The 123,464-nt window shown below is 40.0% G+C and overlaps 11 protein-coding genes across 11 annotated transcripts; 4 read left to right on the top strand and 7 right to left on the bottom strand.

Annotated features, from left to right (window-relative positions):
- Window positions 1-3,987: 3,987 nt before the first annotated feature.
- Window positions 3,988-8,760, bottom strand: myoz2b (myozenin 2b). The gene is made up of 6 exons (XM_070921573.1): window positions 8,652-8,760; window positions 7,367-7,483; window positions 6,132-6,298; window positions 5,601-5,694; window positions 4,708-4,870; window positions 3,988-4,634 (listed from the first exon to the last, which is right to left on the bottom strand). Exons 2-6 carry the CDS (start codon window positions 7,446-7,448, stop codon window positions 4,409-4,411), a joined length of 732 nt encoding a protein of 243 aa, XP_070777674.1. The 5' UTR covers window positions 7,449-7,483; window positions 8,652-8,760; the 3' UTR covers window positions 3,988-4,408.
- Window positions 8,761-10,822: 2,062 nt separating this feature from the next.
- synpo2b (synaptopodin 2b) lies at window positions 10,823-18,595 on the bottom strand. Its single transcript, XM_070924824.1, has 3 exons — window positions 17,914-18,595; window positions 14,945-17,010; window positions 10,823-11,359 (listed from the first exon to the last, which is right to left on the bottom strand). The coding sequence occupies exons 1-3, from the start codon at window positions 18,593-18,595 to the stop codon at window positions 10,823-10,825; spliced, it is 3,285 nt and encodes a 1,094-aa protein (XP_070780925.1).
- Window positions 18,596-23,779: 5,184 nt separating this feature from the next.
- LOC139290748 (uncharacterized) lies at window positions 23,780-34,790 on the top strand. The gene is made up of 19 exons (XM_070912607.1): window positions 23,780-24,160; window positions 24,414-24,517; window positions 25,644-25,798; window positions 25,924-26,092; window positions 26,174-26,297; window positions 26,437-26,546; window positions 27,342-27,556; window positions 27,674-27,782; window positions 27,903-28,109; window positions 30,953-31,355; window positions 31,457-31,560; window positions 32,234-32,388; window positions 32,660-32,828; window positions 33,107-33,230; window positions 33,304-33,413; window positions 33,696-33,916; window positions 34,186-34,288; window positions 34,460-34,666; window positions 34,748-34,790. Exons 1-19 carry the CDS (start codon window positions 23,780-23,782, stop codon window positions 34,788-34,790), a joined length of 3,213 nt encoding a protein of 1,070 aa, XP_070768708.1.
- A 2,201-nt stretch (window positions 34,791-36,991) lies between these two features.
- LOC139298847 (solute carrier family 22 member 7-like) lies at window positions 36,992-40,443 on the top strand. Its single transcript, XM_070921644.1, has 9 exons — window positions 36,992-37,372; window positions 37,517-37,620; window positions 37,716-37,870; window positions 38,043-38,211; window positions 39,019-39,142; window positions 39,320-39,429; window positions 39,585-39,799; window positions 39,927-40,035; window positions 40,233-40,443. The coding sequence occupies exons 1-9, from the start codon at window positions 36,992-36,994 to the stop codon at window positions 40,441-40,443; spliced, it is 1,578 nt and encodes a 525-aa protein (XP_070777745.1).
- A 684-nt stretch (window positions 40,444-41,127) lies between these two features.
- Window positions 41,128-49,338, bottom strand: LOC139302451 (ATP-dependent RNA helicase DHX15). The gene is made up of 14 exons (XM_070926155.1): window positions 49,200-49,338; window positions 47,413-47,755; window positions 47,069-47,262; window positions 46,786-46,945; window positions 45,875-46,093; window positions 45,602-45,769; window positions 45,384-45,470; window positions 45,051-45,200; window positions 44,791-44,899; window positions 44,499-44,690; window positions 43,134-43,256; window positions 42,045-42,235; window positions 41,722-41,891; window positions 41,128-41,609 (listed from the first exon to the last, which is right to left on the bottom strand). Exons 1-14 carry the CDS (start codon window positions 49,262-49,264, stop codon window positions 41,492-41,494), a joined length of 2,289 nt encoding a protein of 762 aa, XP_070782256.1. The 5' UTR covers window positions 49,265-49,338; the 3' UTR covers window positions 41,128-41,491.
- A 3,236-nt stretch (window positions 49,339-52,574) lies between these two features.
- On the top strand, window positions 52,575-55,547 carry LOC139292143 (extracellular superoxide dismutase [Cu-Zn]-like). The gene is made up of 2 exons (XM_070914328.1): window positions 52,575-52,661; window positions 53,148-55,547. The coding sequence occupies exons 1-2, from the start codon at window positions 52,639-52,641 to the stop codon at window positions 53,782-53,784; spliced, it is 660 nt and encodes a 219-aa protein (XP_070770429.1). The 5' UTR covers window positions 52,575-52,638; the 3' UTR covers window positions 53,785-55,547.
- On the bottom strand, window positions 54,626-60,421 carry LOC139292123 (coiled-coil domain-containing protein 149-B-like). Its single transcript, XM_070914304.1, has 12 exons — window positions 60,371-60,421; window positions 59,217-59,378; window positions 59,048-59,086; window positions 58,532-58,639; window positions 58,197-58,313; window positions 57,741-57,913; window positions 57,370-57,442; window positions 57,171-57,246; window positions 56,836-56,983; window positions 56,469-56,707; window positions 56,234-56,299; window positions 54,626-56,136 (listed from the first exon to the last, which is right to left on the bottom strand). Exons 1-12 carry the CDS (start codon window positions 60,419-60,421, stop codon window positions 55,586-55,588), a joined length of 1,803 nt encoding a protein of 600 aa, XP_070770405.1. The 3' UTR covers window positions 54,626-55,585.
- A 3,092-nt stretch (window positions 60,422-63,513) lies between these two features.
- On the bottom strand, window positions 63,514-67,734 carry LOC139292132 (leucine-rich repeat LGI family member 2-like). The gene is made up of 8 exons (XM_070914316.1): window positions 67,556-67,734; window positions 67,300-67,371; window positions 67,007-67,078; window positions 66,518-66,589; window positions 66,310-66,381; window positions 65,474-65,643; window positions 64,748-64,912; window positions 63,514-64,349 (listed from the first exon to the last, which is right to left on the bottom strand). Exons 1-8 carry the CDS (start codon window positions 67,732-67,734, stop codon window positions 63,514-63,516), a joined length of 1,638 nt encoding a protein of 545 aa, XP_070770417.1.
- An 8,848-nt stretch (window positions 67,735-76,582) lies between these two features.
- Window positions 76,583-97,790, top strand: LOC139296628 (uncharacterized protein C4orf54-like). Its single transcript, XM_070919094.1, has 2 exons — window positions 76,583-80,986; window positions 97,706-97,790. Exon 1 carries the CDS (start codon window positions 76,583-76,585, stop codon window positions 80,960-80,962), a length of 4,380 nt encoding a protein of 1,459 aa, XP_070775195.1. The 3' UTR covers window positions 80,963-80,986; window positions 97,706-97,790.
- Window positions 95,601-107,157, bottom strand: mttp (microsomal triglyceride transfer protein). The gene is made up of 18 exons (XM_070919106.1): window positions 107,097-107,157; window positions 105,646-105,833; window positions 105,342-105,485; window positions 102,918-103,025; window positions 102,709-102,825; window positions 102,479-102,618; window positions 102,244-102,394; window positions 100,880-101,037; window positions 100,558-100,726; window positions 100,133-100,240; window positions 99,772-99,984; window positions 99,450-99,661; window positions 99,231-99,328; window positions 98,840-98,961; window positions 98,361-98,588; window positions 97,668-97,792; window positions 95,845-96,015; window positions 95,601-95,748 (listed from the first exon to the last, which is right to left on the bottom strand). Exons 1-18 carry the CDS (start codon window positions 107,155-107,157, stop codon window positions 95,601-95,603), a joined length of 2,661 nt encoding a protein of 886 aa, XP_070775207.1.
- Window positions 107,158-112,916: 5,759 nt separating this feature from the next.
- Window positions 112,917-122,305, bottom strand: LOC139296324 (tetraspanin-5). The gene is made up of 10 exons (XM_070918688.1): window positions 122,080-122,305; window positions 119,092-119,142; window positions 117,457-117,603; window positions 117,175-117,345; window positions 116,909-117,034; window positions 114,745-114,792; window positions 113,987-114,103; window positions 113,838-113,899; window positions 113,068-113,120; window positions 112,917-112,946 (listed from the first exon to the last, which is right to left on the bottom strand). The coding sequence occupies exons 1-9, from the start codon at window positions 122,161-122,163 to the stop codon at window positions 113,108-113,110; spliced, it is 819 nt and encodes a 272-aa protein (XP_070774789.1). The 5' UTR covers window positions 122,164-122,305; the 3' UTR covers window positions 112,917-112,946; window positions 113,068-113,107.
- Window positions 122,306-123,464: the final 1,159 nt, after the last annotated feature.

Below are 123,464 nucleotides of genomic sequence, written 5' to 3'. Positions count from 1 at the left end.
TCTTATTTGAAACTCAATTACATTTACGCTGCAATCTTAATACAAATAAACGTAAACAAGAGCCTCACCCCGCCACCAAAAAAATCAAAACACAGAGCTGAAGCCTGAAGTCAAAGATACTGACATATGCAACAAGCATATTGACATTAGACAACAACTAAATTAATTATTCATCTTGATGTGATGCTGCTCTGGTTTGTTTACATTTGTAATGTACATACATAGGGGGAGTCAATCAATATTTTCAATTATAATTTGATGAGCAAGACACACAATTATGATTTTTCTAAGGGGTGGCAAACTTCTACAGGCATATAGTATATTTTATTTTGCTGTAGGCTTATTTGTAAATGCACCTGTAATTTATATGTTCAAAGAACGACTGATTACAGGCCTTTCATTTCACCCCACAGTCACAAAATGACCTATTTCATACATATTCTAACGTTTTCATCACGTGAAATCATACTTAAAGCCTACATTAGGTGTCAGTGCCCACATGTGTTTCTGCACCAACCTCTCTTGACACCATGTGATGCCTGTATAGGCCTATACGGTCTGACATAAGCGCCCATCTTTGCAGTAGGGTTCATAAAGAGGACGTAAATCCTTTAGTGAGCGGGACTTCGTGGCCGTCCTGTGCTTTTCATGCGTTTAAAAATAAAAACAAAAGCTTCGGCGAGCGCGCTCCCACCGCAGGAGACGTGGGAACAGCGCCCGGTCAGCCACAGTAGCAGAAATATGCCGCAACTTGCATTCAGGCGTTGAGAAAACAAATGCTCTGCCGACTCACCTTAAAGGGAAGCGGATACTTGACTGCTCGCCTCCAATGAAGGCGCAGGGCGGTCCAGCTGTCAACGCGCAAACCCCAAGACTTCTCGCCGAATCCCGCAAAAAAAAAAAAAAAACTGCCTATAAATGACTGCAGATATGTCCAGACGCATGTAACGCACTATCTGTCATAGTGCAGCATTCCCAATCCCTCCGACACGCGCACAGGCGGCAGCCCGAGCCTCTTGTCTGACGCCGCGCGGACCCGCTCGGGACGGCGTTATTTCGGGGAGAAAAAATTCGTCCCTTTTCCGTCCAAACGGGGGCCAGAGATGGCCTGTGTCAGAATGTCCGACGCGGATTAGTGATGTTTTGAGACTTGAGAGGTCAAACTCCGCCCCTAGTGTAGCCTCAAGTGCACTGCTGCTGTATTGCAATCTTCAATCCCTGCATGGCAAACTGTGTGCTGGCGGAAGGTCAGACTTCCAACTTGTCATGATGATGATGAGAGAAGACATCACATGACTGCACTGGTTTCATAATCATGCAGCACTGTGGGGACTAAACCCTGCCTGTGTTTTTTTGTTTTGTAAATGCTCTCACTTAAATGTCACACAACAGAAACAGGATACTGTTTTATATTTGGATTTTGAGTCCAAGTGAAACAGAGAATGTGCAAATAAGCCACACTGGACAAAGAAGTTGTCATGCGGTCATCCTCTTTCTTACCATTTGTTACACTGCTGCAAATAACAGGTAATATTAAGCATTCATTTTCTTATCAGATAGCAACAAAAAATATTCTAAATCTACCATTTCTATCGGCGTGGCTCTCGTGCTGCAGTAAACAGGACATGGAATCAGAAAAATGGGGGCAGATGGAGGGTCTGGAGGGGGAAAAGCCTGCAGAGCTGAGCAGGTTTTAAGTGGAGACAGGACGACTGAAAGAGGCTGATGGCGCACACAAGCCAGAGTCAGCAAAAAATGACACTCAGTAATTGGTGTGTGTCTCTCTCTTTCAGTTGTTCTTTTCCCACATAAGTTTTTAGTGGATCATGACCAAAATAGAACAAAGTAATGGTGTGATGTCTGGGTACATAGCTTCATTACAGAGTACAGTTACAAATCAATTTTCAGATTCATTTTACTAATACAGATTATATTTATACAGATATAAATATTAGATTATTTACAGTACTGTGTGTACATGTGTGTGTGTGTGTGTGTGTGTGTGTGTGTGTGTGTGTGTGTGTGTGAGTCTACAGCAATGCCGGCCAGCCTGTGAAAAATAGCGTGAATTCACTCTTCATGAGTTGTTACACTGAGAAGTCCTCACTGATTTTGAGTCCAAGAATGAAATCTGTTCGTGAATATTAAACAGGAACGTCTTCTATCACAATCAGAGAGAAAAACACTTCGATGATACATTTTGACTGTAGGAAGTTCAAATAAGCAAATACCATAATTTTCATACATGTCCTGATAGATTCAGCGCTATAAGAGAACATATGGAAAAATAGTATGGACCATGTGCCGCCTGTGGGATGGACATGTGTGTGTATAAATACAGTGCAGCATTTCTCTGATCCTATCTTGGCTCCAGCAATAGCACTGAAACCTCCCTCGAGACACATGAAGAGTTTTTGGTATTATTTATAAAAAAAGCCTAAAAAGAAAGAAGGCTTCATGTTTCTCCTTCTGAATGTTGCACAGCTGAGTTCTGTTCAGATGAGCTGTCAAACTCTCAACTGTTCTTTGGGTTATTTTTAGAGCCGTTTTTTTTTTTTTGTGGTTCTTTCTTTTTTCCCCCAGTTTGCAGTGTCTAGTAGTTCAGCCTTTCTGAGAAAGAGACTTTGAAAGACTTGCAGCAGCTATAAATATCTACGCGTTACCACCTAAATCAGTGGCTATAAGGGCAGTTAGAGTTTATGCACTAGTTTTAGTGCAGTTAGTTCTATTATTACATTATTTATTATATAAAACAGGATTTACATGTTGAGGTCAGAGTCAGATCCTGTTCTCTATACAGCTGAAACTGAAACATCCCCTGCTGTTGCTGTGCCACCAGTTATAATTTAAACTCAGTGAACAACCGAGTCAACCCCTGACACTTTCTCACAGTTACACCTCAAAACCCACTCCCATTCTTGCATTCGTGTACTGAATTAAATCATTTAGAATGACACAAATTGGCGTTTCTTGTCATGACAGTATTGAAACAAAAGTAAAATGACTTTTGCACATCTGACTTGATGGATTGCTCATATCTCAACGACATGCAAACTCTTTGGATTACAGAGGTTTTGGAGAAATGATAGTCATGTATGAAGTTTGCTCATGAGTTCCCGCTGGCCTTGAATTCGATCCTGTTTTCTCTCCTTTATCGCCTCCTCTGTGTTTCCAGCTGTCTGAAAGGCAGAGTGTGTTCCTTCATCCAGAGCAGCTATGTGCAGTCACAATCAGAAGCGAGAAAAATTATGTGCATTAAGTTAGTTATTAAACATACAATGTACAGTATGTATGTAGGGTGTGTATTAGAAGAAGTAAAATCATGCAGCTTGAATGTTTCCAGCTCAATTCTTCAGAAACACAGTGAGCTCAACACCAAGAATCACTCACAGACATTCAGTGTCTTTTGCACTCATACACAGTATTGTTACTGTAGGTTGTGATACTGTAAAGTTACAGGTTTTTAGTCCCTCTGTGACTCGACACAATACAGAACAAACATTTACATTTTCTCTTTAGTGTTATTTCCCTCGACACAAGGCAGGCGCAACCATATCTATTTTGCATTGATCTGCGGGGGGGGGGGGGGGGGGCGGTTATTGCTTGTACAGTTATTAAATATATTTGTCTATAAAGTCAAAGTTTTTTGAGTCCATGTATGTGCTGTGTTTTTAATTATTACACAGTTCCATGTCATCACAGGTCAAAGTCCAGGTTCCTCCGTCTTTCTCCCAGATTGTTGTGACCTCAAGATAAAATGTTTCTTAGATGAAATGCAAAATTATTTCTTCAATAAATCCTCTGTGGAGGATACGGGACATAAAACAGAGCTCTCACTGTTATTTTATTGCTACAAATCTTTCTTTTCAGGCTGTTTTTAGTGTTGAACTTTAGATTAACTTAATAGCTTAATCAATCTTTACTTGTATATTCAGCATTTCACATGAAGCTTTTATTTAGATTAGATCTTAAATAAATAAATAGCAATGAGCATCATCAGTTTATTTGTGTATTTTTCTGTAATACAATTCTTTACAGTTCATGTTCCAGCTGTGTATCATCAATAAATAAGTTGCATTCTTTATTTACATTACATATTAATCAATTCATTTGAACATTTATAAAATTTACAGTTTTGCTGTCAGTATCAGTGGAAATTCATCTTGAATTATGTGTTGCACATTCCTTTTTGCTATTTACATGACTTTCTTTGAATACAGTGTTTTTAAGTGTACACCAAACACTCTCGTCAACATATGCATGAAACATTTTGTGTCCATTGCATGGGAGAAATCCCAAGTGTTGGTGAGGAATTGTGACTGAGCTACTAATGAACTGTCGTCATCACAGGCGGGGCCAAAATACTACAGCCAACATCATGTTGCCAGATTACATCAAGTGCGAGCCTCTACAGGTCATCAGACTCTGGGACTTTGATGGGCTCCAGGATAACGGTGGGTAGGATCAGATGGGTGCCCTCAGAAATCCATCCCTGGGCTGTCCTGTTGAAGGTGGGCCTCTTCATCCCCGGGTCCTGCAGTTCTGGGTAGCTGGGCGGGTTCAGGTCCACCTCAGGGAGCTTGAATGTGATTCCTCTGGGAGCTTTGTCAAAGCCACCAAAAGGAGTGGCAACCCTGAAATTGACATCAAGTGTGAGTGCTACTCTTTGTACTAATTCACCAAAGTAAGGCCATATAGTTTTCTCACCGGTTAAAGGATTTGTACCCAGGCAGCTCTGGTCGTGGGTCTGGTGCTGGCATTGTCAGTTTGAGAGTTTCAGCGAGGTCGGGGTCACTGAGGATCGCCTGCTCCCACGGGGAGTGGTAGGACTTGGGCATAGCTGTGGCGTTTAACTTCACCGCAGTCGTATCTGTCAAGGAGGCAAATTATGAGTGTGGGATCATATTGTGGAGGATTGTCCCACATTGCAGCAGAATGATCTGACAGTTTGGTTTGCAGTTAATGCTGAGCTGTTTTCTTTAGCCTTCTTTTTTTGGGGAGGCTACAGTTTTAGAGTGGATAGGATTATGAATTGAGACTGTGCTTAGGGAACACTTACACAGGCAGACGGAGTTGTCCATCATTGCGATCTGAGGCCTTAAAATAGCACATAGTTGAAGTGTGCACTCATCATATAATGTGTCGACATGGGATGACACCCTACTGGAGCGTTTTAGAATAAGCACAGTGCTCTGTTGGCTATTAAAATACAATGAAATACAATAAAGCATTCAAAGCTGCTCAGGTTGTATAATTAATCATAGTTACATACATGTGTTTGTCAAGCTCATGAAATTAGTTGCCAAAAGACAAGACCAGCTGTTATGACTGTATGATACCAGTTATTATTATGACTGCATTACATAAGCAGCCACTTTTATTTGACTGTGCAGCACAATGGCTTCATTTTCTGTACAGTTTAACAGAGGAAATGGTAGATATAGGAATGATTTTCATTCACCTAATCTTCACAGAGCTAATGTTAGCACCTTTTTTTCCTTATGATTATGATTGTTTTTTTGTTTTTTTAATGTTTGAAGCTCACTAACGTTGTAAATCTTACTTATTAGTCAGCCTCACTGACTGAACAGCATAATTACCTGAAACAGTGTTTTCTGGATTAGCAGTATTTCCATCAGCTGGTGCGTCCACTTTAATTTCCACCATGTGTGTATTCTCAGTTAAAATATCACTCTGCAAAACAGAATAAAGTACAGCACATGTTCTGAGTAAAGTTGGCACATCTCTAGCTGCTCTTGTCTTCCATGCACTCAGATAAATACGCACACAAACACTTGTAATTACACACACACACACACACACACATCAACAGGCACTGATAAACTGGGGAGCAGCTCCTCAGCAAAGTGCCCGAGCAGCCTCTCAGAAGATTTGGCTGGAGGATGCAAAAGGCACGAGGCACATGTCTCAGTTATCATCCATGTGTTGTAACACTTTTTTTTTCAAGAGCATATTTCCTGATAAATTTTCTTGATGAGTAATACACACACAATTTTACACATTTTCATGCAGAGAGCACTAATGCCAGAACACCAGATAGTGACAGCGTTCACGATATCCAGTTATTCAAACATATGAAGTGACCGAACGACACATACAAGTTGACTCACATTTAGCAGTGCGTTTGCCTCGTTTTGGATACTTTCAAATGTATATTTTTCAGATCTCCTCTGACGCATTTTGAAAAGCCGGGAACCTCTGTTGGAAAGCAACGATAACTCCTCCAACATGATGTCTTTAGGAGTGCTGAGCTTCTTTCCCAGATCCATTGTGTCACCTGTCAGGCAACAAAGTGGAGAAAATAAAGGTGTAGAGGAAGATAACTTTAGTAGACACTCATTAATATCCGTATATTCATTTTGCATATTACTTATTGGTGAGCTAATGCTAATTTCAAAAACTGAAACACATATTTATGCCAACATGTATCATTCAGTCAAGGCACATTTTCTAAAAAGGATAACAAAGCAAAAGACTAATCTGTCATTGATGTTACTGGGTTTCCAACAATGGGAAAAAGGGGGAAACTGCCTTGAGGGTCCCAAAGGCCCCAGGTTTATGGTGTGGTAATCATGGTAATTTGATTAATTGCAAATTTGTTTGGCAATACACACTACAAAAGCACACTATAGACTGAAATGGTGAATGCCTTAATGTGGCATTTCAACCTCATCCTAAGGCCGTCTTGTAGGAAGATCTTGTTTTAATATCTTTAATGCATGAGTTTATATTTTATTTACATGCTGCATATTCTGAAATAAATTGATCAAATTATTACAAACTAATTTGGGAAGTTGGTGGGGGAATAGTGGCAGACGGTTCACTTTCACCCCAGGGCCCCTTTAGCGGGTTAATCCAGCCCTGGTTTTAGAGCTGGAAACTGTTGGATACAGAATATAAATAAACATGCAGAAATGTCCCCTGATATAATTTTGCCAGCTGAATAGGTTTAAGGGAGGGTCCACAAATGACATCAAAGGTGTCACAAAATTCAATTGTTCCATTTTATAAGCACTGTCATGGAAAATGAGTTATCATTGTACTTGAGAGTTTTGGATGTCCGTGATGCTTCCTCATCCACCATTACAGGCGGAATGTGCCCCAGCTGTCACGGACGTTATCCAAACTGCTACCCAGTTGGCCCTCACAACTTCCCTCCCCTCTCCAGAAATAGACTTTTGCAAAGGACAACGACAAAGGATTAACCACCATAGGTATTAAATCATCCCATTAGCTTATTTATGGCAAGTGCGGGAGTGCAGCCCTGACATTTTGAACCCAGATCAGAATAGTTATTATCTTGCAGCAGTGTGTTTGTCCGCTGAGCCTCATGCTAACATCATACCATTGGTACCATGGACCTCTCGGCAAATAGCTGCTGTGCGCTTCTTCCTCTCTCCAGCTGGCATTGTACAGAATTGTGACATTGAGGCTTTGGCAAGGTTGGCAGAACACAGGAGTACTGGAAACACATACAGGACACAGGATGTAGTTGTTCTGCCCAAGTCATAAAGAAGGAGGTTTACTCCTAATACCATGACCCCATAGAACATCAGTGCTGGCCAAAACTGTACGTTGACAGGTTACAGCTAAATACATAGTTTGCTGTTTGGTGTGCAAGTGTAAGATCATCTCTCATCAGTTGTCAGAGAAAAAAATCTGTAATGTTGTGTTATTGTCAGACAATATTTAATATTGTTTGTCAACAATTACTGACAGACAATATTGAAAAGGTGACAAGAACAGAACTAAACTCTTTCTTGTGATAATGACGTATTAAATGCCCTATTCTTTTCCGTTATGTAATATACCAGTACAATCAGCTTTTTTTCAGTCTACAAAGTCTGTCTTCCATTTGCTGTCAGCTTCTATTTGAATTTGAAGATGATTTGGAAGGTGCCCCGTCAAATAAATCTGCCATATCAGTGTTTGTCATGTTACAGTAATCTCTGTAGAGGTTAAATAACAGATTACAATGCATTGCGTAATCCTAAAGCCCCATTGTACTAGCATTGGTACCATATACGTAATTCTTAAATCTGGCCTCGTCACTGGATCATTTTTTTTTTAGTTCGTGAGCTAATGTTAGTGGCATCTCCCTTTTAATGTTGTCACAAAATAAATCACCTGTGTAAAGGTCAAGGGTGAATATTGTACATGTTTGTAGGCATCGCTGGACACAACAAATGTCCAGCAGTACAAAAACAAAAAGTGCTAATATCCAAAATAGCTTTCTTACATTTTGCACTGGCGATGTTTTTAGTCTTGCTTTGTTGTCAAATGCAGAACATGATGATGATGGTACGACTCTAAATGCGCTTCTTTAAAAAACCTTAAACAACTCAATTGTGCCCATCTGCTGACTTTATATTTGTTACGATTTAAAAATTATTCCCATGCAAACTAAAGAGAAAGCAAAGAAATATCACTCTAAAAATAGAAAATGTATCTGATTAACTGATAATCTGTCAAATGTTGCATAAGACCACAAGAAAGTGACTCTTATAAATCAAAGAAAATATAAAAGTTAGTTAAATGCAGTGACTTTCTCTTATGCTCTAACGTAACTTATATATAATTTAAATAAACCACATATTCACAAAATACACCCTGACGAGGCTTGTCCGTACCTGTGGTGGTATCCCTAGTGTGCAACCTGTATCCTTGACGGGGAGACACGGAGGCCCAGGGGTCAACCTACTGTAGGTAGTTTGATCTTCCCTGATCTTCACACTCCCGGACACTAAAGCCAAACTGCGAGAGTGTCTCTGTGTCTGTTGTGAAAGGAATGCAGCTTACATCAATAGGCTAAATTTAACCTGCCAAACACTCAAAACCACTCTCGAACACCATGGGGCAAGGATAGTTACCAGAGAGAGGGGGGGGGGGGGGGGTAGAGGATGGACAGCACACTCCTCCTCACTGATGTTCTTTGAGGCAAGGACTCCCTTCCAGAGACGTATTTCCTTCCTTGTGTTGAGTCTTCAAAGTCAGCGTGTCTCTGTGGGTTGATGTAACCTCCGAGGCTTCGAGTTAGGGAGGTCGTTAATGCTGAGCACAGCTGCTACTTGTGTGCTCCTCTCTTCAGACGGAGTTGTGTTACTGTTATTATGTATGATCACTGACTCTCGATAATGATATACAGATCAGTGAGGGGAGAGCAGTCTTATCCCTGAGATGCTGGTCAGCCAAAAAGATTTTTATAAAGCAGCATCAAGGTCATTACCCTGGCAGCTAAACCTGTTGTCATGTTTCAGACATACTGAACATTTAATCTCTTGTGAATGAAATATACTGTTGATACGTGAGAGAAGATCACTTGTTTTGGAAACTGCTGCCAATTATTTGAACCAGTATTAACTGTATATTATAATATAAATTGTATTTGAATAAACAAAGAAGACATAATCAGAGAGTGAATCAAAACCATGTTTTGTAATGAAATGTTTACTTTTTGAATTATAGCATGATGTCAATGGACCTCAAGCATAGAATTAAAGCCAAGAAATAACACTTTAAAGACTTTTTCAAGTATTTTAATTTTTCAGTACGTGTTTAAAAGGTGCAAAAGAATAACATTTCCTCAAGAAAATCTTCAAACACAGGGTAAAAACCTCAAAAATGTAGCCTGATGGGCAAGAAACATGGCTACATCAGTCACATTGATGTTTACACTTTAACACCACACAGTGTGCGATCAAAAGTGGAATACTTCTGAATGTACTGAATGTATGCATGCAACATTTACTCCTCTTAATAATAGCAAAAAAAAAGCTTATATCCCTTTTGAAATCTCGTCAGTTTGAATAAAGCCAATGTCAAGATGCAACACTTACTGCAACTGCTTTCCTAAAAATGCACTGTAGCTTCTTTAGAGCAGTTAGAGATAGCATGTATGTCACTGGCAGTCACTACAAAGTGCTCCTGATTAATAGAAATATTCACTCTTTGAATATACTTGCCATCGCCACTGCAATAGTAGTGAGAGAATAGACATATTAAAACAAGACGAGTAACATCTATAATGGTCATCGCTGTATGAAATACTCAGACATGAAAGAATTTGCGTAACGCCAACCTGAAAAAGTGATCACAAAAGCCACAGTGAGTTTTAAAGCTACATGACTGAAAAGCCACACAGAAGGTTTCTTAAAGTGCCCTATTTCTCACTAAATATTCATAACCAACAATGTCATAAATTACCAGTATTTTCAGTGAGCAACAACATCAACAACAACATTTAAAAGAATGAATCCACCAAACCTTTCTTTCATCTTCTACACATTCGTTTTAGCTCTCATAACACATAACGAACGCTTAACATTTTTCTTGACTGCAGTGGTCCTCTTCTGCCCTTAATCAGTATATAAAAAAATACCAAAACATAATCATTCTGAAATGATCACTTAGACACAAAATCCCATTGATGCTTATCAGGGTAATATCTCATCAGCAACACAGCGCAATAGCTACAGTGAGTCGTTGTGCCCTTCAAACCAAGTGACCACTCGTACCATGAACATAGTGACATCAACAATGTAAAACAAACATGATAAATTGTCTAAACGATTCCTAAGTCTCAGACTTGTTGTGTATCTTTGAACCAACACATGTCAACAATAACCTAACCAATCTTTCAACACAATAGAGCGAACATATTCCATCTCTTTGGGCCAAATATACTTTTTTGTCTTTCATCTTCAATATACTTTGCATGATCCTCTGCAGTATATATCATTTATGTTAATATAAACATATATTTCTCTTTGTCTGATGTCTGTCTGACCTCATCTAAGTTGTATTAACTTCTCTGGACTGCACCACACAAGGGAGAGTAGTTTGTTGGACTGGAGCCATGTCCCATGTATCCAATGCTGGCCCTACTGGGAGACCTTAGAGGCTGGGCAGGTCTGAAGGGAGGCCCATAGAAGGCTGGTTTCTCAGGTGAAAATGTCCTACTCATGGATGGTGCCTGAAAAGCTGGGGCCGCATGATAATGACTCTTACTGACAGCTGCAGGATCAAGAGACACCCTACGCTTCCATTCATCTGGAGGCTCTGGCAGAGATCTGCGGTGCCCTGCAGCTTTGACATTAGAGGCAACAGATGACGGGAGGCTCTGAAACACAAAGGCCTGATCCACTGAACCAATGGGGCTTCTGGATGCTGCCTCCCACGGTGACAGTGGCTTGCAGACTTTTTCTTGAAAGGATGTTTGCCTCTGTGTAGGTAAATATGACGGCTGGATTCCAGGCATGCTCACGGGTGACAGAAGTCCGGGAGAAGGCACCGAATTCAGTCGCTTGGGCAGGCTCAGGGAGCGGCTTCTACCAAATCCCTGAAAGAAAAGCACATATTTAGTAGACAGCAGTGTTGCAGACTTTGCTGCCACCCTCTGGCTTCATGGACGTCTGGACAACTAATAATGTTCTAGTTTATTCATGTTTTATTTGAAATTAAATGATAAGTTCTAGTGAACAAATTGGTACAAACAAATGAATGATAGTTTTGCTATTCCAATTTTATAAAAGAATTGCTGGCACAAAACAAGTAGAAGTGATAGAAGTTTATTCCATGGGCTAAAAGTGACACAATGTGAAAAAAGTGAATGTTTTGGTAAAAGGACGATCCTCAGCACAACTTAGGTAAGCAGCCTTACTCCCTGATTGGTCATTGCTACTACTCTGATAGCCTATTTATGTATCTAGAATTACATGCTCTGTAAGTTGTGCTAAAGCTGGTCCTTTGCACATGGAATAAATTGATTAATTTGCATCTTGAGAACCTCTTCTACTTTTTTAAATTAATTAATTCTTCTGTGAAATGGGACCACTGATTTTGGCTACACATACCTGACACTATCTTCTGAAAAGCCTGGATTTGTAAACCAACAAGATGATTGAGTTTTCCTATAAATCCCATAAAAAGGTTTGCTTGGTATAAATGTATGAGCAAGATCTTGAACCAGCACTTGAGACATTAACAAATATTGAAAATAAATTAGGTTTTAAGAACTTACCTGCTGTTGATTCAAGAAACTTAAAACAACTGATAATGTTACAACACCAAAGACATTTAAAAGATTGTGAAGCTTTGCTTGGAACTATATATGTGCCAAAGTGTCTTTGTTTCATCTGCTTAAAGGGAAAATCCACTCTAAAATAGAGCATTTCTAAAGGCCTTGGACTTATTCTGGATGATGAGACCTCTGCTCAGGTTGAAAGTGGGCAGGGTGAGGCTGGATATGTGAATGATAAGGATTTAATTTGTCCCACACTGGCAGGCACAACAAAGCAAACATGAGAGAGAGGGTGATGTCAATCGAATACAGTCTTTACATGCCCACACAACTCGGACAAAACGTCTAATCAGCCAAAAGAAGTGAAATCATCTGCAGGACCTTTACTGTTGTCCTTTAAGTGGTATCTCACCTGAACTGGAACCTGTACTTTCTCAAATCTTGTACACTACTGTTTGAATCATCAATATTCAGGGATGCTTGACAACTACACAAAGGCTTTCTTGTCTACAGTCTGGAATTGTTGGTTGGAACAATGACCACCTCATTAATACCTCATCTACCTTTAGCAGCTAAGGTATGATACAAACATTTGTCATATTGCCACAGGGAATTGCTGCAGTCCTATCAGTGTTGGTTGTGTCTTTGGGTTTAAATCAGCTAAAGGAACAAATATCCCGGGATGTGCAGCTGTGTGTGACAAACGGAGGCTTGAAAATTGCTTTAAAGCCAAAACAAAGATGAACTCATTTCAAAGGGCACACGAGGATAGTTCACCACTGAATAAGTCTTGCTGTAATTATCCAGCACTGAAAACTAGTTGTCAGGGCTAACATAGGAGTGTTTGACTGATCCTTCTCCACTAAGAAACCATGTTTTGATTGTTGTATATTTCTGCGTTCAATTCAATATTGTTTGTATTTCTCACTCAAGCAGAGAAACTTACTGCAACACATAATGTTGCCATACTGCAATATTTGTCACTCCATGCCATGGTTGATTTGCTAGCTGTGGGAGTAGCTGTGTGACATCTTGAAGTGTGGGGGTGTGTTCACAGTGAGTGAGAGCAGAATCTGGTCTGTCTTTAGATGTAATTGAAAAATAAAGAAAATGCTTCAATACATAAAGGTAACTGTTTTACTGTGAGAGTAGATACTGACTTCCAAGTCAAGAAATCACTGGAATAGCAAAATGTAAATTCTGCTTTAGAGTGGATTTCCCTTCAATAGACTATCAGCACCGTCCTACAAAAGTGTGCAGAAAATCTTTTGCGGGCCAAGATCATAGTTCCAAACTTTTCACATTCAGAGCTAAAGGTGAAGTTGAAACATAAAGTCGTACTGGTGAGTGACAGTGTTAACCTTTAGCAAATTACCATTTTCTATCAATATGAGCAATAAGTTGTTGAAAATAGCCAATAATTAAGTTAATCTTAGAAAACTGACATTGCTGAAGGTTCAGTAAATATGAGTAAATTCTGTGTGAAAGTGTGAGGCAGTGAGAAAAAGGAGGAAACAATGGTGACTCAGAAAAAGCAGTAATACAGTAGCTCAGCAAAAGAAGCTCATGACACAAGAAGTGCACAAGTAGAAGGAAAGAGAAATTTAATTGCATGATTGTGCTGAGTACAAGAAGTGCAATAAACAGTGATATGTTTGAAAGACAGAGACATAAAAACAAACAAGACAATTGCTTCCTATTTTCATTTTGGAGTTGCTACTGGTAATGTGAATCAATAGCGGAATAGTCAAATCTCTTCTAAATAACTGGCCATAACTATGACAATTGCAGAAAATATATCCACATAAAAACATTCATCAGGGTTAATGATCACAACTAAAGTTAATGCTTTTAGCTGTTGTGATGCCATAAAAGGTTGGAATGAGACTGAAGGAATTGCAAATTGAATGCATCCAAAAAAAGAAGTGCATAGACAGTTTCTCCCAAGACACACTAAATAATAAAAAATGTTTTTTCAGTGTTATTCGGGTATATTTTGAACTTAAATTTGAATTCAATAAATAAATGTATTAATAAATGTTATTGCTGTGTGTAGTTTTTGGGGTCAATGATGACTACTAGATACAAATGCATGTCATGCATATAGTCTTATTTCATATAAAAGAAAAATAACTAAAGAAAGAAAAACAACTCAAACTAGACACCTTAGTTTAACAAGGCTCTCTGCACATATTATTGCACATGTAAAAGCACTTCCTGAGAATCACTCAACAGTATTTAGTCTCACATTTCCTTTTTCGAACACACATGCACCTCCCATGTTTGAGGAAGATGATATAGCGTGCTTATAAAGTTCTTTATTTATTTTAGTTTATATTGAATTGATTTACAGTTTTAAGCTAGCTTTGCTGTACATTCAACTGCCCTTTCATGCTTTCCTCCAGCTAAATATATCCTTAGAGCTGCATCCTGTAAATTATTTTGGATGTGGCCTACATTTAGAAGTGCAAAAGTCTACACATTTCCACCTGTTAAATAAGACATTTCAGATGCTACCAAGTTGCACATGTAATTGTGTTCTATCGCTTCAGTGTTGACTACACCAAAACATGACCATATACAGTATTAGGACTAATGAAGTGCAGCAACAGGCCTCCACTGTGTGCCTGTCACCACTGGCTTCTTCGCAGAAAATCTTGGCCGAGGTGCCATTTGACGTGCGCCTCTAGCAATAAGAGATGCAGGAGAAAAAGCTGAAGCTATGCTGTCACCAATTGATGACTGCTGGGAGGATGTGCTTGCGGGTCGGGCGCTTGGTGCTTGCTTGTTGGCTATGTGATGGGCTGCAGGTGTGACAGTGTGCTTTTCATCCAAGCGCTTGTCAGTTGCAAGAGGCTCAGCTGATTTTGTGTTTCGGCGGGCCGAAGAATTTTGAGAACTTACCGGTACAGGAGACTTAGCAGGGACTTCTGCCTTGCTTTGAACAGCATGCTCAGGGGCATTAATAGAAGAATGAGAAGGGGCAGATCTATGTTTAAGGGTTTTGGTGAGCTCAAACTTTGATGCAGGAGTTGGTTTGGGGCTGGGGCTTTTGGCCTCAGGGACTGCATCATACTTGAACAATGACGAGTCCAACTGATAAGGCTGATGTTTCATAATATCTAAGGTGTTGAGGTGCTTTGGGGGTGCTTTAGGTTTCTCTTTGGTCTTAGGCTTGATTTTTGGGCTTGTGGAAGGGAGTTGCTTGGCTGCTGATGGAGGGTAAAAAGGAGCAAGAATGGGATTGTACGATAAAGGAGGTGGGGCACGAACATTGGAAGAATACCTCCAGAAGTTAGGGAGGGACAAGGTTGGGGAGGGGGATCTTGTTTTGTTAGCTTGAACTGTTTCAGCATCAACAACAAACTTCTCCATACGGGACTGTCTTTTTGCAAACAATTCTGCTCCTTTTCCCGCCATAGTTGTACCCTCACGAGCTCGATTAACACCTTTGTCTGAGACTCGACCCTTTGGAGAGGCCTGTGATGCTTTTGACTGCTTGATGTATGACTTCCCTGCTTGTGGTGGGCAAGAGGCAACTGAGTGTGGAGCACTGTCTGACTTAATCCTTGAGGGTGAAGGAGGGTGATGTGGGCTGTAAGTAGGACTGCGGGCTTGCATACTCACAGGGGATCGTGGCGGCTGTTGACTCCAGCTATTTGTGTTTGGCTGAAGATGAAGCTGAGAAGAGGAGTTGACCGGTGCCCAGGCATTGGCAGGTGTTTGAAGTGTTGCCTGTGTTTGATCTGGTGCCCAATGGTTGGCCATCTGTTGAAGCTGAGCCCAATCTTGCTGCTGTAAGTAATGCTGACTATGAGGGCCAGCAGGACTGTGAGAAGGTTGTGAAACCGGACTTCTTGGTGGAATATAGGGCTCACCAGAGGGACTCCTCCTCATCCATGGTGGGCAGGTTGGGTTGATGGTAGGTTTGGGGGCAACTAGAGGGGGATTCTTGAGTTTTATTGTTCTGGGTTGCATGAAGTTACAAGCTTCAGCACCTAGACTAAAACAGTCTTCCTCTGACTCAATGTAAGACCTCCTTTCTCCTTTGTTTTGAAGGTGAAGATCTGATCCTCGTGCCAGCGTTGGTGGCTGTTTATTAGTGACTTTCCGTTTTGACTCTGGTAGGATGCCGGTCTTGATAGCTGGAACAGATATTCGCTCATCTCTTGAGGCTATGATGTCTCCAGTTGGGGACCAAACCTGTGGGTTAGTGTTAATAGGCACAGGCACTCTGAATCTCGGTTCGTGCTTCTTTGTCACTGGAACAACGCCACCAGGCATGACAGGAGCAGTTGTGCTGACTTGAAATCCTAAGAAAGGCTTCGCAGTTCTGTTTGGCACCAAGGGTCTTGACGCATTGGATAGGTGATTCATCTGTTGAATATTTTCTTGGTATTCTACATGCTGCTTGAGATTTGCATCCATGTAGTTGGCCTGATCAGTATGCGTGTACATGTCCTCAGTGTCATAAATATTCTGCGCTTCTGTACATTCAGGTTCTGTTAATGTCTCCACGGGTAATCCTTTACTCCTCATTTCTTCCTGCTCTGATACAATTTCATCCAGCCGTTTGCGGCGTTGGGCAAACATCAAAACACCCTTCCCTTTTGTTTCTGGTAGCGCTTCCATTTCTCGAACACTTCCCCAATTCAGACTTAAATTATGCTGCTGGTGATAAACAGAATACTCCTCCTCAAACTCAGATTCACTTGTTGCCACAAAGTTATACCCAGCTGATTGGACTTCTTCAATTTCCTCCTCTATTTGGTCTTCGCTGTCAAGCTTGTTCTCACCAGTCCCGTAACTTACTAGGGTGTACTTCTTGACCCTCTGGCGTCGTTTTTTAAACAGCAAGGCTCCTTTATTTTGAGGGTTGGGTGCATTGGTTAGAAGCCGAGCAATTCGCTTACATTTAGACTTGGTCTCCTTGACCTGTCTTTCTGATTGGCTTTCGTTCTGAATGAGCCCTGATACAAAGGAAGAGAGTGAGAGGGAAAGAGAGAAGGGAGGGAGGTGAGGAAGATGAAAAACATACAAATCTGTAATTAAACAGTAAGCAAACATTATTTCATTTTGATATGTTGTTAGTCATTTAAGAAGCTACAGTATTTAACTGATCAATGCTCAGTAAAGTCAACTAACTATGGGACAGATAGTGCAATTACACTTGCTTAACATTTGGGGATTTTGATTGATACAGTGCTTTGGTATTATTTGATCTCAGTTTGCAGATGAAACCAAACCATTATTATTATTATTTGAAGCAAGCACACTAATAACAAGTAAGAGAAATTCTGCAGTTGCCCCTGCTGAAGCAAGCACACTAATAAAAGCATCATATTTACTTACAGCTAACTTTGGGGGGTCCATGAGGCAAGGAAAGTGAGGAGCTCACTTTCCATTGCAGTCAAGTCTTACGATTGGAAAAGGGATCGGGTGACAGGCCAGGGTGACACATGCTGGTGTCTGTCAAGTTTGTTTCTGCCTGCCTCATCATATGGTCATATTTTATTCTTGTCCTGCTCTGACTATTAAAGCCATGGGAATTCTCCCTGTAAGTCCACCTCAAATAGACCCCTCGTTGCAGCATGAAAATAACCAGCAACCATAGTGCTTTGCACAAGTCTCTTGCTTCATATAACATCTATAATAATTACAGGCAGAACATGGAATTTAAGGTTATTAGCAAAAGTTAATTTGCGCCTCAGGCTGCATGTAAAGCAAACACAACATTATATCTTATCTATTAATAAATCATACATAATTTAAATTTAGAAAAACAAACATGTACTACATGCTGTACAGTTTGCAATACTGTCTTTATATGTCCAATGGAATATAACAAGTGAGGGTAGAAGGTAGATACTTACGTGTATGCCTTGCCCTGTGCCTGTCCGGTCTGCACAGATCTGTGTCAGACTCCGAGTTCCACTTCTCTGCCTGCTCAGCAGCCTCGTTTGAAATTCCAAAGAAGACAGAAGCAGGAGGTGCTTCACTACTCCCTCCTTCCTCTGAGGATTCAACCCTCCTGTTCCCAGTGCCCGGGCCCTGCCTATTACTGGCTCCCAGGGGCTGTTCTGTGGTCAGGGTCAAGGCCAGGGTCATATCAGCGGCACAGCCAATAGAGGAGGAAGAGGACTGGGAATGCGGCCGTGATATCTGGCCAGCGTGAGGCTCGGATTCAGGGCGCTCTGTACGTGGGGACAGTGATGTTGGTGAGGTTTGGATGTGAGGAGACTCTGTAATGGACTCTCTTGATTCATTGCGGTAGATGTCATCCTCTTCTTGGTATGAAACATCCTCTTCACTTCCACTGAGTTCAGGCAGGGACCGTTGCTCACCTGCAGATTCCCAGTCTTGTGTCTGCAGGCGTTCTGGGGACTCAAGGTCAGACTTCGGGATATGAGCAGGTTGAGGGCCTAAAGGGTACTCTGCATCACTGGCATCATCTTCATAGTAGGACTCAGAGACACAAAGTTCCTGGGAACCATCTGAACCTGACCAAGGGACCAAGTTATCACTGGTGTCTGGGTCTTGAGCTTCTGGCTCCATCTCTAATGTTGTTTCACAATTTCCTGGGTGTCACCAATAATACCTTCATTAAGACAAAGACAAACAGCTTCAGGTCAAAGAGCCCTTTCCCCTGGATTATAAAATGATAACACATTCAATATTACATGTTATCTGTAGAAAATCCCCCTGAAAATAATCTCCACCTGGACTAACATGAGTGTAAACACTAATAATGGTTCGCCAAAGTAAACACACACACAGTGCTCTTGCAGAAATATTCTAATTCTAACAATTATGACTATAACTGCTTTTCCTATGTGTTAACTGTTATCAAGAGATTTCAGCATTAGTACACTTATTACCATGTAATTCTCTAAATTATTCCTATCCCCAATAGGAAGTGCGGCTTTGCTTTGGCAGTTACATCAGGACTGCCATCGCTCTAAATGGAATGGTATTTAATATCCGAGGGGGAGACAGCACTCACATCCAAGAGCATAAGCAAAACAATTGGGTGGCTGTTTTCCGAACTCCTGTTTATACAGCGAGGTTTCTTTCGCTCCACTGTTCTCATCTATCACTGCAACAAATATCAGCACTGCAATGGCCATCAGCATTTCCATTTAAGAACTAAATCAGAGAGACTATTTGTTTTATACATAGTAGAAATACTAGGCCTCCTACTGCCTCACTCAAAGCCAGTGTTTGTTTTGTTACTGTGGTTAAATTATATCAACAGCTAATCTATCTAATCTATCTAATCTATCTAATCACTTGTTTTAGCCAAAGCTGACTAAATTCAGCAGTTTTGCTGCTTACACATTTTTCAGGTTAGTATATGGATATGAACAGAAAATGATGCATTCATAAGCTAATATGAAACTGTAAAATGCAATATTGGCATCCTGTTAAAATTGTGCATGTTAGTGCTTACACAATTTTGATCTATAGACTAGTGTTCAGAACTAAGAACGCTTCAGCAGTCTTCTTCTGTTTGGAAACAGCAGGGAGTTGAAAAAATGTAGATTTTACTTTAAGTCTTTTACTCTCAAACACAACATTTCCTGACATCCACCAGAGGGTGGTGCCATAACACTGTAGACCAACATGAGTACACTTACATAAATTCACCCCCTTATTGTTCACCATCTTAAAAAAGGACATAATGAGCTGTAAAAATGTATCGTTTTGTAGTTTTACACTCTATATTTCATCTTTTCATAGTGTTCATAACATAATCTTTAATTTCAATTGTGCAATAAACAGATTGTGTAATTTCCCCCTGGGGATCAATAAAGTATTTCTGATTCTGATTCTGATTCTGAAGACAAAAAGGTCAGAGGCTATAAGGCACAAGTGCATCAGTTCGTCTAATGGCAGCTTGATCGCACTTTAAAAGCTACCGAGGCTCAGAGTATTTTTTGGGAAATTAAACCTGTTTGCAGTATGTCACTGTCAAAACACTAATTTCCTCCCTTCTACAGATTCCTTCTACAATTCAAAAACACTCGACCTTTGACTTTTTTCTACACCCTTGCAAACAAACACACACCAAAAATGCTAAGCCCACCATTAGTGTCTTTACTACAAATGTCATTTAACTAAAGGCACTCAGAGAAAACGTACATGTCTAATTTCAACCTAGAAAATAATAGAATTGAATCAACAACACTCAAAGTATAAAGCCATGCAAGCAGCCTGTACTTGTTTCAAAGCCACAAAACACAAGTATTAGACAGAACAAACAAACTGATTGTGCTATAATTAGATCCTTAAAAACAGTCGGGTTAAAAGGGCAGAGGTTTGTCCCGAAGGTGGCGCTAGAGGAATTTAGTCATTAAAATTAGTCATTAAAAAGTTTTTCCAAATGGGAGCATCAATGTGGACAGCATATTTAACATCAATCTACCTGCTGTAAGATTATGAGTTGACATTTTGTCTTGTGTAGGAATGAAAAGTGTAATTTTGCAATACAACAGTAGGCAGTGGTGGAATGTAAGTACATATACTCAAGTACTGTACTGCTGTACTCCAAATCTGAGGTACTTGTACTTGTCTTTTCTTTTTATGCCACTTTCTGCTTCTACTATGTTTCAGAGGAAAATATTACACTTTTTCCTTCACTACAATTATTTGACAGCTTTAGTTACTCGTTACTTTACAAATGAAGATTTTTGCATACATGACATATGAATATACATAAAATATTCATTTTTAATCATTTTGAATTTTGTACTATTGGTAACCTGAATGTTACCAATAGCATTGTGAAGGTGTCACTTTGAGCTCTGGGTAATTGTGATGACATTTCTCACTATTTTCACAATTTTTACAAACCAAACAATCAATCAATGAATCAAGAAAATAATAAGCAGATTCATTCATAATGAAAATAATCTTTAGTTGCAGTCCTGTACAAAAAAAGTAAAAAATTTGCTCTTCCTCAATCAGCTATAACAGTAAAATGTTTTTACATTAATAAATGAGTAATAATAATCTAATGATATAATAATTAATAGCATAAGGGGCCATTTTCATGCTTGAGTACTTTTACTTTTAATACTTTTACAGGTAAATTCTCCAGGTAAATTCTCCTGATTATACTCAAGTAACATTCTCAATGCAGTTTGGTATTAGTACTTTTACTTATGTCCTCCAACACTGACAGTAGGATATTGTAGCTGCTGTTCAACTTCATAAGGAGCGACAGAACATCCGTGTAAACGACAAATAAACTGCAATAACAGTACTATCCATCATTGCACGCACACAGTTCATGCACACCTTTTATATTTGCAGCATGTGGCATGGCTTTATGTGGTACTGCATTACTGGATTGAAGGTTGCTGAAGCCTCAGATAAATTGCAGTAGCTTACATGACTCTTTTCTCAGCTGCAGGGTTACTAAAAGGGTGCAGACTCTTGGACACTTTGTCCCATGCCCACGCTTCTCTTCACACTTGGTTCCACTTCATTTTAACCCTCGGCCATCATTAAGCCTCACAGGAGTTTCTGTTTCCTAGTATGGCAATAATTTCAGTGTGTTGACCCGTTGCCATGGAAACGGGGAGTCAGCATCCTTGACGGGTGTGGGTAAACTCTTGGTCTGGGGGATGACCCCTGCGAGGACTGAGCTCCAGCGGATTAGGTGTTTCCATGGTATTACACAACTAGACCGTCTTACTTCAACCACTGATGAGAAACATGCACATGTTTTAAACAGCCTGCATAAACACCTTTTTATTACTCAAAAAATCAACTGAACATACAGCTGAGACCCATATCAACCCAGATAGATGATAGATGAGATCAATGAGTATATAGAACCAGATATTTGTTTTAGCAAATTATGTTTACATTATGCAGCAGCAATTACTGAGATTTGACCAGGTGTTGAATCTCAATAAAAAGAATAAAACACTCAAAGACTATGTTACTAAATTTAGCCCATTCCTTTATTACTATACCATCAGAGCCAATAGCAGGCAGACTTTGAGAAAATATCACTAAATTAAATTCACAATAGGGTGAATGAAACAAAGGCATAAGGCTTGTTTTCACTGATATTAAATGACACAAGAAAGCCGCTATTAAGAGGCTGCAAGAGCATCAAGGAAGCAAGGAATTACCAACTCATCCAGTACTTACAGCATTCATCCCTGAAGCGACTGTAAAAGACAAAAACCTCCAAAAAATTGCCTCATCAGTCGATATCCAGCATCGCAGACTTCACATCCTGCTGGTTTCAGTTCACGACCATGGAAAAGAGAATCTGAGCACTTGTTATGGGTTGCAGACGTTCAGGTTACCTTCCAACTTGCTCATTGTGTAGCCTTGCTCATTCATGTATGCTACTGTATTTAAGGACAGACAGGAAAAGGTGCTCCTGCCCCCAACCCCCTTCAGACACAGCTCAGTTAGCATCATGCAGCTGCAGCCCGTTGACATAATGAACTTGTCTTTACAAAACTTTGAAGATATTTTTAGCGTGATTTTAAATGCAACAGTTACAAGTAGCATCATTAATAATTTGCTCATTGCTGTCAAATTTGGCTATGAAATTAATAAAATTCAGGGTAACACAATTACACAATTTAAAGCTGCTGTACAGTAAATAGATGAGGTAAGACTGCTGTTCTCTCTGACAGGATGCCCGTACATGGAACTAAATCTGAGTTTAAAACCGTGGTTTGCAGAATTAATAAGGCATTATAGAAACTACTCTGCTACAGCTACAGAACAGACACTGATATTCACATTCAAGATATATTAATGGCTGAAAAGCAATTGTTCCTGCTCTAAATTGTTATTTTCATGTTTGTTTATTTCCTCAGAGATTAATGCTCCCAGGAAGATGAATGGATTTGTATTTAATGACCCCATGGCCCCATTGTAGAGTTAATGTCGTCCCACAATATAAAAGTGTTGGATTAAAACCCGTCAATCATGTTCAGTCATTGGTCACTCATCACTTTGGAGCAGTCTTAATGCTGTGCTGAGCATGTAAGGCAGATCATTTAACCTGAACTTCCAACAGTCGGTACATATATGAAGCTAGATCTGAATGAATGTATTCATCTCTCTGGCTCCTTGATCAGGGAGAGTTAGTCTTTGTACTAACTGATGTTGTGCCAAGGTCACATGTGTCTCATGCAAATGAGAAAATATTTCCTTGTGACCAAAACAACATCACAACTGGCTGCTGCTTGAAGCTTGAAATGTGTCGCAATCAAGAGTAGCTGCTGATCTAAGCCTTTATTTCTGTGTAAAATGATTGGTGACTTTGTTGGGGGAGTGAAACTGCAACCCCCTAGAAGTCAGAGGTGACTATGATAGTGTAGTTGTGTTTGCATTTAATAGTGGTGGGTGAAGACGCTCTGGATAGTGGCAACCAGCAAATGTAACACACTTTTCATCTTTACTTTTGTTGTAGGCTATTTAGTCTAAAACTGTGAGTAACTGTGGTTGTTTGGCCCATTGTGTTACAAAATGAGAATATGCAGCTTGATTGCACTCTCACATTAAAGCCCATTTTTGACAGACAGACTGAGTAATTGCATCATATACAATGCTTTACAGTGAAATGCTGAAAAATATTCTTTTGTGGATGATTGTAATGATTAACACGGTGCGAGTAAATGTGTCTCGTTTAGTCTCTATCACCTGTAACTTCACTTTACTCTGACATTTAGCTTCCTGTCGACTCGGGGATTGCACAGCAAAATGAAATTTGACAGCATACTTTCAGAAATTAACGGATTTGGAAAATTCCAAATCAAGCTAATCTTGATTCAGACACTCTCTCGAATAACTGTGCCATGTCACTTCTTGCTGAATAACTTCATGGCAGCTGTTCCCTCTCACCACTGTGACATCATTGCTCCGGATGATGGAGGCGTCTTTGGGAATTTAACTCGGGAGCAGAAACTGGTTGTTGGTATTCCAGCAGAGCAGGATGGGACTCCGAGCTCCTGCCAGATGTTTTCAAAGCCCCAGTATCAACTTCTGTCAGGCTCGAACAGCAGTGAGGATGCATTTACTGTTCAGTGTCAGAACGGGTGGGTGTATGACAACAGCACATTTAAATCTACTTTGGCAACAGAGGTAAGTGCCTTCATTAAATATGACTATTATTTCATGTCATTTTTACGTTTTAGTCAGATGTTACGTTACTCAGAGACATTAAGGACATCAGCATTTTGTAAAAGGATAAGTCATATATACAAAAAAGATGTTGAAATTGAAATTTTTAAATTAAATGCAAAAGTAAGAAAAATGTGAAACTGCCGAATTTCACCTTCCATGAAGGACAACTGCAGAATGACTTATTGTAATGCTGTCAGTGGTTTCTTTGCAGTGGGATCTCGTGTGCAGCAGAAAAGGGATGAACAAGGCAACAGCCACCATTTTCTTCATTGGTGTTATGTTTGGAGCACCTGTATTTGGGTTTCTCAGTGACAGGTAAGATTGATATTTCCAACATGTCACTCTCTGTAACAAAATGTCAGATAAGATTAAAGGAGGTTTTGATCACTCGTCATGAAGAGCACTACTCAGCAACAGTTGTCCAAAGTTCTGGAAAAATAACCCTGATGATGTCTTAAGCTTGAGTGTCACAAACTGTAATGGAGTTTGAAACAACAGGGGATTTAGGAGACAAAGGAAATCTAATAAAAGACACTGTTAAGTTGCATCATGGAAAATGTAGCTCCCAGTGTTTTTGAAGCTTGACCTTGACTGGAGACTAAAAGTCAGGATATCTTGACCTCTAGTCTGCGAGTCTGCTGCCTCCTCCTTCAGAGGATTAAGAGTTCCAAGGCCACCAGCAGCAGCAGCACACATTTGATGAAGTTGAGGTGCTCCTTCGTTTGATTTTGAAAAAGTCCAGAGCAAAGAGGTTGTTGCAACATTACGTACATAATTAGCTATGCTACATGCACATACACATACACTACATACACACATATCGATGGCCGAAGAGCAAAACCTCCTATCTGAAAAATGCAAAACTTTTGTTTTCTTGCAGAATGCTATTTGTTAAGGATACCCAATACATAATACACTGTTTTGGGACTATATTACTATATTATGTGTTAACAATACCGACTAGGTATTAGTGCCTCGCAAAGTGAACATAGGAGGTTTTTCCCCACTTTTCCTGGATCATTTTGCAGAGGTTGTGCACTTTGGCCATCGATATTGTGAATATTGCAGTATACAGATATTTGAACATTACGGTTTAAAGTAAAGATTAAAACATAAGCAGTGTGTAAAACGCAATATTAATAATTATATCAATAATGGTAAAAAGACAATTTAACAATAATAAACTATGTATGTTGCAGGAGTAAAACTGTAAAACAGCAGGTTCCTGTTAACAAGACAAAAAGTGAGCAACAGGAATATATACATAAAGGAGACACAGTGAAATAAGTAAAAGAAACAAACTAATGCAATTTCAGACAAATTAGAAGAACATCTGTTTGCAAAATATGTCCAATCTTATGAACTGAGAATATATGTGCAAGATGTATCTCAGTAGTTTTGAACACAATCATTGCTCGTAACCTTTTCTTTTCATGACCAGGTTTGGTCGACGGCCGCTGCTTTTGGTGTCTTATTTGTCGTCCATGACGTTTGCAGCCCTGAGTGCATTCTCCACATCGTACGTAATGTTTGTCATCATGAGATTTTTTTCGGGCATGTCACTCGCAGGAATAAGTATCATCTCCATTGTCCTAAGTAAGTAGGCCAATGCCAAAACAACTGGTAAACTCTGAGATGACGCACGTTTTCAAGTTTCAAGAAATTAAATGTGGGAAAAAAAAGTTTGATCTGACTTGTCACCTGTGCTGACATCTCTCCAGATGTTGAATGGTTCAGCATTGAACACAGGACCTTTTCCAGTGTAATCATAAGCCTGGATTGGACACTTGGAAACTGGATTCTGGTTGGTATTGCATACGGTGTAAATGAGTGGAGGATGCTCATTCTGGCAGTGACCTCACCCCTGATACTGTCCATCATTGCTTGGAGGTATTAAAGTTTCATATTTTACTAAGCTGAATCCTATCAGAAGTCAACGAGACACTGAACTCACCATGTTTGTCACCTCAGATGGCTTCCAGAGTCTGCAAGGTGGCTGTTGGCTAATGGGAGGGCGGATGCTGCTCATCATTACATTATGAAATGTGCCGAGATGAACAACAGAACCAAGTGCATAGCAAACGTCACACCAAGGGTACATTTCAACTTTGTTTACACTTTGGTTAACTGATGATCTCCCAGTGACATAATGAAAAAATCTACTGTCAGGTGCTGAAGCTTTGTGAATGAACTGTTTGATTGTGTCTGTTTGCTTTTGTCCTGCTCTCTTACAGACATTACTGGAATCTGCACAAGCTGAAACTATAGAAAAGAAGTACAGTTTTGTAGATCTCTTCAAGACCCCAAATATTAGGAGGCTTTCTACATGCTTAGGGATAGTGTGGTAAGTGTCAATGTCATGAGATGAGTGAAAGAAATAGTTCAGCATTTTGGGAAACATGCTTATTTGCTTTCTTTCTGAGAGTTGGATGAGAAGGTTAATGCCAATCTCATGTCTGTGCATTAAGTGCAGACCTGGAGCCAGGAAGCAATTAGCTTAGCATAGTCTAAACACTGGAAGAAGGGGAAACAGCTCGCCTTGCTCTGTCCAAAGTTCAAAAATACGCCTACCAGCAGCCTCTCACCTCTCTCTAAAACCACAAATTGTTGCTTTTATATTTCGGTTTGTGGGTGGATCACACAAGCCAGACACAACATGTTAATTAGTGAGCTTTAGAGGTGCTGGAAGGTGGATTTTGAACTCAGCACACAGCCAGGCTAGCTGCTGTGTGTTTATGCTTAACTAATCCTCGCCTGGATCCAGCTTGATAGTTGGGTGGTATCAATCTTACCATCTAACTCTCAGAAAGAAAGCGAATAAATGTATTTTCCAAAATATTGAACTATTTACTGTTTAACTGAGTGTGAGTTACATAAATCCAACGATAGCATATGCAATAATATGAATAAGTACATATTAATGTAATATATTTAATATAATATGCAATGAGATATATAATTGAGGAATGATTGATGATACAAAAAGAGCCTTCAGTAACCTTCCGCTATGCTGCTATTATGGATTATAAAGTATTAATGTAATGTAGCCTATAATGTTATACTGAAAATGTACAGTTAAAGCCCTCACCCTGAGGTTGAAATTGGAATGTCAGTTTCAGTGGTTTGTTCCGTTTTCTAGGTATGGAGTTGCATTTACATATTATGGGATAAGTCTGAATATAACTGGGTTTGGACTAAACCCATACCTCACACAATTAATATTTGCATCCATCGAGATGCCAATGAAAATTGGTGTGTATGTCTTCCTGGAGAAAGTCGGCAGAAGGCCTGGTGAGATGGGAGCCCTGCTGTTAACTGGTCTCTGTCTCTTCATCAACATATTTGTTGCAAAAGGTTATTTTTGTTTTTTATTAAATCTAATCATTTACTGTAAATTTAAGGCATTTATTTCAGTTTTTTTGTCAACATATTGTGAATATTTGATCAAATATCTAAAAACGTATCCCTCAGATAAGTGGATCGTTCGTACTGTTGTGGCAGTCCTTGGAAAAGCCCTGTCAGAAGCCTCATTCACAATCATATTCCTCTTCACAACTGAACTCTATCCCACAGTCGTACGGTTAGTCAACAACAAACTTACTGCGTGTAGCAAGTTAGACCACAGACAATGATGTTCTGTTCCGTTGTGTGACCACATGTGCTACAAGTTTACATTAACCCCAGCGCTTTGATTTTTCAGACAGAACGGTTTAGGCTACACCTCGTTTGTGGCACGGCTGGGCGTGTCCATATCTCCGCTCATCATGCTATTGGAGGACACTTGGCACCTCCTCCCCGCAGTCACTTACTGCGCGGTGGCAGTCGGGTCTGGTTTAGTGGCTTCACTCCTGCCTGAAACATTAAACGCCCGACTGCCAGAGTTCATCGAGGATACTGAGAAACCAAGGTAAAGAGGGGAAGAGAGGAAGTTTACATGTAATTCAATATTAAAGCTATAGTCAACTATTTGCCAGCTTCACTGAACTTCACTGCTAAAGAATAATCCAGAGTGGAAACCACATTTTCAGTGCATTATACAGTTTATGTAACACTGTAATCATTTGCCTGTGTCAAAAAAAAAAATCATCAAATTCATGTGCTCTCCTGAACTCCATCCATGCATAATAAAATGACTAACTTAAGTTGTATCTAAATTGCAGGGTACGATCAACAAGGAGGAAGGAGATTCAATAAAAATCACACTTATTGATAAGTAGAATGATATTTAGCCTGTCTACAGTATATTTGTTACACAATTGATGATTTAACATTTAAACATTGTTAAAATCCCAATAAATAAGGCTGTTAGGATTTAACACACCCAAAGGTGTACTGTCTAAATCAGTGCCTGCCAACCTTTTTCTTAAGGGATCCCTATCTTACCATCGTATATACACTGAGATCCCCCACCCACATAAAAAGGGGGAAAAGTAGCCTACCTCTTTTGAAATAACATTATGTATATTTCCTTATATTTATTTAATAAAAAAAACAATAACAGCACCGGATAATTAACTGTACAATTAATCTAAATAGTGAACTTAATATCTGCAGGAAGTTAGTGTAAAACTAGTAATTTGTATAAAATTGTGAACAGACTATTTCCTGTGGATATTGCAAAGTACCAGACAATTTTTCCTTATATTTTAGGAACACAATTCTATGTCCATATTATGATTTTCTTTTAATTTGATGCATGCGTTTTAATAGTCCAAGCAGCCTGGTTTTATATCAAATCAATAATCAATAACTTCTAAAATAACCCTTAAATTTAGTTGTCTTCTTCACAGAAATTAATTTAATGCATGTATATTATATTATATACATATAAAAAGTCTTACACCCTTAAAATCAAGAGTGCTTCACGATCCCCTGTAGAGCTTTGGAGACCCCTGATGGGGGTCGGGACCCCCTGGTTGGGAACCACTGGTTGAAATGATGTACTGTAAAGAAGAAAGTTGGACAATAGAAAAAGATGTACGAAGAAACACAAGAGAAGTGTGACTGTAAATGTACTTGTAGTTGACAATAAAGTTGTACTAAATGAGAACACAACTTTTGGTTTTATTGGAATTAGACTTTTTTCTTTTTTATATTGTATTAGATTCCCAAATACGTAATCATTCTGAGTGAATAATCAGATCAGGTTAATGAACACTGTGATGTATTCATGTGCATATCAATGACTCGTTTTAAAATAAACACTGTGGATGAAAAAGAGAGCTTTGAAGCTGAATATTGCAAGCTGGATGTGCACAAGATCCACCTTCATTGCTTGAAGAAGACTAAGTGTTTGGACTCAAAAGGTAATCAGACACATAAACTCAGGCACAGCGGGGCTTTGAGCTAAAGGCTAATGTCAGCATGCTAATATGCTCTTACTGACAATGCTAACATGCAGATGTTTAGCAACCTATAATGTTCACCATGTTCACTATCTTGGTTACATTTGCTAATTAGCACTGAACACCTGTACAGCTGAGGCTGATGGGAGTGCCATGTAGTTTTGCAGGTATTTGGCTATAAACTAAAGTATCGGACAAATTGAAGACTTTGACCTGTTGGTGGCGCTACAGGAAAAGTCAGAGGTTTACCAAATCTATTAGAAGTCATCTTCTGGGCACATTGAAATCTGTAATTGTTTGAAGTATTTTGGCTGCTTGGACTATTAAATGTATGATAGTGAAATTAAAAGAAAATAGTAATACAGAATTGTGTTCCTAAAAATAAAAGGAGAAATTGTCTGATACTTTGCAATATCCACAGGAAAGAGTATATTCAGAATTTTATACATATTTTATACATATTATACACAAGTTTTACACAAACTTCCTGTAGGTATTAAGTTCACTATTTAGGTTAATTGTGATATATAACTGATAATACAGTTAATTTTTCTGTTCTGTTATTGTTTTTTATGCAATGAAAATAATGAAATATACATAAAGTTATTTCAAAAGAAGTAGGCTACTTTTCACCTTTTTTGTAATTGTATGTGGGTGGGAGGCGATGAGGGTTGTCAGTATAGTGTTGTGTTTAGTTGATCTTTCCTATTTATGGTATTTTGTGTATTTTAATGTGTATTATTTACATGATGCTTTCATTAATATGCTGTGTTAAATTTTATCCTGCCTGTTCTGCACTATGAGCTCACCAAGACAAGTCCTGAACAGCGTTTATTGTGACGGAAATAAAGTTAACTTCACCAACCATTTAATGACAATTCATCTAATAGCTGTGAGGACATTTGACAATGAAACACAAAATGTCATCCTCAGGATGGGACCACCAAAATTATGAGGATTCATTCATTCATTCTAGTGAACATTAATGTTTGCGCAAAATTTCATGACAATCCATCAAATAGTTCTTTAAATATTTTAGTCTGGACCAAAGTGGTGGAAGAAGAGCATGACATATTTTTCCCACTAAGATTTCCAAGGATTAAAAACTGATTTCTTTCACAAGAACGCTGTTTTAACCTTAAGACAATAGTTCCCTCCTCAGCAAATCTTAATTGTTGTTTTCAAGAAGAAGGAATAATGCGATGCTCAGTGACATACTGTATCAACAGTCATGTACTTTGGTATTTTAGGGTGATTAGCAAATGATTTACTTTTACCACACATTTACACGTTCTCTGACCTCCAACCAACAGCAGTGTGCAAAAGGCTAGTGGCTCACTTTTAAACTAACATCTTGTGTGCTTTGTGATATCTTTATTCTCTGAGCTTCACTCCAAATTGGAAGTGTTGCATCATTTATTTTCAAGATGAAGTTTGAGAACGTGTTAGTAGAGGTGGATGGCTTTGGGAGATTCCAATTTAGGATGATCCTCTTGATGGTAATTCCCCGTGTGACTTTGCCATTTCACTTTCTGCTAAATAATTTCATCGCCATTATTCCCTCTCACCACTGCGAGATCAGCTCTCTGGATGACGGAGGTGTTTTTAGGAATTTGTCCCAGGCAGAGAGGCTTCTTGTTAGTATTCCACTTCAGGAGGATGGGACTCCAGACTCCTGTCAGATGTTTGCAGAGCCTCAGTATCATCTGCTGCTCAACTCCTCCAACATTACTGAACTACCCACAGTGTCGTGCCAGACTGGATGGGTGTTCGACAACACCACCTTCAAGTCTACTCTGGCCACAGAGGTGAGTTTTATTTCTTTCCATTTACAGAGCATTAAACTAAACTAATCCCAAGTTAGCCACTTCAATTACTTTGCTGTGTGTTGTCTGTGTTTCCCTCATAGTGGGATCTGGTTTGTGATAAGAGGAGAGTGAACAGAGCCACGGCCACTATCTTCTTCGTGGGCGTCATGCTTGGAGCGGCAGCATTTGGTTATCTTAGTGACAGGTGTTCATGCCTTTAACTCTTAAATCAGACACATCATCGCCTCTGGGTGGTTAAATCACATTACCTTATCATATTTGTTTTTTAAAACAAAAGAGAAACTTATCCAGTGAAAACAAAGTATAATTAATGTTATTATAGATTTAGTTTGCATTAGCCTCTGTGTCTCAGATGTCTCAGATGTCTATTTTGCCATTGCCAACTTTTACCTGTATGGAGTGAAGAATTGAGTACAAAAGTGGTCTTTTATGCATAAAGGTGAAAAACAGCCTGTATTGCTGCCCTCTCAAAATCAATTTACTGTGCAGATAGTGCGCTGATGGACAGAGGAGCTGCTCAAAACACTGGTGCACCAAAGAAAATCTAGTTCTTCGTATTTGGAAAGTTAATACTCAACTATCCACTTACAGTGTCACTTCTCCACAGATTATATAAAACACCTATTTCTAACCTTTACCTCAACAATAAAATGAACCCTAACCTATACATTGAACTATATTGATCTATAGGCTACTTCGTTTTACACACTTTATCACACACTTTAATTTAAGGGATAAATTTGTCTATCTGAATAAAGTGTTGCCATACCTTCTTCTGAATAAACACTATCCCAGATTTTTTAACCAAGTGTTTTTACATGACCTATAGATTTATCTGTAATTATTTTGTTTCACAGGTTTGGCAGGAAAAGAATGCTTCTGGTGTCCTACATGATAACCGCCTTCTTTGGATTTGCAAGTGCTTTCTCATATAATTTCACCATGTTTTCCGCCATGAGGTTCTTTACTGGATTTGGTCTTTCTGGAATAAGTATAATCACCATAGTCCTTGGTGAGTTTTATGATTTAAAAAAATCAGAAGCAATTCTCAGGAGACAAAAACTAAGAAAAACATTTATAATATATCCATACATATATTCTGCATTCGTTCAATTAAATGAGTTTTACAATGTAAATGTTTGTCGAGGTGAAGTGTCCTTTTTAAAAAAGTTTTAACTTCAAGAAACATGAATAATAAAATAAGATATGTCTTGTTGATAAAGTGTTAACGAGTCTACTGTAATTATAGTAAAGATCTGATTTGTTATCATTGCTCTTTATAGGTATTGAATGGGTGGACATTAAGCATCGCACTGCAGTGGGCGTTTTAGCGAGCCTAGACTGGAGTGTTTGTACTGCTCTGCTACCTATTGTGGCCTATTTTGTGAATGACTGGAGGTACCTCACCGCCGCAGCAACCTGCCCGCTGTTTCTGGCCATGATTTGTTGGCGGTAAGGACAAATTAATAATTGAGCTTAGAGGCATAACAAGCAATTTCCTGCCTTATAATTTTATAGTATGAAGCTGCCATAACCACCACCAGCCAGTCGTGTGAAGTTGTGTTTGTCAAAAGTCAAGTAATTCTTTACATCTATGAGGACATCCAAAACACGTTTACAGTGTTTAAAGATCCTTGTTCTCATTAACGTAATGACTGCTAGTACTACTCCTGAGTTTATATGAAGAGTATTTTTAAAATCGCTTGTTTTTCAAATTAAATTTGTCATAGGTTGCTTCCTGAGTCTGCCAGATGGCTGATAAGTAACGGAAAGTTCAACAGTGCTCATTTTTACCTGAACATGTGTGCAAAAGTCAACGGCAGAGAGCAGTTCATGGCTGAACTGAAGCCCGAGGTATAAAATTTTACATAATCTGATCATTTCTAGTCCAAAATTGATACCTACTTCTTTTCTTTTTACTCTCCAGACTCTGTCCAAAGTAATACTTGTAGAAGATGAAAACAGAAAATACTCCTATCTGGACCTCTTGAGGACCCCCAGAATGAGGAGACTGGCCCTACTTACTGGCATTGTGTGGTATATACACTACTATACTTTGGTTTTGCTGAATCAGCATGATAATACACTCCAAGGTGTCCTGCAGGTGACCATGCAGTGTAAGCTGAATTGTAATTGTAATGTAACAAAAAGCAGAAGCACTGTTGTCATGGTTACCCACAGCTACCTTGCACATTGATTTAGAACAGTGCTTTAACTTGTATCCTGTTACAGATACCTGCCAGCCAATCAGAAACTAGTATTTTCTGGGGCAAATGTGTAACTTTTTAAGAAATGAATTTGCTCTCTCTCTGTTCATAGGTTTGGAGTGGCCTGTACGTATTACGGAATCAGCTTGAATGTTGCTGGATTTGGCGTGAACATTTATCTCACACAGTTCATCTACGGTGCAATTGAAATTCCAGCAAAAATCTTCATCTTTTTCACCTTGCACAAAATTGGCCGAAGGTTGAGTCAGGCAGGAACACTAGTTCTGACTGGACTGTGTTTATTATGCAACATGTTTATCCCTCAAGGTAAATGATCAAGTCAAGTGTGTGTCTCTCTGAAACAGTGAGCGTATAATGAGACTATTATAGCTACTGCAACAATGGATGATAACAGGGGTGTACTTGGAAAGAAAAAGCAAAACTTGGAAAAGAAATAGTGTTGACTTGCATTTTAAATAAGTAAAAACTACCACTTGGGGACGCTAAAGTCGTTGGATAGTCGAATTCTACACAGTGGCTTTAAAAATAATACTGGCTGGGGTTAAAATGTCCTTTTCACAGCTTATTCGTTTCAGATAAGGGGCCGTTTCGGACAGCTGTGGGAGCGCTAGGCAAGATGTTCGCAGAGGGAGCTTTTACAACTGTATTTCTGTACACAACAGAGCTTTACCCCACAGTAATGAGGTCAGTAAACTATCTCATATAGAGCTTATATTTTGCACATTTACAAACAGTATCTATATCCAGAGGCCTTTTCTAAAAAGCAAGTTTACTAAGACATCTTGATAACTGAACACCCTGATCGGATCTTTTTGCTCTGATCGTTACAAATCTGTTGTATTTTTGGTTACACAGGCAAAATGGATTGGGTTACAGCTCCTTCATGGCCCGCATCGGCGTGTCTGTATCCCCACTGATCATGCTTCTTGAAGAAGTGTGGGGCCATTTGCCGAGTACTATTTTCTCCCTGGTGGCTTTTGCTGGAGCGTTGTCAGCTTATTTTCTCCCTGAGACACGTAACGTCCGTCTACCAGAGACTATTGAGGATGTGGAACAGACAAGGTACTGGGCCTTCATTTGGATTGCATCCAAACGTTCAAATGAGAGTCATGTTATAAAATGAAAATGTCTTTTGTGTTTCAGAAAAAGATCGATCTCCACATCTGAGGAGAAATCTCAGCCCTAAATGTTTTCTTCATTGCAACCAAAAGGCCCATAAATTGAGTTGCAGGGAATATCAGTGGTGGTGATATGTTTAAACAATAAAAGAGTCAACAAGAAAGTGTTTCTTGTATAACTTTTTTTCAATATAGTATTTGTGTAAATGTGATAAAATATTTTACAGTACCACTAATTCATGAGTGATTTTTGTGCCACACTTCAATAAAGATAGGATATAAAGAAGAAGATGAGGGGATTGAGGGATGAGGGGGCTGGAAGTTTAATGCGTTGTTATAAGGTGAGGACACAGTGAAGAAATGGTAAAAATGATGAAAGAAAAGGGATGATATGAAGGGGGGGGGGGGGGGGGGGGGGTTGTGCTGTTTAGCCCTCCGGAGATGTAGTGGGCTCATCACCGAGATACTGAGGAAGGACGCCCACTTGACAACCCAGAAGGGTCTCAAGACCGGCAGGTGACTTACTGTAAATATCTTATTTGGAAAACCATCTAAATAAAACGTAAGCGTTCACCGGCTCTTTCCAGAAATCACGATCCCATTTAGGGAAAAAGTTTATTTTGTTTTATAGAGCCCAGAGTGAACTTTACATGTGATAAATAAAAGGGAAAAACATAACAAGCAACCAAACTGTAGTGGCTTCACTTCTGTCTGAAATGTAAAACACCCGACTGCCAGAGTTCATCAAGGGCACTGAGCAACAGTGGTAAAGAGGAAACGTTGTTGAAGGATGATTCAATGTTCTAATATTAAGGCAACAGTAAACATCATCATCATCATCTTAGCCATCATCTGGAAGTCAGAGAAATGTGGCCTAAACACAAAGGTCCATCCTCTTGTATGGTTCTGACTGCCGGAAGGAAACCAAAGCTGATTTGAAAAGGATTGAGGCTTCCCACAGTGGGTGCCTGATAAAGCTGTGTGTTATCTTCTGGCCTAACAAGATCACAACCCTGGAATAATACAGACAAACCAAAAGCAGGAGCAACTCCACAGAGATAAGGCAGATATGACTGCGATGGCTGGGCCACGTGCTTCTAATGGAGAAAGAATGCATCCCAGAGGTTGGAGATAGACTCCTGCAAACCTGATGACCGTGGCAAGCTACCTTGTCTACTCAGATAACATTAAATACAACAACTTTTTCCAATTTAAGTCAGATAAGACTGAAGTCCTGATCACTGGCCCTAACTAACCCTGACCACCAGTCTAAACAAATGAAAAACACTCCCCTCATCCCTGACATTAAATCCTTGACCGGGCCACAAAGGAACTACTTCAGTCATGTCTCTATCGATATAGCAGTATTTCAGGAATTAGGAGGATTCTGTCATTCAGCAAACCGAAACATTTTTACATGCTTTTTTATTAGTGTAATGCCCTGTAATTAAAATCGTAATCTGCAAAGAAGCACTACTATTAGTAGTGTAGTCTGAAATCATGTATTTTTGTTACACAGGTGTGTCTTTACCAAGTACTGTTTTCTGCCTACTGGCTTTTGCTGCAGAGCTGTCCGCTCATTTACTTCCAGAAACACAAAATGTCCACCTACCAGACGCCATTGAAGATGTAGAACAGACAAGGTACTGGGCCTTATTTTGAACTGTCATAACATGAACATAATGTGTTACACATTGTACTTTTTTGTGTTTCAGAAAAGGAGACGTCTCCTACTTAATTGTTTTCTTCATGGCAGTGACTAGCCCCATAGGATGTTAGGGAACATCACTGATGGAAACGTGTTTAAATAACAAAACTGTAACTATCTAAGTCTATCTTACATAAGAAAAATCTGTGCAAATTTTTACAATATACTATTTAAACAAATGTAATCATATCAGCAGCACACTACCACTGATTCAGGGCTACTTTTGTGTTGTAATGCAATAAAGAGACGAAATGTCTTAAATGAAAGGTAATAAAATGATGAATGAATGACTCATTTCACTACAGACTGAGGATCCTGCTTTAACTATTACCACAAATGCATACTTTGCTTCACACGCACATAGACAAAATGGTTAAGTGAGGTAAATTATTGACCCATTTCAACAGTAATTCAGCAACCCTAGGATTGCGAAATGCCAAAGGTTGTCTTGTCCGGGTCTGAGTGTCCGGTTTGTTGCCTCCTTCATTTTAGTGTACAGGCATGAGTGAATGAGGAGGGTTTTTCTTTTTCAATTTAAAAGAAGACATTTTTGAGGCGACAATGAGGTTCGAGAACATTCTTGCAGATATTAATGGATTTGGAAGATTTCAGATAATGATAATTGTAATCAGCTTCATTGGCCGCTTCACAATGCCCTGCCACTTCATGCTAAACAACTTCATAGCCGCTGTTCCCTCTCACCACTGTGACATCAGCTCTCTGGATGATGGAGGTATTTTTAGGAATTTGTCCCAGGCAGAGAGGCTTGCTGTTAGTATTCCAGTCCAGGAGGATGGGACTCCAGACTCCTGTCAAATGTTTGCAGAGCCTCAGTATCATCTGCTGCTCAAGTCCTCCAACATTACTGAACTACCCACAGTGCCGTGCCAGACTGGATGGGTGTACGATAACACCACCTTCAAGTCTACTCTGACCTCACAGGTGACCTACATTTCTTTTCATTTGTAAAACATCAAACAAATTAAAATGTACTTGTTCGCCATCATGAACAACTGTTAGGGAGGAGTCACTCATGTCCTCAACAAACAGAGTGAACTTGTGCTCTTTCTTTGATCTTTGAACAAGTGGGACCTGGTCTGCAACAGAAGAGGGAAAAACAAAGCAACTGCTACCATCTTCTTTGTTGGAGTGATGTTTGGAGCCATATCCTTTGGAAGTCTGAGTGACAGGTATCGCAGTTAGTACTTGACATTCAGCTTATAATTTTGGTTACCCAGCATTTCAACCAAACAGTAAAATTTGGAGACTTTCTGACTTTCCGTAGGTTTGGCCGAAGGATCATGCTGCTGGTGTCGTATGTGTCTGGAATGATCTTTGCTGTTGCAAGTGCTTTTTCTACATCCTACATGATGTTCGCAGTGCTGAGGTTCTTCACTGGGTTTTGCATCACTGGCATCATCATTGTCTCAACAGTCCTCAGTAATAATATATTTCGATTTCCTCATACCCTATATCATGCTGTGTTTGCCTCAGAAGCCTAGGCAACCAAATGCAGGTCTACAGAAAACAAAACAAGATTTCAGGTGTCGTACTAAAAGTTTTCTCTGAATTTTTGATCCTTGCAAAGTGATGAGGTGTTTGTTCTGTGCAGGTGTGGAGTGGGTGGACATTGAGCACAGGAAACTGGTGGGAGTGATCGACAGCTTATCCTGGACATTTGGAAACACAGTATTCGCAGCTATTGCTTACTTTGTGACTGACTGGCGGTGGCTAATTATTAGCGTCTCCTCACCTCTAACCTTGGCCATCATCACCTGGAGGTACGACTCAAAAGCTCAGATCTTTTAGTCCAACAGAAGTCCCCTACAGTCAGCCCTCATCTGGAAGCGTCGTGTTTTGGGTGACTGCTTAACATTTGAGTGCCATTTACACATGCATTGGTTTAAAGATATACATTGGGGGAAAAAATGATATAGGTTGCATATTAATATTGCAAACTACCAAAAATGTAATTTGACAATGTTACAACTATTAAGGGTTCATCTCCCAAAAGTTTAACGGTGGTTTAAGATCAAAACCACGAAAGCAAATAGTTTGAGTGCAAAATCAAGAGCAGCAAGAGTACTTTTTATCCAAGTCACGAGAGGATCAGACAACGGGAATCAGAGATGAACTAAACTTTTCCTCCATTTTTCTCATGATGTATTAGTAGAATAGTAAATTGTCACCACCATAACTTCTGCCTTCTGTCAAGGCCAGAATCCACTTGGATGCAGGTTGTGGATGTCATCGTGTGTGGGTCAAAGTTCATTGTAGTTTAACATTAGCTGCACAGCATGGCGGAAAAATCAACACAGCACTCGCTGCTGTGTCTTGCATTGCTGCCTGAGAGAGCACAGCTGCTCTTAAATAATGGCCTTGCTCAGTACAAAGTTGAACTTGCGCTTTTGCCCTGTAACGTTGGCCCGTTTAAGGGGAACTCCCCTTTTACCGATCAATGTCTGTTTACAGGTGAGTACTACTCGGGGAGTACTAACATTACTGCGTATGTGAAAAAACTTAAAGTCTGACAAATTGCCTAAGGTGATGTCACTTGAGTAAAAAAATGTGTTTGCCTTCAACATTAGGTGGATGCCAGAGTCGGCAAGGTGGCTCATTGCCAAAGGAAAGCTGGAGCAAGCTCAGATGTATTTGAAAAAATGTGCCAAGATGAACCAAAGACAGGAGTTAATTGACACACTTAAAACAGAGGTTAGCACATTCCAGATGATTGTTAAATCAAGAGAACAAACAAAAATCAACATAGTCTTGGGCCTATAATATTCCAGATTACAATTAGTTTGTGTTGTCTAATACACTATTATAGTTATCAATCCTTAAGTTTTTATCACATGGTTTAAAGAATAATACTGCTTTGCATTCTTTCAGACACTAGCCACTATTGTTGTGACTGAGAAAAGAGATCGGGCCTATTCCTACCTCGATCTGATACGAACACCCAAAATGAGGAAACTGGCCCTATGTACTGGTATACTGTGGTCTGTATTCCCAATGCCATTGTGCTCAATGATTTTAGGTTGTAAAATATCTAAAATGTCAGTTTTACATTTTCAAGATCCAGCTGAATAGTTCTGATTGTATCTAAACAGACTTTCCATTTGATTTAATGAGTTTCCACTTTCTCTTCCTCTAGGTTTTGTGTGGCAAATGCATTTTATGGCATCAGCTTCAACATCACCGGCTTTGGGCTCAACATCTATCTCACTCAGTTTACTTATGCTATAATTGAGCTCCCAGCCAAAGTAACAGTTTACTACTTACTGGATAAGATAGGCAGGCGATGCACTGTGGGGGGATCTCTGCTGATGGCTGCCGTCTGTCTTGGAATCAACATTGTAATACCTAAAGGTAGTTATAACAGAGATTACAGTCATTATACACACGAATATATAAGGAATTATTGTATTTTCATCATTAAAATTAACAACTGCAGCAATAAGAAGTCATCCTTCAGTCACTGGTGTCCTGTTTTCAGATATGTCTGTTGTCAGAACAGTGGTAGCAATCATTGGAAAAGGGTTTTCTTCAGCATCCTTTGCAACTGTTGTGCTCTACAGTTCTGAGCTCTATCCCACTGTAGTAAGGTAACTATGCATGCCTTCATTTTTGTCTGACCACAACCTGTCACATTTTTGGATTTGTAGCATACAGTATATACAGAGCTATAACAACACTGCAGGACATCGAACAGATCTGCTTTCTTTTCTACCTATGAGCAATAAAATTGTTATTTTGAGCCCTAAAGTTACAGTCTCCTCCAATGTCTATGAATGTTTTTTAGGCAGAATGGCATGGGCTACAACTCCTTCATGGCTCGACTTGGTGTAGCTGTGGCTCCTTTGATTCTCTTACTGGATGAGGTGTGGAGGGACCTGCCCCAAGTGGTCCTGTGCTCTGTGGCTGTACTGGGAGGAATAGTAGCAAGAACGCTGTCAGAGACACGCAACAGGTGCCTGCCAGAGACCATAGAGGATATTGAAAAGCAGTGGTAGTGACTAGTCACTGGTATCAGTGCATATTCAGTCAAGCGGTTATCTTTAGTAGTTTCAGTATATGCTTGAAGTTGAATAACCTTCAGGTTTTATCTTAACATTGGTTGGTTGGAAGGATATTTAGGGAGGTGTGAGGGAAACCTTGTCTAGTGATAGAACAGTTTATAGCTGCACAGAGAATAAAAAATGACTGAAAAGTGGTATAAGGCGGTGGTTGTCAACAGTAAACAATTTTGTATGGCAAGAATGTCATTTTCTTCTTTCCTATCATGTTATTTATCCCAAGTCTTTATCTTGTGATCCCTTGGGGGGGGGAACCACTGTTAAAAAGTGATTTCTATCAAATATGCACATTTGTGATAAAATATATATATGCATGTGTTTTAATGAAAAGTGCTTTGGACCTGATTTTGTTTCCTCAAATACTCAAACCAGAACTCACTGTTGATATCTTATCTGTACAGTGTCATAAACTGAGCTCCATGTTAGATAACGCAGTGGCTGTTGAACAGCAGTACTGAGTACTTGTGACAGAGTTGGTATTACACTGTATTGTTTCATCATGAACCAGCCTCTTTCCAAGACTTATTTACATATTCAGTCTAGTAAGTTTGTTAAGTCTACCAAATCCATATCCCAACACAAAATCAAAAAAACTCCACTATGGACAACACTACGTTTGCAACAACAGGCTTTACTAATTAATATGTACACAGAAATTAAGTCAAAGCTCCTTTATTAAAGAAACAAAGCAAGCACAATTTTTTATGACTCAGCAATCCCCTTCAGGAAAGTCAACCACATCTAAATGACATGTTTCTGATATTCCTTTTGAAAATCTTTATAGCCAGGTCTAATATTTACTGCTGATATTTAATCTGACAATACACTTAGTTACAGAATTAACATTGATGGGAAACACAAAAACAAAAAAGCAAACAAAATAGAAAAATCGAAATGCCAAATTTTAAACATTAAGATACAATGATACAGAAAGATCTAAAACTATAATACGCAGTTGTTTTCCAGGACACTTCTTGGCTATTGTTCAGTACTGGGAATACTCCTTGCTCTCTAGTTTGGCAATGATTCGCTCCAGCTGTCTTTTAGCTTCACATTGTGGGAAGTTACTCATTTCATAGTACTGGGGTGCAATCTTCACCAGCCTGTAACAGAAGAAGAAAGTCTGTCAGGAGATCATACACAATCAAAACTCAACTATATCCATTTATCTTTATGAACCTGTAGTACTGAAATGTTTAATCTCTGCACACATACCATTCTGGTTTGATGTCTGTGCAAGTGCGGATGTAGTTTTTGGTGGTGAGGACGAATTCATTGTAGAGCACCCACTCAGGCTTGTGGTCCAGGACTGTAGATGGGTGAAGTTGGACCACTTGGTTGTCTTTGACTGTGAGGTAATGACCTGTGCGCTCCAAATGAGCCACCTGGAAGACAAGGTAAATAAACAAATAAATGTAGACCTCTACAAGGCATAGAGGGATGTTAGTCCACAAACATCTCAGATGCAAACTTCAGTTATATCCTGTAAAAACATCATAAAAAAAGAACAATTCTAACATTTAATGCTGTTTGTTCACCTGCATGAAGAAGCCGGTGCAGAGCGCTCGGCGGATGTTGATGTAGTAATCTCTGCTGGTGAACTCTGTGCTCCTGCGGGGCAGGTTGAAGCGGTCCATGATCCTGGACAGCTGCTGCCGCACGTTGTCAGCAGACATCAGTGAACGGTAGTTGACAAAGTTGTCATAGCACCACTGATTAGACTCGTGGTCTGGAAAAAAGAACGTACAACAAGCATTCAGACATTTGGTTAAGTGTCAGCTCTTTACACTTTCAAAACGGGTATGAGAAGCCTTTGATTTTATTTTTTTAACACAAATTTTAAGCTGTATTAATCAAGATTTTTCATATTAACAACAGATCAAATGACTGACTGTAATGTACAAGGAGTCTCTTATAATGACAAACCCACAGAGAATTATCAACCACATTTGCAATTACTTGCTCTATGGCACTAGCACTAAAATGCTCAATCAATCAACATATTCAGCTGCAGCTGGCAGATGCTTTCAGTGAAAAAGCTCCGATAAACAGACGCTACCTGCCCAGCAATAAATAACAGACAGGTAAATTAGCAACTCACTGGTGAACACAGTGGAGCATCTTCAGTAAGAAGCTAAGGACACATACTCTCACGACTCAATGTAGACCAGATCACAGCATTTTAGTGCTGCAACATGAGTCACAGTCAAAAACCTGCTTATTGTTCCTTCACTGACATGTTTGACACTGGAAGGCTGTTCACACATTCATCCAGTGAAGGCGGAATATTTTCCTGTGCTCACCTTAAATCGGAGTTTAAGACGTGTATGTACGAGGATGATTTTGTGACACTGCAACTAGTTTAGAAGCCAATCATAGTCATAGTCAAGTTTGAAGTCAACACTTGAAGTCTCCCATGTATATATGAGAATGGAGACATCTTGTGTCCAGCAGTTAAACTTTTCAAATGAAAAATATTAGCATGTTCATAGAGGAGGAGTACATGTAATTTTAAGATTTTTTTTTACGAAGGAGATTGAACTTTTTTTTGTGGAAGACAAATTATTATTTCAAGTATATTTATGTCATGAAACTTGTGTCAGGGGATCTTTAAGACAGATGCTCACTTTGTTTAAAGGCGTGGTAGACGTTGAGCAGCGTCAAGTGGTCTCCGTCGATGTGAGCAAACCTCATCTTGGACTCGTCTGCTGCCTTCTTAGCCTCCGTGGGGCGAACAAAACACTGTGGGACTAAACAAGGTTGGTATGGGCCCCAACAAAGCCGCCCATAGGGATGAGTCAAACATTCACAGAAAAAAGGAGCAAAGCCTATGATGCTAGGGCACTCGACACTGCGTTGGGACAGGGCAGGACCACAAGCTCTATCAAAGGGGGGGCTGCAGTCTTTTCTCATGGTCTTTCCCAACTGTAATGGCTATTAGCTCGTAGAGAGGGGGGTCATTTAACCACATCTGTAAAACAAGAGTTTTCACACAACTACAAAGTGTTAGGGACACCAGCAATGCTTTTACTTTTCAAGATTCAGAAATGTTTTGGTATTCAGACATAATGGTCAGGCCTTTAAGAGAGCAGATACTCAAAATACTTCCAGGCTACACATGATAACTATACATAACGATAATTCACAATACATTCTTTAAATGAAAAGAAAATTCTGATAAATGCGATGAATATGAAACAATTTAAGTGGTGCCTGCCCTATCCTCTTGCTTTGGTGATGAAAGCTCACTCACTATTCAGTAAACATACAGTACATATTATGGCCACAACAAATTAAAATCTAAAATTAAAAGTCAATACAAAATTGACTGGCGCTTCAAGGAGAGCTTTAACATTTAAGTGAAGCTGTCCAGAGTGAAAGGCATTCCAACCAAAACTGAATTTGTGGATTAAAAGGCTTTTTGACGATGGCATGAGTTCAAGTTGGGGCAGCATGGCTAAGAAAAAATGGCAGGCAGATTATGTTATTCAATATTATGATAAAATAATAATGATTATTGTACATACAATATATTCCCAATACAATATTTCCTTAGGAAGAATGAAAATCTGTGTTTAAAATCTGACCTTAATGTTGCAAAACTAAAATGTTTGTTCATTGAATTTAAATATCACACAACTCTTCTCCAACAAACTAAATTATTAATTTCCTGAATAACCTCAGATACCGGGTGATGAAGGCAAGATAGCCGAAAATGTTTGGGGAATAAAAATATATAAATATTTGCCACTTTCCCACATCTGCCTTGATGTACTGTACAATCTGTGAGATCAATAGTCCCGCCTTCATTCGCCTGTTCCAAAATGCTGTGATCAAACTAAATTCTAGGTGGGACGCTTTTTTCCAAATACCACCAGTGAGGAGGAGGAGTAGTAGTAGTAGTAGCAGCAGTAGCAGTAGCAGTGTGTTTAACCCCAAGAGACTTGGCCCACAGAAGGCAAGGAAGATGTCAGCCCAGTCCTGGGCATTACCTGACAGCATGGCAGTAATGGAAAGGATCTCGTTTGAGCAGTTAAACTCGCAGCTGGCAATGACCATCTTAGCCAGCTGGGGGTCCAAAGGAAACTCTGCCATCATGGAGCCCAGCTCCGTCAGGTCACCGTCATCGTTGAGAGCTGCCAGGTAATTCAGCAGCTCAAGGGCCCTCATCAGTGTCTCAGGAGCTGCAGAGGGAGGAGAAAGATATAAAGGTCAGAGAGTCATGCCCAAGCAGAGATTGATAAATGTTTTATCAATCAATCAAACGAATGCAGCCTAACTCACCTGGTGGATCCATGAAGTCAAAGTGCACAAGGTCGTCGATACCCAACTTTTTCAGCTGCAGCACAACAGATCCCAAGTTGGATCGAAGAATCTCAGGGTATGTGTTATCCTGGAGTGGGAGATGAACAACAAAAAACACTGACTAATGTGCAAACAATATCTGTATTCATTCTAAGAACAGGCTAAACTACCTGAGGTTTTGTTTTTGTTTACCTCCAAATCTCAAGTAAAGAAGACAAGAAGTACTTGTTGTCACTTGCCTGCATCTCTGTTTTGTAGGCCTTCTCTGTGTAGAGGCGGAAACATTTCCCTGGACGTGTTCTGCCGGCTCGTCCCGCCCTCTGCTGGGCAGAAGCTTTACTGATGGCTGTGACGAGCAAAGACTCAACTCTGATACGGGGATTGTACACCTGGACACACATTTAAAAACATGTTAAAATAGCTGCACTGAGACGTTCAAGGGACCACTAGCTCTTAATAAAACATACTGTATTTGCATTTTTACTAATCAAGTTTCACATGATCATCCACATTTTGATGCAGCATGTCACACATAGGATTAAATGCAGAGACGCGAGTTAAGCTTTGCCCACCTTTTGCTTGGCAAATCCAGGATCAATGACAAACACCACACCATCAATTGTCAGAGAGGTCTCAGCGATGTTTGTCGAAACCACAACCTAGGTACAAATGGACACATTATGTAAAGCCATCCACTAAAGTGATTGGATTGTGAAGATGGATCATTTAATGTGCTGCGTCACTCCTTTTAAGAGTTCTGCTAAAATCTGTTCTATCATTTAAAATGTACCTTTCTTCCTATTGCACCATTGGGTTTTCTTGGAGGAGGCGGCTCAAAGATCCTTTGCTGCTGCTGCGGTGGCAATGTGGAATACAGTGGAATGATTTTGATGTCTCCAACTTCAGGTCCAAGGTCATCTACCTCCCGCTTGATCCGTTTGCAGGCCTCATCAATTTCCTGAAAGAAAAATGAGACTTAACTCTGTGTGTGTTGAGGAAACAGAACAATGTGCCTATAACGAGAATCCCACTGGACCATTAATCCAAGCACCGCAAGTCTTACCTCTTGACCGGTGAGGAAGAGAAGGCAGTCTCCTTCATCTTCCTCACACATATGAATCTGGATGACTGTGCGGATCGCTGCCTCAAGGTAGTCTCGCTCTGGTTCGGGAGTGTAGAAAATCTCTACAGGGTGTGTACGCCCAGGAATAGTCAGGAGAGGACAGTTGTCGAAGTACACCTGGAACTTGCCGGCATCTAGCGTGGCACTCATGACGATCACCTGCACATGAAAGAAAAACTTTGCTGTACATGTTGTTTTTACAACCCGTAGCCCCGGAGCACTTTTTCTCAGATCAGTAAATAAAAAACAGCCTTGGTATATATTATAATGGCATTTGCTTGATTAAGATCAATTTCTGAAGTTCTTAAGTTATAGACGACGTAGTCTTGCCTGTCTGTAATTCTGTTTTACTACGTGTAAACTACCACACAGTGTTCAAAACTAAATAAGCCGTGTGTGGCCAGAATACAAATATGACTAGAACCAAAAGGACCAGCTAAGTCCCCAGTCTGTGCTGTAAAGTGGTCCAGTATGTATTTTCTATTGTATTACTTATACACCTCCCACTCCGAGTGTCTAATTTTAATAAATGAAAAAGTAATTCAATCAACGCACATTTTTATAATGGTTTTATTATGCTCTGTAACTGAGTAGATATTGGACCAATTTATGGTGCCTCCCAAGGACTTGCAACATTACTTTTTAAAGTAAGCATTTAACTTCGTCAGGAACAGAGGTTGGATTCCTGAGAAATTTCAGAAGGAGTGTTGTGAAACAGTTGTTTTGCACAATGATTAATTTTCTTATCGGCCAGCGTCTTTAGTAAAGCACCTGGTTGTAACAAAACATAACATACATCATGATAAAGGCATGCAAATAATTCTTTGCTTCATTAAAAAATGAACTAATACCTTCAGATCCGTTCTTTGACGCACTACCTCCTTGAGTACTCCCATCAGGATATCTGTGGCCAGAGTTCGCTCGTGGGCCTCGTCAAGAATGATCACACCATATCGCTCCAGCAGTGGGTCATTCATAGCTTCTCTCAGTAACATACCATCTGTCATGTACCTAAAGAAATTACAGACGTGCTTTGTTAGACTGAGACGTTCCGGATTAAAACAAATTGATTCCTCTGTGCCTATAAAAAGCATTTAAGCAGTTATTGCGCATAAGCAAACCTCAATCACTTACTTGAGTATAGTCTTGGCAGAGCTACAGTCCTCAAATCGAATGGAATAGCCGACTTCCTGTCCAAGCATGACGTCCATTTCGTCTGCCACCCTTTGAGCCACGCTCATAGCGGCCACCCTCCTGGGCTGAGTACAGGCTACCGCCCGCTTAGGGCCAGGCAAGCCCCTCACCATGTCCACACACCACTGTGGGATCTGGAGATTAAAGCAAAGGTTGTAATTAATTCAGATAAAATAAGGAGAGTATCAATGTTTAATACACAGCAACACTGCGCCATCATACTGGATATAATGTTCAAAAAGGTCCAGCACATAAGAGTCTGGCTGATTTATTGCATTACAGACCTGTGTTGTCTTCCCAGAGCCAGTCTCTCCAACAAGGACAAAGCTCTGATGACGTGTGATGATATCGCTGAATCTTTCCTTGTACTCCCACACTGGAAGCTGTAACCTCTTCTTCAGGATCTCGTAGTAGCGCGGCGTGTGCGGCAGGTTGGTGAATGGGTTGATCTGCTGGTGCATGGCCATCTGCTTGAGGGGTGGCAAGATTGGCTCGGCCACCGTGCTGTTAGACGGGATACTAGAAGGCTTTGGGTCTCTGTCCCGGTCTCTGTCCCTGTCCCGGTCCCTATCTCGGTCCCTGTCCCTGGAACGGTCCTCACGGTCTCTGTCACGGTCCCTTTCTCTCCTGTCAACACCAGGGCATCATAAACATTTGCAATGTAAAGAAATTAATTAGAAGCTACTTTGTGATTTTCTGCCAATACAACTGTAAAAATTGCAAATGATAAGTATTGCTAGAGCTTATGCCCTGTTCACAACATATACGATGAATAGTGGACATGGAAAAGTTTCCCATGTTTAGGATTTGCGAGTGTTCACATCAGACAACTCAAAACTGTTGTATGATTGTAGAGTTGGTCGTGTGAGGGCTAAATATACTGTACATTGACAAGATAGTAAAATATCCATTCAATTTGGGTTTATTTACCTAACTACAGACTGGCTGATGTGAACCATCCATGTTTGTTTGTTTGTTCCATATTAAGCAGCTGGTTGAAAACACAAGGACTCCCACAACTACCCATTTGTCATTTCGACTTGGAAATTGATGTGAACACTATTTACAAGTCAAAAACTGGTATTTATGGTGAGTCCTACTTGACATAAAGACTGTATTACCCTGCTCTTATGAACAGTAGAGCCAGTTGATAATTACTACAACTAATGCACACTAATACAACAGCCTGCAAGAAATTAATATTTAGTTTCTGTTGAACCTTTGGTCATTTTGTGGGTGTTACTAACATTTAGCCTAGTCTCTTGATAGGCTGGACAAAATAATAGACACATCTCAATAAAATGCATTACGATTGAACAGCATCATAGCCTACCCCTCCAAAATAACAACAACACTTAATGAACACCTCTTTAAAACATTAACGTTACATTAACATGTAACAACAATAAATAAACATTATAACCCTTCATGAAAGTAGGATTTACTGCGGGACTGTTGTATTAGACAGCATTAGTTTTTGCTAGATGTAACGTTACCTAACGAAACTGGCAACTGAGTAAAGTGTAAAGCAGTTTTTGTGGGTAGTAAAAGTAAAGTTTCGGTTAGCAAGCATGCTAGCGCAATGGTAAGATCAAGGCTCGTATTTGGCTATTAACATCATAATTTACCAAAGTAGATTGCTGTGTTAATAAATAAACCCCTGTCTTTAAATGTGTAAGTGAACTTAAGTTAGCTAACCTTAGCTAAGGTTGATAGCATTTCGAAAAGTCAACGTTGGCCGCGCACACACGTGCCTAAACGGTGAAGGTAACGTAGCTAACATAGATGCTTCGTTTTTTAGCTAGAGCCGTCCTCAATAGCTACATGTGGTTATTAATACAATACAGCTAAACGCAATGACGTTACATTTATAACCATGTATCAGATGTACATTCAGGTGCCGTTGAGGAGCAGTGGCTGAGACCAGAAAGACAACATTAAGAGCTAAACTTATATTGTCTCGGTTCTTATAACGTTGGCTATTAGCCAAGTTAACTAGCATCAGCTAACAGTCAGCTAGCTAGTACCTAACTGGTTAAAGCAGACATGTTAACTGTAGAGCTTCACCTACCCTTCAGACCTCTTCTTACTGGTGGAGTAGTCATCACCCAAATCCAGACGATGTCTTTTAGACATCTTTAGGGGAAAATTAGCTTATATTTAATCTATTAACGCGAACACAATTCTACCGGGCAATATGGAACTAACTTGGTTTCCAGGTTCCTGTGCTTCTGTTTTCTTCTTTTCAAATTGTTTTTTCAGCGGCCGCTCAGATTACATTACCGCCACCTGCTGGTCTGGAGTGGGGCCTGGCATTTACACGAGCTCCAGGCTTTCTGTTTGCCAAATGGTTTGTGGTGGTTTAATAGAATCAGAATCAGAAACTGTTTATTGCCAAGTAACATACATTTTGAATTTGCCGTGGTCTGATGGTGCTACATTTTTTTTAACATATAATCTTGACGTGTAAAAATATAAAGGTAAATAGATAAATAATGTACGAACATAAAATAAAGTGTCCAGTAGGGGGTGGGTGCGTTAATGTAATGCAGGGGGGACAGGGGCGGTGGACCAGACTCCATCTCTCCATCCTGCCTGAAGCGCTGCGCCGATCAGCTGTTCACAGACATCTTCAACACCTCACTGGAGACATGCCACGTGCCAGCCTGCTTCAAGGCCTCCACCATCATCCCCGTCCCCAAAAGAACAGGGCCCACAGGATTAAATGACTACAGACCCGTCGCCCTGACCTCTGTGGTCATGAAATCATTTGAACGCCAGGTTTTGTCCCACCTCAAATCCATCACTGACCCTCTGCTGGACCCCCTGCAGTTTGTCTACAGAGCCAACAGGTCTGTAGACGACACCGTCAACCTGGCTCTACACTTCATCCTCCAGCACCTGGACTCAGCGGGATCCTACGCCAGGATCCTACGCCAGGATCCTGTTCGTGGACTTCAGCTCTGCCTTCAACACGATCGTCCCGGCTCTTCTTCAGGACAAATTCTCCCAGCTTAACGTGCCTGACTCCACCTGCAGGTGGATCACAGATTTCCTGTCAGGAAGCAGCATGTGAAGCTGCGGAAACACGTCTCAGACTCGCGGACGATCAGCACCGGCTCCCCTCAAGGCTGCGTTCTTTCTCCTCTACTCTTCTCCCTGTACACCAACAGCTGCACCTCCAGTCACCAGTCCGTCAAGCTCCTGAAGTTCGCGGATGACACCACCCTCATCGGACTCATCTCTGGTGAGGATGAGTCTGCCTACAGGTGGGAGATTGACCACCTGGTGACCTGGTGCAACAGCAACAACCTGGAGCTTAACGCTTCAAAGACAGTGAAGGTGGTTGTATACTTTAAGAAGAGCGCAGCCCCATCCGCCCCCATCACCCTGTGTGACTCTCCAGTGGACACTGTGGAGTCCTTCCGTTTCCTGGGCTCCATCATCAGCCAGGACCTCCGGTGGGAGCTGAACATCAGCTCCCTCATCAAGAAAGCCCAACAGAGGATGTACTTCCTGAGGCAGCTGAGGAAGTTTAACCTGCCACAAACAACGCTGGTTCACTTCCACACTGCCATCATAGAGTCCATCCTCACCTCCTCCATCACTGTCTGGTACGCTGCTGCCTCCACCAAGGACAGGTGCAGATGGCAGCGTATCATCCGCTCTGCAGAGAGGGTGATTGGCTGCAACCTCCCATCTCTTAAGGACCTGTACTCCTCCAGGACCCTAAGGAGAGCAGGGAAGATCGCTGCCGACCCCTCCCACCCCAGACACTATCTGTTTGACCCCCTCCCCTCTGGCAGGAGGCTGCGGTCCATCAGGACCAAAACCTCCCGCCACAAAAAAAGTTTCTTCCCCTCTGCAGTCAACCTGACGAACACAGCCAAAGTCTTGCTCTGATCCCCCCCCCCAACACAAACACAAGTTATACGTTATATTAACGTACACCGCCCCTGTCCCCCCTGCGGTACATTAACGCACGCACCCCCTACTGGACACTTTATTTTGGTCACTGCACTGTTATCTTATCTTATTCTTTTACCTTTATTTTTACATGTTTGTTGTCAAAACAATAGCACCATCAGACCATGGCAAATTCCTTGTAATGTATGTTACTTGGCAATAAACAGTTCCTGATTCTGATACTTGGCTTCCTTAACCTTTGTGCCCTCCTCAAATTTACTACCCTCTGGACACCTTCGTGGCAAAAATGTACATGCACGAAAAAAACTGCTATTAAATCATCATACATCAATATTTTTTTCTGCTTTTTTTCCCCCATAAATCTCTTAAACAACTTCAAACCTGCTCAAAACTACCAAACATTCAATCATTTTCAGGATTTTAACCCTTTAAATGCCAGTTTAATTATTTGAATTATTTCATTATTTATTACAAAAAAACACAAGAAATTAATTATTTTCCATAGAATAAATAGTAGGGGGATGGGACTTTGGTGGTGATTAGAGTCTTGGATATGTCAAAGATTAGCAACAAAATTGATTTGATTGCATTAGTATTTTTTATGTAGTGTCAGTGTTTTTCGGACTGATCTCCCGGTTTCGACCCCGTGTATACATGCAGCTCATGCAGGCCAATTCTTCTTAATATGTTTGAAATAAGTTGCATGCTTCTTAATTAACGTGTTTCATTACATCACCACGCAGCAAATCTGTGGTTAGATAGTATTCTAGTAACACAGGGGCACATCTGTCCTACAGTGCCTCTGACATCAACATGTACCCTAACCTATACAAGGGAAAGAAAAAGGTTATTTCCTGTATAACGAGATTATTTTGGTAGATAACATCCACATCCTTCCTAAAATCAGTAGTCAGTGCTGGGAAGTAACCCGAGCAGCCTACATTTACTGAAGTCCAATTCTGATCTTAACACTTTAGTATTTCAATGTTCCCACTACATTTAGTTGCTAATTATTGTTACTTTGCAGATTTTTGAAATATATAATGAGCTTATGAAATGATAAATGAAAACTATAATCTATACAGCATGTAGTGTTGTATAGTAAACCAAGCTACCCAACAGTATTTCAAAATTAAAAATGAGTTCCACTATAGCAAAGGTATAATGTACTATCTATCTTTAAGATTTACGCAAAAGTAATCGACAGTGATTTGGTTATTATCCTCCATTGTTTTTGGATGTTATAGGTTTGGGGGGAGGAGTTCCTGTTTCAAGACCCGCCTGCTGGCCTACATGCTTTTAGTCTTATTCAATAAACAGGCGATTCTAGAACAAGCGAAGCAGGAGAAAAGTAAACATCAGCCTACGTGTGTTTTATAATATGAAAAAAAAAAACAAAAAAAACCTGGCACCCTGTCTGTGGACACCTCTGCTCCACCCTCAGGAAACAACGCCTACTGACTGACACGCTTGCACAAGACTTTTATGAAACATATCACATCGCGACCCCTCGGGAAGATCAACACCGAGCCGCTCATCAAGAGTGAAAAGTGCAAAGTTTTAGTCTTTGCAGCGGTTTGTCTATGCTGACCATGCGTCTTTTCGGGTAAGTGGACTTTGCTCATGTAACGGCATCTGACGTTTCTGCGTTTTGGGCTGTTTAGTTGCCTTTATGAGCAGGATAAAATGCTGCGACGTCGTGTTTTGCTTAGTGATGGGAACAACAACAACACTTATTCATAGTGCAGATAAGTAACTAAGCGCATTAACCAGAGTACATTTTGGTGTACTGAAGTGCACTTTGCAGGTACTTCTGCAATAATTCCTCTTTTGCTGCTTTACACTTCTACTCCACTACATTGTACTGGGATTCCCAGTCTGGGAATATACATAAGGACATTCTTCTGATTTATTTATGTGTTAAGCAATGCAGGACTTTTACCTGTAAGTATTTTTATAGTACAGTGTTGCTACTTTTACTTTAGTAAATTATCTCACTACTGCCTTTATACCTGTACATTTACTTGATGGCTATTTTCATGTGATGAGCTTATAAATGAGGCGCTGTCCTAATGATTGTAATATCTTTCAGGCCAATGAGCATATTGGGAGCAGCACTGGTGGTTCTGCTGGCAGGCTGTCAACAATGTGTCTCAGCTGACGGTGACTCTTTGGCTCCACCGGAGGTCTTGCAGCACAATGGCACTCTGTATGCAGCGTGCAAAATGAGACCCAGCACCTCACTACCTGAGGGTCTGCCCAAAGTGTACGGTCAGGTGCTGTTTAAGCAGGATTATCCTCAGGGAAATCTCAAAGTCCTCCTTCGGTTCAGTGGCTTCCCCAGAGAGGGCACTCCAGAGCCCAGAGCAGTGCACATCCATCAGTATGGAGACCTGAGCCAGGGGTGTGACTCCACCGGTGGCCACTACAATCCACATGGTGTACATCACCCCGACCACCCTGGAGACTTTGGTAACTTTGAACCCCAGCAAGGAAAAATTAATGCAGCGGTAGAATCTGAGGCGACACTGTTTGGAGGGCTGTCTGTGATTGGAAGAGCGGTGGTCGTCCATGAAAAGATGGATGACTTGGGCCGTGGTGGAGACGCTGGGAGCCTGCTGCATGGAAACGCAGGCCGCAGGCTTGGCTGCTGCATTATTGGGATATCCTCCCCCAATCTCTGGAATATGTATAATAAGCAGTACAATAGGCGTCTGAGAAGAAATTAACCTGACAGTAGTGGCTCTTCATCCATTCATTGCATCCTTTGCATTCCCTCTGATACCAAGACTTCTCCAAACACTCTGGTCTGGGCCATCTTCAACTGAGAGTTTTCACAAAATACAAAGAATATAATAATTCAGATTCAATTTGTCCCATACTTTGTTTTATGACCAAATACTTGCAAACATTATATACCCATCAGCCTCAGCTGTACTTTGTTTCAAGCTAATTAGCTAATGTTAGCATGCTAACATGCCTAAACTAAGATGGTGAACAGGGTAAACCTGCATGCATCAGCAGGTTAGCATGCGGTGTGCGAACATGTTTGCATGTTGGTGTTAGCATTTAGCTTAAAGAACCTGCATTACATCCAGTTTTCAGATCTACTTTCAGGGCCACAACATATGATCCATCTCATTTTGGATTCTCTACTTAAAACACTTTTCCAGTCACAAAAAGTAGCTGAAAATGATTTATTTTGCAGAAATAAATCCATTTTGTACACATTCAACACATATACACACATGGCCCTATGTAATTTCTATTTGAGTGAGTTTAGAATATTTTTCACCACAAAAACACAATCAAGACATAAGTGCTGGTAATCTAGATGCTGTGGCTTTTTGTTGCGTTACAGGCTAATACGTTCTTTAAATATATTCTTAACTAAGATCTGTTTGTTCAAGTCAACTGACAAATGTAAATCATCACATATTTGTTTTGAACACGCCTGTCAAGGAGTAAAATTAAAAGCGTGGACTTAAAAAAAAATGCAATTATCTTTATCTGTATATTGTCATGCAGAATTTTATATAGTTTTGATAATATTGTGTTTTCATGATTAAAAATAAATACGTGTGTAAGGAAGTTTAGTTATAAACAAAATGACTGTCGCTTCTAGACAGAATCTGCTAGCAAAAAAGCACGAGTGCATGTCCCACAATATAAATCTTAAGACAATAAGAAATGAAACAGTTTGGAAAAGTTTGTATTATGTTTGAAGAAACAAAATATGTATATAATGTTGATGTAGTGATCAATACAGTAAGATTAGTAAGTTTCTTTAACGTCAAGGGGGAAGTGCGGACAGAGGTAGAAAGATAAGAACGTTTCTGACAAACAAGTAATTTCAAAGAGACACCACGTCTTTCTGTTCATGGTCAACTGACAGCAGCAACTGCACTCTGTCTCTCTTCATTTTAAATTCATTTCTATGTGAAAACTGGCAGCAGAAATTTAATGCAAATTACATTCTCCTTCACTGTCACTGAATTACTAAAGTAAGTGATCGAACACTGAAATGTTATGATCAAAGAGCCAGGCCACATTGCCCAACCTCTCTTACGCTGGCTGAAAGGGGGCAAATCTCTGCTGCCAAGTTCCAAAATGTTGTGGAAAAACAATCCGAGCAGAGGCTGTTATAGCAGCATATTAATGTTCAACAATCACATATGGGTGTTATGTTCAGGCGTCCACACATACAGTAAGACTCAAAATGGATCAAGTGAAAGCACAAGTGAGATAATCAATTACTGACAGTTGCTATAAGTCATTCTTACTACTCTGGGGTATTATTAATAACAAAATCCTTCATGTGGTGTTCCAATAATGGGTTTGGATATTTCTTGGATTTACAGTAAACTAAAAACAACAATCACTTGTAGAAAACTGTAATTCTTTTGTAATGTAGTGGTCATTGCAACACACCATCTGTCATCGTAACAGCTCAATAGTGTCATTATTCATAAAAATAAATAAAGAAACATCATGTTGTAAATGCATCATTCATCCTTATCGTTCCTAACTTTAGACTTCAAGACTAACACAAACGTCTGTCCCATCTGAAAGCTCTGTCTCTTGATTCGACTGGACGTCCTCCTGCTCTTCTGCAGAGCTTACAGCGGCAGCAGCGGATATAACATTATTGACGTTTTCCTCTGTTAGAATAAACTCTGTTTCAACAGTTTTCACGCTTTTGGCGTATTCATCGGACTCATCCTCTCCTCCTGCGGGGTCAGAGCTCTTCAAAGTTTGCTGTAAGTGGTGTGTGCTCACATCTGTCTCTGTCGGGGATGAACCACTCAGACACTCCTCCTCTTCTTCTGACTGGTGACTCGTTAAAGCCGTTAAATCAACTGTGATGTGGGATTGACCACTTTCATCACACTCTTCACTGTCCGGTGTTTCTGGCTCTTCCTCAGCTGACTGGTATGAGGGGTTCTGCTGGCACATCTCCTCGCTGGATGGCGACGGTTCCTCCTCATGAGGTTCCTCTGGCGCTGGTGTTTCACTCTCTTGGTTTGGGACTTCTGCGGAGCTCTGCTGATTGACAGCTATCTCTTCTGACCCTTCATCACCTGTAAGAATAAGAAGATTTAAGAAACATAATCAAACCAAGACACAGAGCGACAGACGCCGTGCGCTGACAGAAGTACAGTCACACTGAATATTTACCTTCCTGTCCAGGAGACTCTGTTGACTCAGCCTGCTGAGCGTTCAGGATGATGGTGTCTTTTCCTTCTGTTATGACAAAACATTATTCAAAGTAAGCCTTTATAAAAGTGGTAGAGATGTAGTCATCTGTGTTTCACTACTTAAAACTGATGGATTGGGCAGGTATGGGAAGTGATGGTAGACGATGAAGGTCAAAGGTTAAAAAGCAGATGACATAGTTATGAGAGGAACATACTTCCATATATTCCCAGAGACACATTATAAGTCAGGCCTCCAGGTAGCAAGAAGCAGAAGGACGGAAGAAAGGATAAGGAATGTAAATTATTGCAAACAGTATGTAAAATACAGGCTTCAATGAAACACAGTAGTCTCAGAATATTAAGGTACTTATGTCCACCTGGCAGGCTCCATAATCCAGACATTTCTAACGTTTTTAGTTTCTTCTCCAGCTCTGCTACTCGATTTCCAAGAATCCTAACGACAAAAGACATAAAAACAACCAAATTCACATGTTCTGTCCACCATCCAAGCTATTGATATGTACAAATTAAGAGCATAGAAAGAGTGTACACAGAGAGAGTGTGAAGTATGAAATGGAGTACTTGTTGATTTGGCGTTGGTGCTGAACCACCATGTTCTTCTCATGGATAGTTTCCAGCAGAGCCGTGGCCAGAGACTTGAGGTCTGAGATGGACTGAGGAGTCACCGGCAAACTGCAACCGTTTTCCTCAGACAGTAACAACTCCTTCACTGCACACACACACATCATCATCATCATCATCATCATTAGTCACAGTTTAAGTACAGACACCACATGCTGTCTTCGGACTAAGGGTTACATTCTTGTTCTTCACCACTTGTGTAAATGTTTACATGCCATTTTGTGACACTGTACATACTGAAGTGTGAGAGTTTATAAACATATGATCCTTCTGACCTTGTTTAGCAGAGAGCACCCCAGTCAGTGCACTACGGTTGGCTTTCCCACAGTTTTTCCGACAGTCCAGGGCACTCTGAAATCAATGAAAAAGGTTATGGAGCATGAGAGCTTTTTAATAAATCCATATTCTCTAACATTTGCAAAAGTGGCTCTGTTTTCATGGAGTTGAGAAACTATAAAAAAAATATTTAGGTACCTTGTACTTCACCAGATTTGTTTTGAGTAAGATGATTTCTTCTTGAAGTTGACTGAACCTTTGATGCAAATACCTGAAAGATTATTAAACTTTCACAGTTATGACTTGACAAAATCCAAATATCATTATGCTGTAATTGCTTTTATTTAACAGCTAAATATACATAAATAAATACATGTATTAGCTGATGTAAATAAACACGTTATTTCATTGAACTAATCAAGAAGTAGTTGGACAGCAGTGTTCCAACAGCATGCCAGACTCATGATAAGCTCAGAGATTCTTCCATTAACTGTGGACATCGCTGCAGATACTCTAATATCTCTAACAGTGAGGCACTAATAAAATCTCTTTTAAATAGAGGAACAAACCTGTTCTCCATGCAGAGTGCATCTATGTCTAAAATGCGTATCTCATTGTTGCCCACGATGTGGTTCATTTCCACGTTGAGCCGATGAGCCTTCTGCTGAAACTCGTCACGCTCTGCCCGAACGTCCTGCAGCTCGTCTGTGAGCGACTTCACACTGTGCTCGAGAACCTCGTTCTACAGCAGCGAGAAACACAAAAACACACTGTGTAAGGACACAAACTGTGACTTCATCTACTAATGCTGCAGTTTTTTGCTGCTTATAGGTAGAATAGAACATTATTTTTGAATTTAATATGAAAACTCAATGAGAACATGCTTAATATCCCAATATGTCGCGCATTGTTAAGTCATGTAAAAAATAAAAGATATGTTATGTTGCACGTTGTTATGTTATACGTTGTTATGCTGCCTTTAAAAAGACAGAAACAGCAGCAGGTGGTGAACCTCCTGTTCTCACCTGTTCTCCAGCTCTTTCTAACTGTTTGACCAGATCCTCTCGTTCATGTGCAGGAAAGTGTCGAGCGCCAACCTCCTCGTCTCCCAGCCTCTGTTTGGTGATGGTCATTCGTAGAAGCTGTTGGGACACAGAGACACAGTTAGACTTTCCATTATTTTCTGCACAATTTTGTGTGATTCACCTTGTTCTTGTTTTCTTTGCATTCAAATGAACTTGAACGCTACTCACTTAAATCAGATATACTGATTCATAACTGGCAAATAGTGGACATGTTTGAGATGTGTTCAAGAATAAAAAGACGCACGGAGAAATAAACATACATTATGACATGGTACCTTGTTATCACCTTGAGCTTCCACCAGTCGTTGTTTCAGCTCCTTCACCTCCTCAGAAAGTTGACTGCTTTTTTCTCTGGAGTCTCTCAGTAGTTGGGCTAAATTCACCTGAATAAGACACCAACGTGAGGTCACATGAGCTGGATCATACACGCTTAATTTAGCTGTTATATATATATTCAGGATAGACTTTTAAAGCTGCACAGAACAGCTTCAATAGCCCCCCCCCCCCATCTTTTAACCTAAAATGAGGAAGAGCACCCCATTAGCCCTGGTAAAATGTCCTTTTTGCCCAAATAAAATCACAGGGTTGTTGTGGATACTGGCAGCAACTGTTCTCCACCCACAGGCAGTGATGTCCACTTACTTCTAGCCATTTGGAGATCATATATAAAGCTGCCGAACGCAATTTTAAGCAGCCTTTTCTATATGTTTTTTTAAGTAATATTTACCACATTTTGCATATTTGTTAGAAAGTGATGCACAAAGAACATTTGCGGGTGAAAATCAACTTACTTGATTCCTTTTCTCAGGAGGCAGAGAGGGATCTCCATCCTATTAGTTACAAAACCAAAGAGAAAAAAAATTGAATTGTGGACAACGACAATTTATATTCTCCATTATAACGCTCATGGTGCATCCTTAAGACTGTACTGACTGTTCAGCACACACTGAGATGGCTTACAATGAGTTCTCTGTACTTCTTCTTGAGTCCTTGGTGTCGCTCACGGAGCTGGTTGGCCATCAGTTTGTACTGATCCCTCTCCTGCTGGCAGGTGTCCAGCTCCTTAGACAGAATCAGAAGAGCTTCTTTCTTGCTCTCCAACTTCCGCTTACAAATTAGGAACTGCACGTAAGAACAAACGTTTAAAAAGAAAGAGAAGACAGTTAAAAGTATTGTTATGTTATTATATTGAATGACACTGACTGGGTTAAGCCAGAAATGTAATATTGTTGTTTATTAAAGAAGATAATGAAGCGGTGTGCGGCCAGTATGGAAAACAATTTATATCACTATAACCAAATGAGACTTTCTGATGATCCTGTTTATGGCTGCAACTAATGATTATTTTCATTATCGATTAATCTGTCGATTATGTTTTTGACACAAACACAATTTCCCAGAGCCGAAGGAGTTGCCACGTTGTTCAATTTGCAATCGTACATAACAGAGAAAAGCAGCAGATCCTCACATTTGAGAAGCTGAAACAAGTGAATGACACATTAATTTTCTGTTGATTGACCAATCATTTGAAACAGTTAAAAGTGGTGTTTTAGAATCATTCAGGTAGAAAAATGGATTATAATTTAGACAACTAAATTTAGTATCATGCTTCACAATATTCAAAAACAAAATCCCACTATACCAACAGTTAGTCACAAACAAAGCTGACTGATATAATGCACTGTAATATTTGCTTTTACTACATTATATGTTACTGGATGTGTGGAAAATACAGACATGGGGGTGATCATAAACACGTCATCTAAATGACTGATTATCAGTAATAACCGGTGAAAAGGCGATACACCTGCAGTGTGCTGCGTATTGTTTTACATGTCATCACCTCTGTAAGTCACCGGGCTCTGCAGGTACAAGGGAGAAAAACACCTACTTCCTCATCTACATTCCCAAAGCAGATTTAACATTTAATCCTGCTCACTCGGTTGAATCTAAACAACCTCTGACTGAACTGTCTGTGGCTCCAAACAAGAGGCAGCAAACAGAATTTAGACGCACATTTGCTGCAACATGCGACAGTTTGGTGCACAATCATCAGCGGACATTAGTGACTTTATGTTTACGCTCGTCTCCTCTCTGCGTCTCCTCAGTCTCACCTCGTTGACCAGCCCCTGCCAGTCACTCTCGCTCCTCCTGGTCGGATCCATCTCGCGGCAGAAATAATAATAAATAAAAAAAAGGCTAATAGTGACGAAAGGTGAGTTTTTCAAATAAGCATCACCATGTTGGATCTGGTCATCACATTCAGAGACCTTCTACCTCATCAAAACGGATTAGCTGATCGAGGACTACAGACTGCATCACTTCCGTCCGTCCCGACGTCAGAGGAGCGTCACGACGCATTTGGAAACCCTCGGGAAGCTGGGAACTATGAGCACTGACCGACAACGGTGGTATCTCTGTTTGGAGACCTAAATTGTTCAACGTAACACTTTGATAATACAGCCTGTGATTTACAGTGTAATTTCGTTGTATGAATCAGGTACCAATAAATTACTTATTGTTTCTGAAAAACAAGATTATATGGGGAACAAGGGAGTAACAGAAATGTACATTATACTTTAAGTATTTTTGTAAACACAGTTTACTTATGGGGTGCAGCACTGGAAAACAAAAGTTTGGGGGAAATGGTGTTAACAACACTGAAACTAAGTAATTATGTACAGATGTACTACGAAAACTGTTGGGAGTTACAGTAAGGTAACTGTTTTGTTTCCCGGTACAAAACACAGTATTTACAAAAAATAAATAAGAGTATAACTTATTGCTCCTTTCCTCTAAAATGGTCAATTGTTACTACCTTGCTCTGTCTTGTTTTCTTCCTCTGCACCTACATTTAAGTAGCAGTAGGAACCAGTAAGTATCTTATTGGTACCTAATCATACAACACTGTAAATAGCTGGTTGTGTCATAAAGTGTTACCAACATTAGATAGAACAATATGAACTTAGTAATCATATGAATAAATACATACAAAATATATAATTTTACCTACTTACCTGTTGTTTCCAAGGTCACTAAACTAAAGGCAAAGGTTTGGGAAGTCTTGTAGTTCATCTATTATTGTATTTTAAGGTTTGGGGTCTTAACTGGCTCTCATGCTTAAACCAAACATTTAATAAAGTCATTAAACAGCAATTATGAACACCTGAAAATAAGTCAGTCTGTCTAAGTTATTCGACTGCTCCGCTCAGGACTACTCTTCAAGTTTTTGGAGGTTGTTCAGTTTGTCTAAAACAGCTTGTTTCAGACTGAGGGTGAACTGTGGGGCTGCATAAAGGGCCAGTAAAAGATAAATGAGGACTTTTTTTGAATTGTGAACCATGCAAAGCTACTGTTGTGGTGTCTCAGAATAAAAATATAAGGTTGAAATGAGCATAACATGGGACCTTTAAATATTTTCCAAGACTGTTGTGAAAGCACACATGTACAGATCGTTCAGTAAATAACTGCTACTATTGATAGTACAAAATGGACAGAATATGTATGTAGGCTACTTGGCAGCAGTGCTTGGCACAGATTTTATAAGAGTTTACCACAAGAGGCGTTTACATTGGCATCTATAATATCAACCCTCAACACTAAATTACAATAATAACAGATGATGATGACACTCTCCCCTTTCAGAGGCCATGTGATTTTGAACAAGAATATCTTCTCTGACGGACTAAATAACAAATACATGTCAAACTGTAACAGACTATTAAAACACACACATTCCTCTATTCTTGTTCTTTTAAATAAACCATTTGATTTCGTAATTTGTCCTCTGTTGCAGTGGAGAGAAAGTGCTGTCTCAGACTCCAGATGCTGACAGCACTATCAATTTCAAACATGCTGTCTGAGGTACTTCAGCTTTGCTTTATGGCCACATTTCACAGTCTGTGCATCTGCCAGGAAAGGAGGACTGAGTGAAAAACAGATGAAAAACAATACATGTGGTTAAATGTTCTTTAATGCATCTACACAAACTCATTCTTACATAAGATTGAAGGCTGTCGATGTAGTGTTGTGTAAAAAGATCAGTTTCTAAGCATTAATTTAGGTTAGTAGATTGAAAAAGATGAATATACATCATTGCACTGTAGGTCATGAGGTTAGATAGAACAGCAATAATGTTGGTTTTTTTTCAAGAACTTTGAAATGCAAACTAAAACATATTGCTCATGCTAAATCTTGTTAGCATTTTGTTATTTCCAACTGTTTATAAGTCTATGAAAACCATGGCCTATTTTGCACATCATGTCATTGTTATTTGTGTGAAAAAGATTCATTTCCCAAGCCAAACTGACTGTAATTTAAATCTGTACAACACATGAAAAATATCAAAAGATCAGTAAAGAAAAGAGCACACATTTGTGTCTTAAATGTCATTTCAAGTCATATAGCAGCACACAATTAACCTTGTGATTGTAATTCAGAGCAACATTCAGTATTATACATTTTGCATAGGAATCAGGAGTTAATTATATTTAGTTTTGCCACTAATCCGGCTTGTTGTGCAGTTAGGCTCAAGCTCATAATATTTTGTTAATACATTCTGCTGTGTTTTTGGTGAAAAGATTTGGAGAAAAAACATCTGTTTCATGCACATTTAAATCATCAGTTGTCTCAAACACATCACTTCACCCTCAGAGTTTAGAGCATTTTAGGGCAACTTCTGACATTTTGCTTGCAGTGGCGGAGCCAAAACATTTTCACACGGATGGCCGAGCTGAGCGTCAGATTCCCACACACACTCCTTTCCAACATCTAAATTTTTTGGGTTAAGACCAACAACTTCTCTTTGTCTTTCACTCATTGAGGCAACAGTGCTAAATGAGCCCCACATTTACAGGTGTACCATTAGGAATCATATATAATTGTCTTCACATTTCATATAACCCTTAGGTTTATCTGTGTGGGGTGGCCAGGCTGTAGTCTATGGTAGCCGTGGCCAGAATGGACACCCCTTGGCTCTGCCATTGCTTGCTTGACACCGTTATGGTAAAAGCCACCTTTAAGATAAAATCTAGTGTGCCATAAAATGATCTTCATGCTGTTTACAGCAGTTTACCATCGAACCTCCATAATTGCTAGAAATGCTTGTTAGTTGCAGAAACTTGCCAAAGATGTTGAGAAAGATATATCTAGTTGCATAAGGAAGATATACAGCATTTGAGACTCCTTTGTAGCATACACGCGATATTGATCCGAGTGACCGACTCACACTGAGATTAGTCATTATTTTTGCTCGGCATTATAAGCTTAAATCTACAATGACATGCTCAAAAACCATTGATTTGCCCTTGAAGCTGGAGGAGAAGATGAAATTCCTCCGGTCAGTGGTCACTACTATAAATGACCGGGGCGACTGCACATAAATGTCCTTGAACTTGTGAAACGTTTTGGTCTCCACATCCCAGAGGTAGATTTGTGTGAACGAATAATCGCTGCCAAGAGCAAGGTAGTGCCTGTCTGTGAAGGTGAAGGGTTGGAGGATCATCGCTCCTCGAGATGGCAGAGCCTGCACTTCGATGAACTGCTTATTGGTCCACTTGAGGATTTTGGAGTCGCCGATGTAGCAAGTCATGGCCAGATATAACTCACCCCCCTCCCGGAAAGCTTTGACTGCCACCACGTCGTCGACATTTGGGATTTCACCGTGGAGTATGAACTTCAGGGTGCTCTTGTTCCACAGGTAGATGACGGGAGACTGAGAGCGGCTGGCTAAGATGAGGTAGGACTTCCCGTCCACCTCGACAAACTCAGCATCTGTGTCACGAAACCACTCGTGGAGAAACTGGTAGGAGTAGAAACCGGTTTCATTGCGGTCTGGTTGGTCGGTCCACTTGTACAGAGTAGACAAACCTGCCTTGGAGCTGTCCACGATCACAAAGTACCAATCACCGTCCATCTTGAAGACCTCAATGTCATTTGGCTTCGAGATGTTGAAGACCTCAATAGTTTGAAACTTTGTGAACTTGTTTTGCTGATCGTCAAACTTGTAAATATGGGAGCCGCCAAAGAGCTGCGTAACAATTATCAAGACGTGGTTGTCAATCAGAACCGACTTGCATCCAACAACAGACTTCCCTGTGAGCGTAAAAAGGTTGTCAGTTGTAATTCACAACTTAACACTCATTTTATTATAAAATTGTTCTCTTAAATTAACCTTAAACGATAAGGGTTGCCATATTCCTGATTTTTGTTATTGTCAACAAATCCTGTGAAAAGACAAAAACCAACAATGAGTGAGTCCATCGCTCAATACTTTTATAAACTACAGTGCCCATGTTCATCGCAGGGAAGTAACATGTGACTGTGACAATGGAGGTCTACGGCAAAAAAGAATATGCTGTATCAGGAAAAACTTGTTTGTAGGATCAATTCATTGTTGGTTTTGGTCTCTTTATGAGACATACAGTTTGTAAGAAAAGTACAGAATATCACCAGACTTCACTTTAAAAAAAGAGTTTGGGTTGCTGTCAAACCTGTTATGTTGTCGAATTTCCTGAAATTCATTTCAATGTGATCCCACTCCATGATCACACAGCTGTTGGAGTTGGGGGCAGCCATCGCCACGTAGATGTCCTCTTTGAAGGAGAAGATGTCCGCTGACATGGACTGAATGGGGATGGACTGATGACGCACAAAGTCTGTGAGAAGCAGACAAAAACAGAGACTGCGAGTCTGCTGACCAAGTGAAAGAGCCGACATTTAGAACCTCACTGCTTAAATCACATTGTTCATGCTGTGAAAAGCCTCTGGATTTAATAGTGTTTAAATATTTGATTTTACTTTCTAATATTATTCTTGTAGTTTTGTAGCGTGTTTGGTTTTAATCAGTGTTATGCAATGATTTGAAGTGTATTCATGTCAGTTTGAATTGCCTTGTCTGTCCACATATGGATTGATAATAGTTCTGCCCGGGATTGTTAAATAAGCACTGAAATTAAACCAATGTGTGTAAGCATGTTAGCATGCTGACGTTAGCGTGTGTGTGTGTGTGTGTGTGTGTGTGCATACGTGTTTTTAGAGGCACGCACGTTAGCAGCCCTGGAATCTATTTGTTTTTGAGTGCAGAATAGTGCATGGTAATGTCCTGTTGAATTATTTAACAGTTTTATTGATTTTCTTTCTCTCTTTTTTAACATGACATTTTTAGCCGTGCCTGCTGCTATTCATAATTGCCTTTGAGAGTGTACTTGTCATTTTACCTGTGGAGATGCACTCGCCCGGTGGAATAGGAAGGTCATTGAGCCGCTTGCCCTTCATGTCACTGGGGCCTGCACAGAAGACATCTGATACGGTGGCATTTGTGTTTTTCAGCCACGTCATCAGCCACTTGTTCTCGCAATTGCACTGGAAAGAGTTTCCTCGCAGATCCCTAATGTATGACAGAGGGCGTCATTAACATCTACACACATTTACTGAAAAATAAAATATGTAATGTGTTTTCTATAAGAGGATAAGATTGAGAAGGTTGAGATGCCACAAAGGCTCGAGAGTGCAGTCAGAGTCAAACTTATACCTAGTCCATGATGGTCAAAACACATAATAATAATCCAAATAGTAATGCTGCAGCATGAAATCCTTGCATCTTCAGAATGTGAACTTTGCAGGAACAAGAATAAACAATAATTGGTTTATCTTGATGATGAAATATTGCAGGAATTCTTAACTGACACCGGGCGATTGTTTAATATGTATGTGAATCATTTTAGCTTCACTTTATGTTGTAAAAAGATTCTTGCGATTGTTCCCCGACAAGCTCTTCTACATTATTGTAAGAGCAATTTGTCAATAAACTGTATTTAAAATGATAATCAAAACGACAATTACAAAACTGTGAGTCACTATGGAGGAGGATTGAGACACAAACTATATATTTGTGCTATCCATATTATTCTTGTGGGGTTTTAATGCTGCCACAACACAACCTGAGTCAGCTTCACTTTGGAAAGCAGTATGGAAAAGCACAACGCACGCACACACACACACACACACACACACACACACACACACACTGCTGACACCACAACTGCTTACTCACAGTTCCAGCAACGAATCCAAGTCAAAAAACAGATCTCTTGGCAGAAACCTCATCTTGTTGTTGGCAAGTGATCTAAACCCGAAACACAAAGGTTGAGAAACAGAAACGTGCACATTGCTCTTGTTTCCAAGTCGTCTTTGAGTTGTAACATCAGCCTTTCTCTGTAATAATGCTACATGGATTGTAGAGAGAATGATAGCAGACTTACAGATGAGTCAAATCTCTCAGACCACGAAAGGCATTTTTGGTGATCGTCTCAATCTTGTTCCCTTCAATGAATCTGTTCAATGAGTCATAAAATGGAGGTTTATCAAAGTGGACAAGCAAAATATGACTAAATGAAATACTGTAATACATAACGTCATATATTATATGACGTCACACAGGTTTTTGTATGGACAAATCTGTAGATGTTGAGACACATGTCAGAATATGGGGTAAGCAAGGGTGTGGAGACTGAGATGGGTAGATGGGAGGGGTGGGGTTGCTATTTTTTACAGCATGATGTAATACAGTCCATCAACATAATTATTAATTAGAGTGTGGTACATTCAAGTTAGCTGTTATGCGTATAATTATGAACATACTTCTGCAAAAAAAAATGTGTGAAGAAAATCACAAAAGCAACAAAAAAAAACAGTATGACATTTGACATGTTTCATCAAGAAAGCAGCAAGTTTGTCAAATTAATACTCACAAATATTCCAGATGTGGAAGGCCAGAGAAAGCATCATCTTTGATTGTAGTCAAAGAATTTGCATTTAGAAGTCTGTTTGGACAAAAACAAACCCTGACAACTGAGTAAACTGTAAACTAAAACACCTTTGCTTATTTGCTAACTCCAAATCATCACGACAGACAGAAAAAAAAAAACGTTTACATTATTGATCATCCATCTTTTTCGTCGTGTCGCACGGCTAAGCCCTGAAATGTCAATCGCTGATCACCAATTAATCAATGACAGTGTTCACGAGGCGAAATCGCACTTACAGCAGCTGAAGAGAGGGCATGAGTGAGAACATCCCCTCAGTAATTTCAGATATAGATCCATTTACCATGCTCCTGTTGGAAGAAACACACGCACAAATCAAACTGGGACTGGGACATGTTAACACTCTGTACCAGACACGCCGAGCGCTAACTCAGAAAAAGCAGCGAGTCAAACGTCTCCGTGAATGCAACATGGATTGTGCTTTATTGGAGAGATAATCCACTTTGTCGTGTAGAAACACGACGAGTTACTCACAGCGAGTTGATCTCATTGGGTATAGTCCGCGGGATCTGCTGCGAGGTACCGACGCAGATGATCGTCTCCTTGGAGCAGGAGCATCCTGAAGGACATTTGAAATTCCTTTTCGATTCGGCTGCTCCGTAAATAAAGAGGAGCGCGAGTCCGGCCAGTAGCCACTGCTGAGTGGATGTCATGTTGCTTCTCGGACATTAATGACAGCAGATGAGGCTGTGCTCGGCGCTGGCGGCAGCTTTTACCCGCCCGGGCGACATCAGAATGCAGCACTACAGAGGAAAGCCCTGACACAGGCTGATACGGCTGCAGCTGCGTCCCGGAAGGCTGCTCCGAGGGAAAACAAAAAAAACAAAAACGTCGACTTGTCAGTGTTGTCACAATGGTAAGTTGTTGAGAGGAAAGACTCTAAAAAATGTGGTGTGTGTGTGTATATACATATTCTACATTTATTTGAATGAAGGGTTTCGAGGTGGGGGAATCAATACGAAAACACCAAAACATACTAAAACACAAACACGCCATGAAGTGGTCGTTTCAGCACCACGGAGAGCGTTAAACATGTTTCAGCGCTCATTTGAAATGCAGACTTCATTGACACATTCTGCACACCGAAGCACTTTGACTCCATTAGTACAGAAAGTCCCATAATGAGGAAAATGCATTCACAAGTAACACAGTAACCGCCAGACGGAGCAGATTGCACATTCATCTATCAGTCATGTATCAGTTTACAGGGTGATCGGGCTAGAAATGTCTGATGCATTCATTTTCAGAGAAAACAACAGTAAGGTAATCTGTCTGTGTCGAGAGCTCCTCACCGGAGCAGCTGCAGCCCTGCACACACAGCGTGTGCTGTTACGCGAATGTGCCACCAGAGGGCAGCTGCTGATAACTGAAGGAGGGATACACTTACAAAATTACAGTTCTGTTAACAAATGAAAAAATCAATCGGCCGTCTTTTGTAGTTTTCAAGCTTTTTCTGTCCATATTTTGACAAATTAGGTTAGAGTTTTGTAAGATGGGATTTTATCCCATTCTTTCTGGTGTCCCTCCAGGTTGCAGCCAAAGCTGTAGCTTTTCAAATCCCTCACAAAGGACCTTTAAAATATGTGATTTGGGAGAATTAGATATTGAGAAATGAGATCATCCCAAAAAAATGTGTTAATGTTCCTTTTTTTTTTTTTTTGCATTCTATCTGGTAGATTTATCACTCTCTTCCTCTTTCTTTCACATATACATAAACAAACATATAACCTCTACCATAATGTACAAACACAGTATAGTATTATGTATAATAAAAGTAGAACTTAATTGAGAACAACACTGCATACAAACGTATTTCATAACGTAAGTGTAATTTAAGTAATTTTGGTAAAAACATACAAGACGGACACTTTTCTTTTTTTTATTTCCCTTTTCAGGTTATTTTCTCACAGTTATTTTCACTTTCAGTATTTTCACTATTACAACTAAATGCATGATAAACTGGGGGCTATGAAGTTAGCAAGTACATGCTGCTTAATGGACTAAATTGATGTCAATAAACATTTTAAAACAGACAGACATTACTTTCATTTGGCAGACGCTTTTGTCCAAATCTATTTACATTATTTCCCCCATACACACTGGTGAAATTAGTTTTTAGTACCTAAGCTAAACTTACCAGTATTATACATACATTATATTATATTCCTGTCTGGTTCACAACCCTCACAGTGACACTTTATTTCACTTGATTGCTTGCGTTTGCAATCCACACTCATTGCCTTAAAGCTATAGAATTAACTTTTCCACAACATTATCTTTGCTCTAAATGCCACACAGTACCATTATTCATAGAAAGAAGTATTCAGTTAACAATAGTGTTGTTAGTTGTCGCAGCAGGCCCTAACAAGGTGCTGACCTTTGCTGGAGGACCAGCGGTTTATGAGCACGAGTGAAACCAAATACCCATCGCCAGAAGGGAGCAACCGTACATGTCTGCCATCGCTGGCATAATTCATGACAGCTCTGCATCTATCATTGCTGTTTTTAGGCTAGAGTATCCCTGAAACACTCGAGACACGTGCAAGCTGAAACCAGATGACGCCACAGCAAAACGTCTCTTTGCTGTTTCTTTCTAGACAACCATGGAGACGTGATTAAGGAACTGGAAACCTAGAAACCATTTTTTAAAATGTTTTTTATTTAGTCTCTGTAAAATACAAATAACTCATGTTAGGCCCAGCTGTTTGTCTTTCGCAGACATGGTGAGACTCATGACCTCTGACAGTGAATGTCATATTATTACATTTTGCTCATGTTTTGGATGTCTGTATGAACTCTATGAACACAAAAAACTAACTTGTTTTCTTTTAGTTACTCACAAATCAAACAGCAACATGTAACCGTGGTGGGCTGCCTCTTCAAAACAGCTTCAAAACACTGAAAACTGGAATAACGGACACTTCCAGAGAGGATACGTCTGACATGCTTTTGTAGAAAAATGTCAGAAACATCTTTTGTCCTTGTTCATGTGATTTATTTTGTGTCAAATCAAAACACCTTTACACAAATAGAAAAATATCAGCATAAATTAATATGAATTTATATATAAAATAAATTGAATAACTGCTCCTTCTGTGATGTCTGCGGCATCTTTTCAACAGGAACAGGAAACTAATGTAAGTGAAAGCATTACATAAACACACAAACAAGCACACCATCTGTAACATCAGTTTAAGGTGATTCTGCTGTCCAATAATTATGATTACTGTACCATTACCATTGAGTCTATTAGTACAGCACCAATAATGAGACTTAATGGTAATGCTACAGTAATAGCATGGTGATATTTACTCTGTGTGTTTGTATATATTTATTTTCAGCTACAGCACAGATGTTCTCTTGAAGCACTCGTGTGTAGGATTGTTTTTACTTTTGGTGCCATCTGAAGGTCGTATTAAGAGTGATGCTGTTCTTTTAACTCTTACAATATAAATAGATACCACTCTGTAATACATACGCCTTATACAGGGTCTATTGGTTGTAAGAATTGCTTAATTAATAGTTGATGAATAATTTACTAATGATTCATAGATCAGTTATAAGCACAATATTGTATTTGAACAACAAATCAATTTTGGTGGTGTTTATCCTTTATCTTTGGTAAAAAGGTAAAATAAATATTTGCAATTAAAATATTAATATTCACAGATGTCTTACTTTCCAATAAGTCTGCAGTTATAAATTATAAATGTTATTAAGTTGCTATTTTCAGGACTTTGGTCCAGATATGAAGCACACAGCAGCTTTTTTTTTCAGTTGTAAACCTCCTGAACCCTTCACCACCAGAAGGTCAGTATAAGTGATCTAAATACTCGCAGTGATCATTTATCCTCCTTAAGTGAATTGTCATTATCTCTGGTTTAGGGTAACGCTCTAATCCCTTACACCCACTAAACTAGCTCACATATGACACTTTCAAATCATAAGATGACCTTTTACCCTTTGAACCATGAAACCCTTGAGTGCTGGGAGGGGGTAACCTGGAGCAGTGTGGTGTCTGGCTTCTGGTGACTGCCTCACAGCAGGTGTTCAAGCTCTCAAACTTCTCCAGTTCCCACTCAGGAGCAGCAGGAGGCCCAGAAGCTCACCAGCGCTGCCAGACGGCACGATCCCACTGGAAACACAAACATATCGTACTGGAATCATGCATTTATCCAACAGGTCTGTGTTCACCAGGGGTACAATAAGTACTCACATCTTGTACTTAAGTAAAAGTAGTAAACCCACTGTGTAGAGATACTCCATTACAAGTAAAAGTCATGCAATTACAAAAGCATTGGCATAAAAGTATATTACTGTATCAGAAATATTCATTAATGTGTAAACATCACTTTAATGTTGAAGCTGGTAAAGGTGGAGATACTTTTAACTACTTTATATACTTTATCTGCTGGGTAGATTGTGAATTTTCCCCCAGCAATCAATAAAGTTTTATCTTTATCTATAATATTACATCCTAATTGATTTGTTCATTATATTTTGTATTATTAATCTGAACATTTAAGGTAACTAATGAATAAAAGTTATCAAATAAATGTAGGGGAGCATAAAGTACAATATTTGCCTCTTCAATGTGGTGGAGTAGAAATATAAAATAGCAGAAAATGGAAAGACTCAAGTAATGTACAAGTACCTCAAAATTGTACTTAAGTACTTCAATAGTTAAGTAAATGTACATAGTTACTTTTCACCACTGGTGCTCACGATATATTACAAAATCAACATCAATCTAGTTTTTAAATTGAGTTTTTTCTCATCATTCCAAGAAAGTTAAATGGTAATTTATTAACACCTTGACATACAGTTTTCCCCATAAATACCTTAAAGAATCTTAATCCACACAGTTTGACAGTACTGGATATATGTTCAGACATGTTTTAGCTTGTTCCAACTCTTCATTGAAGCTATATGATGTTTACACTGAGTGAAATCTTCAAACCAAAGACCTCGTGCTCTTTATGGCTGCACCGTTCCATCAGATGGAAATATTCTAGATGTTTGTGCATAATTTGAAACACGTTTCTCCAAAATCCAACTTTGAAAACGTCACTGGAGTGGGTTTGAACAACATTTGGCTGCTTTTACATTTCAGACTTTAAGTACATGTTTCTGAATGCAGGACTTTTACCAGTAATGGGGCATTTTTAATTGTGTTATTGCTGCTTTTACTTAAGTACAGAATCATCACGACTGGCTTGCTAGACGGTCAGTGAGGTTTAAAAGGTTTATAAAAAAAATATTCCACATCATGACCCTCTAATAATCACAAGACAGCAATGCTACTATTGCTGCTGCTACCACTTTGACATTATGATAATCACAACTGTAATTATGATAATATATGTTTTATAATACAAAGATTTTGCTTTTGTTGAAATGCTGAATGCTGTTATTCAAAGGTGGTGTTCCTGTTTTTGCATTCATTTCTTATGAGCTGTTTCATTAATAAATAATGGTTGGTAATTGATTGGATCATGTATTTTTAATGGATTATCACATCACACTTATTGGTAAGAGTTTAAAAATCATGTGCTGGTGTCAGTGGAGGTACACACACACACACACACACACACACACACACACACACACATATATACATAGCATATAGCAAATATCACTAAATTAGCCAATTACTAATTATTTTCCCTTATTTTTTCTTTTCCATTTTAAAATGGAATTACAATATTTTTTACTTTTTGTTAATACATTTAATTATGCAGCTGTCTGAAGTACCATATAAACACATTTTCTAGCAGTTGTATATTTCACCTCACAATTCATTCGTTTCCTACTTTAACATTCGCAGTTTCCATTTCATGATGGTTTAAAGATGTGTGCCATCTGGTCAGCTGTTATTTGTTGGTGGGAGTCTGGCCAATCAGAGCTCCTGATGCTGCTCTGTGGATTACAATTAAATACTGTAAAAACGATTCCAGTGTCAAACTCCAGGCTCACACCTATCAGTTTATCAAAACCCCCGTCAGCTCTGCGAGTGGATAAACAACCGTCCGACCAGCAGCTCTGAAAATCTGTCTCTATAAACACTTAACTCTGTAGGATTTGTTGTGTTACTGTTCAACTTATCCTCCACACTCAGATGGTTATTTTTAGAGCAGGTACATATATTGTGTATCAATTCTCTGCTCTGCATCAACATGTGATGACGTGAGGGGGAGAGCGAGGGTCGAGGCGGTCTTCACATGGACTGTTTTTGGCGTTGATTAATGGTGCTCATGATTTAACACCTGCTGTTTTAATGTAGCCACTGTAAGAAACTGATCTCAACATGCTTGCGTGAGCGGTGTCCCCATTTTAAATAGCTGCCTAAATTTATCAGCTTTGTGGAGGTCAGTTCAACCTGTGTGTGTGTGTGTGTGTGTGTGTGTGTGTGTGTGTGTGTGTGAGTGCGTTTTGGCAGAGAAAGATAAAATTTAATCTCAGGAAATAAAGACCACACATGCACTGTTTTTCCACATAAGATTCATAATGGGAGTGTATACACTTTTATGTTTACGTAAGTATAAAGGAAGTGGTTGTACAATCATTTTAATGAATATTTATTAATTTATGGTGTATTTTCATTTGTTTTATCACCAACAAAATTCAAACATTCGAATGAGAGGAGCAACTGCAAACTGAATAACACATTTAACAGTATTAAGACACTGTTACATCATTTTATAGCAATTATAAGTATAATCTGTTGATGTGAAATCTAAACTGGAGCCATGACCTTCATTAGTTTGCCGCTGTTTGTCTTACAGTACTGGAAGAAGAATTCAGATCCTAAGTAAAAGTACCAATATACTGCTAAAAGTACTTAAACTCATACTTAAGTAAAGTATTACCAGCTAAATGTAGTTAAAGTATCAAAATAAAAGTACATGTTCTGCAGAGTGATATGTGTTATATTGTTATTACAACATTTTACTGTTGTGGCTGGTCGAAGCGGAGCTACTTTTAACTACTTCATGTAGAGTTGTCCAGTGGCTCCTAATCAAGGGGTCGGGCCCCTTTAAAAGGTCACAAGATAGATCTGAGAGGTCGTGAGATGATTAATGGGAAAAAACCCAAGTTTATATCACTTTTTTGGACTTTTCTCTAGTCTTTGCTTTTTTGTGAAATACTGGATGATTTTAGGTCTGGAAACGTTATTTAATTGAAACCATCTGAGACATTTAGCAGGGAATCGTCTCTTTGGTTGAACCGTTAATAACTCATAGACATCTGTGCCTTGTGTTGAGTTAATGTCCTTATTACTGTCATTGTGTACTGACCAGATGTTGTGACAAATTGTATATTGATGCTTTGGCAACACTAATTTCCAAACATTCATGTCAATAAAGCCTTTTGAATTGAACTTGAACTTATTGTACTTAAGTACAATACTTGACTGAATGTACTCAGTTTGTTTCCACTGCTGCTGAGAGGCTACACCACGTTATTGACACTGAGGGTAAAAGTGGGATTTGAGGGTGACAAAGGCTTTATCCTGGTGGCCTCTGTCCTTGATATTGCTGTCAGTGTGCCCTCCACATGGAGCAACTGTTGGCCCAACCCCTCCCTGCTGCATACCACCAATCTGGGGCCCTGTCCAGAAACAACACTTGTGTCTTCAACACTTGGACAGAGCTCTAATAAATAGATCATTACTGTGCAAGACAGCATTATTCAGCTATTCCCTGATAGCAAACATTACTATCAAACACCTAATCATTCATTTACTTCAATCTCCCACGAGTCTTGCAAGGCCCAGTGTTGAGAATAACAGATTAGACTTACACTACATCTACAGATGAATGGATGAACTTATAGTAAATTCTTTTAGCTGACTGGCAGCTGGTGGTGAATATTTGTCTCCGTCAAGGAAAGGCAGCTGTTTCAGTGAGAGGGCAGAGCACCGATGGCATTCTCAGGTCCACACATATTAAGAAGCTTAATAAATTATCCATACAGTTTTTATTACAGCACTCTTTGCACACTCCAAAGCACTCTTGCACTTGCATCACTAGACCACAACCCTGTATGTACAGTAACAAGTTGACCTGTACACTGTGTGCGTTATGTTTATGTTGGCTTTTCTTTGTTGTCTTTGTCTAGCTTTATGTCTGTGCACAAACAGCATATCCTAGGCACTGTGTACATATACTGAGAGCTACCGATAATAGGAGTCAAATTTGTTATGTTTAAACATACCTAGCCCATAAAGTTTATTCTTATTCTTCAGATTCCGATATGACAAAAGCCCCAATTGAATCAGTATTCTGTTGTCAAACTGTGCAGATCACAGATTTGACCTTTCTTATGCTCTCTGCAGGAACAATGACACGTTTAATAAACTTCACAAAAGGAATGGTTTAATTCAAACTTGATTTGAAGTTCAAGGTGACTTCATGTGGTATGATACATTTAAAAAGTTATTGTTAGAAAGGCCTTAAAAAAGCACACCACTGTATCTGAAATCAAAAGAGATTTTATGCAACTTCTTGCTGCTTTGACTGAGTAGCTTTTTGTTAGTTCCACTTCGTATCCTAAGTGTTCTTTACAGTGAAGTCAGCGTTTTCTTCTTTCCCGTGCTTCATTTTCAGTCTATTAAAAAAAAACTCCCCTTTACAGTAATTAATATGGAGCATGTTTCAAAGAGTATCTGAGTTACATTGCAGTTTTTCTTTTTCCATTTTATACTGTACTATATTATACTAACACACACAAGAGTAAATACATTCTTCAGTTAGTGCATCAGCGCCATCATGCCTCATGTCATACAAATACCCAATATATAAGTACATTTACTCAAGTACTGTACATATTTACATTTTATGATACTTTATACTTCTACTGCACTACATTATGGAGGCAAATATTGTACTTTTTACTTCACTACATTCATTACATTACTCTGAAATTGGCCATTCTGCACAATGAGTACATCATTTAAGTAAAGTTTGATACTTTGGTAATTTTACTTAAGTAAAACTTTGAATGCAGGGCTTTTACTTGTAACAGAGTATTTTAGTATATATATATATATATATATATACTATTTTTACTTAAGTAAAATAACTGAATACTTTTTCCACCTCTGCAAATACCAGATTCAACAGTTTATTTACCGGTTTAAACTCGCTTTTTCACACAAAGCACCTCAGATGAGTTATATTGCACTTCATATAAAAACTCAGGGAGCTGTTCTTCCAGGAAAGGTGCTGAATCTTGGCACTTTTCGGACTTTAGTTACAAAGTTATTGATTGTACACACTGAGACTCACACCAGAGAGAAACCATCGTGGGATTTTCCTTGGGACCCCCCCCCCCCCCCCCATCTCTCTCTCTCTCTCTCTCTCTCTCTCTCTCTCTCTCTGTCTCACCCACTCACCCTCCTCGCTCTCAGCCCTCCCGTCCCTCCTGCCCGCAGAGTTTTCCGTCCTGTGTCGGGATAACATCGTAAACGAGGACCACCTGACGGTAAGACCGGACTAAATGGAAGCAGCAGAGGAAACTCTCACTTACCGAGATGACACCGGACTTCACAGGAAGCTGCTCCCACATGACAAGGATAAGGACAAGACGGACAGCAAGCGCCGCGCCACCGAGACAAAAAGCGACGAGTCCAACTATGTGGACCTGGACGTGAAACCGGACGGCGCAAAAACAGTGAGAGTGACTTTCACTGGCGAGGGAAGCCAGCTGTCTGTTGTGAAAAGCGACAGTTCAAAGCAGGGGGAGCACTGCAACGAGGGTCGAACCATTTCAGAAGAGTTTGCTGAAGAGCAGGTAGAGGACGGGGCTGCTTCGGGTGAGCCTCCTTTGGAAACTCTGACCAAACTTCCCAACACCGATCAGGACTCGGAGAATGAGGGGCAGCGCCAGGCCGAGCTCGACCCGAGCGACTGCAGCGAGCATGTGTGCAGCGAGAGCGAAGAGCTCCAGTACACGGACATGTACCTGAACAGCAAGACGGAGTCGGACGATGGCGCCAGCGCGGTGCTGTCCGACCACTGCGGCTCGGACACCGTGGAGGACGAGTCCCACTACATCACCACGCACGAAATCCAGCTGACCGAGCTCGACCACGACGTAGATTATGACCTGGGGCGAGGGACCTGTTGGGATTTCGAGGACAACAACCTGGTTTATTCCTTCGTGGATTATGCATCTTTTGAAAGCGACGAAACGCAGGAGGGGACTTTGATCTTGGAGGGCCGGAGCCAGGCGAAAGTGCAGCCTGATCTTGGTGGAGCGGTTGTCAGCACCGAGCAGGAGGATAGTGATCTTTGTGACTCGGACAAATGCGCCAGCTCCGATGAAAGCGTGTGCAAAAACCAAAGGGGAGACGCCAATGCGGGGGAAATACATTTATCAATTAAAACATCCTCCAGGGCGGTGAACGAGCCTGTCAACATATTTGACAACAGCACCTGTGGCTACACAAAACACTTTGGAGACAGGAGCCATTTCTCTTTTGTGAGCTCTGGCGCCAGAGCGGGGCCCTCGGGCGACAGAGCCCAGTATTTCATCCCTGCTCCGGGCCGTCAGCACCTTGCAACCAAACTAAGACGGAAAGATATTAATGAGTATTCCAGCGGAGCGTCCAGCTCCATCAGTGAGCTGGACGACGCCGATAAAGAGGTGCGTAACTTAACCGCCAAGTCTTTCCGGAGCTTGGCATGTCCATACTTCGATGCCATTAATCTTAGCACCTCCAGTGAGTCCTCCATGTCGGAATATGGGCTAAATAAATGGTCAGCTTATGTGGACTGGAATTATGGAAACATATCGCGGGGGAGGGAGCGGAGCGTAATTGCGCATAAGACTTCCAGCGCAACTTTGGAAATGAATAAGACTGTGGACAGTAAGAGGCATGGAAAGTCTATTACCGGCATGAAAGCTCCACAAACCAGAATGTACGCACTGAACAAGAGAACAACTTCTCAACAGTCTTCCTCCTCTAGCAAAAAGATCGAACTGAGAGATCCTGTTCAGCCAAAGCAGCGTGGAGTCACGCTGAATTTCCGCTGTAACGTTGAAGCGCCTGAAGGCGCCAGACGTCCGAAATGCTCCAAGAAAGCACGATCCAGTGAGGTTGCTGGGACTGTGCTGGCCAGATCAGGCTGTGAGATGCAATGTCACCACACAGACGGCACAGGGGATACGCACAAAAGAGCAGTTTTTGCATCGAGTCTGTTGAAAAATGTTATTTCCAAAAAGATGCAGTTTGAACAGGAGCGCAAAATGGAGAGGGGTGAAATATGTGACACATACCCAGCACTCTCCCAGTGTTTTCAATCCAAAGATCAAGACGGGATGAGAGAAAGGAGTCAAGGAAGAGGCTTACAAAGACAGACGTCAGAATCAGGCTCAGGATTCACTGTTAATTCTGCTGACGATCAACGCCCGGAGGGCAGCAGACCCAGTTCCTGTGAGCATGGAGAGGAGCAGGGAAGCAACAAACCACCAGATGAGTCAGAGAAGGGACAACATGAGCCTCCAAAAGCATTGCTCAGCCACAGTCAAACTAGTGCATTTAATTCATTGAAGGAAGACGAGCCAAAACCTGTAAAGGAGGCAGAACCCACATCTGGAAGTGACACACAGACCACAGCAAAAGAAGGATTAGACACCAGCTGCATGCTGACAAAACTGCTTTTTGTTCCAAGCTGCCAGCTCCTTTCAAGAGAGAAGGATTTTACAGAAGATTTGCCAAGCAGTGCACCTGCTACAGGCACACCTGCTGGCCCACAGAAATGTGAAAAAGAGTTCAAAACAGGCAATAATGGAAACACAGTAGGCAAAGAAGAAAACGAGAAGGGGGGGAAAACCCCTGAGATCAAAATATGCCTGAGAAGTGTGAAGGAAAATAAAGGCTGTACACTGAATATTGCCAACCTGTTAACCCCTAAAATAAGTTACAACACTGTGAACACATTTAGGGCAGCAGGTGATGCTAAATGCCACGTTTGGTCTGCTTCAGATAAAACTCCAAACTTCACCGTTAGAGACATAAGAGACACCAAATGCAAGTTTCAAACCCCAATATATCATGTCAGAGATGTCCGTAAATTGGTCAAAAGTTCATATCGCTTTGTTTCTTTAGATAATAGTGATAGTAAATCTTCCACAGCAGCTGATAAACTTGAGGAAAAGGTCACAAAGGAGCCAGTTAAGCATTTATTACCATCTCCTATTGTGATTAAATGTCACTCTGTGAAAACAAACGTGAAACAACAGACAGCTGAGGTGTCACAGAAACAGGCAGAGGCAGGCACCCCATCTGAAACAAGTGAAAATACACCATCACATTGCACAACTAGCAGGGCGCCGCCTGTTGCATGCAAGCAGCTACACCCTGACCAGTCAGACATTCAGCCAAATACTGAAACCAAACTGACTAAACAGAGGCAGGAAAAGTTTGCGGGTGAGACAGCTGAGAGGAGAAATGAGCCCCGAGTCCCAAAACAGGCTGCATTAGAGAAGCTAAAAGCCGCCGTCAAAACAATGGAGCAGCTTTATGTCTTTGATAGAAATGAATGGAAGCGTAAAACTCAAGCTCCACAACCAATCACAGGCAGCCATGTGTTGTCACTTATCGCTAGTGAGGAGCAGGGAGCAGAGGAGCTGGAGACGGCAAACGCTGACAGAGTTCCTCAGTCTTTGATGAACACCACAGACGCATGCAAACCACAGGACGATAAAGGAGCTCTGAGCATCATCCATGTCCCGTATAATGATGACACCTTTAAAACCCAATCACAGCAAAGTAAAACATTTAGTAACAAAAGCGTCCTCCATGTTGGCAACAAGGCTCGTGTCAGCATTAGTTCAGTTAGTAACCCTGTTCCACAAAGCTCTGCGCTGCAAACATCATCGACCATGAAAAGCCACAAGACCCCGGTGGCTCCACTGTCGGTGAAAATAGAGCCCCCGAAACACAGCCAGGTGGAGCAGGGAAAGGTCAAAATCATTCCCCCTAATCCCTCTGTCGCACAGGCCTGCTCAGACTCTGAGAACTATTTAACCATACCGGGGCTGGGGTACACGAATGAAATCAAACTGCTGAATCCAGAACCTGTTTCAAGGGAGGTGAGTTCAAATGTTAGCCAGATCCAAATAGGGGACTGCAAGACGCCTGAGCAGAAAAGGTCTCCGTTGATCATGGAGTACCCAGCTTCAAGCATCTACCATCACCCTGGGGCAACAAAGGGGCCTCAAGCACAACAGCAGGTGTTGTGTTTCTCTCCGTCGATCCCGGCGGGGTCACCTACACCTTCTACCGGAGAGACAGTCCCTCAAACTCAGCGCAAGATGCTTTTAGACCCCACAACAGGACATTATTACCTGGTGGACACTCCCATACAGGCCACCACAAAGAGACTGTTTGACCCCGAGACAGGCCAGTATGTGGATGTACCCATGCCCCATTCTCCTATGGCACCTGTCACCCCTGTCACCCCTGTGCCTCTCTCCCTGTCCCCCCTGGCACTGAGCCCAGCAGCGTACACCCCCACCTACATGATCTACCCGGGCTTCATCCCCTCGCCCACTCTGCCGGTGCAGGCGCTGTTGCCACAGTCGCCGTGTCACTCCGAGGATGCAGGTGGAGAAAAGCTGAAAAGGGCCAGAAGCCCTAGACCGGAAGCGAATGCAACAGGCGCAGAGAGTGCGTATTACAGCGCAACAGGTGAGGCTCCACAAGGGCCACTGCAGCTACCTGTGAGCTTGGGACATGTGACCGCCAGAGGAGGCGCAGCGAGCTCAGACAGGAAGCCAGTTATCAGCATCACAACGCAACAAGGTCCAAGAATCATCGCCCCACCCTCCTTTGATGGAACAACAATGAGCTTTGTAGTGGAGCACCGGTGACGAAGGAAACGTCTCATCATACATGTAAGTTATATTCCACATGTTCATTCAGAGAAGCGGCTTCTGTGTGAATGATGGACACACCTTCACCGACTCCCCACCAGAGAAAGTGTTGTCCCCTTCACTGCTGCAAGTGAATGTAAATGTGATTTCATTTGTTTAACATTTGAATACATTTGATTGAAACCAGGTAAAATAATCTAAAACACACAAGCTTACAGTTAAGTTACTGAATCCATTAATTGTAAAACTTAAAGGTTAAACTGACGGTACATAAAACTCTTGTGTATGCCATTGTAATGCAAGTGTGCAGTTCATTTTAGTTCAGTCACATTCAGAGGGCTGAAAAAGTGCTACGTACATGTTTTGTCTGTCAATTCAAATTCAAATACTCAGTTTATAAATTTCTTAACATATTTCTCGTATGTCTGAAGTAAAAACACGTTTACATGTATGGAAAACTATGTACAACTTAGCCTATATAAAGTAGCCTAATTTGAAGATCTCTGACTTAGTTGGTTGCATTATAACCATAAAAGAACAGATGCAGCACCCTGACTGTATTTCATTGTTCATACACTCTACAAACCAATCCAGCTTTCAACCAAACTTTGATGAAACATCCTCCTGTTTGTGCCATAGCAGCATACGGGTACCTCTTAACTACTCTTGATTCTTGCCTTTCCAAATTGTGTAAGAGTTCGATACTATGACAATATAACAATGGAAAATAGCTCCAAGTGAGGTCATGTTGAGGTTTTGAGATGAATTGAAATAAGACAAATTGAGATTTAAAGGCTAATTCTTGACCTTGGAAAGAGTAGTTTGACAAAACAATCTTAACTTAAGATCCAATTACTAGCTTTTTCCAGAGCTAGTCAAACTAAAATAAAAGGTATAAATGACATTTTTAAGGAATTGACAAAATTGCCCATTGCCTTATGCTAAACAAACTAAAAAAAAAAACCACTGGATTAACTGTTAATGATTAAACATTATCATGAAGCTAAAACATGGCTGTTTCTTTTAATTTATCATAAATTGACATTTTTGAGATACATTGTTTTCACAGGACCGTGCTCATGAGCTGTATATCCACTAAAAGCTACTTAATTACAGCAATGAGCGTATACATTGATATAATATTTAATATACATGTAATTATTAGTTATTATCATTAGTAAATAGTAATTTTCCATGCCCTAAATTGACAGTGAGATTCATGGAGTTTTATATTTTGAGGTTGTTGCTGCTGAACCATTTGGTCCCACTTTACAACAGTATAACATTCACACAGTCACATGGACCTGTGTCGAGGTTCTGAAGAACAATACGAGTTTTTACATGATTTTTGTGTTGTAAACGTTCCTAAAGCAGCAGTCCAGCCCAGCTGCTTCAGCAGTGGCATGTCAGTGTTAATAGACATGCAGTATAGCTTCATGACAGGTAACCTGACTCCACTGAGCTGCGAGTTCCCTTTTCTCTGCATTACACATCGTCGGGCTATTTTGATAGTGTGAGACGAGTTTGTTTACATGGTTTATTCTCAGGGTTGGAAAGTGTCACAGGAAACTATTCCAGTCAGTGACACCTTGCATCAAGTTATTCTTAATCAGTGTTATAAATGCTTTAATTACTCAGATAGCGTTACAGTTCTTTAATGTGTTTGTTCCTTGTTCGTGACATTTCGTGAAACTTTCTCCCCTCGGCTGAGTGAGTTGGAACAGTCCGTCTTTCATTATCATTATACTAACAATGAGTACACAGTTGAAGTACAAAAGAATTATTACAGGATGGAAATTGACACAGTAAAGCTACAGTAATGTTTTTATTCATTTCTAACAAATAATAACAGCGGTATAATTGCCTCTTTTTGACAAAATAAATGCTGAATTCCTCAGAACATAATAAGCTAAAAATGTAGCTTAAAAGTTCAGTTCACACAAATGACAACAGAACAAACCTTTGTCTAGCACGCTACAGGTTTTTAGATCTTGCGTTCCAAACACAACAGTAGTTTCTCTTTCCAGAACGTTTACAGTTTAGTTATCGGTATATTCCGCAAACCGAATAGATTTGTTTGAGAACTTCCGAAGGTCTGTTGGTTATCTTCAGTGAGCAGGAAATTGCAGTGCTAATACATTTACATATATCACATTTACCAAGCTTGGTTCAGTGTCCCAGTCTAATGGAGTTTTATTCAAATATAAACATGTTTTGCTGACACAGCAAAGGTATGTGACTATATGACTATAGTGTACTATACCTTTTAATATTACTTCAGGAACTCAAGTGTTGCTCAGGCTCTGGAAACAAAAATTCAATAGCTGTCACAAGCCGAGCTACATTCTGTTGTCATTATCATGTTTACAAATTAATTCACACACACTTACAACATTTAGTACTCCACCATACCACCACCAGTTGCCGGTCAAACTCAAAAGGCCCTTTTCACTTTTTCAGCAAACATTTTGATCTGTAATAGTAGGAAAAGCATGCATGTTTAATGCAAGGACGGAAACACCAATGTGAAAATAAACCAGTCAAGTGCACCAGAAAGCATAATTTATTTTATTTATCTGTCTGAAGCATTACAAATGTTGCATCGCCCTGTTTGGTTCTTGCTCTAGGCATTACTAGTTGACTGCTTAAGACAAGGGACATACTGTGTTTGATTGAGTATACCTTTATATAAGTACAATTTTTCTAGAATAAGAATAATGTGATCAGTTCTCCTGGTTCCTTATTTGCTATCCAGTGGACATTTTTGGGAAGGTCTGACAGGCAACAACTGCAATAATCCATCCAGCTGGAGATGAGGGCATAAATTTGTTTTTTCTAAATGGACAAGCAGGCAGGACAGAAATATAGAAAGAAAGAAATACACAGAGAAATACAAAAAGACAGACACATAGAATAATTCCTACTCTCTTTACTCTGTTAAATGCTGCAGCCCACTCCTCCAAAAAAAAAGCAAAATTCATTCTCAGTTTCTCATACACTCATATATACACCCTTACAACTAGTCATAGTCCATTCTCATGTGTCAGAGCAATAATACAACTGCATGAGCATGAGGGATACATGTCAGCTGGATGCGTGGCAGGCAGGGGCCTAGCATGGGGTTGAGTAGTGGTGTGAAGAGGAACACATGGTGTGTGTGTGTGTGTGTGTGTGTGTGTGTGTGTAACTGGTGGGGGTGTTTGCGGCGGAGGGACGCGGGGGCATGGCTGGGATAGTGATGCAGGAGGAAAAGGTCAGGCAATGTAAAGTATTTGTTGTGCTGATGCAGGGAGAGGACAGCTGCTCGGAGAGATCAGATGCTGCTGCAGCTCCAGCTTGGAAGCGAGTCTGTGGGGCTGAGATGGGGTCAACTTTTTATAGCCCCCTCCCCCTCTGCTTTTTCCTAAACGGGGAGAAGGAGGTGGAGAGCACTGCCGACCTCCAGCACTCTTACGTAAACAAATCGAGTAGCGTGCCCCCGGCAGTGACTTGGCTGAATCTGGTCAGCTGGTTCAGAACCGCAGACTAAAAAGTGCATTACAATTTCTTACATTACATCGACTGCTATCATAAACTGAACTAAATAATGTTTTCTCCTTTAAAACCTCACTGCATCCTTGAGTATAACACCTGTTTTCTTTCTTTCTGTCCTCACCTGTCTTCTCTGCCACCTCTAGACACCTCCAATGAAGAATCTGCCTTCATTCACTGTAAGTGCAGTTTTCACCCCGTCACCCCACCCTCACTATGATCAACTCCCCAGGACAACTTCAACCAACAACAATTTCTATCCCCACTCTGTTGTGTTGTTCATTCTTGCAGCAGACCTTACTGTAATCTGTATGCATTGCAGCACTTTGTAGGGTAAACACATTCAGCCATGTCCTCTGGCTGATGCTTTGCCATATTGCTATATGAATCTGCTTTGTAATACTTTCCATTCAGCTGCTGTCTAGAACTCCTGAAATGCTATTTGAGCCCTTCAACATGTCTATTCAAAAGGAAACAAGGCAGGTCTTCTATTACAGTTCAGAGTTAGTCATTATCGGCCAAGCCACTGTTTTATTATTATGAATTTAATGTGACCATGTCTTTAAAGCAAGACTATGTAATTTTTGAACAGAAATCATCCTTTTACAAATGAAAAGTTGAACTCATAAGCATTAAAACGCAATCTTGCTGAATTCAATACACAACACCTTTCTTGATTTGGTATGGCACTGTTAGCTAATGTTAGCAAACTTGATATATATTACTGTGTAACTGACATTACTGAGTCAGTTTGCTGACATTATGTCCCCAATTGTGCTACTGACACTCCGTTTTAGGATGTAACAGATAAACGTTTCAATTATTTTACCACAAAGATAAATCAAGACATGTTTGTGGTTTTCTGCATCCCATTACACTTGTGTATATATACTTGTAAGAGAGCAGGATACATTATGTCAAGTCCTTGTTGCCAGTTTATCCTAGTGGTCAAAACGTGGTAATGCAGCCCAGCGTTCTCCCCATGGACCACCATTATTAAGAGACATTGGTATACTCCCATTTCCAGAAGAATCTTTCCTGCATCCTGGGGAAAGTTTGGGAGATTGAATGAGAGTGTGCCATGTTCAACACCTCAATTGCAGAAGCGACTGCTCAGAGTTGTGGCCAGAAGGTCACCTGTGCTTGTTGTGGTGGCAACCAAAGAACCTGCTGGTGGACACTAGTGGTGAAGAAGGCCGTCAAACTGACAAAGGGGTCCTTTCAGGCTTGTTTGGCCCAGAAGACGGTTATCAGCAGACCAGAGTGCAAAAACTTGGGTGTGGTAGGAATTTGAGGAGGCCATGGAGGAAGACTTTTGGTCAGCCTCAAAGAGGTTCTCTGTAGGCTGTGTTCAGCATGGAATTGCTGATCCAGACTAACAATATTGTTAGACAGTTGAAGGAACACTTTGAGGAACTCCTGAACCCCGACTGGCACACCCTCCATAGAGGAGGCAGAGCTGGAAGCCTTGTCGGAAATCAAAAAGCTCCACAGTGGCAAGGCGCTGAGGGTGGATGAGATTTGCCCTGAGATGCTGAAGGCTCTGGACATTTTGGGGCTGTCTTGATTGAACCTCAAGGGTCAGGGACATTGCCTGGGGACTGGCAGACTAGGATGGTGGTTCCCATTTTTAAAAAGATGGACCAGAGGGTGTGCTCCAACTATTAAGATATCACATTGCTCAACCTTTCTGGGAAAACGTGTACCAGGGTACTGGAAAGGAGGCTCCGACTGATTGTCAATCCTTTGTTCCAGGACCAGCAATGCAGATTTTGTCCTGGTCATGGAACTGTTGACCACCTCTTTAACATTGCAAGGATACTGAGGGGGTCATGGAAGTCTGCCCATCCAGTCTACTTGTGTTTTATGGATTTGGAGAAGGCTTGTGACCGCTTTCCCTGGGGTGCTGTATCCTGTGTCGGATACAGCAGGAGAATGGGGTACCGTGGCCATTTTTAAGAGTCATACAGTCCTTGTATAACTGCTTTAAGAGCTGTGTCCACATTCTCAGCAGAAAGTCAAGTGTGTTCTCAGTGGGCGTTGGTTTATGCATTGTCACCAATTCAGTTTTGTGATTTTCATGGTTAGATTTCTAGGCAAAGCAGAGGGTCCAGTATGGTGGCCTCAGGACTGCATCTCTGCTTTTTGCCGATGATGTGGTTCTGCTGGCTTTATCAGATCATGACTTCCAGTGTGTACTGGGATGGTTTGCGGCCAGCACTGTCAAGTCTGACGCCATGGTTCAATGGTGGATAAAGTGAGGGTAAAATGGAGTTAGAGATTGACAAGTGGATTGGTGACACGACAGCAGTAACGTGGACGCTGTACCGGACTGTTGTGGTGAAGAAATAACTGAGCCTGATGGCCACACCCTCAATTTACCAGTTGATCTATGCTCCAACCCTCAACTATAGTCTGACTGAATGAGACTGTAGACACAAGCAAAATGAGTTTCCTTCATAGAGTGGTGCACCCTTAGTGAGAGTGATGAGCTCAGACATCTGAATGGGACCGCTGCTCTTTGCGAGGAGTAAGTCGAGGTGGTTTGAGCAATTGATTTGGATGTCTCCTGGATGCCTACCTGTGGAGGTACTCCAGATACATCTAACTGGGAGGAGACCACGGGGCAAACCCAGAATACGCTTGAGGGATTACATATCCCAACTGGCCTGGGAATACATGGTGGATATACCTCTGTAAAACAATTAACAGAGCACTCTTACATTATGCCATTATCCTGTATTTGCTGCTTGCGGCCACAGGGGCCGCTGTTAATCAAAAGTTACATAGTCTTGCGTCACACAATAAGATAATTACATACAACTTATAATGTGTATTTTCACAGTTTTCTGAGGACAGGGACCATTTGTCTGCACTGAAAAAATTTTGTTTTACAGAAAGTTCAATCAGTGGAGGATTTAAAATGATTGTATTTCAAATTCATAATATATTCTAAAGGAATCCCAAGTAAATGATAAATATCTGACATTACTATGTATCATATTACTACTCTCCAACATTAACTTTCCACGTTCACAATAACATTTCCATATCTTTTGTCGGTGGCTCATGTTCTACTTGAAGTATGTGTAACCTCTGTGTCATGACTCACAAAATGCTGCTAATACCTGCACAATTGATATTCTGTATGAAGTGGTGTATGTTTATATTTTAAAAGCACGCTCCTTGCATGTTACAGTACAAAGAAAAGAGAAACACACCCAGTGTGTTGCTCAGATGGAGCTGGGACTCTGGTTTAACTGTGTACTTAGGTCAGTATTTCCTAAGTAGTGTTGGGCCTAATGAGTCAGAGCCAGCTGAGACATTTAGGGGATAACTTCCTCTATTCGTGTTGGTTTATTTTACATTTTTGTGTAACGAGATGGGAGTTGGTGCATCTGAACGTGTCTGTGTGTCATGTACTGTATGGCATTTCAGCAATCTGTGAGCGTACAACAAAGAGTCATGTTACTTCACTGTAGACAGGAGCGTACAGACTGCACATGTTGGGTGTGTCTTTACACTTCACACACAGCAATGTCAGTTTCTCTTGTTTAAATGCCTTCCAACCTCTTTAGTTTAAATGTATATGAATTAAAATTACATATTAATTGATGACATCCACACTAGAATCAAATATATTTGTATTATTTCTTTCTGTACAGTGAAGCTCTGAGGTTATTTTCTTTTTTCTGTTTCCTTTTGAATATGCAGTGGGGGCATCATAGGTCATTGTGTAGAATTAATACAAACTGTTGATTGCTAATTTTAGCATGTTTCAAAACTAAACACATATTAAAGGTATTTGGAGCTGCAGGTCAGTCTATGTACCTTTATCTGTAAAATACACGTTATTATGGCTCTGTGATGACAGACTTTATATAAATTGCCCTATGAGTCGATTTCATTATAAGTGATATGAATGCATGCAGTGATTTGGAAGACTTGTTGACTGTGCAGTAGATTGGACATGGTTTAACCTGATGTTAGAACATTTAAAGCATTTTGAGGTGAAATGTGACTTAAATTTGTACATTTAATTCATAACACATTGTACTTCTTAATGAGAGTATTTTAATTATAATTCTAAATTATAGGCAGTTGAGAGCAATGCAAGTTAAACAAAGTTATTTATTTAGAGATTATAAATCAGTTGTATAGAAATGATTTAAAAAATAAAATAACCAAAGAAACATTTGTTAGGAACTATGAACAAGTCCAGATTGAGAGATATGATATACTACCTCCTGCCAGAGAGTTTTAAAAGTATGTGTTTGATCAGCAAGTTGTCCAAAAGTGGAAGATGGTAGAACACATATTTCACTAATTTCATGATGATTCATTAAAGCACATTTACATATCATTTTGAAACCCTCTGAAGATAAATAAGATATATATTATAGTTTTTAAGCTCCAGTAAACCAGCTATTCTAATGTTGTCATAAACATAAAACTGATAAAAAAAACCTTTCTCCCACATGCATTTTTATTAGTTTCTCGTATGACCTTTATCTGTGAATAATAATGTACTTAATGCACTTGGATTGTCAGTATTTTGTCACCGACACTGACAGCAATGAATGGCTGCAAACATTGATGATAGCAGGGGCACCATATGGACTTGTTAATTGTAAAATTAAATTCTGGTGAATTTTGCCCTAAGATGCACTGTGACATAGATAATATAATTTGTTTAAAACATTCTTCCAGATGTCCTCCAACAAACCTGCTGAATCTGAGGTTAAATATTGGAAATTTACTGTATCAAAGCTTGTTTTTGTATGAAGAAAGAGGGATAACCGTAAGTGAGATGGTGTGAGAAAAGTGTGTTTATGAATGTTCAAAGAAAGATGGCACATATTTGAATGAAATGCCTTAACGGCCATGCAGTTATACAGTGGCATTGTATATGTTTTATGCCTGATGTAAACTGTGTTGTGTGGCTGCCCTAGAAAAAGACAGAGGTCAGGATGACAGCAGAGATATACTTTGAAAGGAGAGGTGAGTGCTGTGTTTGCACAGCTTGAAAGTAATGAATATGATGAATGAGTGTAACGTAGACTGAAAAGCCTACATTTGTTTGCAATAAATTAAAAATGCAAGCTACTTAACATCTTTGTGTCCATGAATTTGTCTGTATTTAAAGTGACCACTCAAAAAACCCCAGATGAACTCTTTTTTTTTTAGAGAAATTAAAAAATAAATATGTAATCTAATCACTTTTTGTTTGTTTGAGTTACAGCTATCATCCAGGTACAGGGATGACGGAATAGTAAAAAGAGGTATACTTTCTAATGAGACACTCTTTGTAAGGGTTTATAAGTTGCAACTAAGGCTTTATTAATTATTAAAAAACATTAATTAATAGTATTAATACTTCAAAGATCAGTTATAAGCCACTGATACGAACGCTTTTGGGATGACATATTGCGGAAAAATAGCTAAAGCTAAAAGATAAAGGAAACCCAAAAGGTGTTCTTGTCAATGACTTATGATTGATCTTTGAAGTGTTAATAAATTATCTATCAATAATTAATGACGCCATTATAGTTGCAAACTATAAGCCAATTATAAATGGTGCTTTATTAGAAAAAGGTACCAAAATAGTAAATTAATTATTTAAATTCACCAAAATGTAATTAAGTAAAGCTAAAAGTCTGGCTGCTATGACATCAGTATATTTTTAAAATGAGGAACAACCTTGTGTCCAATCATTCATGTGTCCCACATTACTCATGCACTGGATGATATTCTTCCTCAAACACTTTTTGTATACTTTGACTATTTGATAGATTGATAGATAGTACATATTTTTATCCTATTATATTCTGTGTTGACCATATTTGCATTTTATTTCCCTCTATATCCCTGATCTGATTATTGTGGTTGTCTGCAGTTTGATACTGATAAAGTTTCACCACTAAAATCACAAAAAAAAACGAAATGACAAGGGTCAAAGGGAATCGAACAGATTTATACCAACAGAAGTACACATTTGGCATCTGCCTGCGTGCAAGGTTCACTTACTGGTGACACTGAAACATCACCCGGGGCGAGGCTTAAGTTTAACCTGACAGTTTGCTGTTGTGTTTACTCGGTTGCCATGGATGCAGCGAGACTGGCAGATACTGGTTTGCCCCCAGCTGCTCTCGGTGGTTTCTAAAGAACCTACATTAAGGCCCAGTTGTTGTATTTAGATGCCAGCGGGGGCTCTGATGTCACAGCTGTGACACAAGAAAAGTCAAGATTTATTGCCTCACCTGGATCAACAAGTGTGTTTTACATTTAGGCCACTGACGTACATTTTGTCTCCATGGATATAACACAAACTATCAATACAGGGGTTATTGGTTTACTTTAAAAAGTGCAGCAAACAAAAATATATGTGAAACCCTTTCACCATAGGCTCGTAATAAGAGGAACACTTTATGTGATGCTCATTAAAGTATTAGTCCCCTTTAAACACCCAATACTTGGTAAAATGGTGAAAGAGACATCCCATTGTAAAATAACCTTGTCTAGGGTAATCTATGATTCTCACACTCTCTAGAAACTAATGAGAGGCTCAGGGAACAACTCTGATTTTTAATAAACCCAAATAATATTACTGTGGAAATATGAATAAGTCTGTTCTGTGGCACAGCATATACAGTGAAATGACAACACAAACACAGTATCTCAGTTTCAAAACTTGTATTAACTGAATGCAGGAATTCCACAGGAAAACCCAATATGAAAAGAATAAACACAAAACAAACCATCTTTTTTAAGTCTTTAGTCTGTGTAAACCTGAGTGCACTCTTAGTTTGAGTTTAAGCAAGCTTGCAACAGTTCGTTGGTGCGCTTATCATTGGAGCTCATAAAAAAACCTGTACAGCAGTACCTCCTTGTATAGAGAGAGAACAGCTCCTACCACGTCTGTAGAAGTCACCCTCCCGACTTATCGTCCGGACCAAATGAGTCAGTGGAGCAACTTTCTTGGGTAGAGTCTTCCTCTTTATGTACCGCTCACAAGATTTGCAGTACTCTTCGACATCGGACTTCATCCGTGGCCAGTAGAATCGATCTTTAATTAGGCTGTATGTTTTGTCAAGGCCCAAATGACCTGCGTCATCATGAAGGGATTTCATTACCATCTTCCTGTACTTTTCAGGCAAGACCAGCTGAGAGCGGTAGGGTTTGCCCGGCGGACTTGTGATTCGATACATGACTCCTTGTCGTACCTTTAACCGATCCCACTCTCTCATGAGCAGAGGGCAGGTTTGATGCTTTGTCTTGTTAACCTTAGTTACATCTCCACGGCTGAGAGCTGACCATACCTCACCGATACCAGGATCTTTTTGTTGAGCATCTGACAGCTTAGCAGAACTCAAAACAGGCATCCCCTTGACACTCAGGGTTGAGAGATTACAGTAGGCTGGTGGAATAGCATGTGTAGAAGGCCCCAAATGGTCAATTGCCCTACCAGGATATGGATTTCTCTGTTAGTTTACCACAGACATGGCTCTCACACCTTCTGCAGATAGATCTTTCCACTCCTCTTCTTGAGTTGGTTTGGGTTGCGGGCAACGGGATAGAGCGTCTGCATCAATGTTTTGAACCCCAGATGTGTACTTGATACTGAAGTCGTAGGTGGACAACGCAGGAAGCCAACGGTGACCAGTTGCATCTAGCCTGGCAGATGTCAACACGTACGTTAATGGATTGTTGTCTGTTCTCACTTCAAACTTCGTCCCATACAGGTAATCATGCAGTTTGTCCACCACCGCCCACTTCAAAGCCAAGAATTCCAATTTATGGGCAGGGTAATGTCGCTCAGACGGGGTAAGGCTTCGACTGACAAAAGTGACTGGTCTTAACCCTTCACCTTGATCCTGATACAACACACCACCTAGACCTTCTTGGCTAACGTCCATGTGTAGCACATAGGGCAGTGAGGTTTTCTCTACCCATGAGTTTGATGTAGGATGCAGTAAGAGTGCACACCACACTATCAAAACCACTGAGGACAAACCTTTTCGAGAGAGGTCTCACCGGCTGGCGCCTGCTGATGTGGAGGCATTGAGACAGCATCTGTCAAAATTGAAAGACGCTGGGATCATCACTGAGTCACGAAGTCCTTATGCCTCACCCATAGTGGTGGTGAGAAAGAAGAACGGAAAGATAAGGATGTGTGTGGACACAGCGCCAAGAATTGAGGATGCACAGGCCTGTCTAAACGGAAGCAAGTGGTTTAGTGTGCTAGACCTCCGAAGTGGATATCATCAAGTGCCTATGAATGACACAGACAAGACAGCTTTCATTTGCCCACTTGGTTTCTACCAATTTGAAAGGATGCCGCAAGGAGTGTCAGGGGCTCCCGCAACTTTTCAGCAAATCATGGAACAAACTGTTGGGGACATGAATTTGCTGGAAGTCCTAGTCTATCTGGATGATCTCATCGTGTTTGGAGCGACACTTGAAGAGCAAGAGGGAAGGCTGTTAAAGGTGCTTGACCGCCTCAAGGACGAGGGTCTCAAGCTGTCACTGGATAAATGCCAGTTTTGTAGACCATCAGTGACTTTTGTGGGACATATCATATCTCAAGATGGAGTGTCCACAGATTCAAAGAAAACTGAAGCTGTAACTACGTGGCCCAGACCAAACACCGTGACTGCTTTGCGGTCATTTCTTGGGTTCTGTGGGTACTATAGACGCTTCGTGAAGGATTACTCCAAAGTGGCCTACCCGTTGAACCAAATATTGTCCGGCTACCCGCCAGCTGCCAAGAACTAAGAGCTAACTCAGCTAACTCAGCTAAACTTCTCGCAAAACTCCCTCCATGGCGGAAAAACACTTGGTCGACATTAAACAATTTCTCACACACACATCAGAGCGTGGCTCCGGCAACACTTTAACACGGTCCAATAAAATTCACAACGGAAAATACTCAGTCTGTGACGACCCTCGCTCGTGCAGGCTTCTCTGTCGTCCCCGTTTCTCTCCTCTATTTTTTCCCTCCTTTCCCAGAATTCCACAGGAAATGAAAGCCTTCCCGGTCATTTATTCTCTAAAGTAAACAAGAACTATTATTAAGCTGTTAAAGAACTGAATAAACCTTGAAACATCCTGACAGATATATATTGACTGTATCACTGTCTGAACAGAGTAATATAATATAGAATGAATATTATAGTTGCCCAAACTTCGCAGTGGATCTAATGCACATTAACATGAGAGAAACAAATACAAAATATCTGATACAAATCAGGTTATTACATATGCTAATGTGGACACAACTGCACAGTATGAAGTAGAAAGAAAACCATGTCTTACAAAATCTGGAGTCATCCGTACAGGTTCCAATTTAGGAGTTTGCCATCTTGAAATGATCTGATTGCCAGATCATTGAATTCTCACTTGAAACCACCAGGAGGCAAGATTTTCTACACTGGGATCACTGGTTTTGAGTCTACAGCTACACTAGCAACCCTGTATCTGTCTCATCGTGTCACATGTAGAGAAAGAGATTTTGTTGAGCCAAGCAGTACAGCCTTAATATCAGCCATATTGCAATGCACATGATATTCAGCAGTATAAAGTACAAATAAAGTATTTCTGATTCTGATCCCCTGACTCTAATTGTACATAAAGGCTGGATGAACTGGGCACAAAATGGTAAACCTTCAGGGGCCTATGAGTTTCAGGGCCTTTATTTGAGGTAAGTTTCTTAGTTTCTAATTTGTAATATGCGTTACTAAAGTATTATGTAAACTGACACATAAGGTTGCTCCTTTTCATTTTCACATAATGTATTCCTGTGGAATAATGCATATTTACATGGTGCATGTAGTTAAATAAATGTGTTTAATCAAATCAAACTAATTGACACACAGTGAACCAAGGGCAGGATAGGATAGCATCCCAAAATAGGAGTACCAGCTGGTCAAAATATTATGAATATGCCATGTGTAGTTGCAATGAGCACTGTACCCGGTGAATACTTCCATATATTTGAGGAACTCGCACGGGACAGATTAAAGAGCGGTCAATATCAAAGCAGCAGAGGCCGAGCCATCCTGACTTGATAGTGTCTTTCAAACTTAATGATCCCATTTTGTAACGCAGACTGTCTGTTATAAACTTGTAGTCTTTAAGCTAAGGTGCTATACTATTGTTTTCAAGTGCTAAGTAGTACTCCTCATGACAAGAAAAAATGACTTGGAGGGCCACTTTAAAGGCAAAAGGAACTAAGTCCCACAGCCTAAGAGGGTTATTTCAGCCCTGTTTTACACATGGTACAATTGTTCATACACATTGTTTAGCTGATAAGACAAGTCAAGTCACATTTATTGTCAGACAATTACAGATCTAACAAACTGATCCCTGAAACACAAGTTCAGAGCAGCTCAACTACCCAAATGTTTTCAGAGCAATTACAGCCATGTACAAAAAAATATATTCAAGTGTTGATGGATTCATTTTTGGAGATTAAATCTTCACCTCAAATCTTGCAAGTACAAAGTACAGATAACGCACACACATCGTCTTCATAGAAACAATTAAAAATCACCAACATGATTAAAAAATTTTGAATTAATTGATATTACTCTGCTAAATAAGTTATTTCAAGTGTGTGGAGAGTGATACAGTGACATAAAATAACAAACTGCTCCTCCTTAGACAACACATTCAATTAAAATACAAAGGAATGTTGACAGAAAGGAGCGTTTCTATTCATGGGGAAAGTTAATCCACTGTCTCCAGTGTGATATTTACATGTACATCTTTACTGTAACTGTGTTGAGAAAATTACAGTGGTACTATTGATGCTGAGTATTACCCATCAAATAAAACATACATCCTGTGTGTGCCCATCATAAATACATTTTCAAGGAAATCCATAAAAAGACAAGAATTCCTGATTTCAAACAAAATGTCAAATTAAAAATGACTTAAATACTCACAGGAATGTAAACATTGTATGTGTTGTTAAAAAATAAACATTCACCACTTTCTCTCTTGTGGTCCTCTCAGCGTGAAGCTGAGGTGTGATAGCTGTCCCTGAAAGCAATAAACCCTCTTTGAGTGAAAACTCGCTCCTGGATAGTTCATGGTGTCTCTTCTACCAGCTGGAGTCAAAAACCTTCTTGCACATGTTTGAGTTCTCCTGGTGAAGAGGGAATTCAGAGCCAGGGACGAGCTGCTTCTTGCTCTTAGACGACACAACGCTCTTCCCTGATGACAAGCCCTCATACTTGGTCAGGTATTCACTGGAAGCAGAACATCACAGAATAGACAATTAGGTTTTGTATAGGCTGATTCAAGAGTACTGAAATCTTTTCTTTACAGGGAGGGTCTCACAATACCTGACAGGGAAGGTAGTTTTGTCCATCTGCATGCATACCAGGAAGGGATATTCGGAAAACTGGACAGTGGTGATAAAGTCTAGCGATGCCTCTGTTTCGAAGCTGACCTCCACACCCGCTCTCATGAAGTCCATGTCCACTGTAACGTTGCCAGTGACCACTAATGCTCCCCTGAAACCATAAGCAAGTGAAAACCAAGTGAAAATGTGTCCAACAGACAAAGAAGAGTATGTGAAACTCATGTTTTCCCATGTGAAATATTACATTTCATTGTTCAGGTTCAAGTTCATATGAAAATACCAATAGTTTACAGAGTAAATGTCCAAAAAACACACATAGTATGTCATAGTATGATATACGATTGTAACAGAGACAGTAATTTTCTTTAGCCTTGTCAAAACCACTGTGGCATATGGTCCTTGTTTGTGACCACTTATTTGTATTATACGGTTTGTATCAGTGGCTCATTAACAAGTAGACTTAACTGCCATCTAACAACTTCCCCTTGTGTTTCAAATCCAAAGTGTGTGCCAGCCACTTGAAAATCCAACCTCTGTAACTTTGCCCGCGGCAACATGCCTTGGCAAAGATGCCAGTGTGGTTTGTTCTGCGTCTATAGATAGCCTGCCAGTCTATTATCAGAGTGGAAGAGGTACAACTATGCTGATCCATTCACCTGCCTCTGCCATTCCCCTCCACACATGGGCCAAATCATCCTGAAGTCCAAATCCAAGATACAGTGGTCTACAAGTGGGAAGAAAATCCCAAAACAGAAACATAAACCATGTTTTCGTTCCTCATGATGCTGTTCCAAAAAAGGCATTAATTCCACAGCATCATGTGTTTTTTGCACCGTAACCTAGATCCCCATTAAATCACCTTTCTTTTCCATCTTTTGTAAGTCATTTTTCGTGGAAATGTACACACAGAGCTGTACATTAAATGTGTCAGTAATGAAAGAGTAATTATAATTGTTTCAAATGTTGATGCAGTGCCAGTACAAAACCTGAGTTTCAGTCAAGATAACAATTTTTGATAACATACTTTTCTTTGTTAAGTGAAAATATATTTTTCTGCAAATAACTTTTTCCATTTAGCAAAATAATGAAACGCATCATCAAATGCATTCAAAACCAAAAAACAAGTGAACAGGATAAAAATCTGACGAGTATTCCGTGTCAGTTTTTAATACTTGAGTTTAGTTTTCAGTAGTAGTTTTCATGCAGCCGTGGCTCGTACAGGAAAATCACACCGTATTTAAATGTTAAAAATCTGCGGCATTGCTCTTTAAATCCTGTTTCATCACCAGATGCTGCGAGCTAACCGATACCAGCGTGATGATGTGCTCCATTTTCAGCGGCTACTGTTGTGCGTTCACTGTAATGTTTTAAAATAGAGGACCAGACAGAACTGACGTCATATCCACACAAACCTAGAAATGAGACAGGCGTGAAGCACAATGCTGGAGCGTGTCCGACATGCCGGTGGAACAAATGAATCAGACAACGCTTATAGACCATCTAAAGTTCACATGAATCCAACATCAACAGAAATCTATTTGCAGTGCGGTGACACGGCTCGAAGGTCTTTGCTTTCGGTCACAAAGGTTGTTTTTTGAGAATTATCTGCCTATCACAAAGGCCTTTGCCCTGCAAGTGTATTACATCATACCGTACATACAGTCCTTCCACGGTTGTACTTGAAGCTGTGACCTACATATATGGCACATACCATTATGTAAAAGATTTGCTGACGCCCCCATTCAGCTACAGGACAAAAAACATCTTCAACACCTGTTTTATTGTATTGTCTCTGGACTGTACCTGTTGTTGACGCTGGTCTTGGACTCCCTGTACCACAGACTGATCTCCATGCCTCCAGAGATGTCAATGGCTAACCCTCCTTGGAACTCTGCGCTCGCCTTCAGACCGGACTGCAGCTGGATCACCTGGAGGACCGAAGATGAGCAGGGAAGGGGAAAAAAATACACAAAGACTCAGTTATGTCTGACTCTATTGATAGTTAAGAATCCTTTTATCATAAATGTTCAATGTTCAAGGTTCCAATTAGCCACAGCGTAAGAAATGCCACATCATTGCATCAGCTGTGCGCATTTAGACACTGTTCACACTCACTAAGCTCGACAACTGAAGTTATTAACTTGAGTCATTCACTATCTGTGTCTATGTACACATAAAGTATGCATGTGATGAAGTAAACAAGTCCTCATACCTACATGACAAAATTCGTTGTGGGTAATTTCCTTCTAAAATGATCCATATAGACTGTCTTGCTTCTTAATGTAAATGTAAGTTAGGGAACGATAGGCTTGATAGTTGAATGCTGACTGGGACGCAAACCTCAATCTACAGTGTCAAAGTCTATGCAGTCTATGCATTGTACGCACAATCATCCACGTGTTTCCTTTTTGTGGCAATATAATGTGGCAACATCAAACTGCTGCTGGTTTGCAGCTGAACGTAACCGAGATATTTTCAAGCAAGCATTGTGTTTACCTCAGAATGATCCGTCAGCAGGATGAGACCCTTCACTACATTCATGGGCTCCCCAGTCATGGAGAACATTTTGGACATGAGGTCACTGTAACCCTTGAAGAAGGTGACGGGACGCAGCTGAATGTCGAACAGCAGAGCCGACATCCCAGCAAACGACTCCAGGTCTTCCTCGCCCTCGTCGGGTGTGGCAGCGATCAGTGACTCGAGACCCTGGGCCTCAATTGCTACCTGGAAGACAGGAAGAAAATCCAAATTAAATTAAACTAGCAAGTTGTTTTGATATTTCACATACACTATGTGAAAATGTCATACATTTCATAAGGAAAGGAAGTTCATCTGTATAGCATATGCATTAAAAACATTGCAAAAACATTAACACAACATTAAAACGCAAAGATGCAAGGATATATATCTAAATTCCTGTTCCTGCAACAGTCCCGCTAAGCTTGTTTTGCATATATTACAGTCCATTACAGTACCTGCAGTCCATGTAGCATCGCTCCTTTGCTAGCACCATAAATATTCATGTTGCTTCTCCTCAGAATCCCAGAGCCTGAATACAGGATGTCCAGACTGTATGTGGAGGTCACATCAGCAGATTCTGTAGGAAGAGGATTTTAAAGTACTCAGTCATCATATATGTAAGTGCTGTGATGTTATTTATCTTATTGCTGAAAAGCAAATAATAGCGAGACTCAAAATTATGAGTTTAAGGAGCCAAATCTAATCTCAATGGTAATGTTTTTTTGAAATTTTGTTCTCGCTGTTAAATTTTATTAACATGTTTCTTATTTCATCGCAGATTCTAAATCTTGTCCTAATATATTGTGTAATTCATTTTAGGCTTAGAGATGTGGGTGGATTACTCACGTGCCATGAATCCTGAGAATGCAGACGATGACCCAACTTTTGAAAAACGGTCGTAGTTATGTGAAATCATGTCCTTCATAGCTTGCTGTATAATTTTGCTGAAAAATTAAAACAAATGATATTATATAATAAATGACTGAAATCTTGCTATTTCTGTTCTGTTATACTAAATGCTCTTTGTTAAACTCTATAAAAGAGGATTTCTGTCCCATAACACACCTGGCGGGCAACTGGAAGCGGAGGATGTCCTGGATCTTAGACAGCATGTACTTGTTCATTTCTTTTGGCAGGTTTCCAATAGACAGAAGCAGATTCTTGACCTCTATGTACGAGGGGTTGCTACTGAGGATGACGTCGGCAGCGGCGGCTCTCACGTTTTTCTCGTAGATCCGTCGGTTCTGGTGGTAAACCCTGTTCACTGTCTGCTTAACCTACAAGTGAGATAAATATTTGGTTTCAGTTTCTGTTACATGCTAATTAGCTCCACAGCAGCACCCATAAACATCAGTTCAAATCAAGTGTTGTATACACTACGGCTTACCTCATCGGTCATGAGTTTGACATCGTATCTCTGCAGGGCGGTGAGGGCGATGGTGTTGTAAGCTCCCACCGCTGACTCTGCATACTTGGTAAAGATGGGAATGGCCTCAGGAAGCATAGAGTTCTTCAGAGCCAGAAGAAACATCTGGACCTCGGACTCTTCCTGCGTGCTGTCAGGACCGTCTAAAATCAGCTTCTTCACCTGCACCACTGTCTGAGAATCAAACATACAGCAGGAGATCATCAGTCAGCTCTTGGATTCATTCAAATTTGGTTTAGTTTCCAGAGTATTCCACAAAGGAAACGTACATACTACATGCGCTACATTTTTGTAGTCATTTATTATCATCTTGGAAGCTCACCGGTAAGTTGCACCCTCCTTTCTGACACAGCTTATGGACCAGGGCACCCATAATGATCACCACTGACTCTTTAATGTCATTGCTGCCGATATTTCCTTTTGAAATAACCTGAAAAAGAAAACTCTTCTCGTTAAACTTCACTGAAAACATTCAATTCTGACATATAATGTAAGTATAATATGACTTGGTTTAGCAGATTTATTCTCAAGTTTCTAAATTTTAAGACATTTTAAGACATATCATCTAAAATATCACATTTTGAGGGCAGACAGAAATATAGTATATAGCAATTTATGAAGAGATATGTAATGTGTTTGTTTCCCCAAAACAAATTCAGGAAAAAGGCGGTGCTTCATGTCTTGATAAAAAATACCTCCAACCAGTAGAGTGCCACCTTTTTCCTTTTTCAACAACATGACACTCACCAGCAGAGCCTGTAGCATCCTCTCATTGGGATGGGAAGCAAAGCCACATGCATAGAGAAACCTCTCCTGCAGAACCAAACCTTTGGCATCGGTGAAGTTAAGGAATTCAAGCATGGCATCCAGGGACGCAGTGGTCTGGGAGGAGGTCACAGCATCCACCACCTGAGGTCTGATACCAGCAGGAAGAAGGTAAACACAGCGATGGTGAGTTACTCTCCTTGGATCCTGACATTCTCAATGTTAAAAGTGAGTAACTCAAAGAAACAGCAGAGTGATGGAGTCAGTGAATAAGTTAAGATGTAGGAAGGAGAAGTGTATCTACAGAGATGTCTTGGTGGCACTCTTCAGCACTTTGAGGATCTCGTCCTTGGACGCCTTCCTAATGCTCTGGATGAGGGCCAGGAAGCTGCGAGGAGCCGTGGCTTTGGACAGGCTCGCTGGCTCCAGCTGCTTCTGTTGAGCCTGCCAATGTTCAAAAAGCTAAGAGGGAGAACACAGGGGAGATGGGATTAGAAGACAGATCGTCTTCAGCCGATAATTACAGCACAAAAATATACAGTATCTATTTACTAATACAGTGTTACAGTATTTAGCAGTGAGGAGGGTCTATAGGCACCAAAATGTTACTGCTGAGTGTGGGAATCTTTATGCACCTGTTTAAGAAATACTACATGTACAAGTGTTTTTCCTAACCTGAATCCTAGTAATAATGACTTGTACAAGTTTTTTGAACTGGCTACAAATATATATATATATATATATATATGCATATAGTAGAATAATATACTAAAACTCAAAATGAAATGACATTTCCATAAGAAGAGGAGGACCTGGAGCTGTCCCATCACAATTACCATGATATATTTAATTGTACCAGTTACTGTATGGTTTTGTTGAATATCAAGATACTCATCTTTACAGGGCCATAATAATGGAAACTCAAAAGAATTCCAGTTTGTTACAACTTCAGTTTTATTTTTCATAATTTTGTTCACCTTTCCTGTCATTAATCTCAACGTCGCTAATTCCTGAGGTGAACAAAACTTATTTGGAAAAGAAAAAGAAGGCGAACGGTAGTTATGCATGCACTCAACTTTCCTGTGCAATGAGGGAATTTCATGTGACCTTCAAATTCTTATAGTAACATGGCATGGCTTGCTTGCAGCTCTGTGAGGCTGTAGTAAATGCTAAATGCTAACACTAACGTGACAACAGCATGCATACAATGAGATGGCTAACATGCTAATGTTCAGCAGGTAATATGCTTACCATGTTCTCCATCCTAGTTTGGCATATTAGAATGCTAACATTTGCTAATAAGCACTGAAAGTACAGCTGATGCTCCTAGCTGGTATTTGGTAATAAAACCAAAGTATTGGACAAATGTCAAAGAATCACCAAACTTATAAGCGGGACATGAAAGTCTGTACCAAATTTCATGGTGACCCATCCATTACTTGTCGAGACATTTCACTAAAAACCACAAAATTCAAGAGGAGAAGTCAGGGGATCACCAAAGTCATTAGGATTTATCCTCTGGGGGCCATGAATGCCTGTACAAAATGTCATGGCAATCTATTCAATACTTGTTGAGATATATATAGTCTGAACCAAAGTGTTGACCTGATACTGCCATCCATAGAGCATTGCTAAAATGAGTTTGTGTGAAAGTGAACAGGTACTCACTGATGGACAGCCCTTGCACTGACATTTGACCTTCTCTGCGATGATACCAACAGCTGCCAGTTTAGCATCAATTGACTTGACAACCCCAGCCACATCTTTGCCAGCAACCTCCAGCGGTCCAGCCTCAGTCCCTACCAACGCGAGGGTTTGCCTGGGAAGCAAGACATTTTAAAATTCAAAGTGTGCCCAATATCAGAAATGGCAGCACACATTAATTCTTCGTTAGGGCACTTACCTGGACACGACTTTAGCTGCAGCAGATCTGCGGGCGTTAACAGCCAGTGAGTGCGTCTCTTCAGCCACGGCCGAGCGGATGAAACCATCTTCAAGTGTGAACGCTGTAACAGAACTTGACTTCCTGCTCACACCCAAGACCTGAAGGAGGGGACATATCAAGCAGGATTTATTAGCAACTCAGTAAAGTTCATGTTTTAGCACAGCGAGTTCATCTGGATGCTGACATACCTGACTGTGTGTGGTGAATCCGGTCTCTGCGGTCCTACACGTCTCCAGGATCTTGGTTCTCGTCACTTGACCTTTGACTGCCTTGTATTCGACTGTGCACCTTCCAGACACGTCATTCTGTTCCCAGACATTATGTTTGTTATTAGCTACATGGATTAAAATATGAAAAACATGAATAAATGTCATGGGAGTATTATCATGCCATATACCTCTATAACCTTCCCAGTATTGAGCTGCACTTGCAGTAAGCTGGCCAACCCTCTTTTAAGGTTCTTGATGGTTGCAGGTTCGGCCCAGTAGGAATAAAACGCTTTTGCCTAAAAAAAAAGCAACATGTTAAACAGAAATGTATGCTTTTAAATAGTGGATACCAAGACATTTTGTCCAGCAAATAAAGCAGCCACTGTTGCAAGCGACCCACAGTCCTGTACGTGCTGCAGCCCACAAAGGCTTTCAGGGTGTCAGCTTTCTTTTGCACATTTGTGTACAGAAACATGTCTGCATGGTCATGACATCAGAAACTATTTACATTACATGCAAAAATAAAAGATATTCTTTGAAGTGCAGATCAAAAACAAAACCAGAATACTTTGGTATTAGCACTTTAGCATTTAAAAAGAAGTCTATCTCAACCTGGCATACGGTATATTGCCTCTAATTATAGTCTCAATACACATCAGTACACAGCACTGACCGGCATGAAAGATGAGTCAGTCTTATGTTTACCTGTGTTGATGTTATCGTATTAAAATACTGGAACCAAGTCAAATGAGCTTAGTTCATCTTGGGAAATATATCACACCACACAGTTTTCCTATGAGGCTTCAGTTTGGCTCAATAGTGGACTGTGTCCTGCTCATGAGTGGAGAAAGCAGCCTATTACATCAGCCTACAGTGTCTCTTATACAGTATGTAATTTATTTGTGGTGCTCAGCCACAATATCAGCTAGGACCACCATAAATAGATTGTCCACTGCTACGCTGTGTATTTTTCCATCAGTATAAATAACCCAACAACACCAGGGGAGACACTGATCCATCCTGTTTCAGACGTCGAACGGCTCATTCTTCCAACCTCCACACCGAACCAGTATTAATACCAAGAGGTCAAATATTAGCTATTTGGCTTCTTTTTTTCCATCTGGTGCACAACAGTCACAGATACATTTCAAATTAACATATAATACACACAGTACACTGTTGAAGTATCTCTATACAACACTGAAGTCCTGACATTGTGTGAAAGCAATACAAACAACAAACATGTCTTCATACTGGACATAAAAAATCTTGGTACTACTTCCTAATAAAGGTTTATTTTTAAGTTGGAACCAATTATTTTATTAATGATTAATAAAGTGTTTACTAATGCTTCACAGATCAGTCATTAATAAGAACACACTTTGGGTTGCCAGGTTGTAAAAATAAAATCCTTTTTCGGTGGATAATAAGTTGTTAATAAAGGGTAGCCCTTTTCCAGATGGTAAGTGATCATACAGTCCCATCAATGGGAGGAAGTCAAAGTGATTTTTCATAACCTGGCAACCCAAAAGCTCTTATTCTTATACCTTATTCATAAATTAATAAATCATTTATTAACCATAATGAATAAAATAAGTTACACCTAACAGGTAATTAAAGACATAAACAACAGCCACTCACCTCAGTGAGGTTGTACTTGGCCACAGCAGTGCTTTGAGCTAAATGCTAATGTTGACATGCTAACATGCACAAGATGACAATGCTAACATGCTGATGTTTAGAAATTATAATGTTTACCATGTTTACCATCTAGTGCCTTAGCATGCTAAGGTTTGATAATTAGCACTGTGCAGCTGAGGCTGATGGGAATGCTATTAGTTTTGCAGGTATTTAGTTATAAACCAAAGTACTGGACAAATTAAAATTTTGACCTGATGATGGCACTAAAGGAAAAGTCAGGGGATATAAGTTATTCTAATTCATCCCATGGGGGACTGTACCAAATGTCACCATTCATGCCGATGCCGCTATGGTTGAAAACTGAGTGAAGAGATCTCTTGCTAGCACTTTCTTCAGCAACACTTAAAGCCATAAACCAGTTCCATATGATTCCTGAGATATCTGACAACCAGCCTGCTGTTACTCTTTTGATTGCAATGCCTTATTGTTTATGGTGATAACGATGTGATAACAGCCAGTAAGAAGACAGTATGAGTCTTATCCACCAACCTGGAGCCACTCATTCATTCATTGACCCTCTGAACCTGCTGACCTTTGCACGCACACACATCTGTGCGGTATTTCCCCTGCCAGCATCATCACTCCAGCACAATGAATGCAAGCTCATTAACTCTCTGAAGACAATAACAGTGCTGGAAGTACACTGCTGACTTTACAACATTACCACCTCTCACATCAGAAATTGGCTGAAAACAACAATTCATATAATATTCAGGAAGTGCTACAGTTGCTACAACTCTTTATGCTGAAAGGTGTTTTATTTTGACAGTATGTCAAAATAAGTAAAAACTTCTTAAAAGACAATGAGGCTGTGCAGATAAAACCAGCAATAAGCGGTGTCGCCACAGATAAGGACTATTTTCTATATACATATGTTGTTTAATACCAATGATCCAAACTAATGCTCTTACCTTTCCATTTCTCAGATGCACCAAGAAAGGTTTTGTCAGAGCTGCCAGTTTGGTTTTCCCCAAGACGCTATCCACTGTGGATCCATGGAGGACGTTCTTCTTCTCTGATCGATGGGACACGGGGTCGATCCTCACATTTGAGATCTATGAACGAGAGGTTAATCAATGTGAGCGAAAGCCTGCTCTCCTTTTTGCAATCAATGGATTATTCTGACTCTCTTACAACTCACTGGATTAAAGTTTTTATAAATGTACTACGAAATAACATCATGTCCTGTCTCAACATGTGACTGGGCCGACGTACCGCCAGTTGGATCAGTTGGTCGTCCTTGCTGCTGGGATCTCTCCAAACTAGGTTGACGTCCACGTCGCTCGAGATCCTGTAGCCAGCACTGCCCTCTTTTGACCCCCTGCTGCTGTCCACCAGCACGTCGGTGGTGTAGCTGAATTTGTACAGCTGGTTGTTGTTCAGCCGGGGTCCAGCAGCACCACCTGAAGAAACACAGGAAACGCAGCTTGTGAGTGGAGAGTGGTGCTTTACATTACTGCTAACCATTTCCCACAACATACTATAACTTTTTAGACTGATATAGTTTAATTTCATGTCAGAACCTTATAAATATTAGCCAGTAGAAACCTGAAACTTGACATAGTAATCCATCCCAGTGAACATGCAATTGTCTTCATTTGTTTGTGTATCCTCATGTAATAATGCCGTTTAGAGCAGTGAATGTTTTAAAAACTCTTATTTTGGTCTCTCTATCTCTAAAACCTTGAATTTGAGTTTTGAGCAATGGCTGTGTTGTCCTGGGAAACAAAGAATAAACAAACCTGGATATTGTGGGAAGGATAATGTGATTTTGGAGGCTTCCTACATTTAAAAAATTGCAGTTTGGGAGAAAACTCTCAAATCTCAGATGTGCGAGCTTCTCATTATCAAATAGTTGCTCTATTGGATACTTTTCAAAGCAATCCACACTTTTAACTTCCTGCCATCAAAGACAATGTAACTTTAACAAGTGTAGATGTGTTCGTTGGGATGAGATGTAGTCGGTAATTCAGGCAGCATACTGAAGACGGTGAGTTAAAAACACCTTTCACTGAACATACTCTTTCTTTTCTTTCATTTTTTTTTTTTTAAGTTTACAGAAATAATATCTGTGGATAGAGGTGACTCAATCAGCAGCCATTTATCAAGGTGTGTTTGACATGAGAGAAGATAAAAATCTCTCCTCTGCTCTCATTACTGACAAGCTTTCTGTCAGATATGACATTAGGCCACGAGGGAGGACAGACTGACGTGTCAGTATTTGATTTCATCACTGAGGAATGAGGAGCTGAATTCAACTAACACAAATTCTGGGTCACTTTGTCTTTTGTCAACAATTGACTGAGATTCTTAGAGAACATATGAAGCAAAACACCAACAGAAACAATACATGTTATGTTTTATCTTTCTTGACTATACTCTTATCATTCGGTGATGTCACCAAGCAGCACTATGTGAAGCTACTCCGAAGACAATGAATAGGAGACAGACATTGTGGGCCCGGTAACATCACCCAGCATTATCTCCTGCCATGATTCATTCATTTTAAAGTCTCTGTGGAACACTAAATTGAAGCTTGTCACCTTAAATCATCAATCATTTTCCCAGCTGTTCCTCTAGTGTCATTTTGAGCTACAAATAAACCACTAAATAAACCAACTACCATCTACCAGCAGAAAAAAACTCACAACAGCCCATCATCTTACCTTTGGCAGAAGTGGAGACAGAGGAGGCTGTACAAAGCAAGAACACAACCAGGGTTAACATTGTGTGTCCTCTCTCTGTGGCCAGAAGAATCACACAGAAAAAGGAGTCAGTGGCTGAAGTGGCACTAAAGGGCCAAAAAGAAAGGCAAAGCGAGTCCAAGCTTCTCCTATTATGTTTTATCGGAGGGGAGGGCAGACTCCAAACTCCACGCTCAAGTACTAAGTACGAGATAACCGGCCAATCATTAACCTGAGGAGCACAGATTTGACAGGAACTTCTGCTGTTGGCAGATGCAGCCAGGAGTCCCCTTTTAAAACAGCGGGGCGGCATCTGCGCCTGCGCGCGGCCATGTGGTTGATTGATCAGTGAAATGGGATTATCTGATTGATTCAAATGATCAAGGGACGAGAGAGACTCGCCGTCTGGATTTTAGGTTTCCAGCGGGCTGCATGCCCTGATTAGTCAACTAACGAGACAAAGGCAAAGGCAGTTTGATAGAAACATGCATAATGTTAGCGCAAGAATGTGTAAATTGGCACAAAAGAGCATTCATATTTACCGAGAGGTGGCAGAGAGACGTCCTCATGTTAGACACCTTTCACCTAATTGCCTCTTGAGATGAACAGTCGGTGCTTTGTCGGTGGGTCTGGGTTGGTTGGAGGAAATGGGCAGTCTGTCAGTGAAACCAGCCCTCTAGCTCAGATTACAGCATCTCAGTGGACCCGAAACTGCAAAATATCAGCTGTGTGAAATACTGAATATGGGATATTTGTACACAAGAGGCATCAGTTTATTTTCACTTTAGATAGAACCCCAATCTATTATTACACTGTTGCAGAGTTTTACAGTCCAGGCCCACCTTCGCTTCAGTTAAGGTCAAACTTTTGGTCCTAAAGCAGCTGTGTGTCTCTTGACATCAGTGACATTGCTATTACTTTTTTTTTTTGATTGAATCCAATCATTCAACATTCAACATTCAAACCTTCATTCATATCCTACAGGTCCTCAAATAAATGTAAACAAAACAGATAAACAATCCACTTATTCTATTCTAAACCTAAATTACCAGTGTGACACTAAAGTTTAGTGATCAGAATCAACTGTATTGGCCATTACATACAAGGTCATTTGATTCTGGTTCTCAATATCTCTCCATCGACATGTATACACATATTGAGGAAGAGAAAATGTTCTTACAACAACCACCATATGTATTTTACTAAGTAATGATGCAGCACAGGATTGCAAACAAGCTGTTTTACTTTACATTAAAAAAAAATTAAAAACATACAGTACTCCATTACTAATAAATGACCTGAATGCAACACTTATATAGTTTTATATGTAAAATGTCTGATAACTGTAGAGGAGTAAGAAGCACAATATTTAGTTGTAAAATGTAGTAAAGTATAAGACGTATAAAGTAGCAGAAAATGGATGTACTCAAGTAAAGTACAACTCTCATTGTACTTAAGCACATTACTTGAGTAAATGTAAAGGCCATTCAGATTGAAGCACAGCAACAATGAATACAGTAAATGTGAAAGTGACTGAGCAGCCAGTGGGTGTCAGTGTTTGTCTGCCGATGTTGACCGTCTTCCTCCTCTGAGGTGGTTACCAGTTTGGAGTTCCTGCAGGCGAATCTGAATCCTGAGCGGCTCTGAAAACAGGAATAATCACTTTCAGCACTGATGTCTCTTCAGGTTGAGATTATGCAATCCACCTCCACTCCACACAGGCATCATCTCAGCTCTCTTTATCTGATGATTCCCTCACTGTCCTGAAGCCAGACGTCTCCAACAATTAGGAAGCTGTCAATGTCCAGCTACAGCCAGCAGTCAGGAGCCGCTACTGTGCTTCGCCATCTCTCACAGATCATCTCAGATAAAGTTTGAGGAAGTATGTCATGACCTGTGGCACACTGCAGGAAGATCTCAGATCTCTTAGGTTAGCCCTACCTTTATATATTAACTTTTAACTACAAACACATTTTATTGCTGGAAAAAGATGATGAGCCTGGTCATAATTACAGCTGAATACCTTCATCAGACTTCATCATCCAATCATCCAATCACACAACCAGATGAAGATTTGATATATTCCAAATGTACCAAACAATAAATTAGAATACAGAAACAGAGTAAAAAAAGGAGTAGTACACTGTTGCTGTCTCCAAATGTATAATGGAAAACTGAACGAGTAAAGTACATAAAGTAGGAAGGAAGGAGGAAAAGGAAAACTTGCATATTACAAAGCACTGCTGTGGTGTCAAATATCTGGATAACAAAATGATCAGAAGGAGGGTTCTTAGTCAACAGTTTCACACAGATGAATAAATGAGACTCTTATTGTTAACTCATTGCATGTGTTATATTAAAAACCCAAATTATGCAGCACTGATAATCAAAGCATTTTGGCATTAAACTGGAGAGTGAGTGACTGTGATTGAGAGGAAGGTTGATTACATCAGCAGGAACGAGTCTGCTGCTGTTCTCTAGTGAGTCTTGAAAAGAGGGGCCTCTGGCCGAAGGTCACATCGTAGGTTTGAAATCAATCCCTGATAACACAGCAAGCAGATACGCTTATCAAGGCTGGGTATCTAAATTGCTAATTATCTGTGTTGTGTTGAAAGAAAAGTGTCTGTGTGTGTAATTTACTAATCTTTGTTGTTATTTCTGTGAATGAGGTTTATTTTAAGACGAAAAAAAGACTCCACCTCAGTCTAATCAACTAATGACAATTAGTGAACTGAAAACAGTCTGAGACAACACATGAACAGAAGAGAGACGAAGCCCTGCTCTGACTTCCCAAACTGACCTCTGGTCCATTTATTTACCACATTTGTTTTTCCAACAACTTTTCAGGAAATCTGATGCACCTCAATGTGAAACAAATGTTTGAGGGAGACAGTTCTCTTGAATGGATGTCCGGTGTTATTCTTGCTAACAACATTTGAACATCTTGCTGATTAAGTTTGGAATAAAATAACATTTGAATGGCAGTATCCTTCATTTTTTTCAGTGTCATACCAAAGCTGCCGTCCATCTCCATCTAAAGGTTATATACAAATGAGAATTTGATATTAAAACTGGACATAGCTTTGACATTTTCTTGATGTTTTGAGGTGAAACTTGTTTGTCTGATCAGTGTTTTAATGTCCTGACTAAAAAGATGAATAAACAACAACAATAATAATAATAAAAGAAAGGATTAATTATCGACACACAGTGGCATCCTCTCCACCTCTCTCTCTGGCTGTCTATGCCACTTGTCTATGACAAGTTAAAATGTCTGCTGTGATAAAGGCCTCTGAAGTGGAGATCTCGTGCTTATGACATAAAGACTAATGTATGATTGAGTGGTCAGTCATCATGTCAGTGTCCATCACGTCAGTCACTACTATCAATTCTACTTGAAGCAATTTGTCATTGTGTGTCAGAACTAACAAACTAATGTTACAGAAGAGGAAACAATTTAAAAGAATTATCCTTTAAGTGCAGAGATCTAACTACTTAACTATTCTGTTGCCAGTGATGGGGCAACGAATTCATTCTTTTTGCTATTTTTCTTGCAGTACATCAACACTGAGGATGGCAGGATTTGTTTCAAACAAACACTAGATGGTGGTATTGAGTAACAGTGTCACAAAAGCCTAATGAATCTGCAATGACGTCAAATCGGCACAGTGTTAACTTCTTAATAACTGCTTCATTAATAAGCAGTGGGAAATGAAAGGTTACTCAATGTCATTTGGGACCTCACAAAAGTCTAGTTTGCTGCTGTCTTTTTTTTGTTACCAATAATTGACATATGGTCTTGTAAATAAAGTAGTCTAATAACTGTGTATCACTCGCTCTGAGAGAAAGCTGAATAATCTTTATCTTTATTCTTTTATTGTTTAAAAGTATCAATACATGTGGCCAAACTCAATCAGCTTTAACCCACGATCTATATCCAGCATTTATACACATGGACGAAAGTTTACAAAGAACCACATTTATTCAGATATATATATACAACTTGTCACAATCCAATTATTTACAAGAATCGGGAGTACACATGAAACTAAAGTAACGTTATAATCAGGAGTATGCAGAAGTAGAAATCACAAATATGGCACTGAGTGGTAAGAAAAAGTGTGATCAGTCAACAACAATCATATGAAGCTTTTAGTGGAAAAAAGGATATTTGACCCTGTCGCTGCTGTATTACATTTATAAGATTTCAAAATGCAGAAATGCATTTTTTTTAAAAATCTACTGAGTTACAGATGTTCAGTTCAGTTCATCAAGGCTGCGAAGGAAACGCTCTGTGTAACCTGCAGCAGGCTCACACAGCCTTTACATAAAATGGCTGCTTTTACTTTCATGCTATGCAGTTCTATTAAAAGTTATTACACAAAATATAATAATATATATGCTTCCAGGTAACGTCTAGAAAGAAAAACATATAAGCTGTATCTCAGTTTCCAACTTAGCATTTAAAATAATGCTGGTGAGAGAGCCTGTGTGCTCCACTTTCAAGTAATGTGTGTATGGAGGCTATAAAATCATTTCTACGTTCAGTTACGTGCCACCGAGCAGTGCCAGCATGCCATTCATGATGAGCCACGGAAATAGCTTGTATCCTAATTTTCCAGTGAAAACTTACAGATCAAAACAGAAAAACACAACCAACAAAAGGTACAGTATCTCATCAATTAGGCAAATTCCATCAAAGAAACACAATTAAAAAATAGAGGAAAGTGAATGAATTAACACTGACAGTAAGATAAGGAAGTGTGCAAGGAACGGCAAAACACATTTTCTGTGAAGCTTGCATTTGGGCAAATTATCTGACGTTATGGAGCATCATGTAGCTACAGATGCAGCTTGCAAGTTTTTAAGGAGAAGTGCCCCCTCCAGTGGCTACTGCTTGACTAAAATAACAGTCATGACAGAAACTGCAATTAGCTTCATCACCCTTATATGAAGATTAAAGTGCTTAAGGCTGAGTTTTGATTTAGATGCCACATCCTCTGGTTTCCTTCAAATATATTTATACATCTTTTCAAATGTCACTGCTAAAACTCTTAGCAAACTGCATCTTTGCAAAGCCTACAACATCCATCATATCCCATCACGATACTGCGCGTTACTATATCCACCTCAGCCCCACAAAACTCTGCTTACAAACTGTATGTATCTGTTTAATACGAGCACGATGCCGCACATGGAAATAAATCTAAAGTTAATTCTCTTCTCGCTTTAAGTCGATTCCATTAAACATTCAACAAAGTGCTAACCAGCCGATTCACTCTAAACTAGTGACTATTTTACAAATATCTTAAAATACTTAACATTAATGAAATACATTTAGGAGAGCCAATGTCCTACCAGTAGACAATAGGCATGCAGTGCATTTCCAGAATCACTTTTGTCTTTGTACACAACCCTTACATGCAGTGTTAAAAACTGCAGCTGTGAGACATAAAAAACCAAGACCCTTTTCTGAATGAAGCACTACCACTGATAAAACATCAAATCTACCTTCATTTGTCCTATTTACAAGTCATGGCCCCCTCATCTCCACACTTACAGGCTTACAAACTAAAATGGGACTTATCGTTCAAGCCACTTTACCATCATCGCTGCTCACACTGTCAATCTTTAGCATTCCAGTTGTTTAATTTGTACTGTATGAGAGCTACTATACCTTTTAGAGGCTGTGCTTCATTCAAAAATAGGGTCACAAATAACTCTAAAAATAACTCTAAATTTACTATTTACATATGAATGAGACTCTTCGTTCCGGACACATTAGCTGATTAATTTATTTCCCTTCATTGCTGGCGTCCAAACTGCAGAGCCCTGTAGGGAAAAAAAATACATTTCAGTGCAAACACAATCCACGGGGGGGAAATCAATAGAATCAATCAATACAAATATTTATGTACTACCAACGTTAATGATGAAATCTAATAGTGCTTACGTGGTACATCCTTCTTGCCTTTGGAGATTCTGTGGAGGTCTTAGGTAAACAAACTGCATAGAAACAGGAAGACAATTTAAGAACGGAAGCAATAAAATCAAGACATTTAAAACGCACAATTACATAACAAGACTGTGAGGCTGCGCTTAGGTAGAGAAGAAGTATCTTCATCTACTTTCAAGGTGCATGGACCCCAAAGAAGGCCACAAGAAACAAATGCGACTCACAATAAAGTTGTTCTGAATACTACAAGTATGACTGGAGTTTTGAGTTTAGTTTAGCGTGTTAGCATGCTAACATTCGGTATTTAGCAGTAAGCACAAAGTACAGCTGGAGGATGGTTTGCAGGTATTTGGTGATAAACCAAAGTTTTGGAAATTTCACTCAAAACAACAAATGTCAACCTCAAGGTGGCGCTAGAGGAAAAGTCAGGATCACCAAAGTCAGTAGGATTCATCTTCCATGAACCATGAATGTCTTTACCAACTTTTGTGCTAATCCACCCAGTGGACGTTAGATAAAGATACAACATTTTGACCTGATAATGGCGCTAGATGAAAAGTTATTGGATCATCAAAGTTATTACAATTCATCCTGAGGGGAACGTGAATGTTTGTACCGCATTTCTGCCAATCCATCCAACAGTTGTGGAGATATTTCACGCAAAAAAAAAAGTCACAAAGGCTCCTGTACTTTGCAGCTAAAGTAAAAAGTTTCCCATTTCCCAGCCAGTGAAGTTGTGCTTGAATGAACAAACTGTTGCCACCTACCAACTCTCTCTCACGGCTTCAATGTCGCTCACGAGATTCTGTGCTAAACAGATCCCAAAAATCTAAAACAAGAAACAAATATATTTAACATTAGGTACAGGTTGACAGAGATCAAGTAATACAACTAAACCCTTCACAAAGTTCCTCACCTGTAGTAATGCTATCCCAATAAAGATGCCTGCCACCACTGTCAGGTTGTCTTGAAGCCACTTCTCAAACTGAGGAACGCAGCCTTTGATGTAGATGAAGGTCCGCTGCTCAGAGTCCTGACAGAACATAGAAAACAACAGAAACCAGGTTTATTTGGTTTTTACTACCCTTTTAAAAGTGTTAAATCTTAGGCAATCATGTTTATATTTGCTTTGCTTGACAACATAGTCATTTTTAATGGTAGCACATGATTCTTAATCTTGTGGTCCCTTCACAATAAAATCCCTCTGAACTAATGTTATCCAGTTGTTAACACACACACTCAGCCCACTGTTTTTCTGCTCTGACTCTCTTTAAAACTTGTTCTCTCTGGCTTTCCCCTCACATTTTAAGTCAAGAAAACAAACACAGCCTTTTCCTTACATTATGCTACTATGGAGTAGGGCCAAAGCTAATGATGGGGGAGGGGTTTCAATTCCCAGTACATTGCTGCAGCATGAGTAATACCACGCGGCCCAAAGTGCTGATGGCGAGCCAGCTGCTGTATTTTGAAGACTGGGGAATTGGGAAACATACTGAAAGAGGAATATTGTGCTCAGGGTGGAGTACCTGATGACCTCATGCAGCCACATAAACCTGCCTGAGGCAAAATAAGCAAGAACAACGTCTCCTCTTCATAATGTTTTACAGCACCAGCTTACTTTTAGATGAGGGTCTCAATCTCTGATATAAATGTAAGTTTCTGAAAACCACTCACCGTCTTTGCTCGGATGTCGTAGCCACACTGAGTGTTGATGACATCCTCCTGTGAAGAGAAGATGAAGTCATGACATTTAGAGAAAAGTGTGTCATATACTGGGAAGATGTACAAAAGATAATGCTGCTTGTTTTCAACCTGGGCTCCACTTTCAGTTTTGTCACTGCCGAGATTAACGTACTGTACCACACTATGGGAAAAGTGCCCTGAGATAACATCTGCTGGTGCTATATAAATAAAACTGAATTGAATTGAATATCCCCAGGGACACTGCTGTCCAGCGGATTACTGGAGTGTGTTTTGGCCTCTAGATGTAAACTGGACAGCAGTGCTCCCAGTGAAATAAACCTGTGCAGACCACAACTTGATACTCAAGACTTATGTCTGAGTCAGATTTAGGTCACAAAAATTTAGATTTTAGACTTGACTTGAACTCGACTGCTGTGAGACTCATATTTTGACCTGGTAGACTCTCTGAAACATTAAAAAACAGACGGCGAAAGGCAAGCCTTGGATAGCCACACTGGTTGGATGTTTAATTATACTGCATTCATATGGATGCAGGCAGACGGCAGACGGACAACACCTTCTGTACGGCACGGGAAAAACAAAGAGTCAGACGTAATGGCAGGACGGCAAAACAAAACACACATGACGATATGTTGCTATGGTGACGTATTGTTCACAAAGAATGGAATAATATATATTAGATAAAATGATTTTGTGTCTATTATCTTATGTAATTATTCTAGTAATACATGTTGCTATAAAATGCAAATTTCTCTTAATATTCTATTGCCAATTTAAAATGAATGTTAAATTCCCTCCAAGATGTATGGTAATTCATTCATTTCCAATATGGATAGTGAAAGGAGAACTGCACTTTTTTATTCCTTGTTTATGTTTGTCTGAAAAAAAGAGATGTTTTTAGCTTCTCGTCCAGATCGTCTGCTGATATGCTATGTTTTTATTACTGTCAACAAATCCCACGAAAAGGCCAAAACCAACAATGAATTTCATCTTATTCTTCTGTGCCACAGAACTCCATTGTTTCCCAAAAACTATTACTTTTTTTTTCATTCCTCAGTAAGAAGAAAATGGCATCAGGTCTGGGAGCCACAGACAAGCTGGGGACTGTTGGTTTTGGTCTTTTTGGCATTTGATGACAGTAAGAAAAGCATAGACAATGCCAGCCTTATTCTTCACTGTGTCATTTTAACAGTCAGAAATCAGAGACCTTAAAGACTGACATGCAATTAATTTATGAAAAATGGTGATTTCACTTGGACAGAGGTGTTTTTCTTTAGGATCCTAAAAGAAAAACACCTCTGCATAGAACTCCAAAGTGCTTTAATTTTGAAGGCTTTGGTGTGGTTGGTGTGTATTTAGTTCGGCAATTACAAGACAGAAAAGTCTGATGTTTTCAAGTGATACCTCTGGGAACATGTGTCATTCAACTTCCATCTTATATTTGTACTAATTGTTATAAAGTGTTGCCCTCAAAGGGGATGACCTTGATGGAACAGCATGTTCCAGGGTCAGCAAATAAAAAAAGTCTTGTGCAACTAATCATTACAGTGAAGCAAGACTGTTTTGCTGAAGCAGAGTACTGTCACTGCTTTGCACTGGGCGCAGCAGTTAGAGCATTTTTCTGCCAAAATAAAAAAAGCCTTGGTCAAGATAACTCCTCCCAGCCACTTTCAGACTTTGCTGTGCTGGCAGAGTCTGACAGGACTAAACACTGAGGCCTGGATGTCCTGTTGGAAGCCAGCCATGATAGTTTGACGGTGTCAGCCAGCCTTCTGGAGGACACAGATAACCAAGCTATCTGTCACAGGGAGGACCCTCACAATTTCCCCTCCGACTGGCGACAGCAAACTTTTTCATATCGACTGCATTTGCATTGTAAAGCCCCTTGTAGCAAATTGAAATTTGGGATATTTAGCTTTATAAACAAAACGGACTTGACTTGACCAACTACTAGGACTATAAAGGTTTCAACATGTTTCAAAGTGACCTACTCAACTTGCACTCCAACTTTAAAAGACACAAAAACTCCAAATTACACCCATAGGCTTGTTGTGTTTTACCATAAATGGGAATGAATTGGCTGTGAATGTGGCTTAGAAAAACTCAAGTGTGGTGCGTTTTTGGGAGGACATACCGCTGGATCTTTGGTACAGCAGGAAAAGGGCACTCCACATTTCTCACGACTCGGGTTTGAATCAGTGCAGTTGAAGTAGATGTTCAAATTCCAGTCGTCAGCTCCAAACGCTCCACAACACTCCCACTACAAGGTCAAACAGACACCCAAAAAAACCCTCACATATATGTCAACAATGTCCCACATAAATGAACAACTACGGTTAACAAGGTAAAAACAACACGGGAGTGAAATCAGTACTGTGGACAGAGAAACTTAGTGCTCACGTATTCCTGGGTGAAGTCTATTAGGTTCTGCAGATCAATGTCGTCTCTGTAGGCCCGAATGTTGTTGTTAATGAAAAAGTTGAGCTGGTCCTTGATCCAATCTTTGAAGACAAAGGCCAGGACTCCAGCAGTCAGCTCCAGGAAGAAGATTATACCCAGGAACACGGAGAACTGAAATACACAAACATTCACAGTTCTCTGAATTTAACAAATATTATTATGACACCAAGGCTGAAAAAGGCTCTTTTATTTCTTCACAATATGTTTGATAAGGGAACGTACAAATTTGAGCAAGAAAGAGTTTTCTCGTAGCGCTCCGATGCAACCAGCGAATCCGAGGATGAACATCACACCACCCACCACCAAGAAGAGCCAGACTGGGTCAAAACCACCCAGGTCTGTGATGGACGAGATGTTGGAGAGAACGCCCTGGTGAAACAGAGTGAGGGGTTAGAGGCTTGAAGCCATTACAAGAAAAGTCCACTGTCAATAATCAACCTTAAGTAAAGTTTCAAAGCTTATTGTGTACACCCTCCTTAAGTCCCACCTTAATAATATGATGAGCTGCAACAATTAGTTGATTAATCGACTGACAGGAAATGAATTGCCAATGATTTGATAATCCCTTAAAGGAATAGTCTGACATTTTTCGGAAATATGCTGAATCACATTCTTGCCGAGAGTCAGATGAGTAGGTTGATACCACTCTCACGTCCGCGCTGTAAATATGAAGCTGGAGCCAGCAGCCAGCTAGCTTAGCTTAGCATAAAGACTGAAATCTGGGGGAAACAACTAGCCTGCCTCTATCCCAACCTACTAGCACCTCGAAAGCTCACTAATCAACATGTTATGTCTTGTTTGTTTGATCCGTACGAATAACAAAGTGTATACAACAAATGGTGGCTTTGTGGAGGGTTTTGTGCTGGATTATTTCTTGGCAGAAGCAGTGACTTACTCGAGTCTCTGCTGGTTGCCTGGCAACTGTTTCCAGCCAACAAAGAGCACAGCACATAAAACCCAGGAAAAAAATTCTTTTTTTACACTTCGGTTTGTGTACGGATTAAACAAATGAGGTATAATGCATTAATTAATGAGCTTTAGAGATGCTGGTAGGTGGACAGAGCCAGGCTAGCTGTTTACCCCTGTTTCCAGTGTTTGTGCTAAGCTAAGCTAACCTGCTGCTTCCAGCTTCATATTAAACGTACAGACATGAGAGAGGCATTGATGTCCTCATCTAAGTCTTTGCAATAAAGTATATATATATATATATATATATATATATATAACCCTAACCCACATGTGAGGATTTGCACTTTCCTTTGTTTTATATTACTGTCAATGTAATCTCTTTGGATTTTGGACAGTTGGTCAGACAAAACAAGACATCTGAAGACATCACTTGGTCTTTGGGAAATTATGACAAGACATTTGTGACTATCGTCTGACTGATTTTATTGATCAAGCAATTCATCAAGTGATCAAGACAATCATCATCAGATTGATAAATAATGAAAACAATTGTTGGTTGCAGCTGTATGTGCAGGATGAAGCAGTAAGAAATTATCTTTAAAGGTTCTTCAGAGAAAGTCAAGACATTTGAAAACTCCCTAGACTGTCTGCCCCTCTTTTACACCCCCAGTACTGAGAGCACACAATGAATGAATCTGTGAAATGCATCAGATCCTTTCTGCTGTCCATTGTTCAGAGGGGCGTCCCACCGGAAAGCATGACATTCCTTTCTGATTCAGTAAAGCCACTGCTAGCATTTCGTGCAGACAGATGAGTGCAGACGACAGGGGATGAATGTAAATGATCCGCTTAGTTTATGGATTATTCGCAGGCGTCCACAAGTGAAAAGATTCACACAATAAATTGATTCAACTTATTGTTGCATAGAGAGATGAGCAGTAAACTCACCTTTTCGCTCCATGCCCACAATCCAATGCCGAGGAACGCCACTCCAAGGAACTGACAGACAAACAAAGAAGAAAGAGACAAGGGAGCAGAATTATTTTGCTGCGACTGCAACATGTAGTCATCACACAGAAGCACGGAGAGAAACCACAGAGAGATTTTCCTGGCAGTGCTCCATTACTAAATACTTCTCATCTCAGTCTGCAGTATCAGCAGGAGACTCCCACATTAGAAAGCATCTTTCAACAGCCTGGACGCATTATGACTGAACAAGTTTCCACCTACAGTGTAAAAGTTCAAAACCACGTTTCAGGATCGGAAAAGTTAGAAATTAAGGCATTGATGACTGGCTGACGACCTTTTATCTTGGTATAAAGCACACACATTAGAATTGTAATTATAACCCGCCATTAAAAATGCAAATTTATTTATTATTATTCTAATGTATGAGTCAATTTAGCAATTTATTTTACTCATTTGCTGGTTACATTGTGTTTCCTATCATTTTATATTCATCATTCTGGATGATCAGGGATGATGATGATCACTGCACCCTGCCCAAACATCACATGAAGGTGCCTTTGTAAACAAAGTGGTGTTGTCTAACAGTGAGGAAAGCCCTTCATCAGAGCACTCCCACACTGATGCTGTCTGCACAAAAACAAAAGCTGCTGATTACTTTTTAATAGTGAATGATTTATGTTAATAAAACAAAAACACTTGCAGATGCTTGGTGTCGTACCAACCACAGAAATTGAATGGAATTTGATGAAATAAGCCCCTAAAAAATCGAAGATTTACTGTAGGTTTGTATCTCTGTTGTGAGTTGTGAAATTTTCGCATCTTAACTCCAATGTGACGGCTTTTATTGCTCCAAAACTGGAGGATGTCGGAACATATTGACACGACAACTCTCCACAACAACCGAGCAAGTTTGATCTGCTGATAAAGACCACGAGATGTGGTTAAAAGCTCGAGGATTAGCTCACAAGTGGACCTTGTGTTCATAATATTTTGTCAAACTCGTAAACTTTAATATCATAGATTACACATTATGAGACTTATCTGGCATTTAAATGTCAACAGAAGATGAATGTCATTTGATTTGGTCCTAAATGTAAACTATAAAAATGTAATTCCTAATAAGATTAATAATAATTCATAACAAGAATAAAAACACACACGCAAGACTAACCAAACAACTACTACTACCAAACAACTTTCATTTTTCCCGCTCAACAGATTTTTGACAACACTTTGCAGATTAACTTTTCAAAGGATTATTTGTAAAACAGTTGCAGAGGAACAGATGCTTTTGCTTCCTCTGATGACATATGAATGGCGACGGGATCAGAGAGGTCACCGACTGACTGACTGCACTGCTGGCTGAGAGCCTCTGTAGGGCCTGACAGGTGGCCCTCCTCTTCGTCACTCTGAGGTCCGTGAAGGGCCACAAACATATTGGCTCTACTTATGGCACTTTCAAAATAAGGCAGAGGATATGACGATATATATCGTGGGACAATATAAATCCATCAACTGTCAAACATTTGCTGTTTATGCTGTGATAGTTTTAATGTTGCCGGGCAGATGAGTCAACGGGCCTTTTTCACATAACACTTTATGACAAGTCACAGAAGTAAAAGCACAGGTGTAAACTATTAATGATGGCTGAATTCCATTTAGCTGCTTCAGTGTCAGGGTCTTGGTATTGTTCATGCTGGCTCACTGTCACACTGTCATTGCTTACTGGGAAATTACACATATATATATATTACCTGTGCAAAACAGACTTGCTTCAATGTAATGACAGTTGCACAAGAGATTTGTTTATTTGCTGATCCTAGAACATGCTGTTCCACTGGTTTAGCCAAAAACTGACAGTCCCATCTGGTTATTTTATCCATTAACATATAACAATTTCTCAAAAATGCAGAACATTTTCTGGTTCAAGCAGGATTTGCTACTTTTCTTTTTGTTTTGTCAGTGTGAATTGCATATTGTTTTGTTGTACACTGTTGGTTGGACAAAACAAGCAATTTCAAGTTTTCATTATAGCTTCATCCCACCTTTTTTTTTTTTTCCAATTAAGATATGAATGTTTATAAAACATCAGAAAAGGGGGAAAATGCTCATCACAACTTCCCTAAACCCCAAAGTATTCTATTCACTGTAATGTAAGACCTGGAAAAAGAGTGAAATATCCCATTTAGGAACCTGGAACCATTGAATGTGGTTCCAGGTTCCTAAAAATGGCTCAAACAATTCATCAATTTTAGTTTTCTGTCAATCGACTAAACAATTATAACCATTTCTATGATCATAATCATTGCAGCTCTAAATACATAACGCCCACCCCTCCTTTTAAACAAAGGCATACTTTACCACTTAGTATTAATGAATTACATTCCTAAAGCCATTTGTTATATCTAATAACTCCTTTAAAAACCTACCTATTTCTTCTCCACAGTAAAACAACCGGGTAGAGTTTAAAATTAGTAACTGGCGGCCCAAAGTGGGAAGTCTAGAAGTCCTTAATGGTGTTACAGGCTGTAGGCTACTCGGTGTTTGTACAGGTACAGGATGGTCAGGGATGGAGATGATCACTGCACCCTGCCCAAAGATCACTGACACCGACAATAAAATGTCCTCACATGAAGGTGCCTTTGTAAACAAAGTGGTGTTATCCAACAGTGAGGAAAGCCCTTCATCAGAGCACTCCCACACTGATGCTGTCTGCACAAAAACAAAAGCTGCTGATGGGTGACAGAGGGAGCAAGTGCACACAGGAGCAGTGAGCCTATTGCAGGGATGAAATCATCCATGTCTCCTATGAAAAGCAACGGGGAGAAGAAAGACAACAAAAGCCCAAAAGGCCAGGGCTCTCACAGAATTAGGAATCACATCTTACTGTTGACGGGGAACAAAAACATGTCATATCAGTGCATTAAACTGAGGACAGCAGGCCGAGACAGCAAACGGGGGACTTACCCAGAATATTATGTTGAATCCGAAGATGAAATACTTGATGCAGCAGCTCACTTCATGAGCCTTGAAATGCTTTCCTGACATCATTTGGATGGATTTTGTTCTTGAACGCCGCCCGCAGTGGGAAGGAATCACATCTATGGTCCTCTTATGTTTGACAGCACTGGTTGTGGAAACACCTTGTTTTTTTTTTTGTTTTTTTTGTCAGTTGTTTCCGCGTCTAATTATAAACATCATCCTGTGTTTCCGCCGACAAAAGGCGCAGATGAAGCCGCAGAGGAGCGTTCAGTCTGCCACGACCAGTGAAGGTATCGGTTCGTGGTCGATACGGATCTCCGAAAGTACAACGGTGAAAGAAATCCACAGAAATCAACCAGATTAAAAGCGTTGGTCTTCTATCTGACCCATAATCTAGACATGGCTGTTGTTTGATGGACACGTGTGGGAACCAATGAGGGTCTTTAGTGGTCGCAGGAGGCGGTACTTCCTCCAGCAGAGGGCTGTCACTGCCCCCGTATGACCATGCAGTATGCCATGATATTTAATTACTTAGTGATGAATAAATTATACTCTATGTAATTAATTTGGCTTATAATAGAAAACACGACTATAAAATTAAGCCTTTTTGGACCTATTGGGCTATGGAGGCCCAAAGCATTCAATATTAAATACATCAATCAGACATTGTGGAATAAATAATCCTATGAATAAATACAGACAGCAAATAAAATGAATACATAAATACATAACTTTAAAAGTCAACTCATTAATTAAAATGGCAATTTCATCCTGTGTTATTTCACGGTTATTTCATAAAATTGTATTTATCTATCTAATATTGAACATCTATCTAAACAGACGAAATTGTGACACATGACATATTTAATCTAAGTGGTGCTCAGCAGTGACTTCGTTATATTTAATTGTATAATTGTTTTACATTCTTACATAACGATGTAACACATCTTAAGGATCCTAAGGATTTTAGGATTCAGATTATATCTTTCACACTTTCTAATTTTTGTAATCTATTTCTAAAACTATGCGTCACCATTCAAAGCAGAATGAACCCCAGAATAGAATCAAAGAGCAGAAGTGACTTTTTAGTTTATATCTGCACGTGATCTAGTTTACATCTAGCTTTATTAAAAGGTCTCACATACACTGACCAGTCTGCTGTGGAGGATAGTGGTGGTTATGTATGTTAATTTAAACATATTTTTGACTATTCTAATTTTATTTTACTAAAAACTGAAGGTTGTTTTCGGGTTCTCAGTGCTGAGAGAAATAAAATAAAGTAGATGTGGAAAAACGTTGCCCCCTGGTGGCAAAACGTGTCACCTGCGTCATCGTGAGTCTCAATCCTCAAACTACTCAATACATGTGAG

Source organism: Enoplosus armatus, chromosome 2, assembly GCF_043641665.1.
Source record: "Enoplosus armatus isolate fEnoArm2 chromosome 2, fEnoArm2.hap1, whole genome shotgun sequence".
NCBI lineage: Eukaryota > Metazoa > Chordata > Actinopteri > Centrarchiformes > Enoplosidae > Enoplosus > Enoplosus armatus.
The sequence above is the reverse complement of the archived record's forward strand: the minus strand, read 5'-3'. Positions and strand labels throughout refer to the sequence as shown.

Excerpts from the sequence above, each read along its gene's own strand:
- myoz2b (XM_070921573.1), bottom strand. The coding sequence starts at position 7,448 with ATGTCACAATTCTGTACAATGCCAGCTGGAGAGAGGAAGAAGCGCACA. Across the intron at positions 5,695-6,131 it reads AGGCAAACGCACTGCTAAAT|AGTGATATTTTAACTGAGAA; the intron begins GTGAGTCAACTT and ends TCTGTTTTGCAG. Across the intron at positions 4,871-5,600 it reads TCCAGAAAACACTGTTTCAG|ATACGACTGCGGTGAAGTTA; the intron begins GTAATTATGCTG and ends CCTCCTTGACAG.
- synpo2b (XM_070924824.1), bottom strand. The coding sequence starts at position 18,595 with ATGGAGCCAGAAGCTCAAGACCCAGACACCAGTGATAACTTGGTCCCT. Across the intron at positions 17,011-17,913 it reads GCACAGGGCAAGGCATACAC|GGCTCATTCAGAACGAAAGC; the intron begins GTAAGTATCTAC and ends CCTTTGTATCAG. Across the intron at positions 11,360-14,944 it reads CTGCTAAGTCTCCTGTACCG|GGATTTGGTAGAAGCCGCTC; the intron begins GTAAGTTCTCAA and ends CTTTTCTTTCAG.
- LOC139290748 (XM_070912607.1), top strand. The coding sequence starts at position 23,780 with ATGAAATTTGACAGCATACTTTCAGAAATTAACGGATTTGGAAAATTC. Across the intron at positions 31,561-32,233 it reads TTTGGTTATCTTAGTGACAG|GTTTGGCAGGAAAAGAATGC; the intron begins GTGTTCATGCCT and ends TTTGTTTCACAG. Across the intron at positions 33,414-33,695 it reads CTACTTACTGGCATTGTGTG|GTTTGGAGTGGCCTGTACGT; the intron begins GTATATACACTA and ends CTCTGTTCATAG.
- LOC139298847 (XM_070921644.1), top strand. The coding sequence starts at position 36,992 with ATGAGGTTCGAGAACATTCTTGCAGATATTAATGGATTTGGAAGATTT. Across the intron at positions 37,621-37,715 it reads TTTGGAAGTCTGAGTGACAG|GTTTGGCCGAAGGATCATGC; the intron begins GTATCGCAGTTA and ends GACTTTCCGTAG. Across the intron at positions 39,430-39,584 it reads CTATGTACTGGTATACTGTG|GTTTTGTGTGGCAAATGCAT; the intron begins GTCTGTATTCCC and ends CTCTTCCTCTAG.
- LOC139302451 (XM_070926155.1), bottom strand. The coding sequence starts at position 49,264 with ATGTCTAAAAGACATCGTCTGGATTTGGGTGATGACTACTCCACCAGT. Across the intron at positions 43,257-44,498 it reads CATTACTGCCATGCTGTCAG|TCCCACAGTGTTTTGTTCGC; the intron begins GTAATGCCCAGG and ends AACCTTGTTTAG. Across the intron at positions 41,610-41,721 it reads ACAGACATCAAACCAGAATG|GCTGGTGAAGATTGCACCCC; the intron begins GTATGTGTGCAG and ends CTTCTGTTACAG.
- LOC139292143 (XM_070914328.1), top strand. The coding sequence starts at position 52,639 with ATGCTGACCATGCGTCTTTTCGG. Across the intron at positions 52,662-53,147 it reads CTGACCATGCGTCTTTTCGG|GCCAATGAGCATATTGGGAG; the intron begins GTAAGTGGACTT and ends AATATCTTTCAG.
- LOC139292123 (XM_070914304.1), bottom strand. The coding sequence starts at position 60,421 with ATGGATCCGACCAGGAGGAGCGAGAGTGACTGGCAGGGGCTGGTCAAC. Across the intron at positions 58,640-59,047 it reads CTCCTGAGAAAAGGAATCAA|GTGAATTTAGCCCAACTACT; the intron begins GTAAGTTGATTT and ends TGTCTTATTCAG. Across the intron at positions 56,300-56,468 it reads GTCTCTGGGAATATATGGAA|AAGGAAAAGACACCATCATC; the intron begins GTATGTTCCTCT and ends TTGTCATAACAG.
- LOC139292132 (XM_070914316.1), bottom strand. The coding sequence starts at position 67,734 with ATGACATCCACTCAGCAGTGGCTACTGGCCGGACTCGCGCTCCTCTTT. Across the intron at positions 66,382-66,517 it reads CTGAGAGATTTGACTCATCT|ATCACTTGCCAACAACAAGA; the intron begins GTAAGTCTGCTA and ends TTTCGGGTTTAG. Across the intron at positions 64,350-64,747 it reads GAAATTCGACAACATAACAG|GGAAGTCTGTTGTTGGATGC; the intron begins GTTTGACAGCAA and ends TTACGCTCACAG.
- LOC139296628 (XM_070919094.1), top strand. The coding sequence starts at position 76,583 with ATGGAAGCAGCAGAGGAAACTCTCACTTACCGAGATGACACCGGACTT.
- mttp (XM_070919106.1), bottom strand. The coding sequence starts at position 107,157 with ATGTTAACCCTGGTTGTGTTCTTGCTTTGTACAGCCTCCTCTGTCTCC. Across the intron at positions 101,038-102,243 it reads AGTGCAAGGGCTGTCCATCA|CTTTTTGAACATTGGCAGGC; the intron begins GTGAGTACCTGT and ends TCTCCCTCTTAG. Across the intron at positions 95,749-95,844 it reads AAAACTACCTTCCCTGTCAG|TGAATACCTGACCAAGTATG; the intron begins GTATTGTGAGAC and ends TTCTGCTTCCAG.
- LOC139296324 (XM_070918688.1), bottom strand. The coding sequence starts at position 122,163 with ATGATGTCAGGAAAGCATTTCAAGGCTCATGAAGTGAGCTGCTGCATC. Across the intron at positions 117,346-117,456 it reads ACTCTTTCTTGCTCAAATTT|TTCTCCGTGTTCCTGGGTAT; the intron begins GTACGTTCCCTT and ends TGTGTATTTCAG. Across the intron at positions 117,035-117,174 it reads TAGACTTCACCCAGGAATAC|TGGGAGTGTTGTGGAGCGTT; the intron begins GTGAGCACTAAG and ends TTGACCTTGTAG.